This window comes from Ammospiza caudacuta, chromosome 2, assembly GCF_027887145.1.
Source record: "Ammospiza caudacuta isolate bAmmCau1 chromosome 2, bAmmCau1.pri, whole genome shotgun sequence".
Classification (NCBI taxonomy): Eukaryota; Metazoa; Chordata; class Aves; order Passeriformes; family Passerellidae; genus Ammospiza; species Ammospiza caudacuta.
Genome location: NC_080594.1, coordinates 40304779 through 40448957, shown reverse-complemented (window position 1 = coordinate 40448957; position 144179 = coordinate 40304779). Strand labels below are relative to the sequence as shown.

General features: G+C 38.8%; 3 protein-coding genes across 3 annotated transcripts in view; 1 reads left to right on the top strand and 2 right to left on the bottom strand.

Annotated features, from left to right (window-relative positions):
* The first annotated feature begins 73104 nt into the window (after positions 1-73104).
* CHORDC1 (cysteine and histidine rich domain containing 1) lies at positions 73105-89340 on the top strand. The gene is made up of 11 exons (XM_058824670.1): positions 73105-73214; positions 76595-76644; positions 78666-78722; positions 79202-79362; positions 79931-80031; positions 80943-81001; positions 82014-82084; positions 82360-82465; positions 83539-83658; positions 84282-84344; positions 84867-89340. The coding sequence occupies exons 1-11, from the start codon at positions 73151-73153 to the stop codon at positions 85008-85010; spliced, it is 996 nt and encodes a 331-aa protein (XP_058680653.1). The 5' UTR covers positions 73105-73150; the 3' UTR covers positions 85011-89340.
* Positions 89341-95815: 6475 nt separating this feature from the next.
* On the bottom strand, positions 95816-126498 carry LOC131554876 (N-acetylated-alpha-linked acidic dipeptidase 2-like). Its single transcript, XM_058800465.1, has 19 exons — positions 126384-126498; positions 124792-124903; positions 121690-121876; positions 120027-120128; positions 119100-119225; positions 118246-118432; positions 117103-117196; positions 116675-116773; positions 114907-114992; positions 114134-114253; positions 113647-113729; positions 110845-110908; positions 108864-108931; positions 105800-105891; positions 104275-104365; positions 103355-103619; positions 100077-100158; positions 98764-98856; positions 95816-97193 (listed from the first exon to the last, which is right to left on the bottom strand). Exons 1-19 carry the CDS (start codon positions 126469-126471, stop codon positions 97004-97006), a joined length of 2229 nt encoding a protein of 742 aa, XP_058656448.1. The 5' UTR covers positions 126472-126498; the 3' UTR covers positions 95816-97003.
* Positions 126499-130946: 4448 nt separating this feature from the next.
* The window catches only part of LOC131554875 (putative N-acetylated-alpha-linked acidic dipeptidase), a 25628-nt gene continuing 12395 nt past the window's right edge, over positions 130947-144179 (bottom strand). The window contains exons 9-19 of the mRNA XM_058800463.1: positions 142747-142832; positions 141678-141797; positions 140220-140302; positions 139879-139942; positions 139289-139356; positions 137214-137305; positions 136301-136391; positions 135255-135519; positions 134334-134415; positions 132973-133065; positions 130947-132278 (exon numbers count right to left, since the gene is read on the bottom strand). Of these exons, the coding sequence (XP_058656446.1) occupies positions 132089-132278; positions 132973-133065; positions 134334-134415; positions 135255-135519; positions 136301-136391; positions 137214-137305; positions 139289-139356; positions 139879-139942; positions 140220-140302; positions 141678-141797; positions 142747-142832 (1234 nt within the window). The 3' untranslated portion in view covers positions 130947-132088. The remainder of the gene's footprint in view (positions 132279-132972; positions 133066-134333; positions 134416-135254; positions 135520-136300; positions 136392-137213; positions 137306-139288; positions 139357-139878; positions 139943-140219; positions 140303-141677; positions 141798-142746; positions 142833-144179) is intronic.

The following is a 144179-nucleotide window of genomic DNA, read 5'->3' as shown; positions in this document are numbered from 1 at the left end:
CAGAAATAACTCAGAGAACCTGTCAGAGAACTGAGTCTGATGCATGGGATTTTCCTATGAATGACACTGTAAATGCAGGCAACAAGAGTGCCAGGTGTAAGATTTTGGGAAAACAGTAATGTTCTGCAATAGGTGTGAGCATACGCTGATGCCATAGCTGCACAGATAGAACCATTTTCCCATTTTAATTCAATATACTTCCATCACCTTTGATAGAATTATGTTAGTCTATCAGTAGAAAGCAAATATGTTTCATTTTAGCACAAAAGCATCACCATATTTTATATGTCTTGGTGACTGTAAGTGTAACTGAGCACATTAAAGGGATGATTGTGACCAAGCAAATCAACAATCAGTATTGAAAATGCATTTTTTACAGTAATTATTGCCAGAGCATTAACGATTTAATTTCTCATTTTCCCCTCACCATGTTAAGTCATTAAGTTCTCAGTTTACTTGAATAAGATAATTCTATTTGGAAAAAAAAATTATTTGATGCTTCATCTTGATGTACAGAAGCAGCTTCTCATTTCATGGTTTTGCCAATTAAATAAATATAATGCCAATATTGATAAAACTAATGAGGGAACATGTTAAACTTCTACTTCAAGCTGAGACTCAAAACTATTTGAATACCTGTAGATTTTTTCAGCATTGCAGAAGTGGAAATTGGTGCAGAAGTTACGAAGGGCATAAAAAACTAATCCAAATTACCTTCTCAGAGGGTGATTTCCAAGCCAACCTTCAACTTTTATTACAGGAAAGTTTGGCTGCATAACTGTTAAAAATATACGAGATCTAAATTTTTATAATAGCAAAGTAGTTTTTCTCCTCATATTTTAAAATTGCTGACCTATTATTGAGTATATTTTCAGCAATACGGCTGCTCTTGGACAAAGCCTCAGCAATTTCAGCTTCAGAAAGTTTTGTAATAGAAACTATTACACAATCTGAGCTACAATAAGCATCATTATTGCCTCTAAAACTGCATGTTAACTAGTTTTGTTGTGGCCAGTAGGGGTTAGGTAGGTAGGTATTGGTATCTGTAAGCAAGGAGATTTAAAATGAGGAAGATAAACTAGCTACGACTTTATGTCCCAAATCCACAGAGGCTATGTGGTACCCACCTCTCAGTGCAGTTGCTGGGAATTAGATGGCTAAATTATTTTTAGGTCTCTACATTTATATAAGTCTAACAAGCGTCCAGTTGAAGGAAGAATTCATAGATTTGTCTCATTAGTTTTTTTGTCAAGAAATAAGATTCTCTAGTGGCTGTCCCTCGATGTTTCTTGCTAAAAGTACTGTGAATTGTATATGCATGCAGAGCAGAGGAAATGAAGTCTTCCACAACACAGCAGAATGAACAAACCACTGGATCACTGGCTGTTAATGGGAGTCAGAGGGAAGGAAATAATTTGGCTTGAGAACCAAAGCGCAGAAAAAAAGTTTCCAATGTATCAGAAACTCTTAAAGTCCATGAGATATTTGGTGAGGAACAATACAAGATTACTGCATTTCTAGGCCTTCATCAGTCTTCTGATTGTGACTGGCATTGGAAAATCTATCAATTTCATGTTTTCTCTGTCAGTACAGTTTTTGAAGGAGAGCTCCTTGTTCAAAAACCAGGAAACTTTCTTCAGGAATAAATATACTAACATGGAAGAAATTTCTGCAGACAATGAGAAAGGCAGCTCTACCAGTCCTGATAAGAAGCTAGCCTAGGGTTTGAAGCATTTATCCAATATAAAGCAAGGTATGCTCTGATATTTCAAAACATTTCTGAAGCAGAGGGGAAACTCCACTTCTCCAGCTAGATATCATGGAAAATACATATAAAATGGACCCTTTCTCAAACCTCAGTAAGATTTTCTTTCCACTTAAAGTGATAAAATTATTTAAGCGCGAACTTTATTATTCTTTTTGCTTTCTTCTCTTCACACCTTCAGCATCACATTCTCAACCAGCCAGTATCTGATCATCATTGTAGCAGGCCTCTCATTTTGTCCCAAGCTTCACTTCTTGGAAAGTCATGCTATTTTTCTCGAGGTCACTGGTTCCTTTTCATATTTAAATCTGGTTTTAAATTTCCTTTCTCTTTATGATCTGACCTCTCATCCCTGTCCTGATATGGCCTCCCCTTTTATTGAGATAACTTTTTTCTCAGAATTGCTTTATTGGTTATTGACTGTTCTGGAAACACTGAAGCTTTGTGATTAGTTGATCACACCATGTATCCCATATTGGCAAGTTCTCTTGTGCCACACAAGACCAGGATATCTGTTTTCATAATTTAAAAATATCATAAATGGAACCAGAACCACTCAGTGCTCCTATTTAACTTATCCATTGATGTTATTTCAAATAATGTGTTTCACATGCATCAGATAACATTTCAAGAGATACTTGATATTCTTCAGTTTCATTCCTCCATGACAGTCTTGTATTGTACATTGATAGTTTTAAAAACCTATCAGAAAATTAAAGAGTCCTGTGGCAACAGTGTGGAAATCCTATAACAAAAAAAGGATTCTTCCAAAAGAAATGTTGCTTGAAGCACTCGGCACCTTGTCTGTGTGCAGCCATTCACGGTTGGCGCTCCTTGCCCCAAAAAACTGGCGTGCCCCTGTGTGCGCCGGCATCGTGCCATCCCAGCAGATGGGCTTGAGTATAGGCAGCCAAGAGACCATCTATGAACATCAAATGTGTTTTCTGAGATCATAGTTCACAGCCAAGAATATTTCAATGGTTAGCTATTTTGTCAGTGTAGGCAAGGAGAAAAGCAAGACAAGGAGAGGAAAGCTCCCTCAAAAAGTCACCCATTTTGAAAATGGGAGTATGGAAATTGAGTCACTCATTTTGAAAATGGCAAAACTCACAGTTTGCAGCAGCCAAAGTGAGTCTCCCCCAGATTTTGTTGTATTCTGATACAAAATCTGCATACAAGGAATTGAACAGGAGTCTCACTGTACCCAACCTTTTGGAATTCGGCAAATTTTCCATTAAATTGCAATAGCACCCTTCAAGACACAACTCAGAGTCATCAGCTCAGAGGACAACCAGCTGAACATCAACACCAGCTTTAGTTAAAACACAACCAACACTGCAGGACCAAGCCTATGGAGAAGTCTCAAATTTTCAGTACTTTCAATTGCATTTACTTTTACAAGCCTATATTATAGAAATACATAGTTTATGATAAATGTATTTGTTACCCCATTAGACCTGTAGCAATTTACTGAGGATATCTGCTTTTCTCATGTGGGGAATACTTCAAATCAGGAAAAAAAGAAAGGGATATGGTTTGAGCATCACACTAAACAAGGCAAATAATGTCTTCATGATCTAAAGCGCTTTGCTGAATTATTACTTGAATGTATATGATCAGTATCACTGCTCACAGGAGTATTGTAAAGATATAAAAGGATGGAATGTATACTGATTGTATTCTGAGTGGGAAGACGAACAAGAACTATGACAAGAGCTTTTCTTCAGTGATCACATTTTCTGGCTTAAGCTGGACTGTAGCAGACCAATGTCTGAGGTGGAATATGTACTGTGCACCCATTCCCGAAATCCTCATTTTGTGTTGTTTTAGGTAATACACAGCTATGCCAGGAAACATTATTGTTCTTCTGAGTCTATTTTGTCCATTTCATGGCTCCTGGTATGGCATGTGAATTGCTCTCAGTATGTTATTTGGGCATATATGGGAAAGAATTTTAAAAAGCCCTACCAGGATACTCATCTCACTTTTGACAAATAAATACAGAATTCAGCTAAACATCTCAAATATATTACCAGGTTTATATACAATATTTTTTCTTTTGTTTTTTAAAATTAATTTAAAATGTACTGTAAGTGAATTTTGTTTGTATTTTGTAATCATGGACTCCAAATCATTTCAAAGAAAATTGAAGAGTACAGAAGTGATCTCTATCCCACATTCCTAAAGCCTAGAAAAGCAATCCTGCTGTAGCGGTTGAATATGCTCGCTCTTATACCAGCTGATCAGATATTAGGCCCATTCTATTACACATACACATCACAACTATGACCTACAGTCTGCATTATTTCAGTTCAAGATATTACAAAATAAAATCACCTACCATCAAAATTTCTTATTAGTTTAAACCACAGTTCTTTCTCGTAGCAATAGCAATCAGTTTGGAATAAATACTGTCCTTGTTTCAACTGGGATTTCAACAGTTAATTATCTGTGTTTCAGATTTAGGATTACTATAATGATGTTATTTCTGAGCAATGCTTATTCTAAGTCAAGGACATTTCAGCTTCTCAGCCCAAACTACCAGTGAGGAGGCTGGAGGGGCACAAGAAGCTGTGAGGGGACACAGCAGAAGAGCTGACCCCAACTGACCAAAGGGGTATTCCATAATATATAATGTCATGCTCAGTTTGTAAACCAGAGGTAAACCTTGCTGGGGGCAGCTGCTCCAGATCTGGTTCATCATCAGTCAGCAGGTGGTGAGGAACTGCATTGTATCACTTGCTTTGTATATTTTTAATATTATTATAATAATTTTCTTTGTTGTTGTTACTTACTGTTGTTTTCATTTTCTGTACAATAAACTGCCTTTATCTTAACTAACAGTTTTTACTCTTTTTTTTTCCTTCCACTTTTCTCCCCTACTCCCCTGGGGGGAGTAAGCAGCTGTGTGGTGTTTAGCTACCTACCAGGATAAACCACAGCAAGTACATTGCTGATTCACCCTTCTGCATCAATTTCTAAATTTCAGGTTATCTTCACACCCATGATCACCCAAAATGCCCATGTTCCAATGAAACAAATGACTGCAAATGGCTGCAAATGACTAACAGCAGCAAAAGACTCACAAGGAAACCATTTTCTTGTGGAGGACTTCTTAAGTAGAAAATAATGCTCCCTCTATTTTTCTAAGAAAATTTAAATGGAGCATCTCAACCAAATCAAACCATTGCATTTCACCATTTTATGGTAAATATTAGTGAAGTTGTATTTATAGTTTTTTTTTGTGATTTGTACTATGTTTTGCATTCACCTGTTGGTGAACAGCTAGCAGAATTCTTTAGGGATCAGTACTGGAATCATCACTGTTTGATGCCTTCATTAATGACCTGAGTGATGGGAGAAAGTATACTCTTGCTAAATTTGTGTCTGATACCAAACTGGGAAGAGCATCCGGACTGGGCTGCTACTGCTAAGGTCCTGGACAGCCAGGAGAAATGGAATAGAAGGGACCTCATGTTGCTCAAACAGACAAAAGTGAAGGGTCTTGCATCCAGGAAGGAAAACCCTGGTGCAACATTACAGGCTGGGATCCAGCCTTCTAGGAAGGAACTCCACAGAGCTTCTCCATGTAGGGGTCCTGGTGGATACCAAGATGAATGGGGGCCAGCAGTGCACCATAGTGCAGAGCAAGTCAATAGACTCTAATCCAGGTGAGTGATCCTGTGTTCCTTACCTGGGCATCTGAAGCAATGTGCTCATTTCTGGACTTTGCAGTACAATAAAAACTGGTAATACTGGAGCAAGAGCAGCTGTCACCACCCACCACCAAGCTGGGGAGGAGTCTGGAGAACAGAACATACAGGGACAAGCTAAGATTGATGTGCTTGCTCAGCCTGGAGAGAAGGAAGCTCAGGAAATCATTATGAATTCCAGTTGCATATTAGGAAAAATATTTTTCATAAAAATGGTCAAATACCAGAATCCTTGGAGGCATTCCAGCTCAATGGGACACGGTCCTTGAGACCCTCATCTAATTAGACTTCCTTTGGAGAGGAGATTGGGCTAGATGTCCTCCAGAGCTTCTCTTCCAACATAAAATATTCTGTCATTCTTTGATAAAAATCTCCAGTTTACAGCAGGTACCTTCTTTGCCTGGGTACTGACTCCATACTTTAATTTAGGACTGGTGACACACCATTCAAACCTTTTGAACACTAAGTAGAGAGGAGACAAGTGCAGTTTAACTGAAAGTAACACTGGTAGAAATGAAAGCTGTACTATTCCGGACCTATACTCAAACTGTATTTCAAAAACTACTTTGAAAAGTAGAGAAATAAGCAGATCTGGCACTTTATTCACTAAATAGCTTAAAAATACTATTTAAAAAAATCCCAAACAAATCTGTAGTTCAGTAACTCCTTTGATGGCAGTATCAAGAGTGAAAGGTTGTTTTAGCAAGTTGTATTTGTGAGCTTTAAAAATAAATTCTAAAAGGACAGGAAAAGACCAAAAGGCTCCAAGTAAATGTTCAAAAGAGTAACAAAGTTCTCCAATTTTGACAACTGATCTTAAAAAATTTCTTGTAGTTATTCTTGATGTTTAACTGAAAATGGAGAATGAGGCATCAAGAACTAAATTATCTTAGGTGGGTTTTTTCTTGCTTTTCAGGGATTTTATTACATGAACACGGGTTTGCCCTTTTAATCAGGTGTAAGATTTGTCTAATATCTTGTCTTCTATATCAGCAGCAGATACATGAGCAAAAATTAAACTTTCAGGCAGTGTAGAATAAAGCACCCTTCATGTTAGATAGCATATTCCCCTTGTGTTAGTAACTGGTTGAAGGCAGCCTTGTAACCTGGAATGTTAATTATTTTAGCTGTACTGTTAATTAGGATAATTCTGTCTGTAATTGCAACCCTAGTACACCCCTTCTTCTACAGTGGAGATGTAATTTCCTGTGGCAATGAGTTCTTCAGACTAATTGTACATTTTGTAGATAATTATAATTATAGATAATTTTGTATTTTATCAGTTTTGACTGCTCTCCATTATAATTTTGTTAGATGCCCTCTTATTCAAATATTTGAGGAAGCCAGAGAAACAGCTCTTAAATTTACTTAAACAAGGCCATGCTCATTCTCATAATTATTGCAAGCTCTTTTTTGTTTTTCCACTTTACACAAGATATTCACATAATGTCTGCCTGACTCATCCCAGGCAACAATAGATGTACTTCATCATTCTGTGGTTCACTTTCTGAGTCAATCAGATATAATTCAGCTCCAGTTGAGAAGTTATAGGTCTTTTGCATGACCTGACCTACTATGTCTTGCAAGCTAATTAGCAAAGTCTGCAACGAATGGGCAGACACAGCCCAAAATGATGAAGTCTTAGAAGCAATAGAAATAAATTAGACTGAGTCCATTCACATTTACAAAACCAGTCCAAGTTCAGAGTCAGGGTATAACAAGCCCTCCCTTACAAACTCCTCAACATCAAATCCCATATTAAAATTAACTTAATAATATGACGTCTATTAGTTACAACTCACACCTGTCAGGCAATTCAGTTTACCAGAGAAGCCCTGAAACTATGCAACAAATTCTTCTCTCAAATAATTTCTTTTTGATGGGACACTTAATATTTAGCAAAGCAAAATACTTGCATTTGCTTTCCATGGCAAACATTATTTTTAATGAACAAAATACACAAGTAGTCACTTTAATTTTGTATTTAGTAATATTGCTGCTAAATCCCTTTGGAGCTGTAAGGGAGATTCCATACCCTTCATCACTCAGGAGATTCTTTCCAGGCAGCATATCAAAGTTATTGATCAGGGTCATGATGTTGCAGTTCAGAAGTGAAAACACTTGGATTACACTCACATCTCCATTTGATCAACAATTGTCCTCAACACCACTTTAGAACATTGTTTCTCCTAAAGTAATATATCTGTTTACTTTTAAAATAAAAACATAATATAAATGTATCAATATTTATATATTTATAATATATATTTAAATGTATCAATATTTTTAATATTAAATATATGTCAAATATATATTTTTTGATATGCTAAAACAAACTAAGACAAAGGCAATAGTGACAAAATTCTAGAACTGACAGCTTCAGAACTCCAGATTAGGATATGAGCCTTTGTATGAGTTTCCTGCTACAGTTATTAAAGCATTGATCTGAAGACCATGGAAGCACAAATTCCTTGGTCAATGTAAGGCAGCATCTCCACGGGTCATTCTAAAAAGCAGGTCAATGCTTTGCAGAAAGTCTGTGATAGCTCAATTTTCAACAAGATCTTTTCTTAGAAATATGTTAAAAAGAAAAGTTATATCATTAAATGTGGAAAACTGTATAAGCAGATACCTTATACTCTGTATTACCATGGCAGAGATTTTGATAAACTGAAGAGCAGCCACGCTACTATTACAATCAGTAGATGATTATTTGCCCCATTTGAGCAGAAATACCTGGCACTGCACTGAGCACAGCTAAACCACACTGACCAATGAATACAAACAAACAGAATGAGACAGTCACTGTGGGTGCTAGAGGATGAGAAACTGGGTTATTAGTGTAGTTTATTTCCCCACAATCTGACTGAAGACTAGCTAGATCATGCAGGAACAGAAGGCAGAATATTACTTATCATGATTTAGGACAGTTTTTGTTACAATCCAGTCTACAGTGAGGAACAATCTGTGAAAAATAGATGTCCTTCATCCTATTTTACTAGTAATTTTTACTAATATTTTTTTTTAAGACTAATACATCACAAGGAAAGACAAGATTTTTTTAATACCTCCTAGAAGGCCATAAACTGAAAGGTTAAATCATTTGAATGATTTAGGCAAGTGATAAAGAGGAGTCAAGATAAAGGGCTGTATTTGTCAGTGTGGAACAAACAAGTGACATATTAGTGGCCTGTTTAGCCAATTGTTCCCATGGGACAGTCTCTGGGAAAATGGGTCCCATGGCTTTTCATTCCACCAAGTTCCTGTGGGAGAGGAAATGTTGCATGAAGGCAGCTGCTCCCAGGTCCCAGTCCCCACATTTCATGGGCTGTATTTACACCGCGTTGTGGAATGGCCAATTCCCAGTGGTTTTCCATGCATTTCCTATTATTTGAAAGTTTTCCAGAGTAATGTGATTTTTCTATCAGTTGTTTCATCCTTGTCCTGAGGACAATAGTGGCCAAAGATTACAATGGAGATAACAGCATTATTTGCAAGGACACAAGAAGGGAATCTCTTCTTTTCCCAGCAGGAAAATAAAACTTGTTTGAGCTACCAGACAAGGATATGAAAGTTCCTGGGATGCCATCATGGCTCTGCTGATACCATTATGAGCTAATTCATCTATAGACAGAATATCCACCAGGGCTTTCTATTGACCTGGAAAAGCCATGGGATGCACAGCAGTGAAGGAAAAACCTCCTGGGGCTCTCCCAGATGCCTCTATCAGCAGCAAATCAGCCTTCCACACTCACCGGTTTAAGTTAATATCTCTCTGGTGCACACTGTGGTGGGTCAGCTGCACACCCCTGACTGATTATCACATTTCAGCTGGGGAAGGGTGTCCTCTCAAACTATTCTTTCGTTAATTTGATTATGCTCTTGCACTTTTCCTGCATTCAACAAAATTACATTAGAACACATCCAAGGAAAAAGTCTTGGATCTGAAAATCTGTAAAAGATTTTTCAGTGGTAAGAGAGTCGAGCACTGAGATTCAGTTTTTAAGATGATAAATTTTTTAATGCTGGTAATACAAACTGGAATTACACATGTTAAGGTAATTAAATCTCATGCTTCCAGGAAAAAATGTCTCTGTTGTACTGGTAGTCCTGGATATATGATTTATTGAACAGATGTATCTGTATCAAACACTGCTGAGCACAGAACAGTGGCTTGATGAATCTATTACGTCCCCTGAAGGGGAAATCACCACTCTTTTGGTTTGTGCTACTCACAAGCTACATTAGCATAACAGATCAGACAGAGCAGAAGGCAACTACTGCCTTGGGAATAGAAGGCCAGGATCACATCCAAACTACAAGGCTTATTAGTGGAACAAGCAAACATCAAATCAGCATCTGCCGGGCCTGATGGGATTCACCATGGGATGCAAAACTGGGATTCAACATATTCCTTGGCATTGATAAAAAACTCATTAAAATCAGAGATGTCACCAAAAGACCAGAGGAAATCTAAGTGTGGTGCCAATGTAAAAGTATGAAGAGATGAGAGTAATAGACCAGAAAATTTGGCTTCTGTAGCCGTAAACATGTTGGAATGAATCTTTCAGTAGAGATAAGGTGGTTATTAAAACCCATCCAAAGGGGCAAAATGCTACAGTGGCAACAGCTCAATGTTTGCCATGTCGATAACAAAGGAACAGCTATAATCCTCTGTTTTCATTTTGCTCCATGGAGTTGTCTATAGACACTGACTTTACATAGGTCTTTGCCACAAAGAACAGAGAAGAGCACAGGAACAATGATTTTCAGAAGAGGGGAGACATGGTAAGAGGAAAGCAACACATTTTGGAGGGATTAGCTTAAATAATAACATGTATGTATCACATATACATATGTATATATGTATTTAGCACATACATATATGTAAATACTGAATAATATCTATTATTTATCACAGAAAATATCAGATTAAAGCATCTAAACAACTGGAGGACACAGATGGCATTCAGCATAGGAAGCAAGAGACAGATTATAGGAGTAAAATTATAAGGCAATAAAAGAGCCTTTATTTAGGTTTTTCTTTCTTACTTATACTTTTCTACATATTAGAAAGCAAAACTGGAACCTACAATATCAATTAGTGCACTCTTCTTTCACAGTAAATATTATTCTTGAACTTCCAGTATTTTCTGTATTCACAATGGATAGAATTAACAGGGGGGCAGTGAATCAACCAGTATTCATTTATGTCCTCCATTTTTTCTGACAATTATTATTAAAGGGGAGACACTGGAAAATATATATGCACTAAGACCTGATTGCAAATGGAATGAGCAAGTTTTATTACATTACATGGATACATTCCTAATAGGAATCCATACTTGAAGAAAAATTAACTGAGCTAGTGAGTGAATCAGCATCAATCTTCTCCATTCTGTAATATTAATAGAAATTACAAAAGGCCCATGCTAGAAATCACTTTCAGAGACAGAAATAGATATTGCCTTGCCTAAATGGATGTTCCAGGCAAACAGGCTATTTTAATCATGGTGTAAACTGCCTCTTTGAAAAACTCAGTGTAAACCTTGAGGGCATCCTTGTCACTAGGACATATGGCTTATGGCTCTGCATCACCATCTTCTAAAAACACACCATGAGAGGTCCTTTCTGGTTTCAAGCATTCATTTTTTATTATTACTGGAAAAGAATACTGATGCTTTCTTTTCCTATGTATAATTTTATCCAGCAGCTGGATTAACTGCTTCAAAGAAGTCTGCCCCACACAAGGTAATGCCAGTAAGAGATACCTAAATAAAAGATGACAAAATTTGCCTATAGATACTATGTGTGTATAAGCAGAGGGCTTGAGGGTGTGACTTGAAGAGGCAAGTCAAGGTCCAAGAGGGTTTTGGCTAGAGTTTATTCAGGACATCAAAGGTATTACAAATTTTTCCTTATATAATATTTGAAGACATTATGAGAACACAGCTGATTTGTTGTCACAAAAGGTAGGCATCTACTGGCTTTGAAGCTCAGCTCCAAATTGAATGTATCTCAAGCAAGTTTACACAAGGTAACATATGGTAAATGTCTAGGAAACAGAAAAGATCCAAAATACTCGTGAGAGAAATTGGATCAGCTTCCATATCTCTGAATTTGCAGCGATATTTAGCACCAAGACCTTCTTCAACTTACACCATATCTTTTGAGAGGAGAAATCTCTCTGGATGCTTTCCCTTTTCATAATACCAGAGCAGACAAAGTAATTTCACTTCTGATTCTGGAGGAGGGTGAGCTGGTAGATAGAACACTTAGGATGACAGAAATTTCACATTTACTGTTTAGAAAATACTTATGCTCCCCAAGCATGAGTCTTTAGATCCTGATCAAACACCATCCAAGGAAGGTTTATTTTTTCCCAGAAGATGTTGGTCAGTCCTTTTTGATCCTGATGGATCATTCTTTTTTTAGGGCTGGGGAGATGAGCTAACATGAAAATATCTGAAATATTATAATCTTAGGTAACACCTGGATCATGCCAGTGTAAAGAGGCTTAGACATTCACCTCCAGTATAAAAATGCTTTTCCCCCGCTTTATGTTTGTCTTTTTTAATTAAGAAAGGGATTTATTAGTACTCATTACATTCATGCAACTATAAGCCAAGAAGAGTTTTTAGGATGTGCTCAAGTTGAAGCTTCTTAGAAAATAGAAGGGCAATAGGGTGGGGGGCAGGGGAATGGAGACAGAGGAATTCCAATTACTCAAACTCGTTTTTCTCCTTGGGATAAAACATATCATGACCACTATGCTGGGTGGTCATCCACTCATTTGACCTGGTCTGAAGGGAGACTATGAATGGACAACAGGTGGAAATTAATGCCTGGTTAACTAATGTGTTATGTTTATGTGATTGTTGCACATATCTGGATAGCTCAGTTAACACATTACCTGCAAACAAATATTTATTGCTATGGGATTATCATTAATGTCTCACTGTAAGTTGAATTGAAGCTTGGAGGTTTTTTCTGGGATGTTTTCTTTGTTTAAATCTAAATAGTCATTGTTGGCACCTGCAAAGGTTTTGAACTATACTAACCTAGTGAATTCAAAACTTTGAACTATTACAAGCCTGCAGCAACCATGAGGGAAGAGTCTTCATCTAGGAAAAAGAGAACACAAAGACTGGGAAATATTAAGATTGATATAACTCTAAAGGTAATCAAAACAGCAACAGCAGAAGATGTTTCTAAAATTGTAGCTAGTTTTAAACATCATTTAGCAGAAAACAGGCATGGCTGGGTAAGAAAAAAAGTATAAACCAGTACAAATCCCTTGAGCTGAAGGGATTTCACCCAGCATGTTTTTTCTCTCACATTTGCAGGCTATTAAAAACATTCATGCTGATTTGGATAGCTTCGACTGTCCCAGCCCTTACCCAGTGCATTGCATTTGCCATGGCAAGGAAGGGAGACAAAAAAGTTTAGCTCAGTTTCTTTAAGAAAAGAGGCTGTCATGATCGCAGTACTGTTTTACTGTTTGTTTTTGACTGCTCTGTCCTTCTCTCGTCACACTCCAATGTGTTGTTTAAATGTGGCAAAGAGTGTTTAAAATAACTGAATTAGTGTACTTTTTTGACTTTTAACTGCTCAGATGAAAGGAAGTTTCACATCTTTGCAAAACACAAGAAGATACACACAGGGGAAAACACAACCAAATACCACAATTATGAGTTGCTTCAGACACAACTCACAAACAGCAAATTCAAGGGCAATCCAGCTTCATTAGCTCTCATTCCTACAGAACTGCTTCTTTATTGCTTCTCTTTTGAATAGGTACATTTTTTTACAGATACTAAGGTGTGCTGGATTTCACAAGACTGACTGAAGCCTGCTGGAGACAGCATGAGTGTGTCCATTGGCTCCAAAGGTTTTCAGACAAAGCCCTAACACAGCAGGAAATGACAGATTCCAGGAGCCAGAGATGTATCTCTGTGAAATATATAGTTTGTTTCTGCTACTGCTCTCTTATTGTTAACATTACAGAAGATATATATATATATATATATATATATATATATATATATATATATCACACTAGCAGTCAATAGAAACGGCCATCAAAAGGTAATGATGTATTTCCTAGGAGCTGGAATGTGGGGCTTTCACACTGTCTGCCTTCAGGGCTTCTAACTTAACAGTTCAGTCTTGCTGAGTTTTATATTCCCCCATTGTTAAAGATCATTGTTGCCCTCTCCAGAGAGAATACTAATAGAAACCCCTCTACGAACTAACACTTCAAATGGATTTCTTCCTTTTCACAGACTACATGAAAGTTAGATGGCATTTAAAAATAGTGTGAACTTTGCCTTGGAGAAGCTGGCATAGCTCCTGAAGATGATGTGAAAGAACAGCCTCCATAACTTACCCTTGCATGGCCTCCCTTAGTAAGCTTTTAGGACTCAGGCAAGTTGATTTTTAATACTCCACCTTTTTATGTGCTTGCTGCTGGGTATTCAGCATGGACACAAATGTAACAACCATCCATAAATCCACTCCTCTGTTTCCCACAGCCAATTCTAAGTTTTGGTTCACTGAGCTCCTGGCACAGAATATTCCACAGCCAAAATATGTGCTTTCACTTCTTTTCTTCTAACAGTTGGCAATCCATATATTTACAGAAGTCCAAACAGGTCTCTTGCATTTTGACAAGTCCCATGTTAGCATATGTCTTCATGATATCCATCCAAAAGACATGGCCATCAGTTACAAGAAATGAAGCTTTAGGCAACCCAAGTCCCTGATCACCAGTTCTCACAGTACCCATCCCCAATGCTGCCACGATTCCTTATTGCTGTTATATAGACTAAAACAGAAATGAAGGGCTGCTAAGTTTTGTTTCCACTGCTTAAATCCAAGGTACCTATCAGAAGTTCATTGTTACTTTTTCTGCTCATAGCTACTGCTGGTCTCCTACTGTGGAAGAGGCCATCAAGGTCTCCTTCCACTAATGGCCTGTAAGGCTGACACTACCCAGTCTCCTCGAGATAAGAACACTCTTCTACTACTGAAAAGCCTAAACCTGTCTCTTTATAATTCAGACTTATTATTATTTCTTCTTGTAAGTATGTAGGAAGAAAACTGTCATCAGAAATTGAACACTTACTTAAATCACTAGCAGCTATACAGGTGCAAAATTCCTCAAAAAAGAAAAAATTTAAGCATTTTACTACAGAAGATAATTCAAAATATTATACTGCTTGCACACTGGACTTGCTATTTTTTTATATCCCTGTCAGTAAGGCTAGGACTGTGTTGGCAATGGCTGATGGCAGAACTGAGAAGATTTATTAACATGACTGTTACTTATGTCAGTGACTCTAGCTGAGGCTAGTCCTGCAGGAAAATAAAATTCCACTTGTACAGAATTGACATATTTTGCCCTCAGGTACATAGCCACAGGCTACCCTTCAGCTTCCCTGCGTGGCCAAATTACAAAAAAGGCAGGAAATGGTCTGTAGAGGTTCCCTAGTCAAGCCCCAAGTTCCATCAGAACTATTTACACCTGTGTTATCCGTTCCTAATAACTTCTCTTGATAAAAATCCCTCAAATTCCCTAAGTAAGATATTTCCTGTGCCTCTTTTACTAGCTCTTTCCTACAAAATTCATGGCATAAGTCTTAATAATTCTATATAAAGGAACAAAGACTTCTTACATGACCAGGGTCATATGTCAGATAAAGTAAGAATGCAGTCATCTGCCAATTTGAGCTGTGGGTAACCATCAAGGTTCTGAGTAATCTGTACTCTGACCAAAGCCAGAGGCTGTTAGGAGTCTTATACTTTGCAAAACTTGTTTCCCAGGGAAATTAAATAAAACCATTTGGCATGGCTCAGCCAAGGACTGCGTTTACATCGCCTGTAAATGGTCAGCAAGGAAGCAGAATACTGACAAATTACTGTGGAATTCCTTGTAGCATCTGCTTAAATTTTAAAAATCATAGAGAACTGAGGTAAGAACACACCTCTGAAGGTCACCTTGTCATACACTTCCTGTCTAGAATAAGTTCAGGCAGAGCAAGTTGTGCAGGGCCATGTCCATTAGGCTTTTGAATATTGCCAGGGTGGGTGACTCCAAAATATCTGCCCGCAATCTGTTCCTGTCTTCAATCATGTTTACAGTAAATTAATTTTTTTCTTATTTTGGAAACATCCTAGAAAGAGGATAAGCAATTGATCTGAATTATTAAAGGGATTGGTTACAAAAATGTCTATAAAAATAAACTAAAAAAAAAGGAGTATTTCTGCCAGTATATTAGAGGGATAAATCACAGCTAAAAACCAAATCAGAGCTGCAGGGTGTCAGTGAACTCAGATTTATGCGCTATCAGAAGCAAACAGCCTGGAAATCTATGGCAAAAATAATTCTCTAATACACATGCTGACCCCAAAGACATCTCCTTCTGCTGTGCTCAAAACCTTGTTCATGGGCAAAGAGTAACACACCTAAAGGCAAAATTTTATTCTTAATATAAATGAAGCCTTAACAGTCTATTTCAAGAATCATTATTATTGTTGATATAATTTACACAGGAAAAAAACCACATAGAAATTGAGTTAGAAACCTCCGCAATGGCAATATTTCTGTGTAATTGAAATATTACACTTTCTATATTTAAAGTGTAACGAACACTCATAAGGTTTTTCTCCCCTGAAGAAAAAAAAGATGCCTCTTCTCCCAGGAAGCTAGTAACAGGACAAGAGGACACAACCTGAAGATGCACCAGGGAAGGTTCAGGTTGGCCATTAGGAAAAATTTATTCATGAAAGGGTTGTCAAGCGCTGGAATGGACTGCCCATGGAGGTGGTCACCATCACTGGAGGTCTTCAAGAAGAGACTGCATGTGGCACCCAGTGCCATGTTCTATTTGATAATGTGGTGATCAATCAAAGGTTGTACTCCATGATCTCAGAGGTCTTTTCCAATCTAAATGATTCTGTTCTTCTGTGACGCTTTAACTTACATAATTTTGCACTTTTACATGTTAGATACTATTTCTTTATACTTTTTCTTATCCCTAATGTCTTCTTTTTTCAGCTGTAGGTCTGAGTTTCATTAACTACCACTACTGAATTGTTTATAGGGTCAGCCTGTTCCCATCTCTAATAATCCCATGCCTGTACTTCTCTGCACCACACACATTGTCTCCACTTCTCCAGGCTTGTGTTTCTCTACAAAACACAATTGTGTTAAGGCCATAAGTATTTCACTTTACGTGAAATAATTATTGACATTTTGTTTCTGCTATCTACCTAAAAGTCAGGGGATATCATAGAAAGATAAGGAAGTGATGCAATTTAGCCATTTACACCTGGTCATTAAAAGGAATTGATGTCAAGGCTAAATAAAGTCAAACAAAGATGCAGGCAGGTCAAACAAAGTTCACGTAGAGGAAGCCTGACAAACCTCCCTCTGAGAACTTGAAAGCTCTGTAGGAGCCTTGTGTCTCCAAGCAGCAATGATGCAATACAGAGCTATGCAGGCACACCTGGGAGGGGATGACTGTGCTCCTGAGCTGAAAGCACATCAGGTTCAGAGCTGCAGAAGGTCCTCTTTGGACTTCATACCAGGGCAAGATATCATTATCTACCTCTTTAACTTGCCGAAGGTGCTACAAATTGAGGCTTCTGACATTTCAGCTCCAATACTTTTACATATCAAACTTATTCACGCATAATTATACACAGTTTTGAAATACCAGGCTCTCTAATTAGTTAGCATTTTGATCACAGAAATATTTTTATAACACCATAAGAGAAAAGGTTTCCCCATAACAACATGTCAAAATAATAAAATATATAAAAACATCTCGCAAAGGCATGATTTTCCATCTGAAAATGCTGACTCCATGCAATAAAAACATTTAAAGATCAATCAGTAATTTTCCTAATTTTCACACTTTGATATAATTAAAAATTTTGAGTGATATTATTCTGACATTGAAGATTTATTACAGAACATATGATGGAAGTTAAAACAATGTAGATGAGTATCAATGAAATATCTTCTGAAGTGATCTGTAAGTAAAACAAAAAAGCCCTTAATTTGAGAATAAATAAAATCATAAAAGTCACATAAATTACTGTGGGACAGAATTTTATTTTCAAGCTCATACTAAGCATTCTATTAGTTTGTCAAATAATTTTTGAATCTTAGACACTTAGAATAGGTAAAGTAAATCCAAATGTTCTCATAATAGTATTAGTATTGGTCTCAAAGTATACCACTTTCCCCGGATACCTAATTTCCTTGGAAGAATAATTATTCTTTCATAGAGATGAAACTCCTCCATTTATTAACTGAAACCTCCAATGACATTTCAATTTTTCTCAACCAATATTAATTTGAAAAGATATATTGGCAATGATTTTCAGAGACTGAATAAAACTGATCAGAAACTCTCTGAATAAGAGATGTGAAATATTTTCGTTTAGATATGATATGAAATTCCTCGTTAGATCTGTTCATTTTCTTGGTTTGGTTCATAGTGAACTTCTAACCTGTCAGAGGAATCTAAGGAATAGGAAATTTTCTCTAGGTTTTTCTTATCTATTTTTAAATAAACAATATTTATCAGAAATTTTTAATAAAAAAGTTGGTCTTCTAACAAGAAAAACTATTTCTGCCACTGCATACTGAGACAAAGAAGATCATTCTGGATCTGGCATGCATTGTGACCACAATACCATCTTTTTAGAAGGTATCTTGTACTGAAAATTGGCAATGAAGCTCTTTGTGTACTAAGAATGTGATTTTCAAAGGTAACTTTGCCTAATCCCACTGAAATCAAAAGGGCCTATAGATTCCAAGTATGTATTTTCAAGTACTTCCCTCTACTATAGAGAGGCATGCAGTCCATCTGACCTCACCCATTCTGAGACGTAAATATACCTCTTGTATTCAGTGCAGCCAGGGGATGAGTAGGTCTCCTGACTCAGGTGTTCAAGATTTATGCATGTAAATTCTTAAGATTCATTGATGTAAAGGTTTGCTGTATTATGGGAAATTGGTTCAGAGCTGAATATCCACACTTTCAAATGAAAACTCTCTAAGCAAGACTAAGCTATAAGCAAGCAAAAGTACATTCTACTTGGTTGCTTTAAACCACAATGGTGAACTTTAATCAATTAGAAATTCAACAAATCACAGAATCACAGAATGTTTAGGTTGGAAGAGACCTTTAAGATCATCGAGTTCAATCCATGTTCTAACACCTCAACTAGATCATGGCACCAAGTGCCACATCCAGTCTTCTCTTAAACACATTGAGGGATGGTGACTCTACCACCTCCCTGGGTAGATGATTCCAGTATTTCACCACTCTTCTTGTGAAAAACTTCCTCCTTAATTCTAGCCTGTATCTCCCTTGGCACAGCTTGAGTCTGTGTCCTCTTGTTCTGTCTGTTATTGCCCGGAGAAAGAGACCGACCCGCAGCTCACCACAGCCACCCTTCAGGGAGTTGTAGAGAGTGATAAGGTCACCCCTGAGTCTCCTTTTCTCCAGGCTGAACAACCCCAGCTCCCTCAGTCGTTCTTCATGCTTGCGCTCCAAGCCCCTCACCAGCCTCGTTGCTCTCCTTTGGACACGCTCAAGCATCTCAACATCTCCCTCCTAAACTGAGGGCCCAAAACTGGACACAATACTCAAGGTGTGGCCTCACCAGTGCCGAGTACAGGGGAATATTATTATAACTGCTATTGACATTATGATATTTGAGTATGGTCTATTTGGATTTTAAAAACATGATTTTTCACAGAAACTGAAGCAGGTGATATACATCCCCCTACCTTTCACTATCTTGCCAAGTACCTACATGGTACATGGAGACACATGTGCACATTTCACCCAAGAACTGAGGTCCAAATCCATTGTCAATATCAAAATAAGGGCTTAAAATTACATATTTGATGACCATATTTTTTTCCTACATTGCAATGGAAGATGTATTGAGAACAAGCTACATGGAATAAAAGCACCAAGCATAATAAAAATTACAACTTTACTGGTATAAACAGTGGAATTACTGATGTAGCTAAAACTATTAATATGGAAATTACCTCTCAAGAGGAATAAACCACAAAAATCTGAAGAGTTTTACTTTATAAAAGATATTTGTACTTGTTCTGTATTCAGCAGATAAAGAGAATAAACTGACTGAAATGGTATGAATAAGGATGAGAAGAGAAATTTAATTATATGACTGTATCCCACAGTGTCTTAGTCTTTCAATACACTTTAGACTACCAAGCCAGAAAGATCAAGAACAAAGGTTTAGTTAGAGCAAACAGAACAACTATCAGAGCTGGGTGTAATGGAGATGTCAGCTAATACAGCAGAACACAGACTATATAGTACTTGAAATAAACTGGAGATGGGAAGCTGACGGAATAGTCTTCTACAGTGTACTACAAAACCGGGGAATTGATGGTGTGAAAGCTGGAGGAAGGGAAAAGTGGCACTGACCATTGAACAATGGCATTCTTGTCTCAGGAAATAAAGGAAGAGGAATAGAGACAATGGACCTCAAGAAAATAACAAACTCAATTCATAACTGTAGAAAATATGTCAGAGTCTACAGTGGAAGAACCGAAGCCACAGATATTTAGGTTAGGTGTCATTGAGGGCTGAGTGTGTCCTGAGCTGCATCAGGCACAGCATGGCCAGCTGGGCAAGGGAGGGGATTGTCCTGCTGTGCTCTGCACTGGGGCAGCCTCACCTCCAGTGCTGGGGGCAGTTTTGGATGCCACAACAGAAGACATTAGAGAATAGCCAAAGAAGAGGAACAAGGATAGTGAGGGGACTCGAGGAGAAGCCATATGAGGAGCGGCTGAGGTCATTTGGTCCGTTCAGTTTTGGAGGGGACTGAGATAAATTCTCATCACATTCTAAAACTTCCTCATGAGCGGAAGAGGAGAGGCAGGCACTGATCTCTTCTCTCTGGTGTCCAGTGGCAGGACCCAAGGGAATGGCCTGAAGCTGTGTCAGGGGAGGTTTAGGTTGGATATCAGGAAAAGGTTCTTCACCCAGAGGGTGGTTGGGAACTGGAAGCTCCTCAGAGAAATGGTCACAGCACCAACCTGACAGAGTTCAAGAAGCATTTGGACAATGGTCTCAGGCACAACTCAGGATATTCTATGATTCTGGAATCTTTTTTACTATAAGGTTATGTAAACATGAGGACAGATCACCTAGGGATATTTTAGTCTCTCTGTCACTGGAGATTTTCAAAAGCAGCTCAGAGAATCATCTGTCAGGAAAGAGAGATATGGTTGATCCTTCTTCTGAAGTGGCCATGCCAGCCTTCCTAAACTCTCTCCCTTTGATTTCTTTGATTTTTATGATCTGTGTTAATTAGCTTCCCAAATCCTTCTTTGCCCTCTTTTTGCTGTGTTCTCCTTAGGGAATATATGTCACATGAAATAAAAATGCATTTCTTTACTGGAGCCTCTTTTACTCTAAATTCAGCAGTTACAAAATCAATACCAGTTAGACAGCAGTGAAACCTTTCTGCCTTTCTTTCTCCAATCAACTCTGTTTAAAGAAAAAGGAGGGCTATTACACTTACATATAAAATATTGATCTAAAAGATACTAAAAGTGCATAATGCATGAGAAAAAGCTGAGATTTCTGTTTTGAAAAAGTCTAGCAAGACTCTTTTTTATTTTGTTATATAACAGTCCTGTTTATTGTCATTTTATTTTCCACTTGGAATATGGATGAGCAACCCTCAAATGATTCCCCATAAAGAAATATGGGAAATATTTAAAATGCATATTGAGCTGCTAGGCTATGTCTCTTTGCAAACACCTAGCTTTCATTCTTCAATCCATTTCCCTCAGTTTCACCAGCTCTCACTAGAACTGGGATTTAGGTCACCAGAGCCATTCCAGTCAGGGGGTGATTTTATTTGATCAGGAGGAAAAGCTGATAAGGAAGACTGTCAAATGCATCCTGGCAGGCCTAGTAGAATTGGTGGCAGGCAGTCTCACCTAGCAGGAAAAGGTATTCAGTGGGACAATTCCCTCCCACAAAACTCTGTGTTTTCAAATACATTTATGTATTATTGTACATAAATGTCTTCAATTAGCTGAAAAAAAGGTTTCAAAAACATTTTATTTAGTGCTAGCTCTCAAAATAAACTTAGTCAATGACTATTCAGATATCTTAATTTTATGTGCTTGGCTCTAGAGTGGAATTTAACACTGCACAAAAACTTGGGAAAATGTTAGAATGATTATTGGAGAGTTTCCAAATTTCTCCTACTCTGAAAATCTGCCCTACTTAATAAATGACATAGACATATTCAGTATAGTTTGCTTCACCAAGGCAATGAGTCTTGCATTTTTCGACAAAGCAATGAGAAGAACAATTGAATCCTCTTCCTGATTTCTCTCCAACTCCTATGCACACTTGCATAGGTAAAGAGTAATGGCAAGTAGGAAGCCAATGCTTCAAATTGCTCTTGTTCAAAAGCAATCAAATACTCCTTTTCAAATTACTTTTAGAGGACAGCAGCAAACACAATTCCTCCATGAATGAGAACTATTCTTACAGAAGTGTGGTAGACTTTGATTCCTGAGAAAATCCCTCATGTGAGGGACTATCTGGTCTCGGGATCACAGTCAAACTTAAGAAATGCAGAGAGGTCAAGCTGCCCTGCCACTCTCTGAGGTACATCAAAGTTAAAAAACTGTGACAGATGTTGGGGTTGCTCACATTAAGAATTGGGTGGCAACAGTACTAGTTTTTGGAGTTGAATTCTATTTCAAACTTACTTCAGGAATGGACACAGATCCTTAACCTGTAATCACGAAAGGACAGATGACAGCAGATACACAACCTTGACTTTTCTGGATTCTGATCAATTGAAATGTTTATCTTACAGAAGTCAACTTTTCAGCTTTTGAGAGCTGAAATAGCTGTTCTAGATGTTACATGTTTGGGAAAAGTCTACACTGTTTTGTGGGCATAGATGGGACCAGCTCTCTTCAACATCTTCATTGATGACTTGGATGCAGGATACTAATCAAGTTTGCAGATGACACAAAAGGAGGAGTTGTTGACTCCCTTGAAGACAGGGAGGCCCTGCAAAGGGACATTGATAAATTAGATGACAGGGCAATACCGACTGTATATAGTTTAACAAGAAGAAATTACCAAATCTGCACCTGGAACAGAGCAACTGTTGGTGGATGTACAAACTGGGGAGCAAGAGGTTGGAAAGCAATGCTGCAGAAAGGGACCTGGGGGTCCTGGTCAATGGCAAGGTGAATACGAGTCAGCAGTGCCCTGGCCAGGAGGGCCAGCCCGGGCCTGTGGTGCATCAGGCACAGCATGGCCAGCTGGGCAAGGGAGGGGATTGCCCTGCTGTGCTCTGCACTGGGGCAGCCTCATCTTGAGGGCTGGGGGCAGTTTTGGGTGCTAGAACAGAAAAAAGACATTAAACTATTAGAGAGAATCCCAAGGAGGACAATGAGGATAGTGAGGGGCCTTAAGGAGAAGCCATATGAGGAGTGGCTGAGGGCACTTTGTCTGTTCAGCCTGGAGAAAAGGACACTGAGGGGAGAGCTCATTGCAGTCTGCAACTTCTTTGTGAGAGGAAGAGAAGGAGCAGGCACTGAGGTCTTCTCTCTGGTGACCAGTGACAGGACCCAAGGGAATGGCCTGAAGCTGTGCCAGGGGAGGTTTAGGTGGGATATCAGGAAAAGGTTCTTCTCCCAGAGAGTGGCTGGGCATTGGAACAGATCCCCAGGGAAGTACTCACTGCACCAAACCTGATAAGAGTTCAAGAAGTGTTTGAATAATGCTCTCAGGCATGTGATGTGACTCTTGGAGATGGTCCCGTGCAGGGCCAGGAGTTGGGTTTGCTGCACACTGTAGGTGCCCTTCCAACTCAGAATATTCAGTGATTCAATGAATTCACAGCTTCATTAACTCAGTTTTGCTATTGGCTTTCAAGGAGTGATTAAACCTTGGGCTTACTTTTAGAGGAGTGACTTAGTTTCTACCTCTCTAATAAGAGGGGTGCTACTTAAAAACCTCTATGCTAAACAGAGCTCTTGGCATGGTAGATCATAGTTGAAGTTTAGTTTCTAATCCTATAAAGACATATAATATGCTTAAATATAAGGATGTGAAGCATTACAGAGGTGCTGCTCACTTTGGACTGAGTTTTCCATTCTCCTCCATGCTGCTAATTGCAATAATCTGGTGTCTTGAATTCTTCATTATTCAGTTTGCTCTTTATAAAATGTCAACTGAATTTATGAACTTCACAGCTGTTTTATCAGGGTAATTAAATTTCATTTCAGGATAAACTTGTACTGAGATCTTGGCCTGCAAATCATCATATAAGAAATGGTTTTCAGAGTTTTAAATATTAAAGTACATGACAGGACTTCTAGAGATGATTGGCATTAGCACTCAAAACATGAGGCCCCCAGAAATTCTCTTCATCTGAAAAATGCATTAAAAAGTTTAGGTCTTTGATTACCCCTCCTTGCACATGGATTTGCATTTCTATATGTAGACAGTCAGATATATTGCTTATGCATGTTCACAATCTTGAAGATTTTTTTTAAGGCTTATAGAGATGTGTGTTTGAGCACTGGTGAGCAGCACTGAGTCTTGGTAGAAAATCAGCTTAATTTTCTTCTTCATCTGTTTTAATTTTCCTAGTTTCGCTTGAGGGATTCATCCCTCATCTTATTATAACTTTGTGGCAATTTATTGCAAAGTTTTGGTAGATTTCCTTAGTAGAATTCAGTTATTTCAAGTTGTAAACTGATGTTTTTACACCCACATTGTGACACTGACTTTTACAAAGCCATCTGAATGACCATTGCTTTGAAACTAAGCTGGAAAAAATATACTACAATACCAGACTTTAGTTCTGGTTGAGAAAATTGTTTGACAGCGACAGAATGATTCCATTGTCTAGGGACTAAGTCCTCACCTGGGTGGAAAATCACCTCCTTCTTGTAAAATTAGTTTAATAAAAGTGACTGGCAGACAGCCCTCTGGCCCCTCCACTCCCAGTGGTGTATGCTGTCTGAAGAATCAAACTGAGGACTTGTGGAGCACATCTTGCTCTTAAATATTAACACATCTCTAAATATTTCATGTATAATGGCACAGCTTCCATGGGAAAGACTGAAAGCTATCCCATCAATTTGCTGATAAGCTGGGTGTCAAGGCAGTCCCCAAGGAAGCAAAAGTTTGGACATCTCTAAGAAAATTCAGAAATGGAATATGTGTCTGCCATATCCTGTAGAAAAAACCTAAGCTGCCAAGTATCAGAAGAAAAAGGGGCTGCACATCTGCTGCTGCTTTTTTTTAGGACCAAACCCAGCAATTATGGTTTGGAAATTCCTTACTGATGCCTCCTGCAGACAGCCTGAGGGAATGCTGCACTTCTGAGCTGAATACCAGTTCTATAAATCACATCACAGTAGATGAAAACACCTACAGTTTTTAAAAATATCTAGGCACATAAAGGTGAAGATAGACATGTCTGTGGGATCTTCACAGGCCCCTGTATATCTAAATATGATTTGAAGATTGCATAACTAGGAGTTTTGCACTTAGTGTATTTGAAAATATCACTGGGCTTTACACATTTTACCCCAAAACCAGCTTTTAACTGACCTTTCAGCAAGCAGGGTTGTTTCTTCCCCTCTTCACTGCTGCTTTATACTGTCATTAGCAGTGTTGTATGCTTCATTTGTGCTGGAGCACAGAAGAGAAGAGTCATGTCCAAGGAATGTCTCTTTGGATGCACATTTAGCTTCTGCTCTCAGTTTGGGATGAATGCCAGCAGTGCTGGTGTCACTGAGATCTCTCAAACCTCACTTTGCGCACAATTGCTGCTCAATATTTATAGAATCAACTCTTGATTCACCAGGTAGTAAATAGACAAAATATATGTACACATCTACAGAGGCAGAGTAACCCAAGAGGCTCAGCTTCTCTGCAGACCCTTTAATTTTAAAAAACACCAAAGATATGCAGTTTCGCAGTGATCCATTTGGGAGTTCACATGTGCTAAGATATATAGATCTAATATTTCATTTTGGAGAAATCATTTATTTCCAGCAGTAAATATGTTGTTTGTGAAATGAGAATAGGCTATTTCAAGCTGTTATAAGGCCACTGAATAATTGAATTATTACTCATCAGGGGGCAGTGTAATTTGTTACCTGTGTGATTCCAACACTCTGAATCAAAGTAATTACATTCATGGTGTCACTTAGTGAAATAATGCCATGAAGGCCTCTATGAAGAGAAAGACAATTGCTGAAAGGATTTTGTTGAAATAATAGCACCAATTCAATTGGTCCTCTTGCTTCATTCATTTATTATATGGCTAAATAGCTCCTTCAGCTCTGCTTTGTTAGAGTGACAAATAGAAGCTTTGCAACTAGTATCTATGAAGGGCAAAAAAATCACAGCTTCTAAGGGAAAAGTACCAAATAGGCCTTTTTAGAATCACAAATGTGCAAATGGCAAATGGTAGAATAAAATTATAAAAAAAAAAAGAGCAGGAACACAAAAGCAGATTTTAATATCCTTTGAAAGTTCAGAGGGGAGATTCCACTAGATGTTTGTCTGGTGTAAAGAACTCTTGGGGGATATCTGGATATCTGAAGATTGATTCAAACCACAGAGCAATCACTTCTAAATCTCATGAACTTGGCTTCAGAAAAGTATGAAATTGGAATAAAAAAAAAAAAAGAAAAAGAGTCACTTTAAAGAGTAAGTATTTTGGAGTTTTTATTTTATGTTTGTCTACAAACTGTAAGTGTGAAATAATTCATGTATGCAAATATGAAAAATGTTATCTGTTTTGCTACTTCGTCCACATCTTACACCTTAGTGCATTTATTACCAAGACCAGTGTGTGAGGTGGGACAATCCTGCACTCAGTATTTTGAGGAATCAAAGAGAAAGAGCTGAAAGCACACAATGGAAGCTGAATGCATGGCTTACGGCCACTTCCTCTTAAGATTTATTTTAGTTTTTTCTTTAAAATTAGGTATACATTGTTGAACATGGTGACAACCATCTTTTGCTTTCTTTATGCATTTGTCTCCAGTGTGACCTAGAGAAGCACATGTCAGAGCCAAAAATATAGATGTCACAGAGTGGCGACCTGAAACAACTTTTTTCAGATACGTAAATCAGTCTTACAAAAAGAGATTACTACACAACTACACCAAACTCCTCATGATGGCCATGATGATTCTGGTGGAGGTGAGGGGGGAGGAGGGGTAGGGTTTTGAGATATTTCACAAAATGTTCACGCACTCGATGAACACAGGTGGTGAACTTTTAAAACTGTAATTGGGTTTTCCTAGGAAGATTCAACACTGACCTGGAGAAACCACTGACTACCTGCAGTTCTGGGGTTATTTCCAGTGGATTATACAGCACAATATTAATAATCACAACAACTGGCACTAATGATCCAAGATGAGAGAAGAACAAGAAAATCTGCTTGTTCCTTGCGAAGTCAGCACAGAGCCAGTTGCATGGAAAGGGAGGAACAGCAATTCATGAAGAGTTTTCTCAACTGAGATGAATTCAATAGGAATTGTTGGCATTTTCTTGAAGCTGATCTGGAAAGTATGACTTTGTTTTTGGCTAAACAGCTATCTGCTTGAGGAGCACAACTTGGAGCTATTCAGGTGCTGTGAAGCCATGTGTGTGGACTTGATAACACTTGAGAACCATTAGGATATGAAAATATTTCAGGCAGGCCACTTCTTTCCTATGAACCACTGCTTCCCTCCATGAGGTCTAATATTTTTACTTACCCCTAAGGTGGAGTCTATTCTGCTGACACCAGTGCTGGCACCAGAGACATCCCGGAACTGCTGAGTTCAGGCAATGGGAGAGGTTTTCCCAGTCTTCCCAGCACTTGAGAGAGATTTGTATTTGGTTAACAAAAGACGTGCCAGTTCCAACAAGCTGTTGAGCACCTCAGTCCTGTAGTGTTTTTAATTACCAGCCAAAGGTTGGGACCGTGATAACTGAAAAATTTTTGCCCTAAAAATATATTTCTTCACATTGCTGGATTCATGTAGCATTTTATACAATTACAGCCCTTATAAAATTTATCTTCTGCAGATCTAGGTAATAAATCCTCCACTTTACAGTACTGGTGTGGCTGTGTTTTAAGCCCTTACTGCTGAGTCTAACATTTATTACTGGGTAAAATGATGGAAACAAATCCACACTGCAGAAAGTGTTCTACAGTACCACAGTGTTTTAGCAAATTCTGAAGGGCTATTTTCATCTGTGGATGTACCATGGGAATTTATCATGGTGCTTACACACAGAAATAGCAGGCCAATATGAATTTATTTTTTGGAATGAGAAACAAAATTGTGATTTTTTAATAGGAACATGGTTTTCTGATGTGTGTAATCATTTGAGGAACCAGTCTTTCAGTTGAGTAATTTAAAAACAAGAGTGGTTTTTGCTGAGGGAATTTTTTCAACCCTTTTTGAGAAATCTGTCTCATATTATCTTGAGGTGATCTTCAGGAGCCTGACAGTGCAGTTTCACATTATGGTATCTCAGGGCATAATTTTATGCTGAGCTATCCCTATAAGGCAAAACCAACATAAAAGATGTTTGCCTTTCCCTATTCCTGGTTGCCTGTTCCTTGTATTCTGATGGAGATGCACAGTAATACAGATCAGTGAAATGATCTATTTTGCAAAGCAAACACCTTCCACTGTTTTTGTACTAAAACAATATCTATTAACCCTCTGTTAACCCTAAAATCAAGCCATTTTCCTGCATTCATAATCATAGAGATTTGCAGTTTTCTCCTAATCTCACCGTGAGACCTTACAGACAGCTGTATCTGTGGCACAGCAGCTCTGCAAAGTGCACAGCCTCCTTCCAGCCAGGCTGGGACTAGCAGGCACACAGCACCATGGTCATGGGATGCTGGGGAGGGACCTCTGAAGCTCATTCACTGTGAGCCCCCTGCAGTGAGCAGGGACATCTCCAGCTACATCAGAGCCCTGTCCAACCTGACTTTGAACACTCCTGAAGCAGCCTAAGACTTGCAAAGGAAAGCTCTGAGGCAGGTTGAAGACTAGCAAAAAGGGCTGTCCACACCATTTTTTTAGACTGGTTTTTTTTTTTTTCCCTTTGGGAATGCAGGTGCTGGCAATCTGAGCAAGGTTCCAAGACATGATTACATTCTATCATGCTACATTCTTCTTGCAATTGATATTTACAGCTGTGACACAATGAGAGACCATGGACAGTCTTGCAAGTACGCAGCAGCAGTACTATATTATTTAAGGCCCTAAACACTGGAATTAAAATGCTACAGTGCATGTGTACGATATGAAAAGGAAAAGGAAAAAGGCATTTACATAGGGAACAGAGGGAAGAGCTGAAAAGAAAAGAAATCAATCAAATAGGGAGGAAATGTGACAGAGTTAGTAAAGCAAAAATTACAGCTTTTCAGTGTTCTTATTAAGGAGGACACAGGAGTCTGAGTCCCTGGACTGATTGGTATCCCCTGTGAGTTTATGGCAGATGGTGAAGTCCCCCTCAGGAATACTTTGTGCAGGAGTTCTAAATTATCAGTGGGAACAGCTGTTGGGTGCCATGGTTTAACAACTACCATTTCCAAAGTGCAAGGTCATCTCCACTTCAGCCTGGTTAATGAAAACTTTGGGTTCTTGGAGAAATGTGCATTCTGAAAACATCTTCTTTTACTGCCAGGACTGTGTGACCAAAAGCGGTGAAATCAGGAACCCTCCCTGCAACATTGTTTGACTATGCTCCATGTGGCACCCTGGCATTCACATGCTGGTGCCACAGGAAAATGGTGCCTTCTGAACAAAGCCTAGATGAGAAAAGTTCTTGTTTTGAGCATAAATCCCTGATTGCCTCCAAACAAATGGAAAACTTGTAGTTAAATACATATTAAGTGTGGGTTATTTCCAAATATCCAGTATCCACAGGTCTCTGTTTGATGGAATGAAACATGCCTGCCTGAGACAGCTTCTTCTAGTCTTCTTGATGATAATATTTCCTTCCTTCCTTCCTTCCTTCCTTCCTTCCTTCCTTCCTTCCTTCCTTCCTTCCTTCCTTCCTTCCTTCCTTCCTTCCTTCCTTCCTTCCTTCCTTCCTTCCGCCACTTCCTTCCGCCACTTCCTTCCTTCCTTCCGCCACTTCCTTCCGCCACTTCCTTCCTTCCTTCCTTCCTTCCGCCACTTCCTTCCTTCCTTCCTTCCTTCCTTCCTTCCGCCACTTCCTTCCTTCCTTCCGCCACTTCCTTCCGCCACTTCCTTCCGCCACTTCCTTCCGCCACTTCCTTCCGCCACTTCCTTCCGCCACTTCCTTCCTTCCTTCCTTCCTTCCTTCCTTCCTTCCTTCCTTCCTTCCTTCCTTCCTTCCTTCCTTCCTTCCTTCCTTCCTTCCTTCCGCCACTTCCTTCCTTCCTTCCTTCCTTCCTTCCTTCCGCCACTTCCTTCCGCCACTTCCTTCCGCCACTTCCTTCCTTCCTTCCTTCCTTCCTTCCTTCCTTCCTTCCTTCCTTCCTTCCTTCCTTCCTTCCTTCCTTCCTTCCTTCCTTCCTTCCTTCCTTCCTTCCTTCCTTCCTTCCTTCCTTCCTTCCTTCCTTCCTTCCTTCCTTCCTCCCTCCCTCCCTCCCTCCCTCCCTCCCTCCCTCCCTTCCTTCCTTCCGCCACTTCCTTCCGCCACTTCCTTCCTTCCTTCCACCACTTCCTTCCTTCCTTCCGCCACTTCCTTCCTTCCGCCACTTCCTTCCTTCCGCCACTTCCTTCCGCCACTTCCTTCCGCCACTTCCTTCTGCCACTTCCTTCCTTCCGCCACTTCCTTCCTTCCGCCACTTCCTTCCTTCCGCCACTTCCTTCCTTCCTTCCTTCCTTCCTTCCTTCCTTCCTTCCTTCCTTCCTTCCTTCCTTCCTTCCTTCCTTCCTTCCTTCCTTCCTTCCTTCCTTCCTTCCTTCCACCACTTCCTTCCTTCCTTCCTTCCTTCCTTCCGCCACTTCCTTCCGCCACTTCCTTCCGCCACTTCCTTCCTTCCTTCCGCCACTTCCTTCCTTCCTTCCGCCACTTCCTTCCTTCCGCCACTTCCTTCCTTCCTTCCGCCACTTCCTTCCTTCCGCCACTTCCTTCCGCCACTTCCTTCCTTCCTTCCGCCACTTCCTTCCTTCCGCCACTTCCTTCCGCCACTTCCTTCTGCCACTTCCTTCCTTCCGCCACTTCCTTCCTTCCACCACTTCCTTCCTTCCGCCACTTCCTTCCTTCCGCCACTTCCTTCCTTCCTTCCTTCCTTCCTTCCTTCCTTCCTTCCTTCCTTCCTTCCTTCCTTCCGCCACTTCCTTCCTTCCGCCACTTCCTTCCTTCCGCCACTTCCTTCCTTCCGCCACTTCCTTCCTTCCGCCACTTCCTTCCTTCCGCCACTTCCTTCCTTCCTTCCTTCCTTCCTTCCGCCACTTCCTTCCTTCCGCCACTTCCTTCCTTCCGCCACTTCCTTCCTTCCGCCACTTCCTTCCTTCCGCCACTTCCTTCCTTCCGCCACTTCCTTCCTTCCTTCCGCCACTTCCTTCCTTCCGCCACTTCCTTCCGCCACTTCCTTCCTTCCTTCTGCCACTTCCTTCCGCCACTTCCTTCCGCCACTTCCTTCCTTCCGCCACTTCCTTCCTTCCGCCACTTCCTTCCGCCACTTCCTTCCTTCCTTCTGCCACTTCCTTCCGCCACTTCCTTCCTTCCTTCCTTCCTTCCTTCCTTCCTTCCTTCCTTCCTTCCTTCCTTCCTTCCGCCACTTCCGCCACTTCCGCCACTTCCGCCACTTCCGCCACTTCCGCCACTTCCTTCCTCCCTCCCTCCCCTCCATCCTTTTTCTTTTTCTTTTTTTACTGGAGAAGTTATAACACTCAAATCATCCTAGATTAAAATCATATCATTGCCCCTTGAGCTGAATAAGCATCCTTGGCTGCGTGGTTCTACTGAGTCCAATGGGCCTGTGCCAATTTTATGGTCTTGGAGGAATTTACTTATTCACTTGTGCCTAGGCTCAATATGTAACACATTGGGGAGCACAGGGTCTTTGCTTGGGGGGGGGATTCTGAGCTTCATTCATTTGCACAAATAATTCAATTTTATACATCTTACCAACTTGACACCTTCTGAGCTTTGTTTTTCTGTTGGCTGCAAGATCTAGTTTCATTTTCAGGAGAAGTTTGGAAAGAAAAGGGAGAGAAAGATCACCAGTTAATCAGTTATGGTAAGGACTTGATCTGCCCAGCCCATTATGCATTTTAGGAGAGGAATGAATACCAAAATCAAGATTCCGGACATAAAAATCAGTTTTGCTAGTGTAAAAATGTACAGCCTCTGCAGACTCGTTGTCTGAGCTGGAAACAAGTCTGACCCATGACAGAACATTAATTGTGGGTTTGGATTATCCTGGAGGCACACTGGTAGAATATGGTGTTGAACTTGCCCCCTTAAATCCATTGATACTGGGAACTTCACCACAATATTATATCATTACTGGGAACTTCACTACATTTAGACTGTATTCACACAATAACTGGCAAATTCTCTACTTGAGCATGAATTCCTGCTCATCAGCTCACCCACAGCCACTGACCATGATCACAACCCCAAAGTGAGTGCAATTGCATCATGGAAGTTGACACGCTTCACTCAGTCTTTGGAGTGAATGCCTAGGAGGTAAAAGACAGTAATTCAATTTCTTCACATACATCTGCTGAGAGCAGCAGTGAAGGACTATGCTTCTAAAAAGGCACTAAAGGTGGTATGTTTTCAGTTCTCACTTGGATTTGGATGATGTGATTTTTAAGGGCATCCAGAAAATTTCAGGTAAAAAGGACACCAGGAAGAATCTTAACTGCTAACTTCAAAACCATGACATTTCCAGTTTTGAGGAGACACACAGAGCTTTTAGTGTAGGAGATCTGAACTATCTTAAAAGACCCAAAGCCTTTCTAAGGTGCCATTAAATACAGATTCATTCCTATTTAACCCTCCTCTGGACCCTGTTCCTAAAGTCTGCAGATATATTAGGCTTTAAGATATGATAATAAAGCAGGCTAAAAATGTAGAGCTGTTAATCAGCAACTCATTTATTTGATCCAGTATTTATTAGTTCATTTAAAATGGCTGTTTAAACTAATATTTATTGCTATTTCAATAGGATGAAATGCCTTGAATTTAATGAAGTTATCTCTATTTGAAATCATTGATAATAAACGCCTTTCTCTGCAGTAGGGTTGGATTTTCAAAAGAATTTATGAAATGTTAGACCAATGACGTGAGACCACTGCTTCTGTAGAAGATGACCTGTACATGTGACCATCCCAGCTGCTCTCATCTAAATCCTTTGGGAAGATAGTCTTTCATGACATGGAAATTAATTGAGTCTCACAGTCTTGTATGCTATATGAACTGCTTGTCCCCAGACCCACATTCAAATCCATGTTGGAATAACAGCATCCTTGTCCCCAGTGCAATATTGTTGTGTGTGGGCTGCCAGGGGAGAATAACTCATCCCAGCCAGCTGCATGGTGTGGAGTCAGGAAGTGCTGCACCACAGAGTGTATCTGCTTCACAGTGCAAACGCTCACCAGTCTGGTTAAAAACTCCCTGACTCTGCTGACTGGCACTCCTGCTCCTGCTGGTCTGTCTTTTACGCTGCTGACCATCTCCAAGGAGACTGAAGAGATTCAGTGACTTTTACAGACTTATATGTGGCCATCCCTTGCTAAACTCAACACTGGATGTAGCTGCCTCTCCTATGCGGCTGTGCCGCAGGTAAGACACCTGCACTGCTGCTGCTCAGAGGTTTCCTAAAATGAATGTATGCATTTTTTATGGATTCCTTAATGTGAAATGTCACACTCTTGGCAGAGAAAGCATATAGCTTTTTGAAGTGTTTGTAAAAAAAATGTATAAATAATAATTTTTTTTCTTCTTCAGGTTCCCCTACATCTGTGACTAAGTGGTGGGATATTTGCAAAATTTAGAGAGGGATCAGAAACACGGCACTGCATTTGAGGTTCATTTGTAGAAGGTAAAGTAGCATATGTTATGAGTCAGTTAATATCTTTAGGGCTTTATCCAGCACAAATTAGGCTCTGTGGTCACCGAGTCACAGCAGGCTGTGGGCCGCTGTAGCCTTGGAGCTTTATTTCGATTCAGCTGCCAAGAAATGAGCGGCTCTGTGGGCGCAAAAATTGGCTTATGCTCTGTGAACTCCAGCCAAGCATGAGCAGTTTCAGAGGCTGCTCTTTCTCTGTGCACAGCTACATGATTTCATACTCACCTCTCCAACAACCTTGATGCTAAGTTGCAGCCCCTAGAAAATAAAGAATCTGCTAATTCAGCCTCATTAGAAATCAGTAAAGCTTGTGAAATAGTTTCAAAATATGTGGAAGCCTTTATTGCTTTGGCAGTTACAAACGTCCACCGCAGGGATTAGCTCTGTGCTGCTGTTGGAAGCAGGAATTGTCTTTTTCTGTTAGTTTGTTTGCTTTGGTTTTGCTAGTTTGTTTTGCATTTTGTTTTTTCACTAGTTGCCCTCAGTCTATAGCTGGAGATACTGCAAAGCCAATAAAAATAAAATGCCTTGGATTTCCTAAGTGGACAAAAGGAAATCTAGGCATAGTTTTAATTGCAACTGATGTCTTATGGAGGCTTGAAAAATCTCACTCTTAATTTACTTAACAGAGACACTAACCAAATCATAAGGAAGTCATGGGTGCTCACCTACAGGTGTCAAGATGTCTGGCCCTACATGCAGCTTCCTTCCCTACTTAATCCTTGACCTTGGTAAAGAACTCGTCATCTCTGCACTATATATTGCACATGATAAATTAGGCTATAAATAGTTGCCTGTGTCATAGCTGTAGTGCTGATATCAAATGAGTACTTACTCTTTGTACAAACTAAAACAAAAATCAATTTATTGTCGCCTATTTGTTTTTTCCAAGGTATTTATTAATTTATTTAGCTATGCCATTCGTATGAATTAATGACTAACATAAACATTGCTTAGTTATTTTCACTTCTACTCAGTGATTCTCTTAAGTGATCATTCCTGGAGAAGGGGTTAATTTTGATACATTTAAGTAGAAAATATAGAGGATGTGCACAAATTTGACACCCTGAACACTCAAGACATACCTTGAATACCAATGACAAGAAGCTGTTGTCACTGATGTTTGGCCAGGAAACACTGCCACAGGAGGCCAGTCACAGGGCTAAATGTCACCTTGTAAAAACACCAAGAACTCCTCATTTCTGCGGAACAAGAGCAGGAGGGCATGTGGAGCAGGAGTCCAAGAACCAGTCAGGCTGGCCATTGACATGTTATTTCAGCTGAGCACCCACAGCCCTGCCTCTCCCTCCTACAAACAAGCGCCTGAAGCTGTGATGCTGCACACCTTGGACTCCAGCATCCCGGCCCAGGTTCAAGAAAACCACCTGCTGCAGGCAATCTGGGATTCAAAATCTGGGTGCCTTTTTGTGTAAAATTACCTCAAGGTTCTGATCCGGCAGGTGTGCTGAGATCACATGCACATTTGCTGGCAGCCCTGACTTCATCATGAAACATGGCAACCATCATACTTGTCCTCAAAAGCACAGCCAAAAGATTAAGTGCCATTTCAAACCATTTAGCTGGTGGCATCTCAAAGACGTGTCAAGTTTAGGTTCAAAATGCACACCTGGTAAGAGTTAGAGCTGGTAAAATCTAAGATTGCACTCAAAAGGTAGAGAAAGGCACAAGGAGGCTCCTTGTGCCTCTTGCCGGCTTCCCTATCTGGCGCCAATATTTTGTGTCCACGCAGGAATGTAACACAACTGCCACAAGTCCATTTCTCATCACTAACACTGACTGCAAACTTTACAGTGCAGGATAAATGTAAATATAAAAGGAAGTCTTTCTTAACTCTCCTTATTATCTAAATAATGCAGGTACACTGCAGTCTAAAACAATGTGTTAAGGGATTTTGAACCTCATGATCCAAAACAGAAATCCAGTAGCTTGGTTATGTACATCCATCTGTAATTTGCCAAATGTATTTTATCTGTGAGTAATTTTTCAATTATTCTACTCTGTACCAAATAACAGTTGCAAAAATATACTTCGACTAAAATGCATGCAAATGTTTAAGGGGTTTGCTATATTAGGGCATGTGGGACTGACCCTAATATATTTATGTTGCATAATTGGAAGAAATATTTCATCTGGTCCTGGTAATCCTTCATTATATTTTTCATTAACAGAATTGTAACATACATAGGATTGCCTCAAAAATACTCAGATACCTCTAGCAAGTCAAACTAGCTTAGAAAATCTCTAAAATTTTATTTTCAGTCATCTCTGCTGGGGTTTTCTGCTCTTACTTAGGAGTGCTGGTCTATATAAGGCAAAAATACAGACAGTTTTCCAAGAGATCTGCCAAATGTTTGTCACATTACAATTGTCATAAACCCATGCTTTTATTATTATTTTTATGACTAGGCCTCATAAAGGCAACAATTATATGAGTTTCTGCAAAGATCTCTATTAGGAATGCTAGAAAATGTGTAACCTTCAATGCAGAAAGTCTTTGGGAGGCAAATTCTTGAAGGGCTGGACCTTTCAGATGGAGCTGATCATGTCCTTTTTTTGTACATGACATGCAGCACCTCTGCTTCTGCTTTAAAATAAGAGGAGCCTTTCCACTGGATCTGGTGAACTGCAAATCCATGATATGTATATTTGTTCAGTCCCTGATGTTGTATAATCCCTGCAATTAATACAGCCACAAGAGCAGTGATGTAAACATAACATAAAATCATTGGCATGAAACATAAGAGAGCTGAGTAATTTATGAATATTGTTTTTAAATCTATATTAATTGCTGTTCAGGGGGAAAAAATAACAAACCAAAAACATTCACAAAAAATATCTGCTTTGCAGTTAAATCAAATTTAGGATAGAGCAAAATGCTTCTTAGCAATTAAATTCTCCTTTAATTCTTACAGATTCGGTAGAGAAAACAGATAAGTAAATTCCAAGACAGAATTCCAAGTATGCATGAACAACACCACATGACAGCATGACTCGACTGTACAAGCAGCAGGTATGGACAAGATCACTAGAAAGAGACCTTCAGTGCAGAACAATGCTGTCAATGCTGTCTGTGAAGGTGACAAACCAGGATGAGCTGCTGGACTGCCCCTGGAATTAAGGTGTGCATTGTGATTTCACAGCCCTGACACACAGCTAACCACAGTTAAACCAAAGAGCAAACTTCATTTTCCTACAGAGAACTCACATCCCACAGCCCATGCCACAGAGTTGTTCTGGATGGTACTAAGCTGGATACCTGCAGAAAGTTTTTGTACTATTAAGGCAGACTCCTGTTCCTCCATGGGTCTGTTTTACTAAAGCTTGGCTACTCAGATGTGTTGTAATGCAACAGTGAACATGGCATGCTGCGTTGGGTCTCCTTTCCTTTTGAATAATAATCCAAAAGCCAGGAAAGCATATTCTGTTTTTCACTGATCCGCATATAACTTTGCTCAAAGTGGGTCACACCATCGTGCAAATATATGAGGATCAGCCCACCACTGTGGAAAGAAAAGCCTGGGGAACAGAAACAGACTTAAGGATGACTTCATATTCCTTGAGGCTTTCATAGGGGAAGAGAAAAAGCAAAAAAAAAAAAGCAAAAAAAAAGAGAAGCATTTGTAGTTTTGGGTCCTGGTTTGCAGAGTGTCTGAGATCTCCATTCAACACCAGTGATGCTCTAGAAATTAGGCCAGAAATCATGCTGTTCCTGCTGTGATGGGAGTGACAGGTGCCTACTTGGATGACAGCTGAAATGCTTTCTCTGTGCTGGTAAGGGAAGCCCTGGGCTTTTCATCCTGAATGTGTTCTTTACTGAAGCAACAGATTTGGGTTTGGTTACATCTTTTATGAACACTTTTTCAATAAATTAATCAGAAGCTTCAGGGGATTTAAGGTTTTTAAAAACAGATCCGTTCTTTTGCAATTCCCTTCTCAGAGCTTCAAAACTGGATTTCTTCCCATTCAAATTTTCGTATTTCTATTTTGCAAAATTGAAGATCCCTGAGTCTGTACTCCCCTTGACTGGAATTTGCCTCCTAGCCACTGTCATGGGGTACAATGAGTGCTCCATGCAGCTTGCCCTGTTCAAAGATCTGTGTCAAGGACTCACAATCACCATAATCATGTATGTCTGAACTGCAATTATACCAGCTTGTTAAAAAGCTAAAAACACCATCTTGTCTCAAATTCCCCCTCTAAGTTTGGACTGGGTGAATAATCAGCAGAGCTCCTGCAATGCCTTCTGAGACACTCTCAGCATGCTGGGGAGAGCACACTTTTCCAAATTCCTCTTTGGACCAGTTTGGCCACTCCCAATAGCTACAGTGAACTGCACACATTGCTTTGAAGCTTCCTGATATTGTTTGGGAAGCCAGTTTATAGTTAGCAACTTTCTTATATTCAGAAATAAAGAGCATTGAAATCACCAATAAGCTCATGCTGTGGAGGACTTCAAAAGACTTAATGCTGGATAAAGGGGGTTCAGGCAGAGCCTGGAACTGCAGCTAGGAGTATCCCCTCTGTTACACTAAAATAGGAGGAGTGGGTATATGCAGTTTGTTTCAAGCACTTTCCTTGTTAGCCAATATGGTAGTACCCTTTTGTAAGGAGAGACCCCAAGGAGAGAACAGAAATCCCTATGACCCCACAAAACCATCCCACACACCATATACTGCATCATTTTTAAGGATTCTCCATAAAACAGGTGCAAAAAAGGCAGGTTATTTGTGTTCTTTTGCTGTTTGCACAGTAAAAAATCAAGGCAAAGGAGACACAAGGGCATAGTCATAGCTCATAACTTTTTACAACAAATACACAAACGTGCCATTCCTAGCAATATACTTTCAATCTCTCTTGTCTTATTTCTGGTTATTTCTGTAATATTTATAGCTCCATGTGCAGCATTAGAAATCTCACAAGAGCTTTGAAGTTCTACTGATGACACACCTGAACTGGACACAAAAGAGATGTCAATATTACTGATGACACACCTGAACTGGGCACAAAACAGATGTCAATATTACTGATGACACACCTGAACTGGGCACAGAGGAGATGTCAATATTACTGATGACACACCTGAACTGGGCACAAAACAGATGTCAATATTACTGATGACACACCTGAACTGGGCACAAAACAGATGTCAATATTTTTTCAATGCAGCCTTGGCTCAGACAGGTGTCTAGGCAGGGTGCTCACAGTAAGACACAGGTTTTCAGAATCTGAGAATCCGTGTTAATATTTATGAAAGCATACAAGACCTTGCAATGATGTAGAAAACAACTGTGGTAGCACAGCAGTATTTGGGCTGAAGACTATAGCGTGAAGAAGAACCAAAAACTGAATCTACTGGTTCTGAGCAATGTCAAGTCTCCTGGTGCCAAGACTGCCTTGAAAATACTGATGTTTGACTGTTTCAAGTTTGGTTTTTCTTTCGACTTTTTTTTTAGAAAAGCTTTCTTCCTTTCTTTCTTTTTCAAGCTAGCACAGGACCTCAGTCTTCAGCAGGAAATCTCTCAAGACTCAAAATCAATACAAGCTGAAAAGGGTAATCGTGGTAAAGGCTTTTCTTTTGGAATCCCTTGGCCAGAGACAAACTGTGCATTTGCCAAGAATATATCTACTCCAAGTAAAAGCATGCATATGTAGTAGGGAAAAGGAAAAGGACAGTCCAGCTGATGTGGGTTGACAGCAGATTTGTGGTTTTCCAGTCTGGCAGCCCACAGAAAATTTCTAAGGAATCTGAAAAGGGTAACTAAGAAATAAAAGGCTTTTGTCAGTAGGCTAGAATATGGTATACAGAGGTCTACTTCCACAGAAAAACTTGTAAGAGTTTGAAATTGAAAGAATTTGAAAGCCACAGGAGTGGAAAGGCATTTGAAAGAGAGACAGAATGGCTGATAATATAAGTTATAAAATTGTTAATAACCAAAAACCTTAGAGAAAAACTAGTGCAAATACACATTTTCTGAAAGATGACTTCTAATCTGAGAATCATAGAGTCACAGAATATCCTGAGCTGGAAGGACCCACAAGGAACAGCAAGCTCAAAGGTTAAGGAAAAAAAAAGGTTACAGCTCAGAGATTCATCTGAAACCTATATTTTACTGACACCTCACATCAACATTTATTATAAAAAAAAACTACAATATAGACAGTCACTGGGGTTATATCTGCAAACAAGGGATTACACTCAGATGTTAATAAAGTTTGAAATTCATCTTGAAGGAAAAAAAGCAGGCATGCCAGTGGTCTTCCGTGCTGCAGCCTGACCAAAAAAAAAGTGAGAATATTTTAATAAAAATCAGGTGGGTTTTTTGTCATTGTTATCTGGAATAAAATACTTTGACAAAGTTCAGTTTAACAGTTTCACTATTGACTTACTGATATGGTCTCACATGATCTGGTTGGAACTAGCTTAATAAACCCATAGGGCTTTTTCATTGTACCACCTCACTGCACAGGCCTTCTACCTCAGGAGAGTGATGACCACACTTCCTCTAACAAGCTGGATTATTTTGGCAGCTATTATGCACTGGAGTCAGATGATTTCTACCTTGAAACACAGAGCAAACTTGGAAAGAAATCCATGTTGTCTTGTGAAAGAAGGAAACCATTCTTTGGAGGCCTCCAGAGCATCAGGAGTGATAACATCTCAAACTGCCATCTCATGCATGAACTGGAAATGCAGTATAAAAATTTACTAAACAGAGAAAGCCAAAACTTCTGAGGCCACTCAACAGAATAAAACAATTTTAACTGTGCTGAACCAACCCAAACTAAAGCAATCCTACTATACTGTTGCTAAGGAAAGAGAATTTAAACAGATTTTAAAAAGAAAAGGCATAGTATTTTGACATTATATAAATAGCATTTTTCATCTAAAAAAACCTGCAATCCCCAGTTTCTAAAAATTCTAAAAGATCATCAGTCTTGATTCACGGCTTTGTTTGCCTTTCCCACCAGTTTTTATACATATAATAACTTTGGGTGAGTGATAGAAAATTTGTATTATGTGGAAAAAAGGTCTCAACAGCTGCCATTTACTACAGCATTGGTTAAATACTAATCTTTCACCCACAGGAGAAAAAATTACATTCTTTTATGGAAGATGGTACCCACTGGCCATGGTAGCTGATGGTCAAGATGAGCCAGAGTGGACCTTGGCTCAACCTGCACATGTAGGCTGAGAGTCTGGCCCCAAAGGCAGCAAGGCAGGGTTTGCAAGGACAGAATCATGGAATCACAGAATGGGTAAGGCTGGAAGGGACCATTGGAGGTAATCTAGTCCTACCTCCCTGCTCAAGCAGGATCCCCTAGAGCAGGTTACTCAGATTTTAGTCCAAATGGCTTTCTCCTGCAGTATCTCCAGGAAAGGAGACTCCACAGCCTCTCTGGGCAGCATGTTCCAGTGCGCAGTCACCTGCACAGTACCTCATGCTCAGGTGGAACGTGAAACACAGAGGGGCAAGACAAAAGAAAGTGGTGAATCAAAGAAAAACACTTTTGCACTGGCAGCCCTGAAAAGGGGACAAAGTTAAAGGTATTTGAGGCATTAGATTTTCAAACTGTGTTCAGGAGGTGCCTCTAGGGTTTTCTGCCAGGTTCAGGGAAGCATAACTTTGTGAATATTCATTGTAAATAAGCAGGACAGTTCCAAAAAACCCTGCCTGATTTCTGTCATCAATTTCTCCTCTTAATGGAACCATTAACCTGGCCAGTTCCCAAATACTAATGGCTTAGGCCAGGGGTTAGTGATCAAAGAAATTACTCTAGTAAATGCCATATAGCTTGTAGAGCTTAAGCAAGTGATCCAGGCCAAGCAGGAGAACCCTCTTTAAAGCTCATTGCTGTAAATCCCACTGTCTTCAGCAGAAATTAGAGGTGCACTTAACAGTCAAGCTCTACTATAATAACTAGGATAATCTTGCACAACACTTTCTGACCAAACATGAAAATATATTCACAAAAAATTCAGTATATTTATGGACAATTAACCACATTTGTAAAATCCAGATAACGGGCAATCAGCTAAAACATCAAGGGAGGTGCAGTTCTCTGAAAAAATGACTATTTTTTTTTTAAATCACCAGTCTGCTTTTAATTTACAGACAGATAAGTGGAATGCATAGTGATCTCTAACAGATGAGAAGAGTGAATTCTTTATACTGTGAATATTAATCACTTCATTATTTTGCTTATTTCTACATCTCCTGCTTTTCTGCTCATCTCTACTGGAGTGGTTAAATGTAATTTCAATATTAAAAACCATCATCCTAGGTTGAGAACCATGCTAGGGTTAATTACAATGTGTTCTTTTTGCCAGTCACTTTTCACTCTGGGCATACCACACCTGTACACAATAATGAGGCTGCTGGTGACCTGGATGGCCACAACAGCCCTACAGAATTAGAGGTGCTGTACCATAAAGGAATGACATCTGAGTAAACAAGGCTCTAGCATGTCTAGTTGAAATCCAATTATTTTTCCACCATGTAGGAAAACCTACACAGCTCCATTTATTATGAAAGAATGACACAACACAGCTACATGAATGGAAAACTTCATACAAAGATCTTTTTGTTCTGTGCACACACACTTTCATGTTCATTTTTACAGGTTCTCTGAACAAATATAGCCCATTATAAGCTCCCATTTCCAAGCAGAACTCTGCTTGGATAATATTTGTAAAAGGACCTGAGGGACTGGGAAACCAAACAATGATGGGAAACCAAACAATGAAGATTCCAGTGCCTGTCACTTCAGAAGTATTTCAACTAAATTTCTGAAAGTCTCACAGCCACTTGAAAGGCATTGGCTTTGAATGGGATTTGGGCTTCTTTGAAATAATAGAATCCTAGAATCAAATTTAGGTTGGAAAAGATTTTTAATATTGAGTCCACCAGTTAACCCAGTATTGCCAAGTTACCACCAAACCATGCCCCCTTGTGCCATATCTACATTTCTTCTAAATCCTTCCAGGGAAGGTGACCCAACCACTTCCCTGGGGAGCTTTTTCCAATCCTTGACAATCCTTTCCATGAATAAATTTTTCCTAATATTGAATCTAACGATGGAAGTGGCTCAGTGAGCAATTCTGCCAGCTCCCCCACTACCCAAATCTTGAGCATCTTCCACGTTCACTGAGAGTCTTTTCACCACATCAGAGAGAATACCTGAGAAATGGAGGAGAAAATCAAACAGAAATCCAAATTTCCTGCACTTTAAATATTTTTGCATTAATACTGTAAATAATTTTTTGCGTTAAAAGTGCTCAATACTAGTTATTAAAGTTATTATTGATAATATAAGTGCTGCAAAGAATGGACTCACCTTCTGATTTTGCTTTCCTTTGTAGACCTGTTCTTGTCTCATTCTTTTTGCAATTTTCCAAAGAAATGCCACACAGGAAGAACTGACAGAATCATCCAGTGGAATGATTAATGTAGCAACTAGGCTTTTGGTCTGCATATGATGCAGAGGGACAGCTTTATCATGAAGAGTAATAATAAAATCCTGTGTCTGGTGGTATCTAGGATGTCTGATATGAACTGTACCCACCACAGAAATATTAATAACTCTAACTGATTTTCTGTATTTTGAATGTCTTTCAAAAGTGTGCCTTCTCAGAGCTGGAAGGGACTTAGTATGATTTCCTAATTTACATGGCAAAGAGACTTTATTCATCTATGGTGTCAAAGGTAATTGTTGGGCTAATGAGATTTTATATCAGACATTTATCCAGCTAAATAAACAGACCAGACTTAGCTTGTAAGAATGGCCAGGAGATTAATTTGAAATGTGCAAAAGAGAGTGGAATTTGGGGAAAGTATTTCTTGCTGCAATATGCAGACAAACTGCAAAACAGAAAAAGGCAGAAGCTTTTTTATTATGTGGTGTCAGTCATAGAGCTCAGGCCAGGCTGAATCCCTGAAGGATGCAAAAATAGCTTTCAACTAGTTCAAACTAATGAAGTAATTGAAAGCAAGTGCTGATTGTCATCTTTGATGTGAATCAGCATGGAGGGTGGGGAATATGTTTGTCTCATAGGGGAGATGGAAGCTTTCATATGTGCAGAGAGCAAGGAAACATGGTATGGGAACCCCAGCCTGGTGCAGGAAGGCAAGCAGTGAGTGAATGAAGTGTCTGCCCTTCCCTTCACCTGCCCCAGCTGCATTCACTCCAACATTACCCTGCTCTCCTCTTGCTCTCCCTCCCACTCAACATGGCTCATCATCACTGCTTCTCCTAATCCTTGCTACACCAGTTTCCAGCCAAGTTTCTCACCCCAATCCCAGCCATCAGACATCAAGCACATTCAGTTCCCAACTGCCTGCTCTTTCTCCTGCACCAGACTCCTTGCCCAGTCAGTCCCAGCTCCCTCCCAGCTTGGATTCTTGCCTAAGACATGCCCATCTCACCTTCAGTGCACCACTGACCTGCTCCTTGCCCTAATTCCAATCCACATCGTTCAGGTCATGTTTTCACTCATTCCCTGTAGTTTCTTTGCCCAGGTTCAGTAATTCTGCTCCCTCTCTGTTCATTCTCCATATCACAATCTAGGTCTGCTGGAAGCTGGAGGCTGCTAAGGTACAAGGCCATTAGAAAGAGTTCAGGAGGGACTCACTATTTTCATGCCTGGGACTCTGTGCATCCTATGCCCAAACAGCCAGGAAAAGTCTTACTAATGAAAGTATAAGATATTCTTGGCAAAATAAAAATATGCAACAACAAATTGTGGGGCACATCCCTGTTACTGAAAAAATTCCACCCTTGCTGGATGCTTTAAAGTCCTGATGCTTAGGCAGAAGAAATTCAAATAAATAAGACCCATTAGTAAAATCATTTGGACATAAACTGCCACCTTAAGTTTGCTCACTGGAGCTTGGGGACAGAGATATTCATGCAAGAGACAGTCTTTTTGAGAAAAACAGCCAAAGAAGACTGGGAAAACCCTCCAGAGATTCTCTGAAAGCAGCACAGGTTTTCCTGAAGGGGAACAGAATTTAAAGGCTGAGGGGGAAGAATGTACTATACTGAATCATGAAAACACTAGGGAAAATGAAGGGATACTCACTGTATCCAAATCCTCCATAAATTTTGACCTATTGCTGACACAAGAGATATAAGGAAGGAAGCTGGAAAAAGCATTGAGGGGATAGTATGAAGGAAAGGTGATTGGTCTTGGTATGATAGAAATAATTTTCCTTTCTCATAAGTTATTTTGCCATCTCTCTTGCAATGCTCCCTTTCTCATTCCCTTGATTTGCATAATCTCTTTCTAGGGATTGTAATGGAGCCTGTATTGCCCTTTTGGTTCTTAAGGAATCATTATTTTACTTTTCTTTACAGAGTTTTCTTCCTTAAGGGGACTTTTTCCTTAAGCCCAGCAACATAATAAACCCAGAAAATTCAGTGATCAGTGCCAAGGCAACATGCTAAAGACATCACAATATACTATATTATGGAAAACTTCATTTAGGGCTTGTGCAGAAACTTAGCCTAGGGAAATGCTACAGAAAAAAAAAATGCTCTGGCATTTTAATGTTGGTGGTCTCAGCTTAGACTAAAGATAGAATTAATATGACTATCTATCATTCCTCTTCCCATATACAGGTCCTTGGCTAAACAGAAATGTTTCAAAAGGAGTGATGGTTCAGAATAAATCCAGCTTCTACTTGTGGGGCCAAACATGGCCCCATTGCTCCTGTCAGTGGAAGATGTAGCTTCCATTTAACAGTCTTTCCAATAGCATACCAAAGTTCCTCCTATTTTTCCATTATGAGAAAAGCTGTGCTTGTGTGAAAGTATGTATTCCTTTAGGGAATGAACCAACATAATCCTGGTGAGTTTTCATGTGATCCTTCCTGGTTTCTCGCGTTATGCCGGAGGACATTTAAATAAATATGAAAAGCAATGCAACAGTTGGTTTGAGACAGAGACTGCATGCTGTGTTTCTCAGCTCACTAAAGGTCATATCCTTTGGCAGGGATAAACCTTGTGATGCTTTTCCTCAAGAGCTCAGAATGCCAAACAATAGAAAATTAACAAGGTAACTTTCCCCAGGTGACAGGTGAAATTACATTCCTTCTCCCTTTCAAGCTCATACATTAAATGTGCAAGCATGCTGTGAAATAAACAGGACACACAGAGCGGCTGAAAGAACATCCACATAATAGTGAACTTAATGTAGCGTGAACTGATATGTTCAGCATTTATTTTGAAAATTGCTTGTATTTAGTCCTTTTGCCCTTGTTTGGTGAAATTGACAATCCATGCTCAGAAAGGGTCCAGAACCCAAACAGAGGAAATGCCAAAGGCCTCCAGTGACACAGTACAGAGCACATGGACGTCAGCAGTGCCCCCTGGGCTTCTATTGATGCCCAGGAATTTCCTATCCTGTGATTACAGATCAGATATTCTGTATTACTGTACCACAGTGATCTCCCAGAAAGTCCATGTCCTTCCCACAACTGGGGCTCAACAAGAAGAGTAAATTCCACCCTGAAGAAAAACAGCAGCTTTTGGAGGGACACTGAGGCACAAGGAGTAAAGTGACCTATAAAGTCGCAGTAGATTACCACTCTTCTTTTAAAGCAGAGTGTTGTAACTCTTAGCCTGATGCTGTACCCAGGGCCTCATATTTCTGCAGTGCTTATACTACCAGATGCTGCTCAGAAGCTCACTGAAAAAGCCTAAAAAAACTATTGACTTAGTGGCTTTCTAACTTTGCTCTCTAGCTCTGGAAATGAGCATCCTTGTTTACTTAGAAATATCTACAAAAGGCATCAAAAATACCTCATTAATTTTGCACTCATTAACTTCTCATACATGCTTGATTAATTTGTGTGTATCTGGAGAATGCTGCCATTAATGAAGTTGACACCCTTTCACTAGGATCAGAGTGCTCTGGATCTACTGGGGAACTGGCCAGGGCTGCCCAGAGGCTTGTGCCTTGTTAAAATTTATTCACTATGTTAGTAAATACATTTCTGAGACCAGAAAAGTAATGCTAGTGTGTTTTCCTCTCTTTCCCATTCCTTCCTTACATTTACCTGACTCCCCTGCATTTTTTTTTTTTGAGGAAATATAAAATTCATAGATCCTGATGCTGTTCATTGGAGAAATTACAAAATCCCCTGTATCAGCAATTAAACTGAAGCCATGAAAACAAGCTCAGAGATTTATCCTCCATTCCTTCAGGCAAGAGAAAGTTCATGCCCACAGGTTTGCTGCAGAGAAGTTTAGCAAACTCATTAATACTCCAGGAGCAGACAATCAATCCCTTCAGGTCAAAGAGGAGAGGTAATGGTACCAAGGCTTAAACAGCAACCCTTCAGCAGTTCATCTGGTGTTGGCTTCAGATTATGGAGATTCATCCCTGAGGCTGAAGGCTGGGTTTTGTGTATTCTCTGCCCATTTCACATAATCCTAGGCTGTGTCTGGGGCATCTTTTTTTCTTTTTTTAAAGGAAAAGGCTTCATAAAATACAAAGAGGCAGAATAATACTCCCTCTGGAAGTAAATGGATGTCCTATTACAAAAAATCCCAACCTCTGAAGCACATAAAATACATAAAATGCCTACATAAAATGTGAGCATATGATCAGGGCAGAAATGTTATGAAAGGTGAGAACAGTGCAAGGCACTTTATGCCCTTTTCTGTTCCTGTAGGCTTGTGGAAGCACAGCATGTTTACACTTGGAAACCAGAAGAATGGGTAATTAATGAGTAAAACTTCATTTTCTTTTAGCTTGCTGCTCTAGCTGCCCTATTGCTGTCCTTAGCATCCACAACAACCTCTTGAGCCTCAGCTTGATTCATCAGCCATGAGCACACCCAACAAAAAGAAGAGAGTTATTCTTTATATGCAAGGCACTAATTTTGGTGAAGGGGAGGATCCCATAAGAAATGCCTGGTTTCATAATGTGCACTGTTAGTAGATGCAATTTATTTTCAGCACTACCTGCATTCTTTAGTTAACAATAACTCTAGATTAAGGCCTGTTTACTGACTTGCAGTGTTTTCTTTGCTAACGCAAGAAAGGACAGAATAAATTACAGGATGCCAAGAATTCAGGGAGAAGTCTGTACTGCAGAAGCGCACTGTTTCTTCCCAAACAGCGTGGGGCTTTCAGATGGTGCCAGGCAGAATGAGAGATTGCACAGCCATCTTCCCAAAGCCTGGTGCGAGCGCTGCAGGAGGGAGGCAGGGCACGCAGTGCCACAGGAGGCCAGGACAAGGGCTGGGGTGAAGCACAGGGCAGCGGGTGCAGAGCTCAGGGCAGCCTTTGGTGCAGGGCAGGGAGTGAGCATTGGGCTCTGCCGCTGCAGCCCCAGGCCTCTGTGGCTCTGGCCGGGCTGCATGGCTCCCCGTGATGCTGCTCTGCTTATCCAGGGGGATATTGTTTATCCCAGTGCCTCCTGGGACCCAGGGAGCTTTGTCCCAGCTATCAGGATGGAGGGAGCAACTGCTTAGCCACTTTCCACGTAAAGCCTTATCCAGGTACACCCTGGATCAAAAAGACAATGCAGCTGAAATAAGTATTTGCCAAATGAACTGAACTTGCTGGTCCCAGAGCACTCCTAGGTGCAGAGAACTGCACAGCCAGGGCAAGAGCATTCTTTTCCTTGTGTTTTTCAGTTTTTAAACAAATTGGCAACAATTAAATCAGTTTTTGTAGGAAATATCTCCTAAAACTATCTCATATGCCCATGGGCTTTGTGGCAGTAGTGGTAGTATATGAGTAAATAACAGGAGTAAAAAGGTTAAATTAATTCAAAAATCAGATTCTCTAATCAAAACAGTTTTTCTGGAAAAGCTATCTCTGAAGTCCTCAAATACTCCCACAATGGCAGCAGAGCAAATAAGACTTGGTTTTAATTTTACCATCACATTTGCTAATCTGACACTGAGATATTTCATTTGCAGTTATTTCTGAATTACAGCGCTGCAGCACAAAACACAATCAGATTGGAAGATCAAGTATCTTCCATATGACTTGAGATTTCTTTATCTTATTTTTTTATTTTTCCTATCTTTTTGATATCTATTGAAGATTTCACAATGTACAGCTTGGGCAAGAAATTGAATCTTAGATTAAAATATGCAACAGTGTTAATCTCAATTTACTAGCTCACATGGAAACTAAATCCCATATCATCACTTCCAAAAATTATTCAGGCAGATTAAATCTGACAGGACAGCATGGGGTAATTTGTGCTGTGGTAGCATGCAGTGTACTAGTTTTCAGATAATTTCTCATTTCCAGGGCATTTGAACATTTAGCTTTGAAACTCTGACACATAAAAGGGAAAAAAAGCATTTGAGGAAAACTGTTTTCTCTCTTTCCTCCCTACCTTTTAGCTTACTTTTGAAGACATGAAGGGACGTGAAGACAGATTGCCATCTATTGGTGTGACCAAGAAATTCCGTGAGTGAAAATACCCTGGTCAAATACAACCCAAGTCCCAGATTTCTAAAAATCTAGAGGTACTCAATTTCTATATATAGCACTTGCTTAAACATATTAGATGCTGTCTACCACATGCCTACAGCAAATTAAATTACCTATTTAGAAAAAAACAGATTTCCCTCTTTTTCTCCCCTAAACAATATATCTGAATTCTCCAGTCAGGCCAGTTTTGAATACAGTCAATAGGTTTCAGGGATTGTCTTTATATTCTGCTATTGTTCATAGAGGCCTTACAAGCCATATCCTAGATCTGGAAAACAAATTATAAAAAATCAAAAAGCAAAGATCTTGTTCATAATAGCTCATTTTAGCAGAGGAATTTTAGATATCTTGGGAAGACACAACAGATTACTCTTTTTACAGAAAAACTCAGAGAAAGGAAGTGGAAAAGAAAATTAATTTAAGGATTTGAAGGCATAAAGACATTTCCTGATAGGCCAGAAGAGGAGAGGTTACATCAGAGAAAAGGACCAGGAAGGAAGCCCAAAAACAACATGAGAGAAGAGACAGAGACCACCAACACAAATCTTTCATGGTTTTAGTCAGCTGTCCCCTCTACCAGCCTTTCCACCATGGCGTAGGTATTTTGTGGCTAATCGCTAAATTTCATTGACTCTCAAAGCCAAGAGCAGACAAGGTGCCTTATGGATGATGCTACCTCAGGTGCATGTCACCACACACCAGCTGGATGTTGTTCTCTCCATCCACCCCTTGAGAGGTTTACATGGCAGTTTTCAATTTCATTCACAGTTGCACTATTTGGATTATGGATAAACCAGTAATTATTATAATCCATATACTTTTGCTTAAAGGCAATTATTTCACAAAAGCAGAACTAAAGGAATGACAGCCAGCAGCAAAAGGAATGATGCTGATCTCTTCCTGCATCACAGAGGGGTCCTGAGCAAAGACATGTGCTCTGATATTAAGGCTCTTCCCCTCTGTGTCCCTATAGAAATGGTTCTTAGCACAGATTAGAGTTTTAGTTCAGGTCTCACTGAGGCCAAGGTTTCCCTTTTCTTTTGCTATAAAAATTCACGTTATGATAGTTCAAAGAGGCATGTTTTTGTTTCCTTTCTCCCCACATAAAAGGAATGTGTCAGCATTGGTTTAGTCATCCAGCCTTATTCAGACATTTTCTATCCTTCTTCTATCCATAAGCCTCCATCTGCCTTTAGATTAGGTTTCTGTCTTCCTCCTAACCTGCCACGACACCTTGGCATAGTTTTCTCTTCTGCTGACACGGAGCATTTTTCCATTCAGCACAGCCAATGTGCGGGAGGTGGAGGGCATTTCCCTAATGCCTTGGGAAATGTACTCTGGAACAAGGATTCACTCTGCAAACCCTATTATTCAAACTGCAGACTGGAAAACCTTTTTTTTTTTTTTCTGTGCATGATCTTAGGAATGAGAGCATGAAATGAGAAGATGGGATGGAGCTGTTTTCTTTTCCTGACAGTTGCTGCCACCAGCACTGAGTTGAACTGAGAGTAAGGCTGGGAGCACATCCCAGCAGCACATCCCTGTTTCCTGAGCTCTGGGCTATCACACTGGCTGGTACAAGCCAGGGCATCCCCTTTGCTTCCAAAACCACCACTTCTGGGCATCAAATTTCTCTCCGAAAGAAATAAATGAAAACAGCATGCCCTTGTTTGAGAAAGAGACTTTCCATGACTTACTCTGTCAGGAGAAAGTGAAAAGTGGCCAATGTTAGCACATAAGTAAATTAAACTACCAGGATGCTAAGCAATAAAGCATCTCAGAGATATTTACCAAGTAGATTGGTTGATATTAATGCTTGTAAGATCAGCATGGAAACAGCCTTTGAGATATATAATGAACAAAATTATCAGAGTTGGAGTGCAGAGAATACTAGACTGCATTGCTGACTCACAAAGGGAGAAATTGGTTTATTTACTATTAAGAAATCAACTTATAGTGTTATGAGGTTCTATGTCTCTGTTTACCAGAAATAATATATAACTCTAATGTTTGTTCACTTATTGTGTACACTTTTCTCAGTTATTTGTTCCCCCAAAAAAGCAGTTGGTAGTACTGTTATTGTATGGGAAGGCTTTGTTGCACAACAGCTTTCGCTCACTTTGGTACTGTGAAATGAAATACCAAGCTAAACCACATTACAAGGAAAAAAGAGTAATAATTACTAATAAAACTAAACCATTAAACCAGTTTTCTAAAGCAAGAGAGTTTAATATTAAGAGGAAGTTCTACTTTTGGGTTCTACTTTTGTCAACTGATTTTCAAGCAAAAAAGCACTGCAGACGGCTTTAAACACACCTAACAGAGGTGCTGAACTTCATCATCTTAACTACTGAGGTAGTTGAGCTCAAAAAAAATCAGGTGGTACTCTAACAAGGAGTTAACCTATGCTATTTTCCACAGTATGCAGATCCTGGGTCTATACACAGTGATGACAGAAAAGAGCCTTTGAGGCAAAGCACCCAATGCAAGACTTAACTTGCAACATATTGCTTAGGAAAGCAGGAAAGAGGCAAAGTACAGCCCTAAGACACCTTTCTGATATTTGGCAATAAAAAATTGTTGTAATCACCACTGAAAATCTCTGTGAAAGGTGAAGTGTGTGGTAAACAAGGGCCCTGGCTCTTGCTATTGACACCAAGTTGTAAGAGGTGCAAAATCACTGATTTGAATGAACGAGCATCATTGGACTTAGACTGCTTCCTTCTTATATCCTCTAATGCCTTTCTGTAAGTTACTCATTGTGTTAGTTCATATATATAAATACCTTTTCTTCAAGTGACTACTATCTTGAGCTTTCAGAAGTCTTGACAATAACTTTGAATCATACCTCATCTGTAAGCAGAGAATGTCTGCTCATTAACATTATGGAATAGCTATCTTCAAGCACTCAAAAAAAATTTTTAAAAACCTCTTAATGGATGTAATAATAGGCTACTATAAATATGCAGAGCTGAATGCTGCAAACAGGTGAATTTGGAAACTTTGAGTCCTGGGAGGTAAGTTTACAAGTCTCTGTGCTAGCATGAGATGAGTAACACCCCAGCTACACAGAGCTTGCGATGATTCATTCAGATTTGGTCTTCATAGCTGCTTGAGTTAGGACAAGGGAATTACCCCATTTCCACCCCTACCATTCAATTACTTCCACAGATTCAGGGGTGTTGGAGAATTTTGCTCAGAAATGGCTTACAGAGTTTTGTTCAGACATGCCATAATCATATACAGCTGATGGAAAAGTAAAAGGCAGCTGTGAGGAGCAAATTCTCACAGCCTGTTTCTGTAAACAACAAAAGTTCTCAGGCACGTTTATGTAAACAGCAGAGGTTCTGAGGTTGTTTTTAATAACGAGTAAATAACTTGTCCTTGGCTGGTTTGGGAAAGCAAAAGTTGACAAACATGGAGGCCTTGAGAACTTTCATAACAGGGTGAGAAAATAAATCTTGGATTCAATAACAAACCACAGGTATTGAAAACAAAAGGAGGGGTTAATGTGTAATCTGTGACCTATGATGAGCTCGGATTTTGCAATACGCATGAGCTTAATTAACACCACTATAAAAGTGTGTGAGATCAATAAATTGGAGTTCAATGCTGATCAATTAGGATGGGTCGACTCCCTTCGCTTTTTACACAGCGGTTTGTGAAAAACTGCAGTGTAAGAACTCCACTGCCATCTTTTAAATGCCTATTCATACTTTAAAACACTCACTTTAACAATGCTGGTAAAATTTATTACTTTATGAAGACAGATAGGAGATGACCTTCAGTTATTTAAGTCATGGTGGTAGCTTATATTGGCTATTTGCAGAAAGAAGAATTTCCCCTCCTCAACTCCTGCATATTTTCCCAGCATTTCTGACATGAAACCTGCAGCACAACAGCAACTAAGAATTTTCTTTCTACATATTTTACCATGCAAAACTAAAAAAATAATGAAGGCAGAGATCCAGAAAGGTCCTAGGAAAGAACTACCATGTGGACATGCATTCCATTCTCTATCAATATTCACTGTAATCCAGTCAAGAACAATAGGTTTTTGGAAGGGATATTATCATACAATTTCTACAAAATAAATCTTGAAGTCAAGGAAGGTTTGTCTTTGGTAGCAATGGCATGTTCTGCTTAAAAATACTGAATAAGTTCTTCCTCCTTCATTCTGGGACAGTATCCATCACATATAAAATTACTTAATTAAGTATTGCACTATCCTAAATGTGCACTTCAGAGTTATAGATGGAGGTATTTTAAGAATAATAATGTTGATTTCATAGACTACAGATTTGGCAAAGGTTATTTGAAAATTCAGGGCTTGATCTTTCAGCCAGCTGCTATTGACCCATTGGCTCTAATGCACTGTGTACATAAGGAGAGCAAGGCCAGATCATCTGTGTGCAAAGTTTCAGCATAGACTACAGGAGGGGGATAACTACAATAAGCAATATGAAAGCACAGCACTAATGACATGAGAGTATCGACATAATGTAACAGAGCCTGCAATCAGCACTCTCCAGTGCAGTTAAAGCTGTAGTTTTCAACTTTGTAATCATGCTGAACAGAGGCCTAAATCAGCACCAAAAAAAAAATTCCATCAATTTTAGTTCAAATTAGAAGAAGAGACTCAACATGATGGGAAGCATTATTGAGAATATTACTTCAAGGACCTCCTTCTTCCCCATTCTTGTTTCTCATTTTTTGTCAAGGCTTTCACTCAGCAAATACAGCATTTTTTTTTTGCTGTAAAGAGAGATGAATGAAGAGTGCCAGTAGGCCTTCCTGACAAGAAAGTTAAACCATGTTTTTTCATCTACACACAGAGACCTGTTACTCATTTGTAATGCTGGATCATAAGAGGAGCAGAGCCATAGCATATTCTCATCCTTTTACAGAAAGGCTGTAAGCCATCATCAAACCTCTGTGATGCAGTGGCATTAGTAGCTCTTCCTCCAAACAGCTTTCCCCAGTAACTGAGTAGTCCTTGCTGGGCTTCCCTTTCAAAGACACTGTTCACACTGCCACCAACTCAGGGCATTGCACTTGAACATGTGTTCTGTTGTCCATTGTCACTTCATAGGGGTGGATTCTGCAGCAGAGTTCTGTGACTGAGCCTGCTTCCAGAAGCTTTGTCTTAGGGATAATCTTAACTCTTCTTACATCTTTTCTCTCCATTTCCAATAGCAAAATCCATTTCCATGGTACAGTCACTCCTTTTGCAGTCAACTGTTATTTTAAAGGAGTGCTTGTTTCTGAACCTGTCTCTTATTTATCTGCTTTGACAGGACCTGGTAGAACAGAGGAAAGGCTCAAGGACTTATTGTAGTTCTGTGAAATACTCTGATTTTCATGTTGCTGTGCGACTGATTGTTATTTAGCTTAGACTGCTATTATTTTACTATTATCTACAGTTGTAAGCCAGTAAATATAGCCAATGTTCTTGATGTTCCATGCTTTTTCAAAGAACTCAAGTCTTCCCTGTACGAAAGCTCTTTGAACATCACAAGTGCATGACTTCCTAAGGTCTTTTGTACAAAAAAATTAACATTAAAAATATAAGAAATCAAAAAAAGAAAGAATCAGGCTTGGTTTGCTAATGTGGGCTGCAGTCAGAAACTGAAAAATGCTTCAGCACTTGCAATGTGGACACTTCACATTTGTGACCATCTTCCATTATGGAAATGTTTCCACTAGCTTTTAATAGCAGTTTGTTATTTCTTAACATCTGGATCAGATTTAATAGCAATTACACATGTTGAAAAGAGCTTGGGGTTTGGGGCTTTGAGAGGGCAGGAAAGGTGGCTTTCAGTAGACGAACGAGCCTTGAGTCATTCAAAGGGAATCCCATTCAGGACAAATTATTTACTTTTTCCTTTACCTTACTGAAATGCGGCTCAAAAAAAACCCTGTCCAGCATTTTAGTCCAAGAATTTCAAAACCAGATGGAGCAGGGTTCAAATGCCTAAACCTAAGCATATAGCACTATTTTGGATCCACTGGGATATTCAAACATCAGTGTGGAGCTGTCAGCCATGTCGTCAGGAAGACCCATGCCACTCTGGCTGGATTCAAGTATTCCTGAGGGAGTGCTGAAAATTAGTAGCCACATTTGTAACCCTTGACTATAATGGTAAAACAGCAGTTGCACTGACATTGCAACTTACCCGAAGTGATAACAGAGAGTCATTGGACATGTGGAAAAGTTGAAACCTGAGGCTTTAAACTAGCAAGAGCAGCAGTAGGTCAAAACCAGTGAACACCAAAATATTAAAGATACAGCAGCCTGAAGGCAGTTGCCTTAGATGGTTGTGTTGTGTGCTGATCTTTACCTACCAGAGAAGCTAAATAGGTTATCAACTCAATTATCAGTAAGAAGAAAATGGAATCCAAAATGCTGTCATGTGCAGGAGACATTTGATTGACTTTTATCATGTGCCAGGTGAAAAACTGTGATTCTGGATCAGATTCTCCCCTTGTATAAAAATATATTTTGTCCCCACTCAATAAATGAAAATACATTCAATTGCATCACAAAAGAAGTCAATCCCTCCATTCTATACACATGGAAAAGATATTTTAATTCAAATTCTTTATATTCCAAAAGTATTTCCATCACTGATTTGATTCTTTGGGGGGCAGCAGGCAAATTTTATTTTGTCCACATATGGTCACAATAATAGTTAAGAGGCCATTATTACAGAAAGTAGACATCTGGGGTGGTATTTACTAACTAAATGCAGATTTCTATATTTGAGCTACCCTCCATAGGCTTCCTTCAAAATTGGGAAGAGAGGGGAAAATAAGCATATGTACCTGTTATTTTTGTTATGCTAAACTAGGTATCTAAAACAGATTTAAAAAACTGCATCTTAGTTAGAAGTGTATATTTCTCTTCACCAGTAACCCAGAACTCAGGGTATCTCAGAAGTAAATGCCAGCACTGCAGATAGTTAGATGAGATTAATTCAGTTCCAAGAATAAAATATGCAGATTATGTTAACAACTCTTAACAGCAATTACCTGTATTATGAGGTATTCTCAGCTGTGGATTAAATGAAAAACAAGCTTAATGTTCCTTTGCTTTCAAGCCCACAATACTCCTGCTACGGCAACCTTCCTTCTAGTGGGAAGTAATGCACCAGTGATGATATACTGCTATTTAATATGACAAGAGTTCACTATCAGTTCTGTAATGCACCTATTAACATATTTTTCAGCATCACAGTTCATAATGAATTTCTACATTAAATATTAGGAGAACAGCATCTGTCTTGCATAGAGAATTGGAGCAGAGGTGTTTAAACTGGAATAGACAAAAATGTGCAAGTGTGGAAGCACCACGAAGGATCACGTGGCAGGAGGAGGGCTAGAAGAATGATGGCACTTAGATCAGGAGGTCATCAAGATCCCAGCACATCTCTATGTTTCTTCTCAGGATACCCAAAGACAGTGAAAGAAAAGACAGTGTAAAAATCGTGAGGGGCCACAGGTGGAACAGGATACAGAGTAATCCCCAGTTTATATGTGGAACAAAAAAGCCATATCCAAAATCATCAACCTAAGCCGAATCCAAAAGACTTGAAGAGAACCTGGCCTATTTCTCTCATCCTCTGTGTAACAGAATTATAGACTGATTACGGTTGGAAAAGACCTCTAAGATCAATGAATCTAACCAGTAACCCAACACTGCTTAGTCCACCAATAAACCATGTCTGTAAGAACCACATCTACATCTTTTTTTGAATACTTTTAGAGGCTGTGACTCCAGCACTTCCCTGGGCAGCCTGTTGCAATGCTTGACCACATTTTCAGTGAAGGAATTTTTCCTAATGTTGAATCTAAACCTCCCCTAGCACAACTTGAGCCCATTTCTGTTTGTCCTTTTGTCTGTTACCTGAGGGAGTGATATACAACTCTGTCCCTGTGGCACCACTGGGAATCTCAGTCTGCCTGCCTGCACATGGTGCTGCAAGGGAAGACAGAATAATTGAACATACATGATTTGGTGCTGTGTGTGCTTGTGAAAATGTGTGAATTAATGAATGAAATCAGCTCTGTTTCAAAATTTAATCGCTCTTGCGTCTCTAAAATCTCCTGCTGAGATCTCCTACGCTGTTGCTACAATGCTGCAGCATTGTCTCTGACAAAGTACCTCTGCATCTCTGTCAAAAACCAGCTCCTCATCAGCCCAGACCCACTGTTTTCTTTCCTGTCAGTAAATATCCAAGGGCAGGAAATATTTGACATTACTGTAACACTGACGACTTCATGAGTATTACACCAGATTTTTGGAGGCACAGTTAAGAAGAAGTTACAGTCCTGTTCAACTATTAATTTCAGACTAGAAGCATGACTAAACTCACATAATTTCACCTGGCTGACACTAAAGAGAAAAATGTACAGTGACAAACCCTGTCCTCAAAAGCACTGAATTATGGGAGACAGGGTAGTTTACAACTGATTATGCTCCACAGCTTTGTGAATGAACAGGTTGATATCTGGCACTTAACTATAAGAAAGAAAAATTATTGCTTGGGTATATTATTCATTCAAAAGAAAAAGAGCCAAGCCCTTTGCTGGCATAAACTGCCACAGCTCAATATTGATTTCAAACAAGAACTTATTTGCATCAGATGAACATCCAAGCCATATTTTATAATGTGCTCAATTTTGATTAATTATTACAGTCCTAAAAAGAATTTTTCACTCCTCAATTATTTTAACACTATACATAAAAAGAAAACAAAAAGCCCTGCCACTGAATATGCCAATAAATTTTCTTTAGCCATAAGACAATTAATAATTCTTTTCATAATTTGAAGAACATTAGACTTGATGTTCACAGTTGACTTGTCTTGAAAAGTGAGTAGCTACATATCCTACCCTCATTTTGGTGGACTCAACAATGTTGCTTGTGTTCAGTTTTCTGTTTTTCCTTCTACCAAGGAGTTAGGTCATCAGGAACACCTCCTGAACAGAAATCCCCAAATGGACACTTTAAATGTCTGGACAAAACTGGATGTGGTTTTCTATGTAACCAGTGTAAAGGTGCCTGTATGAGCCACCTGAAAAACTCTTCTCCTCATTGTTCAGAACTACAGAAGTATTATTCATGCAGCAGTCTGGGCCTCCATTCTTCTGCCTTTAATTTACATATCATTACAATTCTTCCTTAGAAATAAAAATCCCCACATTATTCTGAGTCCTGTGCTCCCATGTGATACAGACCAGGTTTTTCCTTGATCTGCCAATGATTTTATCGTTCATTCCCTTTCCTTCTGTATTATTATAGCAGTAACATACTGGATATTTAGGAAAATGGCTATAGGCTATAAGATGTGTGAGAGACATGGGGAAAGGAAGGGGAACAGAGAGAGAAAAAGCAGGAGTGAAGTAGAAGAAAATTGAGAGGCAGAAGCAGGCAAGAGAGGGAGGAAGGGAGGAAAATGGGCAGCTACCCCATGGCTACAGGAATCAACATGTGATTACATTGAGATATGCTGTGTGAATTCTTGAGGTCAAAGAACAAGTCATGAGGTGTTTTCTTCAGTCAGATCTCTGTGGAAGCACTTGTGCAAAACAAGCATGTTTATATCTACATTTTTTTCTCTGATAAATATGCCTTATTTGTGTTTATTTAACATGTTTATTTTTTCCAGCGGCTTCATACTAAATATACCAATATCCTTCATCTCATTCAGCCATGGTGTAATACCCAATGTGGGTAAATACTTGACCTCTCCTTAATTTAAAGCACATTTAGAATTATGTCACAAACCTGCCCTGTGCTGTCTAGTGTCATGATCTCCTCTGACTTCATATGCCAAGCAACCTTGGACTAAATTTATACTTATATGTAAAACATTCTGAAGAATATATCTACAAAAATAATAATAAAAAAATCCCCATTTTGGTAGTTCAGAACACAAGGTTCTGTGAGTAGGCATTCTGAACATTTACAGAAACATGCTATAAAAGGTTATAGTTTATATAAGATATAATCTATATATATAGATTATAAAAGGTTATAAGACTTTAAAGCAGATTGGAAGATTCTTTAAGAGGGAGTCTATACACTGTTAAATTTTAAGGTCCTGACCCTTTCACAGTGACAAATCATGATTGATTAAAATGGCCACATAAAAGGCTATTTGCTTCAGCAAACTGCTTATAAAATATACTGTGGTTCCAAAATCAGGCTCTATTGTCAAACATAAACATCTACAGATGTTTATAAACTTGATTCTGCCACCTTGAAGATATGACCAGAAAATATTCTATAGTGTGTATTTTGGGAGCAATTGGCTGGTCCCAACTGTTAAAGAAATGAAAATATGTTCTTTCTTGAGGTTGCTCAAATCTAATATAGTAAGAACTACGGAAGGAAGATCAGTAAACACTGATTTACTCCTGTGGGTTGTTAATATTTTCTCATACATCATCATTCTTTTCCATAGGATCACAGGGAAATTCAGTTTGGAAGGAACTTTGGGAGGTCTCTAGTTCAATCTTCTGCCCAAAGAAGGGCCACATCTGAGATCACCCTGCATTCTGTCCAGCTTTATCCAGTCTGCTCCTGGAAACCTCGAGACACAGAAGCTGCACAATGCCTCTGTGCAGATTGTGAATCTGCTGTATCCATGTATTCCCACTGTCCCTTATCCTCCAACCATGCATCACTTCCTTAGTTAAGGCTTTTCTTTTGGTTTGTGTGTTGTCATAGCTATGTTTTAATCCCTAAACTGGATTTATATTGGTGTACCTTACTGCCTGTAGAAAGTCCTGGTGATACTAATAAGATAATGCCCAAGTGCAAAGGCATCCATTCCTGGGGCAGGACTGCAGACTCTCCTATGCAAGCAAAGGAGAACAAATATCATGTTAAAAAAATATTTCGTAGAATTTCAAGTTGTCTTTTAATCAAACACATTTACTGAAGATCTCATTTGCTAAGCAAAACTAAATCCAAACACCAAAATCATCAACAACAAAACAATAAAACAAACAAACAAGAAAAACCACAACAAAAACCCCCAACAACAACAAAGTGTAATCAACCCCCTAAAATCCCTTCTGTTAGATATAGTTTAACATCCCTTATTTATGTATATAAAAGAAGCTTAAACAGTAGATATATTTAAAAGTCTAAGTCAAATCCTGAGAAGCTTTGTATAATGCAGTAATGATCTAACTACAATTATAAGAAATTTTCTATTCAGTATGCTAGCTTATCCACCATATTAAGGACAGAAACAGGCAAATAAATGAAGACAAGATTTGAGACTGTGATATAAAAATTAGAGAAAACAGGAGTCTAATATATATTGTCAGATAAAAAGAGCCTGAAGAGAGATGATAACACAGTTTAAATACCCTGAAGGAAGCAATATCAAGGAATGTAGAGAGTTATTCACACAGCTAAACCAATTTGTGTTTAACAGGACCTGCAAATTTAAAAAAAAAAAAAAAAAAAAAAAAAAAAAAAACTATAAAAAACTATTTCATCAAGACAATATGAACATTTTAGGGGAACAGTACTGCATAATGAGGACTCCAGCAGGGAGACTGCCACATTTTTCAAGTTTCTTAAAACCTTTGCTCCCTTGCTGGTCAGCCAGGTAGGCCCTCTGGCCGACAGCGGTCCCCTCTCTCCGTGGGGTGCCCACTCTCCACTCAGAAAAATCACCTTGGCCAGCCAGAGAAGGCTGCTTTGAAAGCATGAAGACTGTGAAGCATCTCCAAGCATCTCCTGGCCCACAGGCTCACCATGGTCACTGGTGGAGCCCCACTGCACACCAGCCGCCAAGCTGCACTGTCCTTAGCATCAGCAGAACAAAAGCCCTGTCATCAAGGGCTTTCATATGAGCCTTATCATATGATGCCTGCACTACACAATTTCAGGAGGTTTCTTTCAGATTACTGGACTAGACTACATCTAATCTATTCCTGTCTCCTGCACGCTCATTGCCAACAACTAAAATGGAGCAGGTGTGCTCCTGGAATCCCTCTTCCATCCTGATTTCACCTGGGATGTTTCTAGTTTAGGTGCTCTGAGACCACTCTGAGTGAAAGCAGAGAAAATGTGGATGGTGGGATTTCAATTCAAAAGTCCACTCTTGATCCAAATTTAAATGCTAATGGAGATTAATCCAACCACTCAGAGTTTCCAGGCAATTGCCTTCTTAGCCCTCTTCACCTGGCTGTAGAAAAATCTGGGCTTTATTCTCAGCATAAATCTCTTTTGTTTCTGCATTTTTACTTTTGCATTCCTCACTCTCATGTGCCAGTTTCTGCATCATTTATATTGATGACTATTTTGTCTTTTTCCTACTTTGTCCATGATATATTTATTTTTCTCATTGGAAATGGCAGTCCTTGTAGATCACATTTAAGAAATATGCTTTGTTTTTCCCACACCTTCTCTAAGACCAAGGACCCAAAGGAAGTGGCCCAAAGATTTCCAGAGATTCAAAGGCCAAAAGAGGGAAAACATTGTTTTACAAAGGAAAGGACAGAGGCAATAATCAGCCTACAACAGTAGCACAGAACTTATCTAGGATGACCTACTTCTGGAGAGGCAACAATGCCTCTTCAAATGCTCTACTGCTCTGTTCCACTGCATATCTCACTTCAGTTCATTATTAAATCAGAGTAATCATACAAGGGAAAGAAAATTCCACATATGTTACAATTAGATTTAAAAAATGCCCTTTCAAAGCTCAGCGTCACAGATCATCTTTGATTTTAAAGACATTTTATTAGTCATGATGACTCCATATAGGCCTGAATCCATTGCAATAATATTGAAGATGACAGCATAACCAAAAAATAAGAAAAAATGAAGGCAGGCATTGTATTCATTATTCCTTTATATTGCAATATCTTCTGCAGGATAAATCAAGTGGATTTTACAAGCTGGGTGTTAAAGCACAAATTCATTTTTCATAGCTTTCAAACACATTTTTCTGCATTAAGCAAACAACTGACAAATAAAGGCTAAACTGTGCTTTTGGAGTCAAGCCATCCCTCAAGCAGTTCTACATGAATCACACTGTGTTTATTGGTAGCCTCAGACAAACAAGCAGTAGCCCTGACTAATGACAACAAACGTAATAAAATAGCTATGCCTCATTGCTTCTAGAAAAGAGATGTAGCATAACCACATTCCTGCTTGTTCTGATGTTACAGTGACTTTTCTGTCAGTGCCAGACAAGACAGACATCCTTTCTCAAATTATTTCTTAAAGAAGGAGCAGCTGACCAACAGCAAGTAAATTAGGTATGACACAAGTTACCTGTATTTCATTCCTTTTCATGATAAAGACTTCCCACAGGACTCAGACAAGTCATTCTTAATATCTCTCTCTATGTTCCCAAGCATTATGTATGAAAATAATTACTTCAGTGTGTATTAAAAAAATGTTCATTGCAGATTACTTGACACTATGGCAAGCAGAGTCAGATGGCCCAAGATCTTGCACATGTGGGATGAGTCTAATTGTTTTGAGAGATGTTATATACAAGCACAATAACACGGTTGCAATAAAAGAGCCTGATTGATTATTGTAATTATCTTCCCAGGAATACATAGAAAAGATTATACCTGAGTAATATTTCATAGTATTTTTCTTCAGAGCCTGAGAAATCACTGGAATGTTGAAACACAAGTGCCAGCATTCCATTCCTTTCTCAAGACTGAACAGAGAGGATTTAGAGCGGCAGCACCACCTATTGGTAAATTTGTCACCAAATTACCTAAAAAGCAAATAGAAAATTACCAAAGCAGATCATGAAATGAATTGCAAGTTATAACCTGCAAACTTTATCTTCAACTGTATCATCCTTACTGCCAAGATCCATGTGAAACTAGGATCCACATCAACGGGTACCTGCATTATTAGTGCCACAGAACTCTTCTTCCACATGAACCTGTTCTTTTATTATAAGCACTGTTTCCTTGAGCCACAACTCAATTTTTTACCCTGCCTAATTTGTGCAGAGGCTTCAGATAAAAATCGGAGTGGTTCTTCAAAGTGAGTATACACAGGAAAGAATGTTCCTGGAAGAGGCAAAGCCATCGTAAGTGGCAAACAGTTTATCAAGCTGTCGGCAGAGTCAGCTCCGGCTGTGAAATCTGAAAAGAGCAACAAATGCAAGGTTAGCGAGTGATTATTACTTGAGGAAGGGTGGCATTCACGTAACTGTGAAAACAGGGAAATCTCACAGTTCTTACTGATGAGATTGTTTTTTCCAATGTGGAACAGCAATGCAAATACCTAGAAGATCATAATGAAAATACCCATCTCATCACTCTAGCATGCAGATAAATATTTTGCTTGCTAATACAGTTTTCTACGGAGATGTTAAACAAGGATTATGGCACCCTGTAATAAAGGCAAAATTACATAGAAAGGAAACTGCTATCAACTGTAGAGATGTGAGCAACAACCTGGGGGGAGAACCCAACAAAAAAACCAAAGCAGACAATTTCGCCAAATAAGCTCAAAATTAGTAAAATCTGTGGTCAGTCTGGTATCACATAATGTCACACTATTTTCATTGAGAGTGTCGGCCTTTCTAGACCAAGAACCCATCCTCTGGCAGGTGCTGTTGAGATGAAATCACATTGTGTAGTTTACATATCCCCATTGCCCATACACTTATCTGCCACTAGGTATTACTGCAAGGCACTGTTCCTGTGGACGTTCTGACCTAAGGCAGACCTGGACATCACATCACTTGTTCTGCAGCTGAGCATCCTCTCAGAAGAGCTGCTCCAAAGACTCTGTGCTCTTCTACTGCCAGCACAAGTTCAGCATGAAAAGGACATGCATCCACTGGGATCTAGTCTACAACCACAGAAGTCTGGATACAAAGACCTCCAGCTTCCCTTGCACAACTAATATGGATTTTTTTGTTAAGACCACTAGTAACTAAGTGCCTGCTCGCATATATTTTGAAATAACTTAGTTTTATCATGGATTTAGGCTAAAATAGCTGGTCATATGACTATTTACAGGCTACTTTGGAGAGTTCTGAGACCAGCCCAGCAGCTGAAATGACAAATGCATACCCTGGTTTTGCTGGTCCTACTTCTAATTACTCATTCCTGAGAACATGATCAGCATCAGCAGTTTCAGCACTTAAGTTTCTCCTGGTGGTTATATATGATGCACAGTTTTCCTATTTTTAAAATTTCTTACTGACTGACAGGTCCATTTATTTAGAGCTTAATAGACAGGCTGCAGGCTTCACTTACATCATTGCAATAGGATAAAGGGAAATACAAGCTGCGTGAAGAACATGTGGCAGTTGGGTGTCCTTATTCCTCACTTGGTCGCAATGGAAAATTTCAAAGGGGTCAACATAGGACATCCTACAGAATATGAGCTTTTCCTCTTTTTACTGCTATAGGGTTTTAATTTCAGTTCTAGGAAAGTGACTCTCCAGAAGTTTTGTAGAATTCAGGCTCTTTGCAAGAACTGTGGAGGCAATCGCTCTCCAGATGGAAGCATTACCCACAAATAACTGCACTGACATTTTCTCCTTTGCTCTTTTCCTCTCATGTCACAGCCACATTAATAAGTCACTAGGAGCAGGAAATGGAGACCAAGTTGTTTCAGATGACTAATAGAGTTCAGATAACCCAATTAATTTAGTGTCCAACCTAAGGCACCTTAAAAGAACCTCAATTTTTCAGCAGATAGTCATTCAGCATTATATGAAGATAAAATAACATTCAATAATCTCAAAGGAGATGCCAAATACCAATTTAAAGTAAATGGGAACATCTTTGGGTTTCATTAAAGCTTCTCAGACTTTGAGATTAAAAAATCATATATTATTTCTAAAAGATTCACTTGTGCCTATCTAGAAATTACATTTTGTTACCCTGCACATTTGAAATTGCAGTCACTGTGCACTTCAGAACTGTGCTGAACTGAACTCCATATCTGCAAATAATTTCTGAATAATGTGGTCCTTTTTCCCACATTTTTCAACAAAACAGAAGGATAATGCTTTTTTTAAACAGTACTGACAAAATATCAAAGGTCTCCACTAAAAGCATCTTCTTCTTCAGCAGCTCCCTTTGATTTCATGTCACTATTTTTGTTCCACAAAATAAACATTTTGTATCCTTTTTTCTTGAGATGAAACAGTTAAATACAGACAAAGAACTGGTAAGCATTACAGCAATGATCTCTAAATACAATCTTAGGAAATTTATTACATAAACATTTGAATTTTCATTGGATAAGTTCATTTTGAGTTAACCCTCTCTTAGCTTCTGCCTAAAGAGAAAACAGGGCTGTTGGCAAAACTTGGGTTTTTCAAATGCCCAGCTGTTGAAATGTATTCTACAGTCTTACCTCTGGCATCTTTATTACATGTTTGCCTAAAAGAGACCTTTCCTACGAATATGCTTTCCCAGCATATGTGCAAAATGGATGTTTGGATTTTGTGACTATCTCAGTATCTTGGCATTTTCTTCACACAGTATATACGCCCTGGTTTTTGCCATGTTTTGTATATGTGTATTCTAATATTTATATATCTATTGATATCCATGCCTACTTATAATTTGTATTTCCTGATATTTTCTCCTGTGTTTTAAACCAGTTAATTTCATATCTTCATCACTGTCATTGTTGAGGCTCCACTACAAATTCTGCACACAGTGTCCCAAACAACTTCATATTTATACTGTAAAAACAGCAAAAGGGGAGAGAAGCACATATGATAAAATAGTCTGTACTAATCTTCTAGGTGAATGTTTTTCTAAATCAAAACTTCAGTAAGAGGAGACTGCTGCAGTCACTATAAAAAGCCAATTTTTAAAAGACCATCAGGTGCAAAATTGTAAGAGTGGCAGAGCTTGCTCTGAGCTTCCTCCTTTTTTTTTTTTTTTTTTTCCTGCACAGCTCCAGCAGCTCCATCCTGCTTGCTTATAAGCCAGGCAGCTTAGAAGTAAGAGACTGATGTTCTTTTGAACTGCTGTTTCAGGTTACTGGTAGCTAGATCAAGCACAGCATGTTTTATTTTTCTGGGTTATTTTATTGTGCTGACTCTTCCCAATGTCACACTAAAGCCTTGCTTCCTCTATTTCCAAACTATCCAGTAAGTTTTAAAAAAAAATTAAAAAAACCAAAAACCCCAAGAAACCACAAAAATCACAGTTACCATAGAAACTATCTCTTGGGTACAGAACAATTTCTTAAAAAAGTCTGTAGAGGAGTACTGTGTATCATCAGAGCTGTGACACAATGGTTAAGAAAAAATGAGGGACAGGCTGTGCTCCAGAGCCTGAATTTCCCACAAGTTTCTTGCAGTGATGAAGAGCGTCTCTGTTGAAATAGGAATGGCTATGTGCACAGAGCCATTGTGATGGACAAAAGTCCATCACAGAACAATAAAACAGAGTAATAAAAACCTATCCCTTTACATCTTCAAGTTGTTAGACTTGGTAAGAGTATGACTGGGGTGTTGCATCAGTCCCAGCCGATGGATATCACTCTTTGCATTTGTGTTTACATCTGTGAAAGAATGACAGAGTTCCTCTGGATGGAAATAATGTGTTATCTGGGCTTCTCATGGTACTGACATCTTCTAGTCTTGTGATACTATGAGGAAAATAAATCTCTTGTCATTCCAGCCCATAAATGGCTCCCTTTGGCATTAAAAAGTCTGTAAAAGCCATAATTACAATTGCAAAAAAAAACAGAGACAAAACTCAAGTAACAGATCCTACATGCATTCCCAATGCATGACATCTCAGGCATAAGTGCAGACACTTTTCTACTCAAAGATGCTGCCAAATGAAAAAAAAAATGTCAGTGCTATTTGTTCCTGCTACTAAAAAAAATATGTTTTCTGAACTGCATTTCAAAATCATTTTGTATTGAGAATGCCTTCTGGAACACAATCCAGAGCTGTTACAGGAGAATTCTGCTACCACCTTCTGGCTGACAGAAATTCTTAGCACTTATTTAACCAGCACACACTGAGTTCATAATGCGTTTGCTGTTTTTCAGTCTGCACTCTTCACATGTTACTGCCCCATCTTCTTTAATACATTAATAGGAGTTACACACAAAAACTCAAACTGTCATTTTGCAAACCCTTCTGTTTTGTATTTTTCATAACCAAAATTAAACTTCTTGGCATAAAACTAAGTGGGCTTTTTCCACGTCTGATCCCTCTCAAAAAAGTGTTGTGATTCAATCCAATTTATTTCATTATCAATAAACAGAGAAATCCATTGTTAACACTACTATGAAAAATACTTCACACAAAGTGGTCTTGTAAATTGTTTTGCACACTTCTCCCACTGCATGTTCAATTAGTCCCACTAACTTCACCGCATCAGAAACAAATGTAATCAGTATGCCAGATAGCTGTTTTTACTTGCATATACTTGTTTGCAGTAAAATGAATGAAAAAAAAGAGCATAATCAGATCATAGCCTCCTTAGCTGTTAGACCTTTTCTTCCGTTGCCACAATTTATTCTTAAAACTTCTGCAGCTCCCGAAAAAATCAGCCTTTTTTTTCTTTTGCTCTTCAGTAAGTAGCCAGACATTAGCTCCAGAAAAGCCTGAAGCTGTCAGACTCAAGTTTCAGAATCCTTATGACAAACAAATTTACACTGTGTATTTAGGCATTTAAAATACCCTTCTTTTGAAAACAACATCAGATGTGGGGAACTGTCCAAGAGAGCACCTTGAATGAGTTTGGTAATACTGACCAAGTGAGACTACTCATGAGGAAAGTGTAGAAGAGCAAAGTAAAGATCATTTACCAGAACTAAGGCCAGGTCACTTGTAATGTAAGCCATTTCTGTTGCTGAAACTGGTGCTCAGAACTTCAACCAGATTTCAACCTCCTCAAAGGGAAAAGAAGAAAAAAGGACAAAAAGCTGGAGATAGAAACTCAAACACTCCATGAAAATATCCACCAAGTTAAAGTGAACATGTTACTATACTGTAACTTCTAAATATCTGATCAAGAGACTCATAGAACCATTAAGTTGGATGAGGAACCCCAAACATCACCTAGTCCCCTGCCATGGGAAGTGATGCTACCCACTAGATAAAGCTGCTCAAAGCCCCATCCAACCTGGCCTCTCACACTTCCATTCTCCAAGCAACCTGTTCCAGTGCCTCACCACCCTCACAGAAAAGAACTCCCTAATACCTAATCTAAACCTGAACACTTTGCCTTTAAAGCCATTATCCCTTGTCCCATCACTATGTGTCTGTGTATAAAGTCCCTCTCCAGCTCTCTTGCAGCCCTGCTTGTGTACTGGAAAGATGCTCTAAGGTCTCCCTGCAGCTTTCTCTTCTCCAGGCTGAACAACCCCAGCTCTTGCAGCCTTTCTTCAAAAGAGAGGTGTTCCAGTCCTCTGGCATCTTCATGGCTCTCCACTGGACTTGCTCCAACAGGCAACATCTTTTTTGCGCTGAGGGCCCCAGAGCTGAATACAGCAGGTGAGATCTCATCAGAGAAGAACAGCAGGACAGAATCCTCTTCTTCACCCTGCTGGCCACGCTGATTTGATTCAGCCCAGGACATGGCTGGCTTTCTGAGCTGTGAGTGCCAGGCTGTGTTGAGCTTCTTAGCCACCAACACACCCCAGTCCTCAGGGCTGCTCTTACTCCATTCTCGGTCCAGCCTGGACCTGTGCTTGGGATTGCCTTGATCCATGTGCAGGACTTTGCACTTGGCCTTGTTGAACTTCATAAGGTTTATGCAGGCACACCTCTCAAGTCTGCTAAAGTCCCTCTGGATGGCATATTTAGTTCCAGTTCTTCTCCCACCAGTATTCCTGTAATCCATCAACTTGTGTTTGAACTGCTTTGGGTCACAGCATTAGTGTGCTGTATGTAGCTACACGAATTATCTCACTATTTTCTGTCTTCTATGGAGTTGAATTCTTTAAATTTCAACATAGCATTTATGTTTAATAATTCACAGATTGTGTAGCATTTCAATCTTGTTTCAGCTGCAGGAAGGATAAAAAAGGTCACTATAATACATGCATTGCTACAAGTTATGACAAAGCAGCACTATGGAGAATGGCTGTACATATTGCATCAAACGGGTTTTACTTTCTGCAGCAAGGTCAAAGGCTTAGAAAAATTTAAATAGGGAAGCATCGACATATTATCCCATATCCTACTGAACTCAGTAATGAAATTTTCAGTCTCCTTAGCAGCACCTGACAGCAGACTTCTGAAAACTGCCTAAAACATTATAGTGTTTTCTAGATATTGCAAGCTGCTAGGTTACTTAGAAAACTACCTTTGAAAATTCTGCCTTAAATGAATTCCAACAATTGCACAGCAAGCCTGTGCTAAAGTCTGATATCAAAGGAGGTGGTGAGCCTTAATGAAGCATCTACTTAAATTCAGGTCGTGCTTTAGCAGCAAGCACTCTGGCGGATTATAAGAAGCGGATGCTGTTTAATCTCTCTTGCCTCCTGGGAAAACCTGGCATTTAAAAATTACAGAAGGGGGAGAAAAGTGTTCTCTCCCAAAAAGTCAGTTGTGCTGCCTCACCATGAAACGTGACATTTTAAGATGTTCTGCCCATCAAATCTGAACATATTCGGATGAACAGGACAGTTTCTTGCAAACTCTGCAGGCTTTTGGCTTTTAGCTTTACAAGGATTTACATTTGTATTTTAAATGTCTGCTAAGCTTCCTAAGGAAAGGATTTGTTTAATTATTTCACATTTTGATATTTTCAGATCTGAAACAGAGCTACCTGCCTTGATTTTAAATGAGTCCTTAGAATCCATTTAAATTTCAAGGACTCACCCTCTGTTCCAAGGAAATTGAAGGAGCCCAAAATGCCCTCTGCCTCTGGTTAGAAACAAAAATATTCTGGTGTGATGCAACAGAGCTCTCACCTGAAGCTTAAGTATTGAAAACCTTCTCTCCCTCCTTCAGATTTACTGAAAACTGGTTTAGTTTGGGGCATTTTTGCAATCCCATATTCAGCAGTTCTGCACAAAATCAGGACATTTCCTGATTTGAAGACTCCAGGATGAAACACTCCTCAGTCAACAAACTGGAAAGGAAATCCAATTTACAAAGATTCTGCATTTTGAGAAGTGAGCTGAAACATTCTGTTTCTTTACAGATTCCAGTTCTACAGGAAGCTATGCCATTTCAAATGCATTGGAAATACACCTAAGTCCCATTAACCGTGGATGAGATGGAATGAATTTTAACTGGCAGAAATTCAAGGTGGCTTTTTTTAGGGAAATCTTTGCACAGAATCTAGCTCAATGAAAAATAAAATTAAAAAAAAAAAGGGGGGAGAAAAGGGGGTTGGGGGGATATTAATACCTCTGCTATCACACAAACCTAAAATCTAGAGTGTTTATTCCCCTGTGTTCTGTCTGTTATATATATGTCTGTTCAAGGTAGAACACCGCTCTCAAAATTTTTTAACTGTAACATTTCTGACATGAGAAAAATAGAGCAGATGTATTTAAAATAAAAAGCATGCACCCACAAATCTTTCACTATTTCTTAGATAAGATATCTTATAACACCTAATACAAGATCCAATCACTAAAGGCACCATAAAAGCTTGTCTAACACTCTGGAATCCAACACTTTGGAAGACTTTGAAACTGAAAATAAAGGGCAAAACACAAAAATTACGTACTTTTCATATTTTAAGTTCTACGGAACCAAAATCCAGTGATCATCCATTACACTATTATTCCTTATCACTCTGAATCTCAAATGAAAAGATTCTACACAAAATAAATAGGAATAAATTAAATTTAAGTCTGTCATGCCCACAAGATGATAATCTAAATCTTATTTGAACAAGTTACTTTCTACCTTTCTACCTTTCCAAAACTGTTGAAAGCCTCTCATGCCTTCCTATCAAGCACAAAAAAATGCCTTTTTGAAGCTGTGCAGACTTCTGTGAGATGAGGATTACGTACTGTCAATTAGTATTGTTTTGTGCCAAATACACACAATTTCAAGAGCTTATTACAAACCATTATTTGCTTCTATAGTGTTCTGGGAAACAAAACACCTCATTCTATTTAGTATCACATACAAAGACAATGGATACAGTTTGGTCACTTTCAGAGATCTGACTGTGTGTGTTAAAATTAACAACAAACTGAGTCTTCAGGTGAATTTTCTTTAATGCCATACACTGTAGAATTTTGAATTATGAAGCAAATGCATTCTTTTTTGATTTCTGTCTGGAAGATATAAAGGCAGGTCTCCATATCAGTGAGACAGCAATTAGGTGGGGAATCTATACATGATACTTTTTGGGAACACATGGATTGTATTTTTATTTTCACAAGTCTCCTCTGAGTGTTAGAAGCAAACTCCATTACTAATGTCATAGGAATGCTACTGTTTAATCCAGTAAATACCATACTGCTAAAATAACTCCTCCTGAATTTTAAAAAAATATTCTTTGAACAGAAATTGAAGCTGCCTCTGCAGAAGCGTAACTTTTTTGCATTTTTGCAAAATGTTGGCTCCTTCTAAAATGGATGTATGCTTGCACGCTATGGCTGAAATGCAACCACGGTCACAGAAATACCACAAAACTTATTTTATGGATATAAATCCCATTTTATTTTCATGTGGCACTTTCACTGACAAGGAAACATGAATTGTATGTTTTAAGATCAATTTTTCACCTTATGAAGAACTGATAACGTAATGATGTAATGATGCACGTCCACCCATATGCAACATTTTTGTCCACCTTCTACTTATTTTAAAAGACATATAACAAAAAAGAAATAATGCTTTTATCTAGAAATAGAAGCATTCTTATGTATCCCCTTTCTTTCCAAACTCTTATTACCACCTGCATTTATACACTAAAAGGCTTCTGGTAAATAGCAAGAGAATGGAGTTTTTTTCTTTAAACTACAAGATGCCTCAGTAGGAAATGCAGATCAGAAAGAAGCACTCGGTATTCAATGGCTCAAACAAATGTGTACCTTTATGTGACACACACATAAAAAGATGCCAGCAGACATCAGGCATCAACTCACAAGTTTGCAGAAGATCAGAGCTACATCAGAAGCAGTCTCCTGATGATCCTTTTGCATCCTGAAACTCCTTTGTAAGAGGCACTTTTTTTGTTCATTCTGTGCAGGCATGCAGAATTTCTCATAGTCTGTACAAACACCTGGGCAATTCTATTTTAAAAGCTGTGCTGTAGGTGTTTAACTAGGAGGAATCAGTTTGTAATTGCTCACAGTAATGTAGATGCCTGTAGTTATGTATTTAGAATAGCATGTAGTGACAAGAGAAGGAATGGCTTCAAACTGAAAATTTTAGACTCAGTAGTAGGAAAACATTTATTTTGAGGGTGCTGAGGCAGTGGGACAGTGGATGCCTGATCCCTGGTGTTCCAGGCCAGGTTGGATGGAGCTCGGAGCACCGTGGTCTAGTGAAGTGTCCTTCCCTATGGTGGTGGGGTTGGAATTAAATAATCTCGAAGGTCCCTTCCACTGCAAACTATTCTATGATTTTAAATGCAACCTCTATAATGCACACTACACAGAGCATGTGTAAGTTGGTCAGCTGTCAGGAGCCGCCGGGTAAACTTTCAGGGAACTAACAGAACATAAATTAGTGTTTTTCATAATAGGCTTCTGACGCTGGCATCTGTGCTTCTGTGCAGATGAGACAGCCTTTTAATACGTACACACAAACATTTATTTCAAATCAAACTCAAAAGCGGCAGAAGTTCTCCGGAGGCCGAGCATTCGCCCACAGCCGCGGCCCCATTCACTGCGGGGCCCAGCGCCCGGCGGTTCCGCGGCCCCACAGTAGCGCCTGCGCGGCCGCGCGCCCGCTCTCGCCGGCCCCCGAAGCTTCGTGAAGATTCCGGAAGGCTCCGGCCGGCTCTTTCCGCCGCCGGAGCTGCCCCGCCCCCGGGGCTGCTGCCCGGCTTCCTTCCTTCCTCCCCTCTTCCTTCCGCCGTGTTCCAGTGGGCTCTCCCGGGCGGCGGGGCAGGAGGTGCCGTGGCCATGTCGCTGCTCTGCTACAACCGGGGCTGCGGGCAGCGCTTCGACCCCGAGAACAACACGGAGGGTGAGGGCGGCGGAGGGGCCGGGGCGCGGTGCCTCCCTGGCCGCCAACGCGGGGAGCGGGGGCGGCCCCGGCGCTCTGCGGGGCGGTGTGAGCCCGTCCCGGCCGGGCCCGGGCCCCGCGGCGCTGCGGGGCTCTCAACCGGCCCCGGGTGCGGCTGCCCGGGGACACGCGTGTGGGGCCGGGGCGGGCCCGGCGCTGCACGGCGCTGTCATGTGTGCCAAAGGCTCTCAAGGCCAGCGTGGGCTTCTCTGCTGAGGGCCGGCCTCTGTGGGTGTTGCATTCATCTCAGTTACCAGCGGGTTTTTGGTTTTTAGTTTGGTTGGCTGGTTGGTTTGGTTTTTGTTTTTGGGTTTTTTTGTGGTTTTGTTTTTTTTTTTTTAGTTTAAGTGTGTGGACTTGCAGCAGGTAATTAAATGTGCCTGAATTGCACACATGTGCCTGCTCTTCCAAGTGCCTTGAGCGCTTGCAGTGCTTCTGTGTTTGCTGAGAAAGCTAGTGAAGCATGTTTAAACGTATTTAAACCCCTCTGTCGTTTGGGGTTTCATAATTCCGCAGAGGTGCAGAAGGGTGAGTTAAGTTTTCTTTCAGAAGGCTCGCCCTCACCTGGGTTATAAAGTAACTGTGTTGGTTGGATTTCTAGAATGCTCTCTTTGTAGTAATTTAAGTTTTAGTGACCCCCAGGGCTAGAAGTAGGCTAACATGTTCTAGCTTGTACATTTTTCATGGTTTAGAACCGTGGCAATAAAGAGTGTTTATTTTTCTGAGCTACGTGGTTTTGCATAGACAGGGGCAACATATTGAGTAGGATTTGCTAATGTTAGTAACAGCAGAAGTGGGCACAGTTGTGGAATGCTTACATTTAGGGATCTATTCCACCACCGTCCCCTACACCCCTTTGCCCCAAAAGGCAAACCAGATATTTATTGTTTAAAAAAAAAAAAAAGAAATCCTATTAGGACTTGTGACTTGTGCTCCTTATAAAAGTAACACTTCTTTACAGTTTGTGATCAAGCTGTAGTAAACTAGGTCAGGTTGGCATGGCTATATGCTAGCTCTGTGGTGCTTGGGTTGGGGAAACAATTTCATGGCATGCAGTTTGTTTCAGTAAGTGGCTGGAACGTGTAGTGGAATCACTGTGCCCTAGACTAAGCATTTCTGAAGGCAAATGCAATTATTTACAGATCTCTGCAGACAACCAGGTTTTGCATATGGGTGACCCCTGCAAATATCTACTTTGATATTTTAATGAAAGGACTAATAAAGTGCTTTAAGGATGCAGCAGTAAGGTGATAGTAGTGTGTGCATGGTAGGATCAGTTTGACTATGAAATTGACATAAAAAAAGCTCCAAACAAACAAAAACCTGATAAATTATAGTACTTGTGTCTCCAGAAATTATCTGAGGGTTAGAGAAAATGGCTTGGAAATACTTTGGTGTTCCTGGTAAAGGGAAGATGTTAACAGCAGTGGAGAGGTAACTTGTTTGTTTGTTTGGGGTTTTTTTCAGTGAAAATGTAGAATAGCAACCAAGAGCTGCAGCAATCTGATCTCATACAAATCAGAACTAGGATAAGCTTTTATCTGCTTGTATCCTAATTTTCTGTTGGGCTCGGTGTGAGCACAGACAGGCTGGTGCTTTGCTGTGCTCTAGCAGGCTCAGTGGTCAGAACCCGCTGGCTCTGCTGAGGCTCTGCAGAGCTCCTTGTCCTGGCACCTCCTCTCCTGGAGCACGCAGGGCCCTCAGGAGGCAGCAGCCAAGCAGGCTGTCGTTTGCTCCACCTGGTACCTACTGCAGGGCAGGCTCCAGGGAGTGAGGAGAATGGATTGCACTTGGCCAGATGGACCACCAGCACTTGTCTGTGTCTGCCTTGAGCTGGAGCGTAGCCACCCCTGAGTTAGTTGATTTTGTGATGGTTCTGGTCTCTAAAACGGTAGCTGTTACTAGCAGCATCTCTCTAGTGAATAATTAGAAATGTTCATTTAAGTCTTCTGACTCAGAAATAATCTTTGCTACAAAACAGAGTTTATTTTTACTCTCATGGTACTTACAATGACATACTTTCATACTTTTTGAAAAGAATAACCTCTGCTTTTATTTGATTTAACAATGAAGTCCAGGTCATTATGCAAAATAACCACCTTTTTCCTTTTTGATTTTCCTGTGAGGTTTGCCAGTGTTAGCTTTTCATGCTGAAACTGAAGGAATTGGTAGAGGTTTATGGAAATATTTGTAAGTCTTGCTGGAGGACTAATGTCCTAAAATATGTGCATTTTGAGTTTAGGTGGGAACTGATATCCCTCAGACTGTATTAGTGCTTTAAACACAGGCACTGAATATAAAATCAAAGGAAATTGTACAAAATTAGGTTTCTTTAAAAATCTACATTTTTATAAAAAAGATAAAACCATTTGGGTTGGGTTTTTTCCTATTAAATATCTGTAGGCAGATTGCTAATGGAGTTATTTATCATTTTTTTCTTTTGCTTCCTATTATGTGCTTTGTAACTGTTTGTGTCACTTTTAAGTGTTTCTAATTTTGCTTTAAAGGCTAAAATATAGTGCTTAGTCAAGTCAGTAAAATACTGTCCATGCAGTAACTGTCAGTAAGAAGTTATATAATCACAGCAGTTTTATTACATGTTAAAAGAATACAAGTAAAAGAGAACAGCTGTGTAATGTTGATAAACATTTGTGAATACAAACACTTTCATTAATAGAGATTGTACATTATACACATAAAAACAGTGTAGTGTTTGTACAGAATCTATTAGTAATAACTAGTATTGATACATCAAAATTGCCTGCATGTGGAAGACTCACCCTTGGGTTCAAATCCTTAGGTGGCTTAGGATTCTACAAACATTTAAAGAAAACGAAGTAGTTGCTGTTCAAATCATGAACTCATGATTTGTATCAAGAGACTTTTTTAACAGAATACTTCTCGACAAAGCTCTGATCAGGTTCAAAAAGATGTATTTGAAGCCATAAATCAGTGTTTTCTGTCTGTCAGGTAGCCATAGGGTCACCTTCTTACTTCTGCAAAATACCTGTAAGGCCTGATTACTGATGGAGGCGGGGATGATCCATAGAGAGTTTCCTTGTTCCTCATGGAAGTAGTAGTTTGTCTTAGATACCTGCTTTCTAGTTTGTGTTGTGTAATCCTCAAGAAGAAAGAAGACCTCATTATTTATGTTTATTATATGCACTCAGATTGCTTTTTTGGAGGAATCTGGATTTTTCTGAGTAATGATGTGCCCTCAGGGAAGTGGGACAGCTCATGGCATACATTAATTGTGAATGTGGCATTTTTGCTGGGTTTGTAATCATATGAATAAATATTCTTGGTGTGCCTCAATATTAATAATAATCATTGTCTTCTAGGTTCATGCACATACCATCCAGGTGTGCCCGTTTTTCATGATGCTCTCAAGGTAAGTATGCATCTGTCCTTTTAAGTATTTTCTATTATCTGCTTGGTTTTTCATCTTTTTAATTTCATATCTTTCAGTGTTGAGAAACTGATGTTCAGCCTATCATGAACAACCCCATGAAATTAGAAAAGCACAGTTACTAATTCCTGAAAAAGAAATTTAAAACTCCACTCATATGGTCTAAATGCCATGCAAGTCTAGATGACTGTTTCCTGTTGATTAACTGACTTTAGGTCTCTCAGCAGTGTAATTAGGTCCTCTAAATAGGACTGTGGAGCCATTGAGAGGTTTCATACTCTTTAAATTAATTAACCTGCTTGGAATTCAGAGCAGCTGCTTGTGGTCTAATGTGGCCAGGGCACTAATGTGTATGTGACATTTGTCTGCTGTAATACACAGTCATGTTCATTAATCAGCCAAATGAGAATGTTGGTTGAATTGGGACTGGTCACCCCTGCCTCTTATGCAACTGTCCAGGATTCTTGGGCTCCATCTTCAGTGAAGAATTAAATGTACCTGTCATGGGTCTCCAGTGCTTAGCCCAACTGCACAGCCCATCCTTGGTTTTGTGCTAAACTGTTTTCCCTCTTCAAGGATCTACTGGATGCATACAAAGTGCTTACAGGGGATCATTTCAGACATAACTGCTGAAACAGTGCTGGAAATCATTCTAATAATTTAATTGTGTGTAGTCAAAATTCTGGTGTCCAAAAATGGAGCCTGGCTCTTTATTAATACTGATGTAGCCTAAGTGGCTTTTCTTAGAGCACTAAACTGCTGTTTAGATGAGCTTTGAGGGAGTGAGTGGGTTGTTTTTTTTCTTAGTACTTAGGAACTACTTCTGCTGGAAGTGCATTTCCTCTCAACAATGTGGTGTCTTTTGGCCTTGTGAAAGCTTCTGCATTTGTGCTGGGCAGTGTGTTTGCTCTGAGCTGTTGCTTATATTGCAATACCTGACTCTGGAATCAACCATCGTGTTTCACTGGCAAACTGGGGCAAACACTCTTAGATCAAATAATGTACAGTTGCTTAGACAATGGTAAATTTTTTGTACAAAATTACAGCTGTACTCAGAGCACAGTACAAAAATCTTCTACATAATTATGAAGAAAGAAATTATTCAGTTAGCTAAAAACTTTATGTTTACTCCCTTTTTCTCTTACATACTCACTGTTTACAAACAAGTACCACTTTCCTCCTTCTCCTTATCCTGCCTCTTGCCTCTTAATTAAAAATTTATCATAATTGCAAGTGTGCAGTTTTCTTCATGCTATGAGTTCTAGATAATCTAGGTGGGCAGGATGAACCTTTTGTCTCCTCAGTTGTGGAAATAGTTTATATTTTGAGGGTATTTTAGAACCACCTACCTAAAACCCATTGTGTTGCACCACTTAAGCTTTCAAAGCAGTGGTGCATTAGTCAATCTGTTGCTTCTAATAAGCTTCTTTGAGTTCTAAGATATATTATTCACAGTGGCAAGGCAATTTGCTCTAAAGTTGAATTTCTGGTTTATATAATAAAAAGTGCTCTTGATTGATGTAGTTGGATAGCTGTGCAATGCACATATCCAACTCTGTTGGTGGAAGATAAGAAATTGAAATATCTGAGTGGTGCTCAAGGAAAAAAATAAATCCCTCTCATTTTTGGAAGAGGGCCTTGAGCATTGAGCCACAGGTGAGCCTGGTCTCAGGTGTAGTCTTTGTTTGTTTTGCTTACATGTTACTTAATCAGATGAAGTAACATTTCTGTTCTCAGTTGCACAGAGTTGGCAGCTAACTTGTCATGGAAGTATTGCCTCACATTTACTGAACTTTTTGATTAAGTCAGCACCAGCAAACTATAAGACTTCCCTGACTTTTAAAAATGCAGATGATACTATTGTCCACAGTAGGGAAGAAAACAGTTGCTAATTTTGATATGCCACATCTTTTAAAGAAAAATAATAAATATTTTGCATTTTTAAAGCTGTTGTCAAGTTCAGTGGTCATGCCTATGTTTTTTCTCTTCCAAAATGTTTGTAGGGCTGGTCATGTTGTAAGAGGAGAACAACAGACTTTTCTGACTTCTTAAGCATTGTGGTATGTACTCATGATTCTTTACAATTTCTATACTTGTCAAGTGACAGTGATTAATATTAAATGGTGCATGTGCTTACATGTTTTAAATTAGCCTAATTCTATTGAAACTGTCTTAATTCTTATATGCTCTATTTTTTTTCATATAATGCTGAAGTCAAAGCTCATTTTCAAGCTTTGTTAAAATGATCAAAATAGGTTTGGCTAGAACTGCTTGCTAATTAAGAAGAATGGTCAGCATCTATTGCCTCTTTCTTGACTACACAAAGTATGTGTTTTTCTTTTAACTTATATAGAAAATGAGAGTATTTTCCACTTTAGTGGTAGGGTTTCCTTTGCAGCCAGTGTTAAGAGTGGGCTACAGGAAAAGATGGAGCTGAAGAAATGAGTCAAGAAGACTTGTTGCAGTTTTTGTTGATTTGTAATGTATGTGCACTAAACTGCATTTATATATAAATTAAAACATATGCTTTCCACAATAGGGCTGTACAAAGGGTTTCCATAACAGCGAGAAACCACCTGAGCCTGTTAAACCAGAAGTCAAAACTACCTCTGAGCGAAAGGAGCTAGCTGAACTGAAACCCAAATTTCAAGAACACATAATTCAGGCACCAAAACCATTGGAAACAATTAAGAGACCAAGGTACGGTATATGCAACTTAAGGTTTTCCTAATTTGTAGTCAGTTGGTCAAGTTAAAGCTTGCTTGGTTATTCAGTGTTGTACATTTCATGAAGTCTAGAAATTCTAAAATTAACCTTAGAAGACCTTGGTTTTGGTAGAAGTGATGTTGTTATCCTGAGCTTCAAAATATGAGAAAAGAATTCTGGTTATGAAAAAGAATTGCTTGATCTTTCAACACAATAAGTGAAAATTGAAGTCTATAACCTCATAGCTTAAAATGCCACTAGAAACTGTTTTAAATATTTTAAACAGTAATGAAAATAATTTGGGGACGCTTCTATTGAGATTCCTTAGTATCTCTGATTTATTTTTATTTTTGTAGAATATTTAGGATTTCCAGTTGACTGCCTTCTAAGTTTCTAGTCTGTTTTTTCATGAACAGTACAGATTGGCATTTACAACTGTAGTTTGTTTGTTGAAGGGAGGTTTGAAAGGAAGAGCCTTGTAGGAAGATTAAAAGTTACTACTTTGTTTTCTATAAATTCTTTCTCATGAAGTAAGTTGACACTAATACATGGATTTTTTTAGCCCAGATGAGCCAATGACAAATTTGCAGCTGAAAGTGTCAGCTTCCTTGAAACAAGCTCTCGATAAACTGAAACTGTCATCAGAAAATGAAGGGAGAAAAGGTAAGGAGACAGGGAGATTAAGTAGGTGTGTGATGCTAAGTGTCACAAAAATAAATGAAATGCTGATCTTGTCATTTCTGAAGTGATAGTTTCCTTAATAATCTGAAATACCTTCCAGTCCAGGAAATGATGGTTGAAGTTCAGATGTGGGTAACATGGAGACTTGGTTGTCAGGAGCAGTTCATTGTCATTAGCATTATTTGAACTGTGTCTTTTCTAAGATTTTGTTTAGAATGTCAGTAATGGGAACATCCATTTCTGAATATGTGACTGACAGAGTTACCAAGAAATGAGCTTTACTTCCTATTATTGCAGAGACAGTATCATATAAAGCCTTCATAAATTGGTGGAATTCCTTGGAAGACTAGTTGGTTCTCCCTTGTCTGTTTTTCCTCTTTCTTCTTCCCACATTTTATTTGGAATTTGGTTCCAGAACTATACTGCTCCTTAAGTAACTTTATAATTTCAGCCTACGCTTGTGGCTGTTTTATGCTCTTTTGTTCTTGTGCCAAGCTAATTTAGCTCTTCTTTCTCCATGGTAGCCAAATTATTTCCTTGTGTGCATTTATATACAGCAGTTGAAGCCTTTTACATTCTTGGTTTTACAAAACTGAACTAGGTGAATGATTGTTCACTTCCCCTGTGATTGTAATGATCCTCTTCATCTTTTTTTATTTACCCCACTTAAAATGTGTAAAGATACCGAGCCTAGAATTTGATGCATAGGTAATACAGCTTTTGGAATGTTTCTCTCTACCTCTCTAGCAGATTTCACTGTCAGGCAAAAAATAGAATCTTGAAGAGGAAGGTTTTTCTAATCTCCTCCTCGGCTCATTTTAGTTGTTAATAAAGCAAAGTGTTCAGTCGATTATATAATTCATTTGCTATTTTCTGTAATAATCTGTTTACAGAGGAAGATAGTGATGAAATCAAGATTGGGACGGCATGTAAAAATGCAGGCTGTTCAAAAGTAAGTGGTTTAGTTGTACTCTAAATGCAGCTGCTCAGCTATTAAGTGAGCAGTTTTGGGTTTTTGTATGCTACAAGTTAATTTGGAAAAGGCACAAAGTCCATTGGGTTTAACAAATGCATATTTGATAGCATGCTTTAGTATGAACAAATGTGAGTTGTTCGCAGAAAGTTGAAGATTTTTTTTCCTAAGCCTGTCATGAACTTCTAATTAGTGAGCTTGTCAAATCCATGGTACTGAGGTGTTTCAACTTAACATATTAAATATAGTGTTGGTGAGAGGTGGCTTACTGATAACACTTGAGTTGCTCTTGATAATGTGTATAGATCAGAAGTATCTACAGATCTTAACAGTTAATGCTTCCTTCAAGAAGAATTAAAAAGTCAGTGTTTTAACACATCTAGTACCAAAATTAGTCATTATATTATGTAGTCATTTTAAGTGAAAATTACACTGACAGGCTTGTTTTGTACAAAACGGGACAGTAAAATTTAAATAGCTATTTTACCTGGCAGATTTTGCATTATCTACTGAAGCTCTGGTGGGAGGAGAACTTTGGCAGTCTTTTTGTTGGGAAGAACTGACCTGATATTCAGTGGCTAAGTTGTATATTGTTTATTTTTACTTTCTGTAAAGAATCCAAGTGTTTTATGAATGACAGATTTAATTTATTTTCAAGTTAAGTTCTTGTTTTCTCTGAATACTCAGAGTATTCTAAAGACAAAAATCTCTATGAGGATCTGCAGTAACCTTTATGAGCATAGGTGGTGTCACCATTGATGTATGCCACTGAACTAATATAAAGTACAGCTTCTTAGCAGTGCCAGAGAACCTTCTGTGAAGGAAGGTTGAACACTAACTTTGAAAAGCTAGAACAAGCCATTAAATCTAGAGTATTTACCCAAAAGCTTTGTCGTACTTTGGTCATTATTTCTGGGTTTTGTTGTGTTTTAATTTATTCCTTGCTCCAAATCCTTAGCAGTAATACTCTTTAAATGCTTTGTCCCACCAGACATATGAAGGACCGCACAGCACAGAAGAAGTATGTATATACCATTCTGGTGTACCTATTTTCCATGAAGGGTTAGTATTCAGCTAACTTCCATTTTTGTACCTCTGTTCTGTGAAGAGTTAGTATTCAGTTAACTTCAGGTCTTTATAACTAGTTTATTGTGTATTCTTACTTTCTTCGTAAATGTTGCCTTGATTTATTCTCTATTCCCTCTTCTATCAAAAATGACAATGCTTGAAAAGAGTATACGGAAGTAACAGTAATCCTGCATAAAAGAAAGAGCTTAAATGTTCACTGTAAACAGTGTCCTAAATATTGTTTGTTAATTACTTTGCGAACTTTCAAGGATGAAGTATTGGAGCTGTTGTAAAAGAAAAACTTCTGACTTCAATACATTTTTAGCTCAAGAAGGCTGCACAAGAGGAACACACGTATGGACTAAAAAGGATGCAGTAAGTAGCATTAAGATTGCATTCTGTAACTGGCTATTCTGAATTTTGAATACTGAAATGTAGTTTGTAGCTTGATTGAGTTATTATTGTAGCTGACCTTAGCTGACCTATTACAGATCACCACCTTTGACATAATGTGGAAGCTACATAATGTACATAGCAGGAAAACTGAGAAATGGAGTGTGAAGTAGTGTGGGGTACAGGAGTAACTGATTCTTTAAGAATATTGTATTTGGTCACGTGATGGATACAGGTGAACAAAAAGTTCTTGTTATGAATGTGTTGTCTGTTGCTGAGGCAAAAAGGGTTTGACACTGCAAACATCATGAATATTTAACAAAAGAAAAGAAAAATAAGTTATAAAAAGTGTAGTTTCATGACTTCATTCCAGAGCAATTACTTCATAAATCCTTTACTTCTTTTAAATCTTATAATTGCTGCTTGCTTTGAATATTTATATTTTTGTTCAAGAACTATTTGCAAGTGCAAAAAGTAGGGATTAAAAAAAAGTTGAAGTGGTGAGTCTAAAGCAGGAGAGTGTAGAAAAAGACTAAAGAGTTTCTCCACATTTAAAGAAACCATGAGAATATTAATTGTATGTGTATTGAGATAATCCGCTTCTATCCAGCAAGGGGTTTTTTACCTTAGCTTTTTGCTTTTATTTTGAGGGTTTTTTTCACAGTTTACTTGCTTTTTCTGCATTGGAGAACAGAGAGTAATACTTTTTTTTTGCAGGACTATGAAGCATTGTTGGAGTCACAGTATTCTTTCTCTGTGTTCAGTTCTTTTTTATAACCTACTGGCTAACTGTAGCCTTGGAAAGGAAGTTGATCCACCAAGTACAACATTTTTTTTTGTTGTAGTTTGTTTGAGAGGGAGATACTGAAATTCTTAGTAAAAAGAATTGGAAGTGGAGTCTTGAGTCTTCTGTGAAGATGAAATACAGTCCTTTATTAGCTGTGCTAATTAGCTATTAAAAAAAGTCCTGGGCATTTATGCTGTTAAGCTTGTAAAAACATATTCAAATGTAATTCTAAGTCTTTTTTTCTTCCTATACTTTTTTCCTTATATAGGGTACTAAAGTAGTTCCATGCAGGCATGATTGGCACCAGACTGGAGGAGAAGTGACTGTTTCTGTATATGCTAAAAACTCTGTCCCTGATCTGAGCTACGTGGAAGCTAATAGCACAATGGTGAGCCTCTACCTTAAGTTCAGCAACTTGAACCTAGGAAAATCTGCTCAGTTTTATTTACAAGGCAGAGATAGCATAAGACTCTTTTTTGAGTAACTGCTTTTTCTTGGCATTTGTGTTTGTTCAAGTATGTATAGCTTTTTTCTCCCTTCTGTTTGGACATCTGCACTTTAATGTGTGGGGTTTTTTTAAAGCTGCAATAAAGTATGCAAAAAAAAATCTTTGATTTGACTTCCATAATTAAAACTCAAGCATGATGGGTTTTCATCACCATATGTATAAATAATTATAGAGTCATCATTTACTTGTATTTGACTTAATGTAATTTGATACCATTCTTCATTGTATGCTGTTTCACAGCTACTAATATTAAACAGCTGTTTAAATGCCTCTCTTATTTCTTAATCTAAAATGATAAGATACCAGTGGTCACTGTTGATTGCAACTGTATCATAATCTATTAAAATAGATACTCATCTCTATTTCAGAGGGATAATTTTATCACTTTGGTCATAGTAGGATCCAAGTCCTAAAGTCCTATTCTGTTTAAACATGCTCAGGGTGTCAGATGTTTTATTAACATGATAAACTTTTCTATTTATTTGGGTTTTTTTCCTGTTAAGGTAAATATCCATATTGTATTTGAAGGAGAAAAGGAGTTTCACCGTACTGTGAAGTTATGGGGAGTAAGTATAAAAATATGTTTTCTATTAAAAAGAAACAAACAAAAAATCTAACAAAAAACCCCAAAAGGAAACCGAAGCATAAGCCATTAGCTTTTTCTCTTTCAAAATGGTGTGGTTTTCCTCATTACTCTGTTTTTTGAAATAATTTCTGTTGCATGACATTGAGTAATTACATTTAAATCTGAATAAAATGATCCTGGAGATAAAGTGTGACATCATAATGGGCATTGCTTTGTACCGAAGGTGGCCTTCCAAGGTCCTTTCTGATCCAGCACCATGGTAGTGGTATTGCAGAAAACCCTTGGTTATGTATGTTAGCCAATGTATGTTAGATATGCATCGGCATATGTTTATGCCATAAGCATTCCATAGCTTGGGAATGGGAAACAGTCTTGATTTTTCAAGATACTAGAGGGTTCTTCATCTACCTAAACATCTACTGAAATTTAGTGATGAGGTACTCCCTAACTTAAATCCCCAGTATCTGTTAAATTAAAGCATGAAACACCTTTACTGTTCTAGGTGATCGATGTAAAGAGGAGTTACGTGAACATGACCGCTACTAAGATTGAGCTCACCATGAGAAAAGCAGAGCCCCTGCTATGGGCAAGTCTGGAGTTACCAGTCTCCAACACACAACCAAAACAGGAGAGTTCAGATCAATAACAATTCCAAGAGACGAGTTATTTTCCATAATGAAGTGGTGACTTGCTACTGTAATCAAATATTTAACTTTTATATAGATTTTTTTTTTTTTTTAATGCTAGTTCATCTGTTCCCTTCTAGAAAGAAATTTGACGCACAGCAAATGGGGGTGTAAACTTGAAAGGGTAACAGTTATTTCTGCTCTTGCTCTCATGGGTATGTTTATGCTAGATGTGATGTCTCCATGGGAATTTGGAGTAAAACAGCTATTGCCCTTTGCTTGCAGCCTTCCCTTCCATGCACTGACTATCCCAGTAGATGTGCTCTCTGTTCGCAGTGAGTGTCTTTGTTTTTCAGCTGTTCTGTTTAGTCTGAATGCATTTGGTAGCCTGTGTTAAATTCAACACTGTTATGAAGCTTACAGTAATGCAGATACAAAAATCTGAGACTGAACTGATTGGCATGTAATTCTACATCTAGAGTAAAAGGTTACATAAACAGAAATAGGAAGTTGTACGCTTGTAGACTTTCATGTTCTGAAACGAAGTTTTCTTTCAGTACCTGTTGGCTTATGTAGGAATGAAATGAATGGTGTTATTCCAAGGATTTCAGTACTGCTGACTCCTGCTGTCTTTCATGTATCAAAGCAGATCAGGTTAAAATTTTAAAAAAGGTGGCAAGAAGGGATTATTTTTACTCTTTTATATTTGCTGTTTCAGTAGTTAAATATAAAAGCAAATGGACAGTGAAATGGCTGTATAACTTAGCATTTCATCTGTGAAGAGTATGCAAACAGCAAACTATTGTAAAATTACCAAAGTGCTGTATATATTTGGCAGCCTTTAGAATGTATAGTCTGTCCTATTTTACAGCATTGAAAATATCAAGATTCTTCTCAAAGTAGATGGATATGTGTAGTAGGAGAAGCCAGGACACGCTGTAAGTGTCTTGGTAAAACAATTTCCAAATAGATATGTGTATCTCTTGACTCTGAGGATGGTCATCTAAGAAGCGCAGTTATATACAGGGCAAAACTTAGGAAAACAACATGCTTTACAATCTGTCTCATATTGTAATTGTACCTTTGACTCAACACTTCAGAAGAATACTGTATCTTTTGAGCAGACTGTAATTAGAAATCAAGACCTTAGTTTTGTTTTCAGTTCATCAGTAAAGGTGTGTGGCTGAAAACAGGATAGCTGTAAAGATGTTTTTTTTTTTTTTTTTTTTTTTAATTCAGGCAGCAACACACTCAGTAACATTACTTTCTATTTCTGGTTGGAATAGTTTCTTAAATTTGGCTTGCAGCTGAAATAAAGATGTTTTCCTATTAAAGTAATAAAAAATGCACACCATTTATTGTGCCTAATCCTGTATATGTAAACAAGAGGGTTTGTGGATTGTTAAATGCATGGATGCTCATCTACCAGCCTTGGCAGACCTGGAATAGTGTCAGGAGAAACGCAAGGTGTAGTAAAGGCATTCTGAAGTGAAATGCAGATTTCTGAGAATCTTGCTGTTTTCCAGTAGGTATGATTTGACTCAGATTTCTGTCTCTAACAGTACTTGAAATCCTACTTCATGCTTAAAGTAGTAGGAAATACATTACCAAAGAAACCATCCCTGAACACCAAGAAGGTAACACTGGTGATATAAATATATGTGTACACACGCGTAAAATTGTTTTGGTGCTTCTCTACCTTAATCTCAAGATCCTTTGTCTTCAACTACTTAGTTTGAGCATGGCTGTGTGCTCCTTTGGGCCCTTTTAGAAAATTTCAGCTCTGAGTTCTTCTGTATAGATTCTGTTAACCTCTAATAATGCCTTTTTTTCCTCTTTTTTTTTTTAAATCTGAAAATGTCAGGTACTGCAAAGTGATAGGGTACAAGCTTATAAAATACATGCCTGCCAGGTGGTCCTCTGAAAATTGAACAGATGTTCCTTGATGTGTTCTGAACCAACAAGTAGAGTACTTATTAGTTAGTGTGACACTGAGAACATCAGTGGATGAAAAATTCTAGATAGCTGTAGCTACTAGCATGCCATCTGTGTTGGTGGGTGCAGAAATCTGAACTTGGACAGCAAAATTAGTAGTGCTTAAATGCCAGGATAAAGTTCTTGTTTAACAAGCAAGTTCAAATGTGTCTATGCATATGGATATATAAATATCCTAAATATGTTAAAAAATATGGAAAACATATTTTCTCTTAATTTGCATCCTCATGTGCATTAGGTTTATGTAATGTAAAACCTATTTTAAAGAACTACATGGAAAATGGAATTCCTTGGGAAAACAATTTCTGTTTTTCAGTAAGTTGTATTCTGCCTTAGTGCACTAACAAATAGAGAGAAATGTGGATGAATGGGCCATCTCATGTGAATGCTGCAGACTTTGGGATCCTTTAACTACTTGTTACACTCTTCCAAACTATGTTCTGCTGGTAGCTTAGTCACCTTGACCATAAGTGGGAGAAAGCTCCTGTGAACACAGTCCCCAGTTTTGCTTTTGCTTTTTATTCCTCCTGTTCTTCTCCTATTGTTCATACTTTCAGAACAAAGCTAAAAGATACTTCAGGTGTTCTAAAATGACTCACCCCCCATCAGTGGCAAAACAACCACTTTTAAAGCTTACCTGTTAAAAAAGCAAGCAAACAAATTAAAGGACCCATGAAAACCCCACCAGCTTTGGTCAGGCAAGAAAGTACAGATCGTACAATAACAGCATAGTTTCTGTGCCCTGGGATGCTTTTCAAAATAAAAGTATAAAACCCTTCAGATGGCCTTGACTGCCATAAGCTGTCTGTTTAACTGCAGCAATTCTTAGCAGTTTTTTATAACCGTATGTCTGCATCTATCCTGAAACTCCAAGAGCTGTATCACTCACTGTATTTGAGCAGTTGCTCACAACAGGCTTCAACACACCAAGGGTTGTTCCTGGTGTTTCATGCAATGACATCCTGACATGCATAGTGGTAGCAAACACTTTGATGGAATATTGGCTTGGCTGTAACTTTTATTAGTAAGTATGGAGAGAAGGGAGGCCAACTGTGGTGTACTAAACCAATCATGATGGCTACTTTCTCAAAAGCAAGATTTGTCAAGGAAGCAAAGTGATATCTGATCACAAGCATTCAATAATATGACACTATATTGCAAACCAATATGAGCAGGAGTATTCAGTGTTGAATTCATCCTTTTTTCATGCTCTCAGATCTTGTGCTGTACTTATCAAAATAAGTTGATACAGTCTGACTATATTTTTATAAATGAGTGTTTAAGAGCTGTAGTGTGTTTCAGTATGGGTTTATGTGTTACACATGTAGACAAGCATGTCACATGAGTTAGAGCTGACTGTCCAGGTGCATATAAAACTTCACCTTCATGATCCCTTTATTATACAAAAAATTGCATGGGTATACAAGTTTATGACAGAAATCCTAATATTTTCCCTCATGTATAAGCCCATTTTCCTATCTAACAGATTTCACACCTAACATTACATCTCAGGTAAAAAGTGATAGAGGATGAGAGGAAATGGCCTCAAGTTGCACCAGGGGAGGTTTAGATTGTTAGAAAAAACAGTTTTTATGGAAGGGGTTGTCAGGGATTAGAACAAGCTGCCCAGGGAAGAGTGCAGTCACCGTGCCTGGAGGCGTTTAAAAAAAATACGGGTATGGCACTTGAGGACATGGGTTAATGGTGAACATGGTGGTGGTGCTGCCTTGGTGGCTGGTGACCTTAGAGGCTTTTCCAGTCTTAACAATTCTGTGTTCTTGTATCTGTAAGAACATTTCTTGGAGGAATTGGAATTTATGTGAAATGTTAATACATTGCTAAGCACAGGGCTGATCAGCTATATTGACTCTAAGGTGCTGATACAACTTGACAGAATAATCTTCCATTGGATGGTATATTCTGGATTGTGTACATTATCAAGTCACCATTTCAGTAGTTTAGGAATTAGTTTTACTAGGAATTTTGCCTTCAGAAAAAAATACACCTATTCTACATAATGATGCATTTTTGGCTTGCATTCTTTAAACATGGCATGAGTATTGATTAAATACTATATCTGTTAATGATTGGTCTTTCCCAATTTGCTACTAAATTTTTTGTACTTCTGTTCAGGAAGGAGATCCTTTTTAAAGTAATGAGTTACGTGTCTGGAACACTGTTTAAGGGTGGTAATCATTTTGGCATTATAAGAGTCTTGAATTACAGTTGAAGAGGAGATGACTTTTTGCATGGCTGTTTGATTCTGCACATTCACAAAACGTACACGCAGAAATTAATCTCATGTCTTCATGCTCTAGTTTTTTTCTAAATGTATCCAATAAAATTCTTATTACGTGCTGGTTGCATTTGAGGTTTGTGTTTGACTCCTTTTGTTATGGGTGTGAACTTCCCTGTTTGCAGCATGGTTGTTGAAGTAAACTGTCAGTGGACATTTTCCACATGTAGGTCTATATAGGAGTGAAATTGCATCGCCAAGGGGTTTTTCCCACCTGTTGTTCCTTTCTTTGCTTGTTGCTTTCTAAAGCTACAGCCCAGTCAGGATATGAGTTTTGCAGAAATCTGAGTGTGGTTGCTGAGATGGAGGCCTGTCACATTCACAGAAATACTTCAGTCCAAGACTTTTGATCTGTCACAAACTTAACGGAACAGAAGTGGAATAATTCCAGATACAGTGGCTGTTTCTAAAGTTGCTGATGGTACTGTTGCTTTAATTTTTTTTTCTGGTTTCTTAGAAGAAGAAGATAACTTTCCAAGACCTCTGGCATTCACTCAGTGTAGAAAAGGGTTCACCTCTTGAAGCCTGATATCTTCTATGGTAATAAATACTTGGGCTTTTCCCAAAGTTTGTGTAGATGTTTTGACCAGAGGGTAACCAATGTATTGTCACAGACATTACAAACTAATCCACAGTCAAATGAGTGTTAAGCAGAAAATGAAGCATCCTTTTCAATAAAATATTTTTGTTACCTGCTAGAAACAAGTATTTGAAGAATTAGTTCCTTGTTAAATTTTAAAGCTGCATTGCAACAAAATTCATTTAAAGCTACCTAGAGGCAGATCTTTTACATTACAATGATCTGTGAAATATTTTTAGTCCAGAAACCTTGTTCTCAGAAATGTGATTTAAACCTGTGATAAATACTGATACTGCAATATTATTGCTGAATTCTATGATTGGGAAAAAAACTAACCTGATATACTTCTAGGCTAATGTGCTTAACCTAATTTGTTCCTCCTTAATTGGAAATCAGGCTTGTGTATAACAAGGCAGAGTTGATGCAGTGTGCTTCTATACCCCAAGGGACTTAATTTAGGGGTTTTTTTAAGGGAATGCCTTGTAATCAGGTTATATCATTATGTATATAAACAACCCAAATTTTAAACGTTCTGCTCATAGTCAAAGCAGTTAACATTTGGAGTCTCAACTCACGTTCAAAACCTACAGTAAAGAGGTAGTTTAAGTTCTTTAACTGCAGCTTTGTGAACTGGAAGCTTGTTGGCTCTTCTGTTACCAGAGTTTTACTTTACTGGATAACTTAAGTGGGATGCTTGTGCTTTCCATGAGCAATTAACAGCTGTAAAGAGAAGGTTGGTAAGATGAATGGAGGACAGTGAAATGTAGTTGAAAATACGCTTTTAAGAAAAAGATTGTCACATGTTTGTTGTTGAAAAATAATTCAGAGAAGATGTGCTAAGGGTGATGCAAATGAAAACTCCCAACAGCTGAACTTAACAGTGTTTTATACTTTTCTCACATACCTTTGTAAGGGTTTACCTCCTTGCTGTGTGAGCACAGAGTCGGTGCTTGTTTTGCTCAATAATAAGCTCAACATGTGCATTTATAATTAAACAGCTGTATTGACTCACATTGCCTGAGTACAGTTGGGACTTGTACAGTGAAAAGTGGCCAAAAGTTCAGTGTGGTTTAGTGATAATACCCAAATGCTGAGCACATAATTCTTAAGCTAAACCATGTGTAATTTTAATGAGTTTTTGCTTTTCACAATTGCATTATATAATGCACTTACGTTTTACCTTAAACTGCCCCATAAGGGTATTTCAGTAAGCATAACTATTCAGGAGTGTATTGCAACCTGTGGCATTGTACATCCTCCCTTTTACTCCATGCATTGCAGGTGTTCTTCACTGAAGTTTGAAGTATAGTTTTGTGCAGACTGAGCAGTAGCTGTTAGAGAGCTGATAGATTTTGCTAAAGGTTCTCCATATTCTGGTAATTGTGTTTTAGTACAAAACAGTGTCATGCTGCCTGAGAGGCAAGTGCCAAGTCCTGCAGTCGCATTCTGAATCCTATACAAGTATCTGATCCTCAGGCAGGTTGTCTTTCATCAGAATGCAGATGACAAGAATGGTGTTTGCAAAACCAAAATCCTGTCTGGCTGAATTGGGTGAGCAGAGGTGGTTTGAAAATACCGAAAGAAAAGCTGGGTTAATTTCATCCATTTCTCAGGTTACCACGACTGGGCACTTAAGTGTGCATATGACTATGGATAAATAGCTGTGCTTAATGATTTTTCTTCAGAAAACTTGGGACCCTCCCCCATGTAGTACCCAGATGCTGATCTCTGCTGACAGTCCAATGAACACAGGATTCCTGTGGCTGGTAGTGTGGCAGAAGCTTCGTTCCAGATCTGCAGGGTCCCAGAACCTGCCAGGCTTGCTTTGTATAATCTTTTAACCTGCCTGCAGCTTTGTTCTGGCTTGTTTGGCTGTTAAAACTTTTCCCATGTCCGGGTGGCTCTTGCCTTACTTGGTTTAGCTTGTTTCTCATTCTGTAGTTGCTTGTTATAGACATTATTTTTTACATAACTACTAAAACTAAAGAGGTTTACTATGTAGAGCAACCTACTGCTGACTCTAGTGCCCTGTTGCAGAGGGATGCATGCAGGGGCCTTGAAAACTGAGGCATGGGATGTGGTGTAGAGGACTACTGATATGGGATGATTGGAGAAGGGGCATTGCTGGATAACAGAGATCCCAGGAAGAGAAACAGCTCATAAATATTATAACTTCTTTTCCATTGAAAGGTTTGCACTATAATTTCTTCTTTTTTTTTTCTTTAATAGTAGAGACCAGTCATTCTTCAATCACACAGTTAAGATTTTGAGCATTCCAACAATGAACCTGTCTTTAGTTACAAAGTGTATTTCTTTTCTGCCTGTAATAAGACTGGCAGGATGCTTATATGTGACTCCTCTGCCGTGGCAGTGGACAGCACTATCACTGCTGTCAGTACCCACACTCCTGTAAGGGTAGTGCCAGGATAATATGGTGTGTGCTGCAGACTGAAGAGAGTTTTAGTGCAGGCAGGTGGTGTCTAGGCATGCAGGTTCTGGTGGAGAGTATGGAAATACGGCTTAGGAGACAGAGCTGAGAAAACAAAAGCAATGCTTCAGTAGGGGGGTGGTGGTTGCAGAAATATCTGAAGGGATGAGCGACCTCAGATCTAAATCTTTCAGTGCTCAGTGTTCACAGCTGGCCATGTTTCCTCTGCCTGGACTCCTGCTTCTTACGGGTTACATAAGGGTGCATTGTCACAACCGTCACTGTGTCCAGCAACTGTGACTTGGGTTTCCTTCTAAAAGGAAGTAGTGTGGATGGCAGCATCAGGAACATGTCAGCTGCACTGTCAGCAGGCTAGCAAAGCACATCTGGGGAAGGTGCCATGTAAACTTAGCAAGTCTATTCTTATCCGATCCCTGCTGTGAAATGCTTTTCTATTATTGCCTCTCCTGTTCTTTCCCTTAATGAAAGGTTTGAACATGTTTGGAGTTTAATTGAACCAGGTCCAGCCCCTCCTGCATGAGGTGCCTAACAAAGCACTCTTATCTTCCTCCTAGATTCCCCGAGCTGAAGATGTTTAAGGGTGCAGCATCCATCAGGAGAAGCACTGTTGATGCTGACAGAAGCATCCTTGACCTTATAGATTGTAACTGGCACAAGTCTCAGTGATGTAATGGGAACAATCTTTTACCTTAACAAAGACTGCTTTCTAAATTCAGCTCCTGCTGGTTTCTCTAAGGACACTTTATATGAGCAGGTGCTAGTCTTTGAGGAACAGAACACTTTGGTTCTGCTCTGAAGAGCAGAAGCAAGATTTCTGTATTTCATTTAATTAGTGTTGTCTTCTCTGCTCTGCCACAGGGAAGTTCCTGATGTTCACCATCAGTCAGCTTTTTCAGTAGCACTATTAACTGTACACTGAAATCCTATGAATAAAACTAGGGGAATTTAGAGAGGAAAAAACAGGTCATGCATGTCCAATTTCTACCAGCTGCCGAGAGGGGTCCCCAGGTGAGTCTGACAGTGTCACCTGGAGATTCCAGCACCTAGGGTTACAGATTTCTTTCCAAAGTCAAGGCAAAGGTATTTCAACCGTAAGAGAATCTCAATCATTGCATCAAAGGTTTGGGTTGAAAGGGATCTTTAAAGGCTATCCAGTCTAATCCCATTGCCATTTTCAGCTAGATCAGGTTAGTCAGAGCTCTGATCCTGGATGTTTCCAGGGATGGGGTGTCTAGCATCAATCTGGGCAACTTGTTCTGGTGTTTCCTCACCTGCATTGTAAAAATCCTACTTGTATCCAATCTAAATTGACCCTTCTCTAGTTCAAAACTATTACCTTATGTACTAACGTAACAGGTCCTACTAAAAAGTTTATTTCCAAGCTGAAATAAATTTCCAGGCACTGTCCCTTTGGAACTGATTTTCTAAAGAGGCAATTGACAACCCAAATATCCAAGTGATACTTGATCCATCCAAGTTTAATTTTGCCAGATTGTTTCACAGCTCCAGTCTACTAGGATGAAGGGTCAGTTTCTCCCCTTTGTAGGATTCACTGATTGTTTCAGCCAGGCTGAGTGAAGTAACTGGGCAACTGGAATTGGGGAAGGACAGTGTTACTCATCTGTAAAGATTATTATGAAAAATTCTCTTCCCATACTTTAAAATTATGGGAAGGCAGAGCTACACTTTGCACTGGGGAAGAGCAACAAGATAAGAGTCTTGTTTGCTTATCTATAAAACTTAAGATTCTACTCATTGAGGAAGGAAAGACAATTGGAGGTCTGAGTAACTGATCCTCAAAATACCAAGAATAAGGGATTTTGTGGAATTTAGTTAGTATAAGCAATTTATAAGTGGTTTGGTTTCCTTATTTATAAGGGTTTGGATATCACTGCCTCAGTAGAACTTTATAGACAGGAATGGAAATAGATTTAATATATTTTGTGTATTTCTCAGGATGTAGCTGGTCATGATGAATCTCACATTCACACAGTTATCAATTAAGTTGACAAGAGGAACAAAGCAATCAATGCCAGCTGTGCATTCAGCCTGCTGTGAGCTGTAATTTATTCTTACAGCTTCAAACTGCACAGGGAAGCAAGGAGAGATTGTATGCTCTTTTGCAGCAGCAAGGTAATAGTACAGAACCTCTAAGGCTAGCTGCCACTGAAAGAGTTGTGTTTACTGGTGAAACATTTGTTCACTGGTTTATACATTTCTGTAAATTAAGGAAGAAGAAAATTTCAACAAATATTTCCTTACAATGTGGAAGCTCCTTGTTTGCCTTATACTCTGATAATCCTTCAGCAGCAACCACTGACAGTTCCCAAGTTGGCTGCTGCTCATGAGGAAGAGGTACTAATGGCTTTTTTCCACCATCCAGATATCCTAACCCTCCCTTGGTGGCACATTCAGAAATGCCCATTGCAGTTAATGTAAAGTTATGATGGAGCAGGAAGGGCACACGATTCAGAGAAAGGGAAGAAAAACCCAGTGCAGTTATGTACCAGTCACATCTTTGCAAGATATTCTTAAGCAGTAAGTTCAGCTACAGATGAGATGAAAAGTGTGAGTGTCCCCAGTTAGGTAAAAGTAAAGAAAACAACAAAAATGTATCCACTGTTCATAGGATCATAGAATGCTTGAGGTTGGAAGGGACCCTAAAGATCCTCTAGTTCCAGCCATGGGCAGGGATGCCTTCCACTAGACCTCAGGTTGCTCAGGGCTCCTTCCAGCCTGCTCTTGAACACCTCCAGGGATGGGGCATCAACTTCTTTGGGCAACCTGTCCCAGTGCCTCATCACCCTCACAGTAAAGAATTTCTTCTACTCTAAACCCACCTTCTTCCAGTTTGAAGCCATCCCCCCCTTGTCCTATCACTACACACATGTAAATAATGCCTCTTCAGCCTTCTTTAGCTACTCAAAGGCTGTGAATAATGTCTTTCCAGAGCCTGCCCTTTCCAGATGGCTGAACAACCGTAGCCATCTCAGTCTTGTGCTCATGAGAGATTCTCCAGCCCTTTGATCATCTTCACAGCCTCCTCTGGACTTGCTCCAGTAGTCCCACATGGCTGTTATGTTGGGGCCTGAGGGCTGGAAGCAGTGCTCCAGGTGGAGCCTTGCCAGAGCAGAGAAAAGAATCACCTGTTCTGTGCCCCAGCATCAGCTACTCCTGTCTCTTATGTGCTTGCTAGCAAAGTCAGTTTTGCACTCCATTTCCCAACAGAATGGACTGTAGAAGTGTAATTTCCTCCTCATGTGCCTAAGGTTTGATCTGCAAAAAGCAACTGAGCTACTAGTAAGGTATGAGAAAAACATCCACAAGCACACAATCCTTCATCCTTCATGGAGGTGTATTGGAGGCAATGCCAGTGAAACCCTCTCTTCTTGCTGGCATATATCCCCCAAAACAGCTTCCCACAAATTATTTCTGGTTCCCGTGTTTGAATTCAAGGCATCTGAGATGAGAACATTAACCCTGTCCTGCTTTTCTAATTCTCTCCTTTTTAAGGCCACATCTGTTCTATTCCCCATAAAACTAAGATTTTATTCCTACAACGTGGTGCAATTTATGGTAGTGAGAAAAAGTGTAGTATATTTTACATAAGAGATGAAATTGGCTAATGTCAGTTTCCACAAGCTGGAATATGATTCAGTAAAATTCTAGCAATTTTATTAGTTTTAAAGCAAGTAGATGAGAATTATGCCTAAAGGGCAAACGAAGCAAGAAATTTTAATTTTTTTCTCTTTTTATACAAACTAAACAGTTTTGTACAACTGGCCTTCTCAAGCCTTTCAGTTCCTCTTTGAATGTAAATCAGCTCCTACTGGGAAATGTCATTCAGGTCTTACTTGAAGACAGAATTATCTCAAGCTCCATGCTGACAGTAAGTGTCCTCCAGCTCCTTCAGATGAAAAAATATGAAAGAGATTGCCTGGGAGAAAATAGGAACAAAAGCTGCCATGGGTTCAGAACTAGAGAAGGTGCCAAGAAGAGCAGGGAGAGAGATTTGCACTTTTTCAAAAGAGGGACATGAATGGAGACTATCAGAGGGATGAATGTGCACTCCACTGAAAGTGTGCTTTTGGGTTTCTGCGCACAAGCAGCTGTTTTCCTTGATTATCAAGAATGGCCAGTACTGCTTTGGCAACCAGTAGGAGAGTTACTTATTTTTTTCAAGGAAAAGAAAGCAAATCAGTGTAAAGAGCATTCACCAGTCCTGCAAAATAGATTCTGAAAGGCAGAGATGCCTTTGGTGTCTTCTGTTATAAAAGTAGTTATCAGAACAAGAAAAATGTACAGGGTGAGTATTGCATTTTTTCCATCAAAATGTGTGATGTTGATCACTGCTGTGGACAAAATTTGCATGTAGGTTGGCAAATAATTGTTTTCATAACTATACATCCAAAACATTGGTCCTCAAAGCTGGAAGATCCTGCTTCCCCCCCTTCCCACTTCTCCCCACATCCAAATTTGCTTCCACCCAGGGTTGTTCATGAAGCTGCCGTTCTGTCAGTAGCAGAGATGCAGCAATTCCTAGCTCAGGAGCTCTCTGGCACACAGAGCTCTGCTCGCCTGCCATGTGGTTTGGGAGGCTGGGGACTCAGGCAGTCAGGGACACTGGGACACGGCAGCAGCCTGACAGCTCTGTGTGCCCCACTCTGCTGTGGGAGTTTTCAAAGCCCTCATCCTATGCTACTTCCTTCAGTGTGTCTGCTGCTGCCTGCACAGTGAAGGCTGCAATGGAAATCTGCCTCTTCACTTCTTCCCAGGCTTCACGTTGATCAGCTTTGCTTTCGATATCAAACATGGCATCATAGATTCCTGGGAAGGATTCTCCTGCGTATTTGTTGTGGCTGCTTGGAGCAAAGATAACGTGTCTGTGGGAAAAGAAGAAAAAGGCAATTATCCTGCATAAAAGAAACTATTAATAGGGTGTGGGTTCATTGTATGTGTACTACATAAACAGCTATGAATCCCAGGAAGATCAGAACTCACTAAACATATAGGAAATTGATCCTTAAAAGGACAGGAACAATCCCAAGTTTAAAATCTGTTGGAAAGGCCACAGATTTAGGTTAGGTGACCTTCTCCTTGGGAAGAGATGACGCATTTGTCTAATTAGGAACAAAATCATGTTACGCTTTTTGAAAATGGGAGCTCAACAAACCTGTCTAAGTAATTTGCCAGTCAAGAACAGGGAGTAAAACTAGTTACAGGTGTGTTGTGAGAAATGGAGTAGAAACCTCAAAAACAGCTAAGTAGCTGCATGATGGTCAGCAGATTACTTACCTGGGAAAGGAATTTAAAAGGAGGGAGAAAAAAAATCTGTGGGCGAATTCTTGAGAAAAGCATGAATTTTTGAGAAGAGATGTGATCATAATGAATCAGAATTGCACAAAATATCAATCTTATTTTTTGGTATAGTTTTTTTTCCTAAATAATGAATAGCTGTAGATCTGCGTTTAAATTTATTGTAACTATGAAGTATCGAAGCACATTTACACCGTGCGAAAAAGTCCTCCCAAATGAAAAGAAACATTAAAATTTCATTAATAAATGCAAGCAAGTAAGAACTAATAATAAAAACAAAACTCATACAGCTCCAAATGATACCCAACAGAAAATTTCTAGAAAGAAATTACTTCATTCTTCTGGAAGTGTTAATGACAGTTTATCCTAGGAGGATGGAAGTGTGATTCCAGTTCTACCTGCCTGAAAGACTTCTGGCATGGCATGAAAGCCATCCATCAGTGAGTCAGACATATCCAGTTGTTAGGAAAAGGGGGATACTGAAACCAAAGTGAGGTACTTACACCCCTGACACTGAAAGCTGGCATCTTGACAGGTATTCCTAACAAAACCCCTGGGTTTCTAGAAAGGATATAGTAGTTAGTGGTTTAATCTTTTGGAGCACCTACAGAAGCAGCCAAAATTGGGACAGATGGGGCTGTGCAGCACAGCTCACAGGCCTTTATCCTGTGCTGAAGGGTCCCTCTCTCTCCAAACCCTCCAAGCTCTCCTTTCTTGGCTTCTCTCTTCAACTGACCCTCATTACACATCTGTTCTCATTTACTCTACCCTCTTTTCACTTTATTTTTCAATACAGTTCATTCATTCTTCACTCAATCCTCACTTTGCGGACAATCACATGAGCAAGTAGTAACAGCAGTAGTACTGCACACCTACAAGTAAAAGTCAGAGTACAATGCTGTTGTGGTTTAACCACAGCTAATAAAAAGAACCAAATGAGGAATTTGGCTCCACAAGACTGGTGTAGCCAAGGAGTTCTCCTTAAGGATTATAAAAAAAGTCCACTACTTGCTGAATTGTACTTAAAGCAATGTTTTGAACTGTAATTGCTGTGAGACCCATACAGCAATTCAACTGACCGGTCAGCTGCAAAAATAGGGTGCCTTAGACAGCAGGTCAAGAAACTTTCAGCCTCACCTGTAAAACTTCCTTCCTGGCAAGCCCAGAGGATCAGTGAAAGCTCTTTCTACCAACATCAGCTGATCATTCATGATGCGCACTGCAATCAAACTGCAGGAGAGGGAGACAGAGAAACATCACACATCAGGGAAACATGATCTCCCAGTTTCATTTAAAACACTTTCCTTCTCTTTTTTTTTTTTTTGACAGAAAAAGAAAAAAAGACAAGCGTGGTTTACAGTTTACAAAAAAATATGAGGTTTTGCAAATGGAGATTCTAAATCCATGTTATATTAATGAATTGATATTTCTGGTTAGAAAACAGCATTTTACACTATGCAAAAATAAAATGGGAAACTTTCTGAGAGTGTCAGATACTTGTTTATTATTAAATGGCACTGGAAAGTTGGCACTTAAGAGAATGGAGAAGACTAAGATTTACACAGATGAAGACAGCTAAAGTTTAGTGTCTACCCATAAACCAAATATCCATAGTCCTGTTCCAGTCTATACAGTAACATAGTAGGGATGGGATTCAGCTGCCTAAACACAACTGGTATCATATGTGGCTTGCAGTGACTGCACTCAGAGGGCATAGGAGTCCTGCAAGGGGCCTTAGGCTGTCAAGCATCATATGGATATCTCAGATATTCTGAGTCATCATCCTCTGTCTTTGAAGTGTGCTGAAAGGAAAAATTCTGGCATTGTTGTCATCATATTGCAAAAGTCCCACACCTTCTTAGTGATTTCTCAAGGGCATCTCCTTGCAGCACTGACTCCTTCTTCACAACACAGACAACCAACAAACTCCAACTCTCTCCTCACCCAGCTAACCCACTCTTTTGTAGCACTCTTCTTCTTATTTGACACAGCCGTGGCCTATTAAGGGCAGGCCTGTTCCTAATCTTTGGTGATTAGTACAGCTGCAACTCCTCAAGGGTGAGACTACCTTCTGCACTATTCTCTTACATTCTATCCCGGCAAATGGCATCACCTACAGCACTTATGTATAGTCTAAACAGATCTCAGTCCAACTCTAACTTTCATTGCTACTTGCCTTTCCACATATTACAGTAATTTTAATGACAACCTGATACTAGTAATAAGCTCTACAGCTCATACTATCAATCACAGCAAACATTCCTGTATCTGCTAATTCATCTTAAAAGATACTGCCTGTCTCAGGGCTCAGAGCTCTGTTCTACACTCATCAGAGAGAATCCTTGTGTAGCAGAAGAAATAAAGAACTGCCACTCTGGCTCCCTAAGGCAAACCAGGACATAAATGTATTCATATATACATATATATAAATAATTTTTTTTCTGACTTACTCTTTCTTGTCAACTTGTTCAAGTCTCCTGTGAAATTCAGAAGCAGCCTTTGAGAAGTTCACCACAGCAGAAATAAGAGGATCTAGAAATGGAAGGACTACGTGAACAACTTCATAGTATTCACTAAGCCAAATATACCTTTCAGTTGCCCAGTGGGAGAAGAACTATATTTGTCTTGCTGATATAATAGCATTAATTTTGTAATTTCTACATAATTGATTACTTTCCCTAGTGCAGACTTTAAAGAGCTGCACTACTAGCAAATACCTTTTGCAATGAGAGCAGCAGTAAAGCAGAGTGCTTGGGAAAGCTTTCACAACCATACATCTTCCCTTTGCCCTGCAAGCAAAAAACTGGCTGTCGTTGCAAACTGAGAGCTCTGCAGTTTCCTGTTAAACAAATGCACTGCCGTGTTCAGGTATAAAAAGCCTGACTTCGATCAGAAACCCCAGCTGTTCCAGAAGGCTGTGGAAGAACAGCAGGATGTTGCTGAGGAGAACGATGTGCCATTCACAGCACAACAGGAGAGTGTGATTCGTGCTCTGGGCAGTGCGAGGTGAGGCACAGCTGTCGAGGCACACAGGGACAGGCACAGCAGGTTACGAGTCCTGTGCCGGCTGCACGCTGGAATTGCAGCACAGGAGGTGCCTGTGCCAGGTTCCCCCGTGCTGTCCCCAGCAGTGCGACTCAGCCCCCAGGGGATTGCCTGACTGTGTGCAGGCAGGTGGGCAGGAATGGCCGCTGCTTTTCCCTGCCCAGTACATCCAACACATGTGGAACAACTTAGAGAAGCAGCAGGCTTTCCTTTTAATGGCAGTAGCAGCTGTGATGTGGAAGGCTCTATTTAATACAGACCTGGAAAAAGTATTGATTTATGCAAGTTATCAGAATAAATCACAGGTGGAGGTTATGACACCAAATTCTGGCCCCATCAACAATCAACTCAACTAGAAAGGAAGACAGTTTAAAACTTGTAAATTTTGCCCACAAGTTTCTGAAGACTTTGGCTAAATCGGAGTATCCTCTCTTCAACTGTGCAGGAAGATGGGACATAGGATTAGATCATCCCCTAAATCCAGTCCTCTGCTGGCCAACTATTATCCCTTCACTGTTTATAGCTTTATCATCCAATTTCACGTGACAGGCTTTCTGTTCCCAGGGCTGCTATTGAAAGCTGTTCCTCAGACTCATTTGCTCTATTTCTAGCAAACTTATTTATTCATCACAAGCCTACACTCGCTTCATTTTTGTCTTACTGCTGTTGTTTAGTTGGTGCAATTGGAGGCACAGATTTTATGTATGCGAGCTGTTTACAGACTGCAGCCCAGAGGGACATGTCACCTTGTGAGGGTGAGAATTCACACTTGTCCACAACCCTGTGGCAAGAGCTCTCAGTTTGCCAGGGGCAGAGTCCTGCCCTGCTGACATCATGGCCATATCACAACAACAGATTATATTTCAGAAGCAGTAGGAGGGGATTTAAGAGAGAGAAAAAAAAAAGACCATCTGAAAAATAATGTAAGAAACTTGGTGTTCATGTTCACTAGCTCTTCAGTGTTGTCAATGTTGGTTATTTTAGAAAACATCACATTTCTTTATTCCCCACTTGAAAACATTATTTTCTGATAGCATATGACTACATGCACAAATTTTATGAAAAAACATTCCAGCCTTCATTGTTGCAGATGAACAGCTAAAATGTGAATCCAAATGCAAATAAGAACCTTAATCTATTATTTAAAAGGACAATTATATGATTTAGTTAGGCTTAATCAACAATTTTCTGACATTCAGTGCTGACAATAAGCAATTCTATGAAAATGCTGAGTGAAACAAACTTTAATTTTCACAGTATTGTAAAACCTACCTATGTTATTTAATGTACTCTGGTGCAATACAATAAATAAAAAAATAGAAAATTTAGCTTCATTCAAGAAATAATTTAAAATTCATCAGGCATCAGAGAAGAACCATGAAAATAATGATGAGACTGAAAAACATGCCTTGTAAAAAATAGTCAAAATAACAGATTTATAAAGTTATTAAGGAGAGGTCTCAGTGTTATTTGGGTGAAAAAAAAAGCTAAAAGTAGAAGATTGCTTCTAAATTCTGGGAACGAGAATAGATGTATTGGTCAGGAGGTAGTTTGTGTAACTTTTAATCTGAAAATAGATAAAAAAACAATGAAAATAAATTATTTTGCAGATATTTTGATAGATGTACTACTACTACAAAAAAAAGGAAAATATTTGATCTTACAAGACATGCTGCAGTGAACATTAGAATACATTGAAGTAACTCTTGGTGTTTTACAGAATCTCAGACCATATGATCCATCGAACAAGATGCTTCCTCTGTCTCAAGATGCCTTTTTACAAAAAAGGGTGTCTTCTCAAAACAGTCAACAATTTTTCACCTAAACCATTAATGACATTTCAAGCATAATTTTTAATTTCCCCCAAATGTGGGTTCAATTTGAGTTTCTTACAATGTTTCACATGCCTCAAATGAGGACTGCATCTTCAAAAGGTGATTTGTGTCTCTAAATCATGGGTTCATCAGATAGCAAGTGAATTAGGACTGACTGAAATATCTCCTTGGTGCAGAACCACAAGGAGAGATCAAGGCAAGAAGGAAAAAAGAAGAAAAAAAGAGGAGACTGAAAATGACTGTCGAAGCTATCCTAGCCTGGGATCCTCAGCAGTGTGCTGCTTTAGACCTGTTTTATGGGCTCCAGAACAATGTGCTCAGGTGCTCAGCAAACAGATGTATTCATGCAGGAGAGCTGGAAAGGTGCTCCTTTGGCTTAAAAATGGCAGCCAGGCACTGAGGGAGATGGTGGAGCTCCCCGGGGTCAGATGAAGTTTTGGATGAAGAGGAATGGACACCTACATCCCTCAATTTCAAGCAGTTGCCATAAACACTTGACTTCTTTTTTAAGCAAGGAAGTGAGGACCAGGCTGAGATACCTCTTTGTCCTACATTTGAGGTCCTTGACTGCCTGTCAGCTCTGTAATAAGGCCTGTAATTAATAATGTGCATGAAAATTCTTATAACCCTTAGTAATTGACCAGCACTGAACCCACCACACCCTCTTATCAAGACAATAATGAGCTAAACCTGTGTTGTGTTTAGGAAAAAAAAAAAAAAAATTAGGCTCTTTACCATGAGGACAAATTTCAAACAGGAAAGAAAGGAATTAATTTGCAGAGCTATGACAGATCTAACATGTCCCTGCACGATTCTAATTAATGCCCAGACCTGTGGCTGTTACTCACCAAATGATACTTTGTAAAGTTTCAGCTGTTCCTCATGCTTCTTGGCTAATTTACAAATTCTGTTGCTGTATCCTTTTAAGGCTTCTCCATAGTCTCTAGAGTCAAATGGAATGACCTGGGAATCTGCCAGTTCATAAACCAGTTTTCCTCGTAACTGGGCAATTGTTAGCTGTTTCTTGAAGGTGGGGTCATAAAATTTTTCCACTAGCTCAAATGTCTCATACACAGTGTGATAAACAGGATAATTGCTGAATTTGTCCGCTTTCTGGAAAAGAGCAAGCAAATTTGTCAATGCCCTGCATTCTGACTGGAGTTAAAAGATGTATTGATCCCTTTATGACTCTGATGCTTTGTTTGGTTTCCAAATAAAAAAAGCTATCTGTTACAAAACAGAATTTAATATCCTTCATTTGTGTGTGTTTGTATTAAGAAATTAAACCAATCTGATTTCATGGATTGTTGCACAGGATTAAGTGAGCAGGCTTCCTTCTCTCTACCCACACAGACCTGCCTTTCCACTGCATGGAGGTTGCCTTCTCCAAGAGTGAAAACAGTTTGGAGTTTGGATAGCAAAAGTCTTCAATCACAGCCCCTTTTTACTTTCTGTAGCTGTTTCTGAACACAGCTACAGAAGATTTGTATATTAAGGGGACTATTAATAGCATGGTGGAACAAACTGTCCACCTTCAATCAGACTCTATAAATACCTCTCTGTGAACTTGACATCCTATAGAATATACACACCGCTGTAACATGTTTTATTCTCCAAACATTTAGGTTTCTTGCTAAATTAAGAAACATCACTGTATACAAACCAGTCAAAGATGCTTTGAAGCTTTTTTGTTAATTATGAATAAATGCTTTTAACAGGATGACTGCTCAGCACTATCAAACTTGTTCACACAGTCTGTCAGACTTACCCTGTTCTTGGTGTAACGAGCTCTGCCTGATGCAATTCCCAGTCGCTGGAAGTAAGCTTCAAAATCACTGCCTGACCCCAGTTTGTTTATTCTGCAAGCAGAAAAGACAACATCTTAGTAAGGGCACTTGCTGAACAGTGTGGTAGTAATTTATGCAAAATGCAGATTTTTCAGAGAAATTGAGGTCAGTTCTTCTGAAGGGCACATCAGGGACACTAGCAAAATCAAAGGCTAGATGAATGGCAAGCTTAATCACTTAACTGATTTTATTCCAGCACTCTGATTCAGTATCCAATATTGCTAGGAAGATCTTTTAATTGCAGCAATCCTAATTATGGCAGCGCTGACATTAAAAATACAAACAATTTATGCACAGGAGCCATAAAACTGTATCAGCCACGTCCCTGCCGTCTTAAAACATCAATCATCTATTTCCAAACTAATACGAATCGGGCAGCAGTATGTGTAAAGACAGATGTGTCTGTGTGCTTGGCACATTCCGCAGCAGAACCCGAGGTCGATAAATAATTCCCGCTGGAAATTCGGCATTCCCGCACTCGGCACCGCGGGCCGCCGCTGCCATCTGATGGGGAGCTGCGGCGTGGCAGGGGCGAGCAGGCGGCACAAGGCAGACACAGCACCCCAAGCATTTTCAAATATTTACATTTGAAGTTAACTTTCAGGTCTATGTGTCTGGCCGGATGAATAATTAGTGTTTATCAGCCAAAAAAAAAAAAAAAAAAAAAAAAAAAGTTTCCTCTTTTTCCAGCTGAAGTTAGTGTACATAAGGAATGATGTGCATCAACTAAGAAAGATCAAATGTGGCTGCTTTTTCAAAAGGAAGAAATCTCAGTGGGTCTAATGAACCCAGAAACTCATCTTAGCAGAGCCAGAAACACGCAGAAGATTTTTGTCACATCACAAAAGGGGGCAGATCTGTCTGCCTTATGTCAGTAACGCCACACTGGGAATAAGATTGAGCCTTTCTCAGTCACAGGTGGAAAGAGTGTTTTGGAGTTGCAACACCTTGAAATATGAAATGCTACCGCACTCATATATAGATTTGTAATGTAATACATTTACATTCATTGAATAAACAAGAAATAATTATCTCAAGATTTTAAATTACTGCTTTTTAATTACTGCTCTAGTCAGCTTCTATCAACTGTTTGCTTATCCTAACAATTTTGATTTTATCTTATCTAGTAGGCGACTAAACTATGTTTTGAACCCTTTCCCCACCCTGCTTTTTTTTTGAATGCTTTTCAAATTGCTTTTCTACTAATATAAAGGACTTTAGAAAGTGTGAGGCTTCATTTCATCACAGGAATAATGTCACCATCATTAAATAAAAATAATACTATTTTATTTTACTATTAAAAATATTATTGCTAGAGGGTCACCTTGCACTAAAAGGTTTTTTATTGCTGCCATAAATAGCACATCTCAAAAAATTCTAGTGAGTAGCCATGCCATGATATGATTAAAATATTGGGGTATTAAACCCTGAAACATATTAACTTACCTGGGAAAGTTATTATTTTCAGATGAGGGATCTTTCTCCAGCCAGCTCTCATAAAGAGATTTATTTTCATAACCCTCATCAGGGCTTAAAATCTGGAGAGGGAAATATGATAATCTCATTGGAAATACCTCTAACTCGATTCATTATCAAAGGAGATCTCTGCAGCTCCCAGCTTCATTCTTAACCAGCAGTGCTGCTGCTTGCAGGGAAGTGAATATTGACATTTGTTACTCACATTTATGCATTCCCAAACAAGGAAAGCATCTCACAGGAACTTGGAACCAACCACAGACAGTAGGAAAGAACAGGTTAAAAGGATGTGACCTGGAGCTCATCTACTACAGGGGAAATGTGCATGGACACACACAACAGCAAATGCAATCCTGTGGGACTCCTCAGTATACTGGAACCTGTTTTCCTTTCAGCAGGCATGGGGAGATGAAAATCACAACCTGTTTGTCCTGAGGTTTCCCCTGCACAGCAGCAATATTCTCTCAACAAGGCTAAACCTAAAATTCGACTGCTTGTTCTGCAGGAAAGGTACAAAATAATTATAGCAGTTCCAAGGGAACTCAACCAAGCCTGGAGAATCATTGTGCAAGACACTGTATGTACAAATGTAGGTCTCACACCTGCACCTCAAAAAAACCCCCAAAAACTCTGTAACCAGGATGGAAAAGGTAAGTATTAGTGTTGTCATCATGCTGCCAGCAGAACTATGAAAGGGTATAAAATAAGTTGATGAAAGCTCTTAGAAAATCTGTGGCAGAGTAGAAATAAGTCAAGACTCCAACCCTGGTCTCCACCTACACTTAAACAACCTTTAATAGACATGGTCCTTTAAGTATAAGATTGGCTATTATGTGCAGAGGATTGGATTTTTTTTTTTCCAAAATACTAAGCATAAATGTTCATGGACACTTACATGGTCCCACCATGTTTTTGAGACTTAAATTCGACCTTGAAAAACATTCAGACTCCAAATTGAAATTGCATAGAGTTCTGACCTCTGAGATTCTGTCAGCAGCTAGCAGGAAAATAACAACTTTGTGAAATAACTGCTTGGCTGCTGTCATTTTCTGGGTACTCTGGTCAAGTCCTAGGGCTAAAGTGAAAACTGCACATTAATAAGAGCAAGCTGAACTCTGACATGTGGGAGGAAAAGCACTCTATGCTCTGGCAAAGATGTTATTCTAACAGCTTTGGTCATGTAAAAACATCAGTCAGCTTTTTCATAAAACACTGAGAGCACAGTAAAACATATTTGCCCTGACTTAGATCCCAATCTAGGATCAGCATAAGCTTCCTGCTAACTCAAGAGAAGATGAAGAGTTCTCTAAGTATAAATGCAAAAGAATCAGTGATAATCACAGGAGGACTGGAGTTGAACTATTGCAGACACCATTTGGTGGTGACCAAATGTCTAAACCCTGGCAGTAAAGCAGGGCCCAGAAGACAGTCAACAGCTCAATGTCCCATCTGTAGCTGGACCACAATTAAATGCAGAACTCCCTGAAAGAAAACACTTCATGTGTACACTAGACTTATTTCTGGTGAGGACTGGCCCACTAAAAAACAAGAAGGGCAAAGAGATCTTTGGATGTTGGATAACTGGATGTTGGACACCTTAATATGAACAGAAATAACTTTTCTTTGGACAGGCACAATCAGGCTTCCAGGTTTTCTATTGTTAACATCATACTTCTACTGTTAAAAGCTAAAATAACAGTGAATGTGACATTTATTTTTACAAGTCAGTCTGAAGTACTTTGCATTGTACTTTAATGGAAGTTTTCTACTCAAACCAGCAATAGCTGAATAGTTGACTTAAGATCAGATCTAGGTGCTAATTTTAGCATTGAGCACTTTTTTGTAACTTTGTTTATCTTTTACAGTGAAATGTCTTCCTGAGTTAGTGGCTTAGTGCAGACAGAAAGTAAATTATTTTATCAAGGGCCCTGCAGCACTAAGGACACGACAATTTTTTTAGACAAAAGAGAATGCTCTTCAGTGTGCCAAGTGTCAGAGCTAATATTTGAACAGCACAGCTTCTTCCCTCTGCAAGGATGAAAGATTAAGACAGAACTGACAGGAAAATAAAACACAGAAAAGAAAATCATGGGAATAGCACAGATAAACTTTCCCAGATCTAAACCATGGCATTTCAGGTGGTAGAAGTGTGCTGTGTTTGAAAATAACTTGGGATGAATGCATCTAGCACAATGGGAGATTGGTAGCTGGAGTCCCCCTACTAAGTGCCATTGCAGGGCAGATTTTAACACTGGACCAAGTGACCTGAGCTCCCTTAAGATTAGGGGGGGAATAGTTTGAGTTCAGTACATACAAAGGTAGGCAACCACATTTGGTCAAACAAATCTCATCCTAAAGGCACCAATTTCTACCCAATGCCTTTACAGGGAGCCTGTGTTGCTGTTGTTCTGTCTTTTGTTAGCTGAGATGAATCCACATCTGAGGGTCGTGGCAATAGCTCAGAAGTCTAATCTGGTTAACTCATATGGAAAATAAAGTTCCATGCTTTAATGAATCACAACCTTTCAGCATTATGATAACATCTCCCGAGAGGTGAAAGTAAAGGAGTCATGGTTAGACCACTTGAAACAAAGCAAATCCACACATCAGACCTGCTAAAACACCTTCTTAATCCTTCAATATTTATCACATATTTCAGAGGCTGAGTGAGATATGGAGGAGATTCAGGGGAACAGACAGAGAGAAAATGGTAGCCAGTCAATGTCAAAAATATTTCCCTTCAATGTTTATAACTTTAGAGAATTGATCTTGCTCAAGCATTTTGCTTTTATTATTTTTTTTTTACTGTGTATTGCAAATAAGATTCCACTTATGTCAGTGACACATTTCCATCCTTCTAAGAATACTGAGGAACTGTGTGTACTGCTGATGGGATATTTTGCTATTGATTTTGGTGGAATCTTCTAGCACAGTAATAAAAAGAGTCTGGTATTATTCGATAGCCCAATTTTATCAAATAAACTTAGAGTCTTACTTATTGTTAAAAAGGCAGAAAAGTAGATTGATTCTATACCTCTTTTGTCAGATTATACACCAGTTTGTAGAGAAGAGGGGTACAGTCAACTCTTAATGTGTAGTTACCTGAAAATAAAACAAAAACATGAAAATTTTCCCTTCATGTACTAGTGGCTTTATCTTCTTAATGGATTAAACCCTGCAGTCCTTTCTTAGAAGAACTTTTTGACTAAGGCAAAAATTACAATTTTGCCTCAGATATATACAGCAATAAACTGCATGGTCTCACTTTGTAAGCTACTGCCACTACAAGGCAATAAAGTATTGGTTATAGTACATCCACAGTAATGTAATTAACCCTTCCCACGGCTCTGAAGTATGCCTAATTATCCCTCATTAGCTACAAGCCCTTGTCACTCATACACTTCCCAAAGCTTTTGTCGAACAGAAGGCAGACAGTGAGATGATGGAAAAAATACCAGATAATGTTAATGATGTTTCCAAGGAGAGTCTGTATGTGAAAACTGGAAATTCAAGCCACAAAAGTGCTTAAAGCAATGACTTGCTTTGCTTCTTTTCATTGCTACAGGACAATAAATAGAAAAAAGTGGTATAAGAAGTGTTGAGGAGAATACATGATGATAAACAAAATAATTTTCAGAGCAGATGAATGCCATGAGTCCCCAGGGGATTTCACTGCTCAGGTGAGAGATGTCCAAGGTATTTAAGCCAGTGCACTGAACATGGTGTTCTTTTCCTTATTACACACTTCTTTTCCAGTTGTTTTGCTTTCGCATTTCCTTTAATCCATAAAGCAAGAGACATGTTTGAATAATCAAGATTCAGAAGAAAATTGTTAAGGCAGCAGCATGTTGGCTGCAAACCAACTAAAAAATATGCGTTACAATCCATGGTGAGAATATGAAGAAGTTGTAAACTATTATTTCATTTGTGAGATTTCCTAGGTGTGAAATTCTGCTCTACTTTTAACACAGCATCTAGGCAGCATAAATGAAGGAACAGCTCTAACTCTCCTTATTTCCCAGCTCCAACTGAGCATTTAAAAACTGGGTTTGGCATTTCTTTCTTTCCAATCCTCTTGTGATAGACAAAATTTTTAGCTGACAGGAATAAAAAGAGTTCCCAAATATGCCTGTAGATATCAATTTTATTCACACACAGGAAGCCCAAATAAGTTGGATTTGACATGGGAAGAGTAACGCCCTAAGTAACAGAGGTTATGATTCAGAGCAGCTTCACAGGACCCTTCTGACTATTATTTCAGCACAGAAAACAGTAAAAAAGGTCTTTCTGTAATAAAGTCCAGCACAATTTCAGAAGGACTTCATAATATAGATCATAGTGTTGGACCCTCTCAAAAAAACAAAGGCCAGTTTCTAAGAGCATTCCTAAATGGCATATTCTTCTCATAATCTGAAGGACATAGAAAATTGGATAATGGTGGATAAGGTTTTTTTGTGAAACACTTTTCAGGGTCTATTTTTTAAAAAAGTCCTGCTGTAATAAATACATACTCCCTGCTCCTGGCAATCAACAAAGGTGAGTGCACTGGCTCAAAGCACCAAAGCATCTCCCACCCCCACAAAATGTAAGCCTGAGGTCTTACCATCATGATAATTTATTGTCTCAAAATATTATAATTCCAGAGGGAAAGGAGCTGGAGCTATGACCAGAACAAGGAGCAGACTGTCATATATTAAAACTGCAATTGTAAATTAAAGTTAATGCAGCTAAGAGACAGTTTACCATACAGAATGCTCAGTTCATTAGCACAGAATAATAAACTCCTCCAGAGGAGATATTCTGGACTCAGACACGTGGACTGCAGCTCATGGATGGCACTACTTGCAAAAGAAAGCAATGTGAAAACTTAAATTGTCCTCTCTCTCCTCTTAACTCCATATTTGCTACACTTACTCTGTACACCACAATAGTTATCTCATGCAGTAAATAACTGACAGAGAGCTAATAAAAATTACAGCTGTAAAGGCAGGTAAAGTTTAAAAGAAAAGACCCACCTTCTATAGAAGAATCTGCGTTGACGTAAGCGACTGCCCGTTCCTGAAGGACTTTGGCATTTTCCTAGGGTTGTAAATGTACAATTCTTACTTCCAATTAGTGGCATTTAGTCAAGAGCAGGTCAAGTGCATTGATTTTTAGAGCATTACCATTAAGATCTCAGTCAGGATAATTACTACTGTGTACCTTACTAATTATATTGTTTGAGGATGGGTAAATGTTCTGGGCATATGAAATTCATTACTCCTTTCTGGGACTTAATTTGTTGTGGAAAACATCCACAAAGTGTAGGTGCTGCCTGCTGCATCACACAAGAGCAAAATGGAGCAGAAAAAATTACTGGAGAGAATTGTAGCACAGTAAAATTAGGTTATTACATGCATTTCAGCTCTGCACTTCTGGACTTTCTGAACATGCAACATGTGACTGTGAGCTCAGCCAGAATTCCTCCATGCTTTTCATCCCATCATTTTCCATATGTGCTCCCAGCACTGAACTCAATTTTAACACTGATAAACCAAGCACTCCTGACACATCTACAATCTTCCTTTTCAAAAGGGAAAGTCAAAGCACTGAAATTTTCTTCTTAAATGCAGTTGACTGACTATTTTGAGTTCACTAAGCATTGCTTTCATGCTAAATATATGCTGACGTCTTGTTTATTTTTTTTCAAACTGGTAATTATATTTGAAATTGATATTCTAATTAGCAAGTGGTATTTCATGAGATTTTGGCTTTGTGACAGATATTTTAATTAGGTTAGCAATTGTTACTTGAGTAATTCAATTTATAACCCAACTAATAATTCGTAAGCCACATGAACTAAAAATTTAATTGGTAATTAATAAATACATAATGTAAAAAAAAACAAAGAAAAACAAGGAGAGGAGATCATGAAAAGAATGTGATGGGAGGGAGCAAGATTGTGCTTGTCTATATGGGGCCTTGCATATACTCAAAATCGTATTTGCAGTACAAATAAATATCTTTGTTTATGAGCTATGGAGATCATCTGTGTATGAAAAGAATGTTGCCACAGCTGAATTCTTTCTGTTACACAGAAGATGGTGAACATCATGGGTTAATTTTCCTTGAGATTTAATACGTGACAGATCTGGCAGCTGCAGAGAAGAGCAATGTAAGCTGTGAGGAATGTCTCTAGAGAAACTGAATCTAATTTAGGTCTAAAAAAGTAGTAATGCACACCACCAAGATGAAGTAAGGAAAAATAAAATTAAAAGACACGGTCAAATACAAACTGTGCCTACAGTTTTCTAACCTTTTACAGCTGCCATTTCATGAAATAATTAATGATAGACTACTAGATACCAAATTATTACACAAAACCCATTACAGAACAGGAGTAGCAATATTTAACAAATAGAACATAAGAAAACTCCCTAATTTATTAATGACTTGTTCAAGAGAAATTGGTTTCTTAAACATCATTGTTTCATATTCCTCATAATGAAAATAATTGTGTGGCTTTTTTTCTTGACAGCACCTATATGTATGCAAAGGTACACAGACAAAGAAATCACAAATAAATAAAGTTTTACATACAGATATTTTTGCCACCAGTGGAGTTCATGAGTTCAGGTGGGATGAAAATTTAATGCCAACTATTTAAAATATCTCAGTAAATTATTTAAAATAATTTAAATTACTTTTTCCTCATGTTTCATAAATCAGCAGTAAGATGAAGACATTGTTAAAGCTGGAAGCCAAACAGTTTATGAGTGAAAAAAATAGTACAAATCTGAAATCTCAGCTTTGTTAACAGAAGAGTGATGGAATCCCCTTGGTGTTTGGAAGCATATTTCTGGGTTTGTTATCTCCTCTGACATGTGCCGTTTTGCTATGTAATTTTGTGATTTGCTGAAATACATGCCAATAATCTAAACTAAAAGATTTTTTATTTTATAGATTCTGAAAGCTCTATCCACACAGCTAAATATTAACTTGTAAATAAAATTCTAATAGAAGAATAAGACAACACATTTCTGTTAAACTATTCAGTACTAATAAATTGATATAGTTCAGCAGAAATGTGTTTTATCAGGCAGTTTTCTTCCTGCTCTATTTCTAATTTGGATTTTACAGACAAAGAATGAAAACTCTTGTAAGACCTATATTTCTTATTGGGGTTGAACAAATCTAATAAGAACTGAATATGGCCAATAGGAAAAGGAAGATAGAAATACCCAGAACCTCATTTCTGAATTTGCCAACATTCTTGTTTCAGGCAGGTATACAGTCAGGGATTCTCCTGCAGAATTAATTGGCTGTCCTGCCCCTGAGAATCTACAATGCTGGAATTCACATGAATTTTGACTCTATTCACTCATAAATTATCTATTCTTTCATTTGCACAGTAGGATTGATTTTTGTACCAAAGGCTTGGCATGCTTACACATCAGAAGTTCAGGATCTGGACTTGAATTTATAGAAACTAAGGAATTTCTCAAATAGAAAGTTAGACCAATCTGGATTAAATAAAATGCTATAATTCTGTTAAATTATGAGACAGATATCCACATAGAGACCACTGTGGGATATTAGCTTTGAATCAAAGTAGATTTTTGAATCTTAGAAGAGTTAGTGCACTTATGTTGTAAGAAGCTAGGTAGGTAGGTAATTTATATAAATACATGAGTGCCTCACAACACCTGAAGGAGCCTGTTGTACTCCAATTTTAGCACAGAGTTTTGATTGCAGTTTAGGAATAGATCCTGGGTACTGCAGTCACCTGCAACACACTTTCCAATTCTGCTTTACTTTACACAGGTTTTTTTATTTACCTCAGCCCACTCTGTGGAACCCAATAATCCAAATTCTTCTGCATCCCAGCTAGCAAAAATAATAGTTCGCCTAGGTCTCCAACCTGCAATTACATTATTAAATTTGAAAGTTCAACTTGTACTTTAAAAGTCTACTGACCACAGTTAATTGCAATTGCTTTAAAAACAGCACTTAACTGATATAACAGTAAAAAAATCCTCTCTAAAATCCTTAGAGGAACATATTACTGCAGAAGCATTTCTTCTTAATGCAATATTTTCAATCTGCACAGCTAAGACGGTACCATTACACTCACAAGGGGATAAATTCAGCCAACTACCACGCAATGCCACATATGTATCTCTTCAATGAATCTACAACTTTCATAATGAGAGATAAAACTTTCTGTAGAGGTGAAAAGTTAAATCAATACAACAGCTTATGGAAGCACTGATCCTCAAAGCTGCTGTTTTCCATATCTATCATTTTACATCTGCATTAAGTTACCTTCCATCTTCATTTTACCAAAACTCCGTACAATTTCTTGCAGAACTGCAGCACCAGTGGTTGGATCAATACCACCAAACACCCAAGAGTCTCTATGACCACCTAAAATAATATATCTGTCTGGAAACAAACATACAGTATCAATTAATAATTAAAAATGCACTAGGATTACCTGTGATTTCCTTTGATTGCATCTTTACTTGTATGAAATCAAATATGAAGTTCAATACCAGTGCTACAAGTTTATTTCTTAAGGGAATCTGCAATCATTCACCTATTCTACTAAGGTCTGCAACTAAAGACAATAAATATTTAATAAATATTTTTCCATCTAAAAGTCTTTGTTCTGTATGACCTGCTACAATAGTATAATGTATCAATATATATTATATCAATAGTATCAATAGTATAATGTTAATGTTCCAAATCATCACTAGGTTTCTGCAATTTGAATTATGTTAATTTTTGCAAAGGCAAAATGTATGACTGATGTAAGGTGAAGCCTACTGTAAAGTGACAGGCATTATAAAAAAAACATTCTCTGATGTCTATCACTGTATTTTATAGGGAATGCTATTCTTGGGAATGCCAATGACAAATAGTATGATGGGAAAGAGAAAAACTACTAAGAATTTCTCAAGACTCTGTATTGTACGGTTATCTAAAACATTTTAATTTTCCTACAACACAAGTACAATAGAAATACAAAACAAGTACAACACAAATACAAAAGAAAGAAGGAAAAAAAAAATCATCAAGCAACTGATGCTCACCTGGTTCCAGAGCTCCTCTAAGGATGCCAATGACATTGTAAATTCGTGTGATTTTGTTGCTTGTATGAACATGCATTCTGACTTTTCTGAAATGAAAGGGAGTGTGTAGAAACCATTTCTGATTAATAAGACAATAAAAAACCAATGCCAATAACACATAAACCAGAGAGTTTGTGCTTCTGTCCTGCTTTGAGTTTTCAGCACTGATCCAATGTATGTTCAGCACTGTCATGCTGTCTCAGAGACACATTTTTTATTTCAGTTAAGCCTGCTGCTGATGCCTTAGAAAAAAGCCTATGTGCTGGGCTAGTCTATACATTTGCAAAGATTTATAGAATTTATAGAACTTTTTTTAATGGGAACCAATCAGATAATTGTGTACTAAACAAATAAACTGAAAAACATGCACAGTAATAAAAAAAAAATCTACATTTTGACCAAAATTATAATTGTGGATGTGCAGATGTTTATAGAGAATAAACCTTGGTTTCCTAGCTTAGGCCTTACAATAATACAGAACTTGAAGAAAAAAAGATTAGGAATATTCATCCAGGAATAAACTGAAATCTGTGTTTAGGACAGTGGATCTAAGTGATTAAGATTTGTCAGTCACAGAATCACAGAATGGTTTGGGTTGGCAGGGACCTTAAAGGTCATCCAGTTCCGACCTCCCTGTCATGGGCAGGGAATCCTCCATTAGGGGCAGAAAACCTTCTGCTAGAAGCACAGATTTTTCTTCCCTGTCCCTCACCAGCAAAATTCACTTATGAAATTTTATAACAACCAAGGGAATCCCGGTATTCAGAGAGATAAAACTAGCACGTGTTCGGCCCTCTTAAGCTGTGGAAGAAACAAAGCACCAAACAATGGGGGGTTGTCTGCCTGGCAAAAAACTCAGGAGATCCACATTTGAAGTTATCTTTTCAGCAGCAAATCTGCATAGCTGTCAAAATCAAAACCCACTTCAGGAGAGCCACTGGATCTTTGCCCAGAAAGTAACAGACACCAGCGCCTTGAACGTGCATGTATGTGCACACTTCCCATGTGCAAGTGACTTTCTACCTAGAATCAAAAGGTTCATTTTGATATGGAACTGCTCTGAGAAAGATGTGTAGAATTAATTCATATTTACAACAAAAATGTTACTCTATCAAGTAGGAAGATATTAAAAATTCTACTCAAAAATACAAGTTTTGCGGATGAATCATATTGTTTTCTCACTGTTGCTCTTCTAGATACTCCAAACAGCACTGTAATTATGTCAAATATGCTTTCTTATGTAGTTATTTCTACTTTATTCATTTTCAGCTAGCTAGTGTTAAAGCAGAGCAGAAAAGAATAATGATAAATGAAGTCTTTATAAAATTATATATATATATTCAGACATACTCTTGTTATCCAGGAGACAGAGTAGTGATAATGATATACCATTTTTACACACTGTTCATTGGGTCCACGAACAGTCCTACTGAATAATACCTTCTGTAAACTGAAACTATATTTATGTGGAAAAGTCAGAGAAAAGTGAGCTTTAGCTTTATTGCAATTTATTGACAAATGTCATTGTCAAGTGGCTTGATCTGCTAATTTATTATCTTTTTGTAATGGAATTTATTTTCAAATTCTAATTATTATCTCCAAATATTCCCTAGCAGAAGGAAGTAAGTATCTCCTGAGTATCCCTAGATGTGTTGATTCAGAGCCTTTTCCTCAGAAAGATTTTTTTTTTTTTGCAAAATTGTATGAACAGGAAAGTATTAAAACAGACCTTGCAGAAGAGTTGCCTGTGAATCCTGGCCCTGTATTATAAGGCACATTGAGACTTCCCTTCCAGCTGCTGTCTGGAGCTGCAGGTCCTCCCATTGCACTGTGAAGCAAAAACCAAGACAAATGCAGTTGATCGTTAGGATGAAACCCTAAATTCTCTTAATAATTATTGCAGCAAAACCTAGGTGGTTTTACAAAATTCTTAAAAGCATTATTGCAAAAACAGAATGCTTTGAATTTTCCACATTTTCTGGAATAACTACATTACTACTACGTTAATTACTACATTATTATTTCTGAATTACTTCAATTACTACAAAAGAGTAGCAAATGCAAGTAACAACATAGACTTTGCCATCTTAATATGAAAAATTTGTCTGCACATTTGTCAACCCTGACTTCTGGAGAGGAGGGCTGATGTATACTCACCGCAGTAACACTTCTGCATCATGATATCCAATAGGATGAACTGGGATTTTGGGAATCCCTACACCTTCATTAACCTTGTACCTGAAAGTGTACTCTGAGAAAACAGAACAAAATGTAAAGTTTATGGCGTTCTTAGCAACTTTAACCAAACTGGAAACGCTTTTGAGCAGAGCAGCCACCAGCGTGCATGATTCTTTTTAATTCTTACATCATTTCTCACACACTGCTTCTAGAAAACCAAACTGTAATGAGAGAACCATCTGCACAGCCGTGCAAAAGATGTCTCCATGCTTGATGCAAGGCTAGATTTGCTGTCCAACCATGTTATAACACTTCCTCCAAGCTGGCATGAGAGGTGAAAATGGCACCCGTGCAGCTGCTTGACAAGCTGCAGAGGACATGCACAGATGCATTTACCTGGGTCGAAGACCGCCAGTGTCTCTCTGAGTCTGCTGGGCCTGGCACACACAACCTCTCCTGGTTTAGACTGTCCTATGTCCCCAGCAGGGGCCACACAAGCCCATGAGCTTTCCAGAAGCATCCCTGTACAGCCATCCCACCAGCACCCAGCACTGGCAGGCATCTTAGTCCAGATCAAGTTTAGGATGCCAACAAGGACAAGAGAAGCACATGGTGCCAACTTTTGAAAGACTCCAGACTGCTCTTATTTTTGCTACAGGAAATTTTATTCCCCTTAAAAAGGATTTTAAACTGTTTTTTCCTGGAACTTATCATTAGCAAGGAAACATACCTCCGAGTAAAGCTATTAGTCCTCTTTGATGGCAAAGTATAAACTAAAGTGGTCCTCTTGAGAAACATGGATATTTTAAAATGGCTATAAATTCTCAGTCATTTTCTGCTGCTTCACAGTCTGTAAACTTACACATCCTGCTTTTCTAAGTGTCACAAGGGTGGGACCATATAAAGAGTTTCCTGGACACTTTATTCCGCTGCCTAACTGAAAGCAGTCAGACTGACAGAAACAGAACTTAGTGTGCAATAGAAAATTAACTATTGTCAATAAGAATTTCAAGCAGCTTTCTTCTGTGCATCTGTACTGAAAATTAATTAACTTATAGTGCCACACTTTCAGCAGCAGTTTATGAAGTACTTGATGGTCCAGGCTACAGAACCTGCACTCACCTTTTGCAGGATAACCTGGAGTCAGAGGATCCCCTGCTCCATTCAGGTTTAATACATTCCCACGCTGGACTCCTCCACCTGGCAGGTTCCATCCATTTGGATAAGGATGTACTCCAGGTGCACAGTAGTCAGCAGGGTCAGAGTAAAGTATGATCCCTTGGGCTCCTGCTAATATGGCATTTTTAACCTGTGAAATTATTTGGCTTTAAGATGCAGCTTTTGTTTTAATGCAGTAGTAAGTCTGAATATTGATATTTGCTTCCATGCAGGCATGTTTTAGAAGACAAATATGTGAAAGAGTTGAAAATTATCCCAGATTTAGCAGAAGAATCAAGCATAGTGAAACACAGTATGTTCATTTTTTGTGTCAAACCTTTTTTCATTGCTCAAGGCTATGAAATGAAGAACAGAACATAAAAATGAGGCACGAAACCTGACTACCATCCCCACTGCCCCACTATCACCAGTTTTGCCAGATTTCTTGTCTAAAATCAGGAGAGATAGTCACTCAGTTTCTGTGCATCAGACTCCTTGTCAAATTGCTATTATTTCAAAGTACTGCAGTTCTATGGATGGCATGTATCAACAGACTTGGCTCTACAAACTACTCAGTTCCCTGAATTATTCTCTTGCAAGAACTGCCTGGGGAGTTTGCAGTCATCTCTGTCTCAAGACTTTAATAAATTCTTCTGGTTTTATTGCTTTGGAAGTTTTTCGTAGACTGCAGTCACAATGGATAGATTGCAGGCTTCCTTCTGCTTGTATGTTCCAATGAACAGCCCTTATTAATTCCCTCAAGCTCTACCATCAACAGTGTCTGACCCACAGAAGAAAAATTAAAACTCAACCCTTACTTTGTTTCCTCTGAAGATCTTCCCATATCTGGCAATGACAATCTTTCCTGTACAGTTAATTCCCATTTCACGTTCCAGCTTAAAAAAATCTTCTGTACGGCCATAATTCACATACACCAGATCTGCCTGGGCAGAAAGGAAAAGCAGTGTTGTAGCCACTGGTCAGTCAACAAACAAAATACTCATTATCAGAAATAAAGTTTCATTCACTATCTATGACAGAGAATTTTAAACTATTTTTTCATTTCTAAAACTGAGACCCAGTGCCCATAAAAACAATAGCAAAAGATCCACAATATTTCATAGGAAGCTTTGGCTCAAAATTCTGATTGGCTATTATCCTGCACTTAACAGGCCTAAAAACAGGCTGGAAAATAAACCAGAGTACTTTGGTAAACTGACAAACTTCTCTGACTGTGACAAAGCAGTGATATGACTTACATACACAAACACTCACTATTACAAAATTTCATTCATTCATGCAATGCAATGTTGTCCCTGACCTGTTCCATAATGAATTAGCAGATTAAGTGAGGACCTTTTGTGGCCTTTGAAGGCATTAATTTAATCTAAAATGTCTTTCAACTTGATATAAATATTCTAGTGTTATTCTACTAAAGGCTACTTCTACCTGTGCCTTAAGCAAGTCCTCTACATATGACTGAATAATATGGAACAATCTGAGATGTATCCAAAATTTTCCATCAAGATAAAAATTTTTCACTTATTATGTGATTCAGAGTTTGAACAATTTGAGAAAGCTCAACCTTTGTATAATATGATGTCTATCTGTGCCTAAGTGTTCTTTAATTAAGACAAATGGGAATTAAAACTACTGCAACAAATTTTTGAGAAGTTGGAGCACTCTGTCCCAGAAAGTGTTTCAAAAAATAGGTAATAGTACCATTACATAATTTCTTTCCTTACCTCTGGCACTCCCTGTGCTGAAAAAGCATTATATGGTGGTAGTATATCAGTAACGTTCTCATACCCCTGTGGAGGTGGTTCAAACAATGATGTATTGAAAACCTATAAAATAACAGTAGTTTTTGGTCAAACATTCTAGGCACAAATTCACACATTAAAAAAACATTAATTATAGTTTAAACTAAAGTCAGAAGATAGTTATTCAGTTTCTGTGCATCAGGCTCCTTGTCAAATAATTACTATTTCAAAATATTGCAGTCCTACGGATGAAAAGTATCAAAAGCCTTGGCTTTTGCCAAGTTAGTTAGCTTTGTCAGCAGTTTAAATTATAGTTTCCATGAATTGATAGCAAAAAATACAGTTCTAACTAGTACACATAAGTTCAAACAAAGACACAGGTAGGGATCCAGAGGTGAACCTTTGTAACAGAATGCAGATATGAATACAAAGAGACAGATCACGTGTCAGAAGATGCTCATCTGTCACTCCCTGAACTTAAGGAAAGAAGTAGCTTAAAATTGCCAAGTGGTGGTGACAGAAAGAGACATCTGGTTCATCCATGCGATCCCAGGTGTCTTTTTGTGGTTTCTCCTACCTGCATTATTATCTTTATCTCTTATCTAGTGATGCCCCAGTTAAACTCCAGTTCTGCCTTTCATCACTATGCATTGTAACACTCATGTTGCTTTAAGGTGCACATCCACCTTCTGTCACCTTGTGAGACTACAGCTGAGACACTGCACAGGGTTTCTGGAAGAACTTCTTCATTCTTTCACCTCTAAGCTTGTGTCGTCCCTCAGCACACATTCCTTACTTTCTCCCCTGGCTCTTCATCCTTATTTATGTGCTATGATGCTTCTCTAGCAGTCCCACCTCCCCTCCTTGCTCAGGATCCTTGTCAGAATTTACATCTACTTCTTCATTTCCCCAGGTTTTCAAAAGAAAAACCCTAGGCTGACTAGTTCATTAGTACTTCCAACACTAACTTAGGAGACACCATAGGAAACCAGTGAGATCAGGTTCAGAGCAAGGGAAACAAGGCAATACTACATAAAACTGATAGTATCTCCACAATTCCTTACCTCAGCATGTAGTGGGAGCAAATATTGTACAGATGTTCAAGCAGGGTTTGGATAGGTACTTGGAAGAGAGATGTAATGAGGGTCACTGACTGGATAAATACTTGGAAAAGGTCTAATGAGGATTTTTCAAGAGACTAATTTCAGCACATTCAGAGAAGCCCTGAGTTGAAAACAGCTAGACACTGGAAGAACTGCATGCCTGAAATACATTTCTTTGTTCTTAAACATCCCTGTGCATCCACTTAAAGCTGTTTATGGAAACAGGATATTAGCCTAGATGTATCCTCAAGCTAAACCCTTCGAACACCTTATGGTCTACAGGTGTTAACTGCAGCTTCTCCACACATCCTCACTCTTCCATATGAGGCACTGAGATCTCAGGCCCTTTGCTGTGTTTTCTCCATAGCCTGGAAAACCATTTCTAAATACGAACTCCCTTTGCACTGGATTATTTTTTAATAATATAAAGCACGTGCTGAGCTGAGTATGTGAGAATGAAGAGGATGACACTTTTTTAACAGGAAATCACTGGAGGATTTTTAGGTTTTACATTAACAAAGTTTTGTCATTGAAAAGATCACCTCATTCCCTCGCTCATCAATTAGTGAAATGTAGTTTGGCCGCTCTTCATTTGGGTATGAAAGAAGCACATCATAATTAACAAGTTCTGCTGAATCCAATCCAAATTCCTTCCACTGGCCTTGAATTTTTTTGGCAAGAAGAAGATTCTGTTCAGTTCCTGCGAGGTGAGGCAACTTGGTAAATGAACTAGAACAAAACAGAAAACCACTGGTAAGCAGCAAAGGCAGAGATACACAAAAGCGAAATAGGATCAGTGTTTATAAAGCTAATCTTCAAGACACATTGCATGGACAGTAAGGTCTTAAAGTGTGAGCTGTAAAACATGACTGCTTATCAGAATCTGCATCAGAACATGTAAAAAATAAACTCAGAGCAGAGGATCTTTCCTGAGGGCTTAAGATAAGTCAACTGAATTTCTTCTTTGCATAACAGGAATAGCCACATCTATACACAAGCAATGAAAATCAATGCCAAAGATTCAGCAAAAGAATATTAGCAGTATGCAAAAAGCAGGAATAAATATAGGAAAGCTATGTATTCAGAAAGAAGCCTTCCAGATAATTCTGGTATCTGATCCTGGATTTGTACTATTGTCACAGCGTGTCCTAATGTCCTAAGAAGTTTAACCTGAAAATCATTACATTAAATTATCTGCACAGATTTGATATTTTTTCTTAATCAAAAGCCTGAATAACAAAACCTTCTTAACAATATTTACTTCCATATCAGATACAACACACAAGGTTGATAAACAGTCACAACCAAACAGAATCCATCCCTCTGGGCTGCCCTACAGCAATCTGTGTACAATTTGTTTGGCCCAGTGAACAAGTAAGGAATGGTGAAAGCTCATCAGTCAGCCAAGTACTCTGCATCAGCTTCCAATTCCCAACAGGCTACTTATCAATGCCTGCCCCACAGATGGCAGATACCAGCAATTACCATTAATTAGTGGTAGCAAATACCATGATTAATATCAGTTCAGCCTGTCACTTCAGACTGTTTTCAACCCTTGTTCTGCAGTGTGCACTCCCTCAGCTTCAAAAGAATAATGTCCAAAGCCTTGTTAAAGTCGAGGTTGTTACAGCCACAATAATGTCTCCCCTCACGCACGTAGCCTGTCATTTCCTTACAGGAGGCAATATGCCGACCATACAAACAAATAGTAAATAAATGCTGACTCCTCCAAACTATATTTCTGTCCTTTGTGTGTTTGAAAACAGATTCCAGAAGGATGTTCTGTCACCCCTCCAGACCCGAAGCTGACGAGCTCAGAGTCCTCCAGGTTGTCCTTATTAAAAGAGGGGCACAACACCAGCCTTTTTCAGCCACCTGGGGCCTCTTGCAATCATCAGAATTTCTCATCTACAGCAACATTGCAATCATAACATAAAGGTCTTTCACATGAGTCCCCCCTGGCCCCAGGATTGGAACGCATCCAGATTCTCTAAGTAGACAACAACCTTTTGCTCTCTGCTGTTGTCAGTCCCTCTCTTTAAACTGTGAAGGTATGCACCAAAGTCTGGCAGCAACCTTTGCCAAACCCCATTGCTTGTTTGCCTCTTGCACTTTAATTCCCACTAGTATTCTAAGTACTTTTAATTCTTTAAGTATACTAAATATATGCCATCAGGAAAAACACGTGTGATTTTTTTTCCAAATTTTCCCTTCTAAACAGTTTAATCCTTTCCAAAGCTCTGATAAAATACTAAGATCAAAACGTCTGCATTTTCTGAGTCTCATAGTTTTTTCCCCTCAGGTGATAAAAGCAGATGTAGTAGTCTGAAAAATGAAGAATATAGATCAAAATTCTCAAGTTCAAATTTTCTTATGTCTTTGACAAACTTTTTGGATAGTATATTAATACAATTTCTCTGCATTTCCTGATTTTTATTTGAATTCAGGCAAAAAAAAAAATCCCCAACCAGCATGAAGCATTTGGCCCATCACCAAAGCAAGCAGACAAATGAGAAACCATTAATATCCAAGAGACATTGGCCTAATTACAGAGCTATGCTATGTTGCCTAGATTCTTACTCAAACATCATTTTCAGGAACTCTCCAATCTACAGAAAGTAATGAATACAAAATAAGATTAAGCCTGTAGACTTAAAAAGTTTATTGATGTTAGGTAAGAAACCTTTTGGGTTTAGAATAAATGTATAGAAATCAAATTTGTCAGTAATCCTCTGATGTTCTTGACGCAGCTGCTGACTTACATGCTGAACACAAACATTTTACTAGCCAGAGTATTTATTTATTTTTCATGTGAATATATTAGTTCCTCTATAGAAAATATAAATATATCAAATAATGTGGGTTTTTTAAATTTTCGTGGAATGAAGAAAAAAAAAGGGTATTTTTATATCCCCAGTACTTTAGATGTTTTTAAAGAACTGCATGGATGCACTACAATGCAAAAAAGTATATTTACTAACATCATGCAAGATTTAACCAACCATACATGCAACTGACCATGGACATAGCGCTTTATCTGAGAAAGAGAAGACACGGTATAATGGGATGTCAGAGCTCTCAATAAACAGCACATTATCCAGTATGGCCACACTAAAGGAATTATAAATTGTAAGTATACATGCAACTCAGTGCCATGCAAATTTGTAGCATTGGTTTTTAATAGATTAATTTTCTACTTAGACTAGCTACTCAAACTGAAAGTTTAAAGAGACACTGAGCAGATGATCAGTCAGATGAAATTCATGTCAGTCATTGTACCCCAAACAGAGTAAAGTCATCTCAGTCTGAAAGAAAGCAGTTATCTGAGGTTAGGGATTCAGATATTTGTGAAGAAAAAAAAATTCATTCATTAAATCATGATGAAGGGAAATAATGAAGACTGGTAAGCACTGGCAGTAATGCAGCTGAGGGAAGCACACTTGACTGCACAACCACTTCAAAAACAGAACTTCAAAATGGGGAGGGGGAAAACAGGAGAGTTGTAAGACATTTTGTATAAACGAAACAATTCTAAAGCATCTTAAAAGCTCTGCTTTCAGAGGCCCTTCCTCGGAGCTGATGTTATCACTTTTTTAGTGGTTTTGACTGATAAAATTGTTTAAAAAACAATGCACAAGGCTTACCGAAGAAATTTCTTGATGTTCTCTGCTTTCATTTCAGCCACAAGTTTCTGTCTCACATTTTGATGCACATCTGAAGAGTTGGGGTTTTTCTCCGTCAGTTTTGTAAACCATCCTGAAACACATTTGAAAAGTTTCCCACTTAGCAAGAATTTCCTCACATGTTTGAGCACAGGTGCAACCTGTGGTATTAATCAGTTAAAACAACAAGGACGAACAGGGCTTAGAGCACTCTCTGCCAGTGTCTGAGGGCTTAAGCAGAAAAGTAAAATATATTTCATTGACTGAAATGCCTAAAAGTGACATAATGAAAAGAGCAAACCCTAAATCCCTGGTAAATCCCCTTTTCAAGATAGACTCATCTCTCATTAATTTTAAAATATAGTTGAAATTCTCAATTAACTGTTTGTAGTGTGAGGTTTGAACTCCTGATACTCATGATGAAATTACTTTATTTAGTTTATGCATGTATATTGAAATAGATGAGTAAGTATATTTAAAGTGAAGGTTTAGGACACAACAGCCACCCTGCCAGCATTGTAATAGTTACAGACTTGGGTTATTCTATTTAATAATTGAAAGAATAAAGTTAACTGTCACCCAAGCCAGTTTTAAAATGTTTATTCAGTAGCCATAAATAGTAGTAGGAGAGGTATATAAATGTATGAGTTTTTCTTAAGAAAAAAAACAACAACAACAACAAAAATCGTTTTATTATTGTAGCTAGACAACCCCAAAGTGGAAAAATTTTCATAAGGAAGATAAATACACGTGCTGTCACATGCACAGTATATGTGAACTGTTACACTTAAATACAATTGTAGTAACGCTCTGAGCTGAACAGGGATGCTTGATCAGACTAACAGTCCATGTTTCCCAGTAACCTGTTTTGGAGCTGGGCCAAAAGATGATGTTCAGGGAAATGTATAAGCATTGCACAAGTGGCAGGAATTAGCAGCTCAGGGATCTCCAAAATTAAAATAATATTTTATATATTTAATAGCCCTCATGTATTTGTGTTTCATGCTTTAGAGTTAGGTTTGTGTTAGAACACAAGTTTAAAAAGGCCACGCAATTTTGATTTGAAATCAAATGCTGCAAGTGACTTCAGAGAATAATCTCTAGTAAAGTTCATTGTGCATAATGAAAACTTCAGTAACTTGGCTGTCAGTCAAACTCCTCCTCTACATTCTACCCTTAATTTCTAAAATAGCAACAGAATAGGAGCATTTAAAATATCTTCAGTAAAAAACAGGAAACTAAAACAAAATAAATCTGGGAGATTTTGCAATCGCTGAAGTCTCAAACTCTTGTACTAATTTTTTCTCTTTGAATGCCTGGCTGCCTCTTTTGGGAAGCTGTCAGCTCACCAGGGCTTGTCCTGAGCTGAAGCACAGAGTTGTTCTGTTCCTCACTCCCTGAAAACTGAAACTGCTGGACAGAAAAGCTTAGAAAAGCAGTGGGACAAATACTTTATCACGCCTCTGAAGAGCAGCATAAGCTCCCTGCCGGTGAGTTAAGCACACCAGGGCTTGCACACACAAGTGTGTGCAGGGGAGGGAAGCTGGGGCTCAGCCCTGGCTCTCTGCACTCACCTGTAAGAAAGCCCAGCAGCAAACAGCCGAGCAGCGCAGGGCACACGAGCCACACACGGAGGGAGGCCTTGCTCCGGCTCCCGGCCATGCTGACACACTGGCCGGCACTTGGCAGGCTCTGGGGGCTGGCAGGCAGCTGCCTTCCTCCTCCTCCTCCTCCTCCTCCTCCTCCTCCTCCTCCTCCCACCCGCAGCCCCAGGGCTGTCCCTGCCTTCTTTGCTTCTCTGTTCTCGTGCTGCCTAAGCAGCCTTAATCCCTGGGTGATGGCGATGAAATGGTTTTCCAAATGCAATTAAACTCTTCCATTTCTTAGTCTCACCCCACCAGACAGCCCCTGTGCAGCTGGGTGTGTATCTCTGTAACAAATATGTATCCCGGCTGTGCGCCAAGCAAGGTAGTATTTAAGATCCTAATTTCTACTATTTATCAGGACTTTCTGGTTTTGAAAGTTCCTGATTTAGGCTTGTTCATAACCTGTTCCAGTGGAAGTGGCCAAGAGATGAAATTAAGGGAAAATTTATTTCCTCTTTACCAACAAAACGCTGAGTTGCTTCCCTTTTTAATCCATGGTAACATTAATCCTTCGCAAGGAGTGTATACTTAGAGCAGCTGAGAATATAATTTAGATTGGCCAGACATAATTCAATTTGCAACTAGGAAAAGTTGCAAATTTATTTCCTATATTCTTTAGCTACTTGCACTTAAGATTACAAGGTTCTTAAAATGAAGTTTTCCTCATCTAATTTAGTCAAATCCATCCGTATCTCATGGGGAAGGAAAAACTGCAGCCCAGGGAATAGTCAAAAGATATGTTCACAGAATCATCACATTTTGCATAAACTTACTCTGGCCTTGCATCACTCCCTGCTGCCGAGTTCCTTCATGGCTACGTGGAAGCTGAGACTGATCTTTCTGGAGCTGAGGACCTGCCCATTTGAGACCAGTTGTATGGGTGAAGGCAGGAAAGCTTTTTTGGGAGCCTGGGCATGCTCAAAATTCCTACCACACACTCCCAAAGCCCAAAGTAAGTACTGTTTGTGAAGGAAATGTCAGTACTCTGAGTACCAAAACTTTCATAAATACATTATGATGAGCTGAAAATATTCAGAAAAAGCAGGAAAGACCGGTTAATGTCCCAATTACTTAAACTAGGGCTTTTCAGAGGAAAATTACTCCACTTGGGTATTCCACACCAGTCACAGCCACTGTCTTAAGCACAGGGCTGGATGTCTTCAAATCATAAGCAGGTCCAGTCCTGTGATTTTTTTTCCTGTCATTTCCCAACTGCTCATAAACCATCACAAATTCTGAACAGCAATGACATTTCACACCAGCATCTGAATTGACATATACAAACCAGATGGAACTCCACCTACAGAACTCACAAAGAATGAGCATATTGATGTATTATTAGCATTTATATAGCACCACAGGTGTAGGACTGGCACATAATAGACAGTAAAGTGACAAGGGCTTTTGGAGATTGCTATCAAAATTAGACCTCACATGATAATAACATCAGTGGAGGAAGAAGGCAAGAATAGCAACAGTGAGAATGTATGAAATGCATTTATTTCTATGTGAACGTCTTTTTAAAGTGACAAGGGCATTAGCAATGCTGAGGTTGAACAACAAGCAGCAGCTAAATGGCTTCTACCACTTAAAATACAGCCCTATTGCTATTAGTTATTAGTTGTGACATGTTCTCACATGCCATGGATTAGCCACAGGTGGAGTATATTATGTTACAACTAAATGCAAGCATAACATCCAGTGTAAATCTGCCTTCAATCACATGCCCTCCTCAATAAGACTGAGGCAGGAAATAAGATTAAAAAGCTCATGGGTTGAAATGAACACAAATCACTTGCTGATTAACATCATTAGCAAAACACATTCCACTCAGGGAAAAGAAATTTATTACAAATTAAAAGAGACTTGGCTAGTGAAAAACAAAGCCAAAAATTAAGACACCTCCCACATTGCAACCATCTCACTCTTACTTGGTACTGATCATCTCATTTCATACCCAAGGAGAGACCCTAGAGCTCTTGAGATGATCAGCAGCCCAAAATACTCATCTTCCTTTGAGTCCTTTCCTGGCAATATCAAAGCCACATTCATCGCCCTGTTATTTCACATGGGGCTTCTCCAGCTAGAACTAAGATATTACCAGTGTGAGATACCTCTACAAGTGCATTGCTGATAATAGCTGATTTGAAAACACCCACTTCAGTCTAAGTTTAATCAAAAGTTTGAGGCTAAAAGGAGATAAGACCAACCCAAAGAAGTCAGAGAAATTATGCAGAACAAACTGTGAAAAGATTACAAGGTAAAAGAACTCATTTTCTTAGTGCAGGTGATGAAAAGGGTCCAAACCATAAACTGAACACACAGTACTTCTTTTAATTAGTATCACTTTTAGAATTATCATGAAAATTATTAGTTACTGCATATGCCTCATGCTGAGTTCAGAAGTAGTGAGAATTGCTCATTCTGACAGTGAAAACAAGAGTGAGATTCAGCTGAAGCTCGGACCACTTGCAGGTAGCTACACAGACTCTACTCACTAAAAACACATAAATCCCTGGTAAACAAAAAAGCTCAAAAATATTTGGCAAGTACACACATGCCAAATGCAAAACTAGCATGCATTTGTGTATTGAATGCATAATTCTGCTATTCAGCCAATTAGTAAAGCCAGTCATGGTACATGAAACACAGAATGAATGCCAGGGCTTGTAAACTGTAGGTTGTAGCTGCTCAGTAACTGGGCTCTAAAGGTTAATATCTGCAGCAACAAAGATACACTGCTGTTGTTTTGTTTGACCTACTGCCTGGCTAAAGGTTGAACTTGTGGCTTGAGAGATCGAGGGACCCTGATCTGTGGGAAAGACAGCTCTGGCAGGAAAAATGGCAACAGGGGAATGCTCACTGAAACTTCACATCAGTAGTTTCCTTCTGACTCTGCCAGTTGCACAGTCCCCTGAACTCTCTCACGGCCTCTGCAGTCTTTCTATCAGATTACAACGGTAGTAGATGTTGATTCTTTGAGTCTGAGTCTTTCTTATCTGGAGCTTCAGGGGACCATTATCAGATTCCAAATAAAAGCTTACATTTCTGGCAGCTGACAAGTGCAGCTTGCAAACTTTGACCCTTTCTTCCACAAGAGAATGTACTCAGTGAGGCTGAGAGTGTAAAGGATTGTGCACTGAACACAAGGACTGTGCACTTCACCTTAAGGCCATTCCTCCTTGTCCTGTTGCACATGTCCTTATAAAAAGTCCCCCTCCAGCCTTCTTTTGGTGCTTTAGGTACTGGAAGGTGCTGTGAAGTCTCCATGGAGCTTTCTTTTCTCCAGGCTGAACAGCCCCAGCTCTCTCAGCCTGTCTCCACAGCAGAGGTTCTCCAGGCCTGGATTTAATGGTCCTTCTCTAGATTCTTTGCAGAGGCCTTCCTTACACTGGGACCCTGAGCTGGCCACAGCACTGCAGGTGGGGCAGACCAGAATCCCTCCCTCAACCTGATGGCCACACTTCTCTTGGTGAAGCCCAGGATGAAGCTGGCTTTCTGGACCACAAGTGCACTTTGCCAGGTCACGATGAGCTTCTCATCCACAAACACCTCCAAGTCTTTCTCCTTAGGGCTAGTCTCCATCTATTCTCTGCCCAGCCTGGATTTGTGCTTGCAATTTCCCTGACCCAGGGGCAGCACCTGGCACTCAGCCCTGTTGAACTTCATGAGGTTCACAGAAGCCTGTGTCTCCAGCTTCTAGTCATTAGGAGAGAGAAAATTTCTTTTCCTGTATCCTGTTCCCTGCAGTGATTAGGGAACAGGCAACAGGTTTTTTTTTAATGGACATTGCGGTAGTTAAAGAGTGTAACTACTTCTGTCCTTTGTGTGATCCGGGGCCAGGACATTGTATATTATTTGCTAACTATTTCTAAAAAGGGCTGTAATTAAACTTAAATGAAATAATGCTATGGCCAGAGATTAAAAATTTATGTCTTCTGGACTGAAAGAAAAAGTTGCTGAAGCAGCATACAGGTCACATAAGGAAAGATCTCCACAATTTTGGAGTTTGGCACTTCAGTTCATCCTCCTCTGCAATAGCAAAATACTGTTACTGCATCCACCTCCTCAACAGGAGCTGTTTATTCCTGCTCCTCTCTGCATGGTGGATTTGGCTTATCATTGTCCTGACTGCTGCAGACAAAATCGTCTAGGGTAAGATAACTAAACTAACCTGGCTAATTTTTTTCAGAGGTGGATCATAGACAGTCATAATGAATTCTCCACTGGTAAAAGTAGGGGAGTGGAGCAGCCAGAAGTGAAAAAACAGAGTCAGCAATGTTTCCAATCAGCGCTGATTTGTGGGAAGACATCTCCATCATTTTATTCCAATCAGTTTCATAAAAAATGTGAAAATAACTGGGCAAAAACTATGGGTATAAGTGCATTTCCCATTATCTGATAAACTAGATTGTTTTATCAGAAAGATCAACAGTTAAGCAAAATAATGACTTAATTACAGCAATTTGTCTAAAAGGTTTTAATGTGAAGTGCAGAAATATTTAGGATTAAATGAAGCCTCATGGAAAAGAAATCAATATGCCATAGTACTGAAAACCATCAGATCACAGGCCAGTAGTTTTAGACATGGTAGAGGTCTCAGCTAATATGACACATGAAATCACACAAAGTATTAGCTGTATAAGAGGTTAGTAAAAGTCCAGTGGCAAAATTTCAGATCAAGGGATCTGATTTTCTGAGTCTTCTCTGTCTGATCTTGGTCGTCTCGTGGTCTGTCATAAGAGTAAGCAGCACATGACCATCAGATATACAGATGCTACAAAAATGGAAATAATTTGGTATCCTTTTAAACTAAGGACATGATGAGTTTTCTTTGATTCTGTCTTCATATTAAAAACACCTCTATAGAGACAAGGCATAGCAGGGGGTAGATTTTGGTTAAAAGTATAACAATAGGGTCTTCATCTTGAAAGACATTTTGTGAGATGACTACATGTCTGACAAGATGTACTGCCTTGTTTTTATTCAAGTAACTAAAATCTTCTTGCTTAAATTTATTTGCAAACAGCTGCAAGGTTCAGCATGTGAGGAAAAGAATGTCATGAATGAGTATTCAGGGCTGGCTGCCCAAAACTTCTTATGATTATTATAGATCCTGTACATGGTATGTGACAGCTTTCCCATCTCCATGTCCATCTCAATCTTTGTGGAAAAGGAGAGCTGAGAGGTCTGTCTTGAGGTATAATTATGCAATCCCAGAGTAAGTAACAAAAAGGCAACAACAACATTAGTAACTGATAGAAACATGAAATGAATTCTGTTTTCCTGAAGAACTATGGAGATCACTATAATAATCAAGCTAGAAAAATTCAAAACTCCGAAAATAAATTGAGTGGTTAGCAATTCTTACAATACAAAGCCGGGAGAAAATCTGAAACATTATCAGTCTCAATTCAGAAGACATCTAAATCCTGACCTCTCAGAATGGAGGACATTATCTTGTTAACATTACTAAATGTATTCAACTTGGTTATATTATTTGCAAAGACCCAGTTTTTTTGATTTTTTGTTCTTTATCATAATTGTCCTAGTGTTTTCAAGTGCTCAATTTTTCAGACTTCTGCAAACTGTCACATTTAGTCTTCGCTGACGACTGACTGTATTGTTCATATTTATGCTACTTCCTTCAGTGTGTCTGCTGCTGCCTGCACAGTGAAGGCTGCAATGGAAATCTGCCTCTTCACTTCTTCCCAGGCTTCACGTTGATCAGCTTTGCTTTCAATATCAAACATGGCATCATAGATTCCTGGGAAGGATTCTCCTGCGTATTTGTTGTGGCTGCTTGGAGCAAAGATAACATGTCTGTAGGGAAGTTGAGGGAAAAAATAACTATTATGTATTAGGAAAATAAAACATACTTTTAATGTTTTATAAACCAGCTGTAATCACTTGACACTGAAATGTAAATAAATAGGAATATTGCAGCAATAGTAGCTAAAGTCCATGAAGCAAGAAAATAACATAGGGTACAATATAAAACTAGACTAGACTTGATTCACTGCCTCTTAAGTAAGATTTACTTCTTTACCTGGATGAGAGGACCACTGAATTCCTTCCCTGCTGTTTCAGTACTGCCCTCCACACTACATTTGCCTGCATGGCTGTGCTCTTAAAATCGATCAAATTGTAGGTTCTTCACACTATTTCACTTTCCACTAATAGGAACAGCTTCCTGAATTTCCTACAATTAAAATTATTTAAAATTACTCCAGGGCTAAACTTTTACATCTGTTTAGAAGCCAAATCAAACCAAGAGAAATTATCTGAATAGGCCTCCAACAAGAATCAGGCTTCTAACAAGAATCTTCCTCATTCTGTATAGTGTATCACACTGAAGTTTTCCCCAATGTTGTTTCTCCTTTTAATCTTATTCTTCCTGTCCCAAGTAGTTTTGCTGTGTTGAATAAAATCATTATAATTCCATTTAGAGACTTGTAAATCTTAAAGGAATTTCATAGGTACTCCATGAGGAAAGTGAAAAGTAAGCCTTTCTCACCTATAGAATGGCCTGCCAGGTAATCCAAGAGGGTCGATGAAAGCCCTTTCTAGAAACATGAGCTGATCATTTAGTGATCTGACAGCAAGCAGACTAAAGAAAAAGCAAAAAAAGGGAATATGTTAAATATGTTAGCAGTGTATTTGACCTACTTTTAAACCAGCATACACATCTGGATTTATAAAGGACAGTAAATCTGGGAAGTTGAAGTTTAACTGTAGGCCACAAAAGATAGCCCACGCCATCAGCTAACCTGCATAACAGAATTATGCTGATCTGTGCTGTGACAGAGTCTGGTTCATAACTGGAAAGTCTCTTAAAGCTGTTTTTAAAGTCCAAATGATAACATCAAAATACAGTGTTTCAGGTGCTTTCTCTCACATTTTCTCTCATTCCTGTATTTCCTTTTCATGAGGATGCTTAGACCATTTTCTTCTTCTGTACAAAGCTTTTCTAAGGACCCTCTTTTCCAGAAAGCCAACAAATTACTTCGATAAAATTGAATTTGTTTTTATGTAAAATCACAACATATCAGAAAAAGGAACCCTGTGATGTTAAAATCCTCTTTTAAGACTTCTGAGAATTTCTGATGGTAGATTTTAAATTCCCTAGAGCAGAGACCATCTGTGTCTGTGTGCTTTTAATAGCCCTGCACATACTATTGATGCTTAATAAATAAAAGAACTGTGATGAGGTTATACAGAATATATGAGAGGTTGGTGGTTTACATCCAAAGTAACTTGTAGACCTTCAAAGGCAATTCACCAATAAAAATGTTAAAATTTATATCACAGTAAAACTGGAGTAACTCTACTACCATTAAGGAATTTTTTTCAATTTTACAGTTTTGTAAACAGAAACTGAAACTGGTTAGTTGAGATAAAGCATAGATTTGGGCCATCCATCAATAAAGCCATTTTGAAAATGTCAGATACATGTCATATGTCATAAATGTCATCTTTTGCATAAGAGATTACTGTTAGCTCCTTCATCTGAAAGTTGCTGCCATTAAAAAGATGGCTTTTATTCTCAGTTAGTGTTCCATAAGGGTAAGCATATGGCTAAATTAGATTCTTCCCAAGAAATGGAACATACATATATGTATATACAAAATGAAGTCTGGCTTGTCATTCTGGGCATGGCCTAAAAAGAATAAATTAAGAATTAAGTCAAGTGCAACCTAGGCCTTTTGGCATAGGTGGTGCATAGAATTTCTTGAAAGTTCATCATAAAGCACGCCACAAATACATCTTGTTTATTTATTTTTTTCCATTAAGTGGCAGCAAATGAAGACTAAGTCCTCTTGAGCTCAGAGCACTACATGGAGAACATGACAGGAAGAAAAAAAGAGCTGAACTTACTTATTGAAATCTATTTGTTGCAGTCTCTCATGAAAGCTAGCAGCAACTTCTGTAAAATTCTTCACAGCTGAAAACAGAGCATCTGGAGAGAGCAGGAACAAATTATTTAACTTCATATTCTGCAGATGTCATTTACCAAATCAAATTCTTCAATTAAAGCTTTATCTTCCACTGTGATCATGATCCTGAATTATTATAAGTCTCACTGAAGGAAGATGACCCCATATTCCTACATTAAAATTCCTACATTCCTACATCTGTGTGCAAACCTCTCTTAGACGCAATAGCTGTAAGTATTGTTGTGAATATTGTTTAGTATTTTCTGCTTGAAGAATGTACAGAAATATCAAAAACTGGATCATGGAACCAGAATCAGACTGTTCAGGTAGGTCTGAGATTTTATAAATCCCAGCAACCTGCATTTTACTGTTATGTCCCTCCACACAGAGTTTTGAGAAAGACTGACAATGTCTCTCTGTGTGTGTGTGTGTGTGTGTAGACACATACATGTGTACCTGATACTGGCCATTAGAAGCCAAATCCTAAACTGAATATTCTATAATGTTGCTAATTAAAAAAAGTTTCTGAGGCACAGCATTATCCAACACAATAAGCTGCAAAACCGTGTGATATTTTTTTTAAGGAAACAAGACAGTGGTACATTGTTGTCAATACTGGCGAATCATACATAGGTCAAAGCAATGCAACTGTAAGTCTTAGCTCTATTTGGAAGTGGCATACTCCCCACACAGGCATGCTAGGGACAAAATAGTCCCATTTCAAATAAAAGAGGGTATTGCTCTTGTTTTATTTACTGTTCATACAGCACAAGGTAGATACCAGCTCATGACTAAGACATCCATTAATCTAAGGCACTGTTAGCATTAACAGAGGAGGAATGTGAAGAAAGACTGTACGTACCAAAGGATACACTGTATGTTGCCAGCTCCTCTTCATGATTCCTTGACAAATTATAGATGATGTGAGCATAGTTGCTCACAGCTGATGCATAATCTCTACAGTCAAAGGGAAGCACAACAGAGTTGGCCAATTCGAACACCAGCCCTCCCCGTACCTGAGCTACTGTCAGATGATTCTTGAAAGTGGGATCATAAAACTGTTCCACAATTTCATAGGTTTCATAGACACTGTGGTAAACTGGATAGCTGCTGTATTTTTCCACGTTCTGAAACAAAGGAAACCAATCCAAAACAAAAGCATTATTCAGCAATGTCTATTTCGGTGTGGCTTGGTAAAGTTTAAGTGTTCAGGTCATGCTAATCCTATGCAGCCACTATAAACAGTCTAAGGAGAAGAACTGGTGAGTAGCAGCTCTCTTAGAGAGAGCCATTAACCTATGCTGAGATGAATGGTCATTTGGAGAAATCTCTCTCCACTGACCATGTACACAGCCCAAAGAAGGTACCTAAGCACAGACACATGACTTTCAGTTGGCTAAATCCAGGTGAGATTGGACTTCTTCTCTTGCTTGGATACAATAATCATTTGTTTTGTGTCCATGGATATTCCTTCCTTTTCAGAGGAAATGACCACATTGAATAGTTTGCTCCTTGAACATTTCTCAGTTCATCTTCTCTCACAGTATACTCCAGAGCCCAATCCATATTTTCAATAAAACACAAACCATTTTGAATTCAAAGCTTCATAAAGTGTTAAAAATAATTGGAAAGTCACCATAAGCTACTCAGAAGCCCTCATCAGCCATAGGTAATTTTGAGCACATCCATTTACCCTGAGCAAAAGTCCTTTTGTCTAAGTGACAAGTTGATCATTCTTATTTATTATGTATTTGTTTTGAGGGAGCACATAGAGCTGTAGGAATTAGACACCACTCTGACAGATTGAACTGTCCTATTCTAAAAAGCTGGAAGTCTAAATGGCTCCTTTATACATGATGTTATTCAGGCACTTACAAGGAAGACCAAACTACAAAGACACAGACTTACCCAATTTTTACTGTAACGTGCTCTGCCTGAAGCAATGCCAAGACGTTGAAAAAATGCTTCAAAGTCATTGCCAGAACCCAGTTTATTTATTCTTTAAACAAGAAAGAGGGAAATGCCTTGAGTGACAATACTTAAGGTATAATTTTAGTTTGCTTCCAAGTATACCATGGCAGGTATTTATTTATTCAGCAGTCAGTCACTACACACCACATAGTCTTTCCCCAGTGTGCTCTTTGTCAACATACCATGAACTGCCTCTGACCGCTGAATTACCTGCACCTCATAAATTCCATTCTCTGAGGTTCAAAGTCACCCTTTTTAGGGTGAGAGATATCCAGTTCTCAAGAGGAGAATGTACCTCACTGTCTTTTCATCACTGACAAGAACCAGGGACCTTCCTCCTTCCAATGAACTTCCACTACCTCAAGCTCTCAACTCAGAGAAGAAATCACAGCAGTACATGAAGCATGGCTTCATGAAATAAAATCAGTTTTTGAGATCCTGTAGAAATCTCCTGGTAGGACAATGTTGTAAAATCCTGCCTGGTGTGCTCTGCAGCCACCCAAACTCAGAGGCTTCAGAAGACTGGAAAAAATCCAAGGGAAAGCTGTTGAGTTAACATCTTGTGTAATTGCCACTGGCTTGTGCATACTATCCTTATTTGTCTAAACCTCTATAAGCTAAAAGAACACATTTTATATATTGCTTATCTACAAAGACAGGTTCACAAACCTGTTGTACAGTAGTGTATCAGCTGCAATCATTAAAATTCTGGAATTTATATCAGCTGAGAATCACACCATTTCTCTTCAGGACTCAGCTTTTCATGAGTATTTCTTTAAAACCCACTCTCTACAAGTTTGTGTTTGTGATGTAATGTTTGGTATTTAATTAATTTTCTTTTGTCACTGACCTGGGGACCTCTTTATATTCACTTGATGGATTTTTTTTATACCAGCTCTCATAAAGAGATTTTCCTTCAAATCCCTTATCAGGACTTGGTATCTAGAAAAAAGACAAAGGGTTCAATTTTAAATGTTTAAACGTTACCAAACAAAAAGTCAACAACCTGTCATCACACCAAGCCTATGGCTTAGGGTTATGAGTGAGTCATCTTAAGTCCCTCAACCTTTTTGCATTTCCATTTTAACACTTCAAATGCATAGCATTTTCCAGAATAATAGTTTATTTGCAAAAAAGTAGGTAAATTTAGATGGGAGAAAAAACAAACAAAGCAAAACACTTCAAGCCAATATTTAAATTATGATATTTCTTTATGAAATTTGCAGCCATTTAATTTAAATATTCAAAAGATAAATCCCTCACAAAACCAAAATATTTCACTTTACTTTGGCAGAAAATTTAAATTTCTTCTTAGTTTAATTTAAAACTGTTTCTACCTTCTTTCAGTTCACAAAAAATATGTTTATGGATGCAAAAGAAACCTTAGAAGGCAAAAGTGAATAGTACCTGGTGCTTATGAGATCATAGCTGCTAGAGAGTAATACAAATTGCAATCATTCTAAAGTTCATTCCTACTACTGACTTATTTGCAGGTAACTGAGGAGCTTAAACACTCTGGATGTTTCTTCATCTTTCCTTTATATTGGTGGACTGCTGAGGTTTTATTATTTTGAATCCATTAAAGATTATTAATATATATTCTATTATTAATCTAACTATCTTCTATCTAAGAATTACTCCACAATAGGAATCAAATTAAAACTAATTTATTTGGGGTTTTGTCTGTGAAGGAAATTGCCCATAGAACAGAACTATCAGCATGAAAACTTTTTACCACAGATAAACTACGGATGGGATCACATGGGACATGCTTCCTCATCAGCATTCTCTTCAGACATCAGCTACCAACAAACTGTGGTTACATGCATTCATCAGCCTTTGCTTCTCAACTTGAGGAATAGTTACACAAGCATTTTTACTGGTATTTAGGTCAAGATTTTAATGATGGCTCTTGGTGTCCAAACTGAGACTCTGCTGACCTGGTTTTCTGACATTTCTGAACACCTTCATTTAGCAAAAGTTACCATGGGAACTGCAGGTGATCAACCCTTTCTGAATTTGGGACAGAAGTCTCTTTATCTGGGTAGCCATTTTTAACAGAGCTACATTTTATTTGCTGTCTTTTAATTGCCAGAAAATTATTATACTGATTTACTACTTTTCCTTTACTTTTGCACCAGTCTAATGCCAGCTTCCAAGAGATAATAAATTATCAAATGACTGAATACGTAAAGTAGATAAAGGCAGATAGAGTAAATTCACAGAATATACACAGTAGTTGAATATACATCACATCAGCATCTAAAATATATACAAAAACTAATTAAATGTTCACTGATTGATACAGTTAACAGAAAAAAAATGCAGAAATAAAATGCCAGGCTCTAAGACCACCTCCCAAAGCAAGGAACATCTTACATTCAAGATGGTGTGGCTATTTCCTGAGAAAGGTCCCTATCTCTGAGTTTTGTGTGCCACACAAATGTGTGACAGCATCATGGTCAGAGACAAAGAATAACTAACAGGGTACACAGAAGCTGAGCACATTGACTAAACCTGTCACATCACACAAAAACAACATGGTAGCCACCCTAATTTCTACCCCTGCCTAGACGGATCAGAGTCTCCTACTACCATGGGCATTCTAGAAGTTGATCTGTGCAGCCAAGCATATGCTTGTTTCTGTCCTCTGGTTCACAGCATGATTTTATGCTTTTGTTCTTAGAAGGAATACTTTCACAGGAGGAGTGGAAAAAATCCCCTAATTCCAAATAGTTAGTAATTTAATGGTATGAGCTTGGAATCCCCTTATCTATCCTAGGAAAAACTCCAGTTCCTTAGCTATTGACCTAGAAGGGGTACTGCAATCAGAAAAGAAAGATCTGACACCATATTTTTACAGACAGAGCCCCATCAAGTAAGTGACCACTGAACATACCAGCTAAAAATTTCAAGTGGTATTACCTTTTTAGTCAGACTATAAACCAGGCTGTACATCAGTGGTGTGCAATCCACTCGCAGTGTGTAGTTTCCTGAAAAAACATGACAAACTATTTGAAGAAGGAAGTTCCCTCAGCTGAAATTTCATGCTGTTATTTATTAGGAAAGAGACTAGGGAGCTACACTCTTTATGAGGAGCAAGCTGAGAAGAGTTTTCCTATGATCCTCCAGGTGCATTGTATTGGTTAGGTTGAATTAGAGCCCAGCTCTTGAAGCAAGTCTTAAAAGCTTCTCTTATGTCCCCATGACTAATATGCACATTATAAGAGAAGAAGCTGACTCTAAAGAGTTGCCATGGAATGCAGAGCACAACACTTCTTGTCTCTCTTATGACCTCCCAAACAGTGGGTCACTACTGTAAAGGACTTTTTCCCTGAAAAAACATGAATATCTGAAGGATACTTTATGATTCTAAGCCACAGTTTCTCCCCATATTGGTTTTTGAATTAATACAACAAAAATTATCACATTGAAGGTCTCATGGATCATCAAGACAAAATCCCTCCCAGTCATACCACCACTATTCCTGCAAAACACAAGTCATATCCATATACCTTCAACAGAAGAATCTGCATTGATATAAGCCACTCCCCGTGCTTGCAATACTTTGGCATTTTCCTGCAAGAAAGAAAATTAAAAAAGGAAGAAAATGCTGATAAACTTTTTGTCCCTCAGAACTATCTTCCCATTCACAAAAGAAGCAGCTGTTTCATAGAAGGATATCATAAAGTGCAAGGAGCTAGAGATTCTTGGTAGTTCAAAAGGAAATTCAAGGGAGAGAGAGATTGTGTGTGTAAGGAAAAGAGCGGGGGGAGGGAAGAAATGCTTCTTTCTAGTGCAGATTTCTCAAAGAGCAGCCACCATGCAAATCTCTTTTTGAACACTCTTGGTTTACCTCAGCCCACTCTGTTGATCCTAACAAGCCAAATTCCTCTGCATCCCAGCTTGCAAATATCACTGTTCTCCTTGGTCTCCATCCTAAAATGAAAGACAATGAAAATTTATTACAAAAATAAAAGCTGCTTGTTACATGACTAATGTGAAAACATATGGCATTTTTGGGGGGCTGATCTTTTACCATGATCTGTGGGGAAAGAGATATCCATAAGGAACTTTAACACCAATTTCAGTAACCTTATCTAATAATGATTTGCTATTGTAGCAATCTGTCCTCTACTTCAATATCGGGCCAAATAATGTATTTCGTCTCTCACCTTTAAATGCAATAAAATTTTCTAGAATCTAAAACTCTGATTAAGGAAATAAATGTCCTGTGCACAAAGTCTTGAAAGAAAGCTTTTCTAATCCTCTTGCTCTGTTCAGTCTAGTATACATTGTATATCAGTGTCTACTCTGAGAGAAAAGAGACATATTTTCATATCTATTACAGAACTTCTTTCCAATGATTTCAAAACTTAAGCAATTCCCCGTAACTTTGACAAATCACCTTCAAAAGAAAAATCTTTCACTTGAAGCGCTCCATTCAATTTAAAAGCATGCTAAATAGAACAGGATCTATTGCCCTGATGCTGTACCTCAGCCCAAAGTTTTCTGTGAAGCTACTGGAACCTTTTCATCTTTTACTCCTTTTTTTTAACTTAATTTTTCCCCATTTGCATTCCAGAGACAGCTTCCCCTGATATTCCCCTGATATTACTGGGAAGAAATGGAAATAAAACTAAATGTCAATAGGTTTTATGTGTAATAGCAGGCAAAGAACACTTCTCTAGCACGGTATTTATGTCACAGCTTCTCTCCATGGGATGTCAGACAGGGAGACAGCATTTGCTCTGACAGCAACAGAAACCTGGTGCAGCTGACATTTGTTCCTATTCTAATGCAAGCAGGCATGAGGTATTTTTAACCATTACCTCCTACTATGCTTGCACAGCTCATTCTCAGCATTACACGGACATCCTTCACTTATTCTTGAATATGCCTCCAGGCCACAGTCAAGTGCTGAGAGGGCTCTCAGTGTGGCCCTGAAGAAGCCTTTATGAGTTCACCACTGTGTCAGTATTATAACACCACTGACATATCCAGTCTGACCTACCTCAAATACAGAACAGTCAATTGTACCTAAATGTAGTGTTTATTTCACCATCCCCCCTTTGTTTTGTTTCCCTCTAGGTGTACTTTCTCTTGAGCAGAAGTACTTCACATACACCAAGGTGTTTATTCAACAACAGCGTGTTTATTCAGAACATCAGTCTTGAATAAACATCTTGAATCAACATCTCTTGCATCAGAGATACAGGTTTTTAATTTGAAGCATATGTTTAAATCTCACCGAAATCAATGGGCACTGCTGAGAGCAGCTACTTTGATGTGCCTTATTCTTTTATTACATTACCTTCATTTTTCAGTTTTCCAAAGCTCCTCACAATCTCGTGAACCACAGCTGCCCCACTCTGAGGATCAATGCCACCAAATACCCATGAGTCACGGTGGCCTCCCAGGATGACATATCTGTCTAGAGAAATTCATTTTGGAGGTTTACTTAGGAATATTTTTTTCCTGACATAGAGACATTAACTTGAAGTAATTTCTAATTTTCCATGTACGTATCAAGCAATAGAGATTAATAGTTTATAATACAAATGATAGAAAGGAAAAAAGTGTTTTAAATTTCTGAAGACATTTTTCTGCATTTTCAGTCAGTGTGGAAGAATTTGTCAAACCCAGTAACTGGATCCACAAGACTTAAAACTTCAAACTCCATGTTATTAGTTTTATTACTGAATATACTACAGGTTTCCTCTAAAGATAGAAGCGTTTTTCCATACTTCACAATAGTGTGCTTCATGGTGAAGATGCTGTAGTTTTATCTGCAGAGCACAGAAATTCACAACATTGTGAATTCATGTGCTGAATGCAGTATTTCTCTGGATATATATAACCAATCACAAAAAGGGTTGTCTAAATCATGACAGAGATATGATTGCTGAGATAAAATTCAGACTAGGTCTCTGTGCTACTATAACATGGTTAACAGTTGTGTTTTAGGCATAAGGAAAGTGCTGCAGTCAGAAGATAAATGATGTTATCATCATTCTAGGAAGAGACTGTAAGATAGACAAAAAGTCAATAATGGTGGATATAGTGTCTTCCAAAGGAACGCAAAATCCATTCCCATGTTTCTTAGGGAAGAATATCCCCTTCAAAATATTCTTTCAATTGCAAAGTTATTTGCCCGAAGACAAATATTTCCATCCTGGTTATGACTCCCCCTTGAAAATCAGCATTTACAGTGAAAGTGCTGACATACCCTGAACCATATGAAAGCTAGTGCAAACACCATTTCAAAGATAATGCAATACAATATTTCAGAGAAAAGTATATTCCTCATCTCCCCCTTGTAACCATCAAGTACATGCAGAGGTCACTGCTCTCTCAGATTGTGCTGAAGACAATGATTTTACCTGGTTCCACTGTGCCTCTGATGGTACCAATCACATTGTAAATCCTTCTTACTTCATTGTTGCTATGAATGTGCATTTTCACCTTTCTAGTGTATTAGGAAGAAAACACAAAGAGAAAATCCACCAGATTAGATAAACAAACATCTTGACATCTTTCAAAAGTGTACAATATAAATGACAAAGAAAGCATTTTGATCAAATTTATCTCCTATTAAACCAAAGTAAATCTGAAAATATTACAGTGTATTTTTTTCTGGATTTATACTTGCACAAATGAGAACAGCATTTAGCCCTTGACAGCTATATAATATTTCTGATGTCAATAATATTTATACAGATAATGGGATCAGAACGCCAAAGACCAAATTAAAAAACTAGCTAGCAGCGAGTTTTTTTAATTTGAAATATTGAAAGAAAAATGGACAGCATCTAATGTTCAAAAGGTAAATAGTTCTAATGTTCTGCAGTTTGTTACAAATCAGAACTGACTCCATGTCACAGTTTAATCCCAGCCAGCAACCACACCCCACACAGCCACTCACCCACTCCCCCACTAGCAGCGAGAGAATCTATAGGGTAAAAGGTAGAAAACTCATGGGCTGAGATAAAGAAAATTTTATACACAAAGCAAAATCCATGGAAACAAACAAAGCAAAACTGTTCAACCATCTCCAAAAGAGCACAGCCCTATCACAAGTAATGGTGACTTAGGAAAACAAACACCATCACTCCAGATGTCTCCCCTTTCCTTCTTCATCCCCCCCTTTATGTACTGAGAATGATGCCAGATGGTCTGGAGTATCCCTTTGCTCAGCTGGGCTCACCTGTCCTGGTTGTGCCTCCTCCCAGCCTCCCATGTACCCCCCACTCTCTCACCAGTGTGGCAGCATGAAAAGCAGAAAAGGCCTTGGCTCTGTGTGAGCCCTGGTCGGCAATAACAAAAACATCTCTATATTATCAACCCTGTGTTCATGAGAAATGCAAAACAGCCTCATACCAGCCACTGTGAAGAAAATGAACTCTACCCTAGCCAAAACAAGAACATTACAGCACAGTCCATATTACTGCAGCATCTCAGGCAGCAGAAAACAAGACAACCTGAGTTGCATCAAGAGATTTTTTGTCTACAACATCAAGAGTTGTTTATCTGTACCACAGCTGAAGGTGCAACAACTCAGCCCCATGTTACACAGTTCATATGAAGTCAATACATTGTACTCTGACAACATTAAAACACATAGACTTAAGTCCTAAACTGTAATTACTAATTCAGCTAAAAACAATCTGAAGCAATAAAATTGACTGATATGAGAGTTTAAGCTCCTCTTTTTCTGGAAAAGCTGAGTAGAAAAACTGCTTATAAGAAGCAGTTAATTACTGCTTTATATAAGTAAAAAGCTAAGACCAGAAGCTGAACTCACATGAACCTAAAA

What these genes read in the sequence shown, in the direction of transcription:
- CHORDC1 (XM_058824670.1), top strand. Translation starts at nt 73,151, where the DNA reads ATGTCGCTGCTCTGCTACAACCGGGGCTGCGGGCAGCGCTTCGACCCC. An exon ending in CTGACTTCTTAAGCATTGTG is followed by an intron (nt 78,723 to 79,201) that starts GTATGTACTCAT and finishes TTTCCACAATAG; the next exon opens with GGCTGTACAAAGGGTTTCCA. An exon ending in TGGAAGCTAATAGCACAATG is followed by an intron (nt 83,659 to 84,281) that starts GTGAGCCTCTAC and finishes TTTCCTGTTAAG; the next exon opens with GTAAATATCCATATTGTATT.
- LOC131554876 (XM_058800465.1), bottom strand. Translation starts at nt 126,471, where the DNA reads ATGGCCGGGAGCCGGAGCAAGGCCTCCCTCCGTGTGTGGCTCGTGTGC. An exon ending in AACATCAAGAAATTTCTTCG is followed by an intron (nt 121,877 to 124,791) that starts GTAAGCCTTGTG and finishes GTTTTGTTCTAG; the next exon opens with TTCATTTACCAAGTTGCCTC. An exon ending in TGTATAATCTGACAAAAGAG is followed by an intron (nt 105,892 to 108,863) that starts GTATAGAATCAA and finishes TTCCCTCTCCAG; the next exon opens with ATTTTAAGCCCTGATGAGGG.